General features: G+C 38.6%; 1 protein-coding gene across 1 annotated transcript; it reads right to left on the reverse strand.

Annotated features, from left to right (window-relative positions):
• Positions 1-16,700: 16,700 nt before the first annotated feature.
• LOC111147812 (monooxygenase DBH like 1) lies at positions 16,701-106,012 on the reverse strand. The gene is made up of 12 exons (XM_022504059.1): positions 105,746-106,012; positions 84,290-84,436; positions 82,495-82,662; positions 82,287-82,370; positions 40,929-41,108; positions 40,541-40,643; positions 38,721-38,887; positions 37,455-37,646; positions 36,168-36,227; positions 30,920-31,062; positions 19,691-19,859; positions 16,701-19,226 (listed from the first exon to the last, which is right to left on the reverse strand). The coding sequence occupies exons 1-12, from the start codon at positions 106,010-106,012 to the stop codon at positions 19,026-19,028; spliced, it is 1,881 nt and encodes a 626-aa protein (XP_022359767.1). The 3' UTR covers positions 16,701-19,025.
• Positions 106,013-144,179: the final 38,167 nt, after the last annotated feature.

Consider the following 144,179-nt stretch of genomic DNA (forward strand, 5'->3'; position numbering starts at 1 on the left):
AGGCTGTTTTAAGATGAACTTTCTTATCCTTCTTATGTAATGATAATAGAAAATATTAAATTGTTAAGATTGCTTTCAAGATTTCTAGGCAGATCCTCAAATGCCCACCTACCCTTTCGACGATGTTCAAATCCTTCTTGGATTGTTTTTTGGATTCCTTCCAGAGAATTTACCACCCTCTTTGCAAAGGTGACAAATCTACCACAAGAGGGTACTGTGCTCCCCATTGACTCCAAGAGAAGCTAAAATCAAAACAGCACTCTGTCCTGGCTTATGCCCGGAGGTTCCGGCTGCAGTAAAAATAACGTCTGCATGTGTCTATTGTATTTGGATGGTGATAAAGCAGATGCTATTATGAACCCAATAGTTCCAAAGGCAAGAAAACAAATATGTAATGAGGACTGGCTTGCCTGCACAACAAATCATTTTTCATTTGTGCCATAAGATGGCACTCTTTCCCGCCCATAGCTGCGCTGCCTGCAGGGACCCAGCGACAATTTTTCTTAAAACTTTGGGTTGACAATCAGCACTGTCATGTTGAAAAAAGAGTATTTCTTTCTTTCTTTCTTTCTTTTTTTTAAGATTTTACTTACTTATTTGACAAAGAGGGAGATCACAAGTAGGCAGAGAAGCAGGCGGGGGTGGGGTGCGGTGGGCTTCCCACTGAGCAGAGAGCCCAATGTGGGGCTCAATCCCAAGACCCTGAGATCATGACCTGAGCCGAAGACAGTGGCTTAACCCACTGAGCCACCCAGATGCCCCCCAAAAGAGTATTTCTTATAAATAGACATTTTATTAAGAAACTTTTTTACTTTAGCTTTTTAGTTTTTTTCATCTACTTGTGAAAATGTGTTATTTTTTGAGAATGTGTTTCTGTTAAAGACAAACAAATGTCAGAACAATGAAATGGAGAGCTATTTACTATGTCTGAGGGATTTTCTCCAGTCCCTGAGCAGAGGTTCATTTAATATAGGCAAGGCTGTGTTTTACATATCTTTCATTTCCAGTACTATCTTAAAAGTCTGTCAGTGAAACTGACAGAGAAATCCTTTTAAACAAGATTTAAGGAAGATTATTTTTTGAGGAAAATGATTTCATTTCTTGGTGTGGCAATTAGGTTTTTGGCTCTGAATTTCTGGATAGTTTTCCAAGTCACAAAGCTTGCCCTTATTTTGCATTTTGATTTGCATAGTCCATTGTTAAAGTTCTGAAGCTTGAAGCATTTCTGGGCCGTCTTGCAGCATCTTGAACTGTGGTTTCTCTGTGTAGCATGAGGGTGATGTATTGTCCTCTCTAGGAAGAGGAAGGAAGAGGACAGTCTGAGTGTGAATAGGTTTCCTGGAAGTATAGGCTGATGTGGTGTAATGATAAGTGTAAGGGCCTATTCAGCCAGAGTGGCCCCACCCCCGTTGAACTGCCATTTTGTTGTAAAACTTAAATTGACTTTGCCCACCCCCAACCAGGGGAACTTACTTAAAAACAAGTCCCAGAAACCAGTCCCAGGTAACAAAGTCCAAGTACAAGGGTGGGTCAGGCCAGGTGGAGGTATTCAATCAGTGGGGGTGCATACTGTCTCCTAGCTACCAAGGAGTATGGGCCCTGCCCTTTGGGCACCTTTTGGGCGCTAATTCTGAACAAGACGATAGGCTGGTTCAAATGTCTATTAGGGTAAATTGTATTCAATTGGTCACCTAGCATGACTGTGCAGCTTTCTCTGTGTGTTACAATCTCATTGGCCACCTGTGTGTGGCCAGGCTCAACCACATGGCCTTTGCTCTATAAAAGTTAGTCTGGAAAGCAGGGAGGGGTCGTCCCCTCTGTAAGGGGCGGCCCCAACCGTTCTGTTTGACGGTTGGTTTGATTCTTGATGCTTGGTGCGAAATAAAGCTTTGCTTGACTTTCGCTTTGTATCAGTCTCGCTCCTTTAATCATGGACCCCATTATTGGGGTACCCAATTTTGTGGGGACCCAACAATAAGAATATTGATGAAGGTTTTTTGTTTTTGTTTTTTAGAGAGAAAGGGAGGGAAAGGGGGAGGGGCGGAGGGAGAGAAGGAATCTTAAGCAGGCTCCACACCCAGCACAGTGCCCAATGTGGGGCTCCGCAATCCTGAAATCACGACCTGAACCAAATCAAGAGTGGAACACTTAACCGACTGAGCCACCCAGGCACCCCTTGATGTGTATTTTTGAGAAGCTAGTGCATTGCTTTAATTAGCTAATTGTGAGTGATCCAAGCCCATCCCCTGAGATTATGCTTCAGGAGCTATGATGTGGAGATTGGGAATGGGAAGCTTTATGTTTATGAAATGTCCAATATGATTCTGACACACATCCAGGTTTTGGAATCACTGACAAGATAACTATGACAAAAGATCAAATGAAAGATAATGAGAATTTGAATTGAACTCCTAACGCTTGAGGATAGAGAAAGTATTCAAGGGTCTATAAGAAATAGGGACAGGTGACTATGAGGATTGTAGAAGTGGGTGACATCTATGATGAGTTCAAATTCCAGTTTACATGAATGAGAAGACTGTGGGGCCAGTTCACAGAAAGGAAATAGATGAGAACATGGAATTAATGGAACAAGATGAGTTCTATTAGGGATATAACAACTTTGAAATAAATATGTATATGCCACATATATTCTTATATAATACATATCATATATAACATATAATATATATTACATAATATATAACAATATATAATGTATATAAATAATTTTACATATTTTATATATATCTTTACATATGTTGTTGTATCTAGTCCAACATGCTTGAGGCCAGGAATTATCATGAAACAAACACTGGTGAAACCCAAGAAGGACTGAACCCTGATGAGCACCAACATTTAAGCCTGGAAATTACTGAATCACAGAAATACATTTTGTAAGATTTACCCAGCATTTTTAAAATTTGATTTAATTTAAAAAACTAAAACTTTTTAGTTGAGGCTTGTGTTCTTTAATGTGGCCAAGACCTCTTCATTCCAAATTTTCTTATAATTGACAAGCATGATGCTTATTTATATTACCTGTTTAACCACCACAGTTATAAATTTGCCACTTTAAATCCAGGAATGAGTAGGGCTTAGGAAAAGATGAAAGTCTGGGAAAGAACAAGGAGAGAAAGTATGAAGAAAGAAGGGGGCAGTGATCCTTGCATTACATGCAACAAGAAGTTAGATGAGATTGGTCTTAGAAGCAACCTGAATTTTCAACTAATAATTTGTAAAGAATGCATTTATTCAGCAAATGTTTACTGATGACTTTCTCTCTACACAGTAATAAGTTAGGAGAAAGTGAGAAACATAAACAAGACAGTTATAATTCTTGTCTTTGTAGAACTCACAGGCCAGAGGACATAGAAAAATATGCAGGGAGTGTCTAATAATAAATCCTCTGAAAATGGGAGTACATGATGCTATTGGGTAATAGACAAGGAGCTGTTAATCCAGACATGAGGGATGGGAAGAGTCAAGAAAGACCCCTGGAGGAATAAGCACCTACAACTGGCCCCTCTGTTTGGCTGTCTGGCTTCCAGTGGCTTGGACCACTCTGACTTGGACTTTGGCTTTCTGGTCCTCTTAGCGCTGCACTCTTTCCTGGTCTTAGCATTCCCTTTTAACTTGGGCCCCATGAAATGGATGGAAGCTTCCCATTCCTATCCCATGTCCAAGGAACTCCACTGACCAGATAGATATGCTTTTCTTCTCCTTTGTAGGAAAAATGAAAATTCAGGCAGAAACCAAGACATTTCAGATCATCATGAGGTTTATTGACTTATAAGCTTATCAATTTTATGAACATTTATCTAGGCTGCTGTCTATCTGAATCAAAGGAACCCAGTAGTGTCCCTGAGTTGAGGAGACAGAACTGGGCTTACAAGAAAGCCAAGGATGCTAGTATTCACAGGAAGGATATGAGAGAGAAAAGAGATGCACAGAGAGAAAGCCCCAGGAATCTGCAGTGGTCTCCATTAAGTATTCAGTTGACTATGAGTCAGCTCATGCTGAAGCCCGGGGAAAAAAACACCTGAGCTGATTGGAGGGGATAGTGCCTGGAGGTTACCCAACATGGAGAGTAATGCTAGTGTCTCTTTCCACCAGCCAGAGTTAAAAACTCATAATTAATTGGGGCATTGGTTAAAATGCTAAGATAAATCTTGCTTCAGTAGTGAGCAAAAAACTAACAGTGGACTAAATGTTTCCACCAACAAAGCTTAAAAGATCTGGGGATTAAACCATTTCCAGCTAACTTAAGTATTCCAGAACAAAATTCAAGACTATTTATAATGATACAAAAATATCCTGCAACCATTACAGTACATTTCAAAATGTCTACCATTTAGTAAAAAATTACAGCAAAAAAAAAGAAAAAAAGGAAAAAAAGGTCCTGTAAAGAAGCAAGAAGGTATATTTGATAGTGGGGGGGGAGAAAGTCCATTGGTTGGAACTGATCTAGACATATGAAGATGATGAGATCAGTAGCCAAGGGTGTTATGATAGTTTTTAACTGTATTCCATATATTCAAGAAACTAGAGGAAAGATTGAGCATGTTAAATAAAGTAATGGGAGATATAAAAGATTCACTTCAAATTTCTGGAGAGGAAAGCTACAATATCTTTGATGAAGAATGTGCTCATTGGTAACAGCAGAGTACAATCCTGGAAAGACACTCCTGGAAAGACATAGCCATAAAAATTATCCAAAATGAAGCACAGTGAGAAAAAAATAAAAATTAAAAAAAAAAAAGACTAATTTGGGGGGAAAAAAAGCACCAATCACTGTGAGACAACTTCAAATCTAATATACCTAATATACAAATCATTGGAGTCCCCAAAGGAGGAGGATGGGAGACAGAAAACATATTTGGAGAAATAATAGTCAACATTTCTTCGAATGGGATGAAAACTATAAATCCCGGATCCACGAATCTCAACAAACTCCAGGCACAAGAAACATGAAGAAAATTACACCAAAACATATTGTAATCAGAATGCTCAAACTTACAGTGATCAACAGAAAGCAGTCAAGAAAAAACCCCACTATGCACAAAAGAATAAAAACAATTGTACATTCTCGTCAGAAATAATGCAAAAGGGCCACAAGTCTAAAGCCATGAAAAGAAAACAAACAACCTAGAATTCCCAGCAAAAATGTCTTTCAAAAAGAAGGTGAAATAAAGACTTTTGCAGAATACAAAGGCTGAGCGAATTTATTACAGCAGCCCTGTGGTACAGGAAATGTTCAAGGAAGTCTGACAAGCAGAAGGCAAAGGATACCAGATGGAAACTCGATCTGCGCAAAGAAAGGGCCATCACTGGAAAGCTGATTACATGGCTGAAATTCTTCTCATTACTGAAATTTCTTTAAGGTTCATACACTATTTGAAGGAAAAATAATAGGACATATCACAGGGTTTATAATACATAGAGATGTAAAGTATACAACAACAATAGTAAGAAGTTCTGAAGAGGAGAAATGAGAGTGCACTGTTGAAAAGTTCTTACACTATATGCAAAGTAATGAGAAAGCACTTGACAGCAGGACAGGAGAAGTTAAATATGTACACTCCAAACCCTCCACAACCACTAAAATGACATAACTAAGAGTCATAGGCAGCCAGCAAGGAAAGAAAATGGAGTTACAAATAATAATCAAAAGAAAGCAAAAAAAGAGAAAGGTGAACAAAAAAGAGATGGAACGAAAGGAGATAGTAAGAGAATAGATTTGAACCCAACCGTGTCAATAATCATATTAAATGTAAATGGTTTAAAGACTGCAATTAAATCAGAAATGACTAGGGGCGCCTGGGTGGCTCCATCAGTTAAGCACCCGACTCTTGGCTTGGGCTCAGATCATGATCTCACAGTTGAGGGATGGAGCCTCCCTGCCTCCCTACCCCTTTCCCATACTACCCCTCCATGCTGGGGGTGGAATCTGCTTAGGATTCTCCCCCTGCCCCTCCCTGCTCTTAAAAAGAAATAATTGAAACACAGAAATGACCAGATCGCTTAAAATAGCAAGACCCAACTACACACTGCCCAAAAGAAACTCACTTTAAATGTAAAGACGTGGGGCGCCTGGGTGGCTCAGTGGGTTAAGCCGCTGCCTTCGGCTCAGGTCATGATCCCAGGTCCTGGGTTCAAGCCCCACATCGGGCTTTCTGCTCAGCAGGGAGCCTGCTTCCACCTCTCTCTCTGCCTGCCTCTCTGCCTACTTGTGATTTCTCTCTGTCAAATAAATAAATAAAGTCTTTAAATGTAAAGACGCAAGTCCATTAAAATTAAAAAGATGGAAAAATAAACATCATGCTAAAGCTAACTAATACCAACTAAATATGTGAAAATTTCTTGGCTATAAGTAGTCTCAGTCTCCTGCCTAAATTTTTTTATGTGAGAAACAATATCTAGGGGGCAGGCCATGGAATAATTGAGAAATCTCTATACTTCCTCTCTATTTTGCTGTAAAGTTTCAACTACTCATTAAAAAAAAAAAAAAAAAAAAAAAGACAAGGTTTAAAAAAACCCACAAACCAATACCTACAACTGTTTTGGTATCTTCCATCAAGCACACTATTATGCAATTTTCCCTTCAGCATCATCAAAGTGATGTTTCATAGATGTGGTAACTGGAGGAAAGATGAAACTTCCTTTTGTTAGGGTGTGGTGACATTTTAGCACATCTACTGAAGGTAGTCACATGTTTGATGGGAGGGCAGACCTCTGCAGCACTGTATGTGTTGTTGATATCCAGAGCCCCTCATGGGAAATGCTGTTATTTTGCCACAGGGCACACTGACAGAATTAAGTTGGCAAATGGTCTTTGACTGTGAAAGGCTATTCCACAGAAGTTGAGAAAGTCTGGTTTTTTGGGGAAGGATTTTCATTAGAAGTCTCTTCAGCCCTCACGGTGAGGCAGAACTCAGGGGACATTCTCCAACACAGCAGGGGCCCTCACAGCGTCAACTGAGTTGAGTCACCGAGTTACTGGAGACAGCACCAATAACTCTGATGGAACCAAGGGGCTCTGCAGCTCCTGTCCCCAATGTGACAGCAGCTGGCCCCATGCTGGAGCAGAGTGAACATTCCACATGTTTCCCAACTCCTGTTCCTGAAATTAAACATTCTCCTGACACCCTGCACTCCCCCACTGAGGACAGATCCCCCATGGGTGAGTTTTCTAACCAATACGTAGTGAACTGTTTTTGTTGTTTAAAAATTTTTCATTAATACTTTTAAATTTTCGAATAGCTTAAGGCTCACAAGAAGCTGAAAGTAGGCTATAGTACAGATTGCCGGTAGACCAGTCGTCCAGCTTTTCCTAATGAGAACATCTAAGGTAACTGTGGAGCATTGTCTAAAGCAGCAAACTCATATTGGTCCAATACAATTAACTAAACTACAGACAATGTTGGCATTTCACCAGGATTTTCAGGCACCTTTTTTTGGAGGAGAAGGCTATCTAGACTAGGAAAGCTTATCACACGTATGTATTTGTGTAACTGTCACAATCAGGAAACAGAACTAGCCCATCACTGCAGAGAAACCTCATTTTATACCCCTCAATAGTCAAATCCTCCTCACAACCCTGCTTCCTAGCAAACTCTGGTCTCTCTTGCACCACTATAATCTTGTCACTCGGATAACATTCCAAAAGTGGAATTGGACGTTGTGTAACCTTTCTAGATGGTTGTGTTCCTTCCACATGAGGACGCCGGAAACCGTGCAAATTCTCATATGGAGAGTTCAATCCTTTTCACTGCAGAGTGATTTTTCAGCGGCTACATGCACCACAGTCTGTTTCTGCATTCAACCATTTAAGAACATTGGGGGTGTTTCCAGTTTTTACTAATATAAATAAAGCTGCTATGAACATTCGTGGAAGTTTTTGTGTGAAGACAGGGCTTCCTGTCTCTAATATAAATACCCAGGGGCAGGAAGGCTGAGTTATATGTTAAATAAATGTTTCATTTTAGAAGAAACTGCAAACTTTTTATCAGAACGCCTATACCATTTTACATTCCTACCAGGAATGTGTGAAAATTGGTATATTTTTGCTTCCTCCCCTCATTGGCATTTATTCGGGGTTTTATTTTAGCCACTCTAACATATGCATAGTGTCATTTGTCTGATTGCTGTTCATGGTGTTTCTCTCCCATCCGGCAGTCAGTTCTAGAAAGTTTGGAGATTTGTCCTGTTTATGGCCTGACCAAGTAGATGCTCAGTAAACATATGCCATCTAGCTGAGAGGATGAGGGAAAGAAGAAAGAAAGGGTAAATCTGCAGGCAGAAGGGAAAAGCTAGAAGGAAGGGTGGGGAGAGAACATGAGAGAAAAATGAAGAATCTGTGGGCCACAGTGTTGGCTCAAAGTCCAGGCTACTGTGTTATCCACCAAGACCAAACTGTGGGATTCTGCAGGCATGAGAATATTTCTGCCATGGCCTGGACCTCTGCCCACAAAAGGATAGGCACATCCCTTAAAAACAAATGAGGGCATCAATGACGGGTCGCCCCTCCATTCTTGGGTAAGGTGATACCTACCGCCAGGAGGGGAGAAGGAGCACCTCTTTTCCCTCTTCTGCATACAGGGGGGAGTCAACTTTGCAGACTTTTCCTCTCGTGAAGCCTCTTGTTTTACTTCCTGTTTTATACTGATGCTATTTTTTTTGTAGGTGACAGGAGAGAATGCATTGAAGGCAAATTATTTTGACAAATTTTGGGTGTGGCTTCTGCACATACCTGGTGCCCACTAAGAAAATGGGAGAGTAGGTTGTTTTAGATTTCTTTCTAGTGCCTGTTACCTCTTACAGTAACACCTACTCATTCTTTCACCTGAATACACCACCTAGCTCAGCTCGAAAACTTTTACCCTCACCACATCCCACCAAATTCCTTCTCTCTTCAGAAGGCATAATAAGATTTACTGTATTATCTTCCCCATTACCAAATAATAATATTCTCTTTGGGGGATTTTAGGCAGCAGCCAGCAAGGGGGCGTTTTTCCATCCATCCCATAAGCCTTTGAATTCCTGAAGCTGGATCACATGGATGGTTCTCCATTTTGCCTACTTACAAAGTAAGCCTCGCCTACAAGACATAGCCTTATACTAGTTCTGTTTGCTGTGTTTTTCTACCAGAATAAGTTCTCCCATGAAATAACTTTACATGAAAACACTTGATTTATTTTGTCTGACATCACATGCTTTGTATCACATTTGGTACAAAACACTCTGAATTCAAAATTTTTTTTTTTAGAATTTTATTTTGTTTTTTATTTTTATTTATTTTTTTTTAAAGATTTTATTTATTTATTTCACAGAGAGAGAGAGATAACAAGCAAGCAGAGAGGCAGGCAGAGAGAGAGGGGGAAGCAGGCTCCCTACTGAGCAGAGAACCCGAAGCGGGGCTCGATCCCAGGACCCTGGGATCATGACCTGAGCCACAGGCAGAGGCTTTAACCCACTGAGCCACCCAGGTGCCCCTAGAATTTTAAATAATAAATATATTTAGCTTCCTGGGATTTGGCAACCTACTTAAAAAAATTTTTTTTCAAACATAGTTGGAGGTACTCTAAAACTATATATTTCAGAATTATTCAACTAATATTTACAGTGAAATGACTACAGGCAATTCACTGTGCTAAACTCAGTAGGGGTTACAAAGGGAGATGATGGAAACTTTTCAGTTAAATCACATTAGACAGTCCATAGGACAGGGATTTTTAAATAACTATCTTAAGAGGATTTTTAAAAGTTTGATATTTTATTATAGCTTTTTCATTGTACTTGGGTAGGCTTTTTTTTTTTGAGATTTTATTTATTTTATTTGTGAAAGAATGAGAGAACACATGGGCAAGCAGGCGGAGGGGCAGAGAAAGAGGGAGAGAGAGAGAGAATCTCAATCAGGTTCCACACTCAACACGGAGCCCAAAGCAGGGTTCTGTCTCATGACCCTGAGATCACGTCCTGAGCTGAAACCAAGAGTCAGATGCTTAACTGACTGAGCCACATAGGTGCCCCAGTACTTGGGTCAGCTTTAAATCAATCCTCTATTCATCGTAATGAAGTAAGGCAAAGACTTCAAGTTAATTCTTCATGCCAAAATAGGTGCTTAAAGCTACTATGAACTGGAGACCAAGCATGTGTAACAAATTCCAAGTAAACATGTTTTTCCATAGATAGGCAGTATTGACCACAGTCAAAGCTTTCCTTCTCCGCGGACTCTCTGCTCATTCATTCTACCTCTCAGTTCCCCTTTCATCCTGGTAGGGAAAGTGTTCAAGAGTATAATTTATAAATTAGATAGAGTTGAATGGAGCCAAATCACATAAAAATTAATATTCTTCTTGGAGATACAGGCATATCTTACTTAAAGAAAGGTCTTTTGAACTATTGAGTTAAATGAATTCATCTATAGATAATAACTGAAAGTAAGTTAAAAGTTCTAAAAATACCACTAACCTCAAGGGTACATACAATAGCTATAGACACTGTGCATGTCAAAGATGATGACACGAAGTATACTAGACGTGCAAAGAAACCGTGTCCTATGGCCATCAGAATTGATGCTGTATTAACTATGCAAAGAGGACTCAAAACTAAGAGATTTTTATTTGTTTTTATTTTTTATTTACTTATTTGACAGAGAGAGAGTGAGAGAGAGCAAGCCCACAAGCAGGGGGAGCAGCAGAGGGAGAGGGAGAAGCAGGCTTCCCACTGAGCAGGGAGCTGGATGTGGGGCTCCATCCCAGGACCCGGGGATCATGACCTGAGCCGAAGGCAGACGCTTAACCAACTGAGCCACCCACGCGCCCTGAAAAAAGAGATTGTTAAAAATCATACCTACAACCTCTGGTTTTCTCCCTGTATTTGAGCTCCAGCTTTCTTGTTTACCAGTGTATTTCAAGTCTGTAGCAAAGTGTCTGACTCAAGGGTGAATGACTGATGAAAAGCTAAAATCGTTTAAAGGATGCATACAGGCTTCCTGCGAGCCCATATGGACAACTACATCTCAATTAAGTAAGGGACAGACTGCAGGAAATCTCTGTTAACCATAAAAATAGAAGATCTTAAAAGAACGAAAGAGAAAATTTCTCTAATTAGCAGTCACAAAAGTGACAGAAGTCGCCTCAGTAACTGTATTTGCCCTGTTCTCCAAGTCCAAAGCCCGCATACGGTTCCTGGCTAGAAGATGAAATTTCCAAATTAACTCCAGACCCTGTGGTTTTGTAATTTGGGGACTATGGAATTTTAAAGAACAGAGTCCTTCATATCAGGACCAAATGGTCTGTGGAAAGCAACACCATTCTTGCAAAGCCACTGTGTCATCTGAGTGATGGGATCTATGACTCTAGCAAGATTAACAAAGGACTTGAAGCGTTGGAAAATTTCAACTATCCTGGGAAATCCTTTAGAGGAAACCAGTGATATAGATACAAAGTGTTGGGGGTGGGGATTCCTCCACTCTTTCTTGTTCATGAAGTGCCTTCTCACCCACTGCTCACGATTCTGCTGATGAGGTTCACGCTGTTAGGAGAGTAAAGAAGGATATTTTTAAGCATAAAGAACTAATGGACTAAATAATAAAGAGACTGGAAAGCCATAATTAAGATGGTGAGATCAGAATTAAAAGGGGAAATTAAACAAGAAAACAAACCCAAAAAGTGAGAGATAAGAGAACAGAAAGTTAAAGATCTAAACAGTTTCAAAATGGAAGGTGAACTATGAAATGCATGCTATAATGAAGCATCAAATTGGGAATTTTATTTTATTTTTAAAGATTTTATTTGTTCATTTATTTTAGAGACACACAGAGAGAGAAAGTGTGAATGAGGGGAGGAACAGAGGGGGAGGCAGAGGGAGAGAAAATCAAAAAGACTCTGTACTGGGCGGGGCACCCAGGCTCATGATCTGGACATCATGACCCAAGCTGACACCAAGTCTGAGTGAGGCTCCACAGACTGAGGCACCCAGGCACCCCCAAATTGGAAGTTTTAGAAAGGAGGCTTAGAGTCATCTTTATAAAAGGCTAAGAGACCTAAGATTGACCTCGGAGCTAGACTTTCTTTCTTGAGAAAGAAAGTTTAAACTTCAGTTGATTGAATTTAGAATTAGCACCAATAAACGTAATAGGGAAGGAAGTAGATAGAGTTAGTGCGGAAGGTTAGGGCAGTTCTGAGAGGCCCGCAAGATTTCCAGCCAGATGCGCAGCACGCCCTCTAGTGGCTAATAGGGAGCAATACTTCCCTCTCAATACAGATCCCTCTCCCACCCCACTCTCTTTCACGTCCCGTATCTGTCTTATTTTTGCCTAACAGAATATCATTTTGCTTAGTAGGATTATTTGGAAAAGCCTGTTTTTCCAGACATATGCTAATAAGAGAAGACAACTTATGGAACAATTTCTCAAGGTGAGGTGAAGTTCCTGTAATTAAATATGGAAGATAAAAGTTCATGAAGCAATAAAAAATAGAGCAGAATTTAAAGCTACTCACATACTCATCGTACAAAAGACAAGAAAGGTGGATTGGCTCATTTTAACTCTGAACTAGCATTCATTTCAGTGAGAAGTCATTACTTCTGAGAGGAGAAACAAAAAAGCAAAATAAGGTGATTTTCTCCTCTTCAGAAACAGAAGACATATTAAGTAGTCAGTCATTAGAGACATTTTTTGGGGGAATGATTGTCAAATTCACGCAGATATAATATTCATTTGATTGTGTATAGTTTGCTCAGCAGAAATGGTTCGGTTAGTCTAATTTTAGTTGAGTATGCCTGAAAGGTAAGAGAGAAAATTCTGCATTTATCATCAGAGAGTGTGTACCCCAGTGTGAGATCTTCAAAGAGAGGGAAAAAAGTACTATTGACAGTGCAGTGTGCTGGGTGCTATCTCTTTATTGCCACTTTTAGTCCACAAGGCACTTCATAAGGCTAGAAATTATTATCCTCACTTTATCAGTGGGAAAACAGACGCTTAGTAAGTCCAAGTAACTTGGATCTAGTTCATACACATGTAGTTTGTAAAGTGATTGCAACAGTTCTCCCACAATTATTGGGAATAAAATGCTGTCTCCTTAGCTTTTCTGAATGTAAGCATTCACTTATAAGAGCAGTTTTAAGCACTAAATATTGTGAAAACACTTTACAAATTCCAAAGCATTAGATAAATGTATGGCATTATTTTGCTCATGAATATTTAATGGAGCTACTTAAAAACATTAAGGAGGAAAGTGGTTCAGTTCCGGCTTGCATCCTACATTTGTAGATTATTCCCCACACTTCCCCCAATTTTTTTTTTTTTTTCATATTATGTCGATTCCACACCATTAGTCTCTGTCCAGAGGTCTTAAATTTCCAAAGACATACAGCCTTATTGGTCAATGTCAATCTTATTGGCCAGAGGGAGCCATTTCCTTGTGGGCTTGGATTGGCCCCACCCCTTCCGGAGGAACTTGCTTGCAAACCCCGGATATAGGGGCGGGCCAGGCCACATGGAGACATCCAATCCGTGCGGCGCTCATATATTTACTGTGGTAAATTGAAATTCAATTGGTCACCCGTACTGCTGACCTAGCATGACTGTGCAGTTTTCCCTGTGTATTGCAATTTCATTGGCCACCTGTGTGTGGGCCCCAGGCTCAACCACCTCTATAAAGGTTAGGCTGTGAGGCAGGGAAGTAGTGATAGCGTCGGGGTCCTCAGGAGCGGGAGTCTTGGAGTCCTTTGGAGCAGCATCATGGGGGGGGTCCTTAGGAGCAGCATAGTGGGGGGGGGGTGTTGGGAGCGGCATCGTGTTGGGAGCGGCATCGTGTTGGGAGCGGCATCGTGTTGGGAGCGGCATCGTGTTGGGAGCGGCATCGTGTTGGGAGCGGCATCGTGTTGGGAGCGGCGGGATCGTCAGAGTAGTTGTCTGGAGCATCATGAGCCCTGCCAGGGAGCAGCACTGCCAGGGAGCAGCACTGCCAGGGAGCAGCACCGCCAGGGAGCAGCACCGCTGGGTGAGGGTGGATGGGGGGAGGTCCTTGGGTAGGGGGAGTCCTCGGGTAGGGGCAGTAGTCCCGGTCGGTGTCCTGGTCGTCTTCGCCTCTTTGTAAGAGAGGGCCCTGACTGGTGGGTTTGATTTTCGATGCTTGGCGCGAAATAAAGCTTTGCTTTACTTTTGCTTTGTGTCAGTCTCGTTCCTTTGATCATGGACCCTAACAGTCAACATTTCTCAAATACCTAATTCATGTCATTTAATTCATTTTAGTATATTCTTTTTTAATATTCCCTTTTAAATTCCTTTTTAAAATTCTATTATGCTACTTCTAGACTGATTGAAAAAAAAAGTAGCATGTGTTTGTTGGTGAAACAGAACAGGAAGTAAGGAAGAGACTAGTGAACGTTAAGTGGAAGGCCTGTGTTTGTCAGGCTGTGTTTTACAGTTGCCCATGAACAGTTTGGAATCTTCCATAAAACTTGTTACCGAAACCTGGCTATCCTCTGCCAGGAAAGTAGTGTGCCCCAAAGCTCGTTTCTTGAGGAATGTTGTTCCACCACTGCACGATACATTGGGAAATGTTTCATAGAGCATAAACTTCTTTTGGACTTTCAGATGCATACATATATTTTAAAGACTCTGAGAAGTTCTGTAGTAAGCCTGTTTAACTTTGGAACAATTTTCCATGACTTTTCGTATTTTCCGTGGAACACAGCTCTGACCAGGGAAGCACGGGATGCTGCCATCAGTCTATTCGATTATCTGTTTTCTGCTTGTGACGTATCAGTTTGACCATGCTGGATTTGGATACAACTGTCAATCAAGATTCTGTAGGGCTAAGATGATCAAACTAGGATACAAACTGGATTCATGGTACAAATTTATGGAAAAAGTGAATGAATAAGGTTTTCATAAAGCTCAATTTATTCAATTCGAAGGACTGACATTTATTCTGAATCCTTCCATGTTTTCTTTAACTTTTTAAAAGATTTTATTTATTTGTCACAGAGAGAGAGAGAGAGAGAGAGAGAGGGAGACAGGCAGGAGGAGCAGCAGGCAGAGGGAGAAGCAGACTCCTCACTGAGCAGGAATACCAATGTGGGACTCTATCCCAGGACTCTGGGATCATAACCTGGGTCAAAGGCAGAGATTTTAACCAACTGAGCCATCCAGGAACCCCTCCTTCCACACTGTAAAGTGAAATGTTGGTGATAGGAGATTTTAGTTGACTCAGCTATGAGCTTCCTCACAAGTCTAAATCTCCATCATGGCACAGATAATATCTGTTTTTTGCTCACAATTCTAAGGCCAACACTCCAATGCAGAGCCTGGCTCCAAAGAGGCTTTCAATAAAATTTGTAAAATAAATAGTAGTTGCTCTGATTAGTGCTCTATTTGACAAAATGTATCGTCAGCACCCCTGTGTTGGTCTGTTTCTAACTTGAAACTTTTGGAATCACTGAACTAGGTGAAAAGTCAAGTTTGCTAAAATGTCTCTATGGCCGCAGAGACAGTTCTTCTATAGTGTTGTCATTGGGAGGCAGCTACCACAGTAAGCGTTGCACATCCAGCCCCTTTTGCATTCCTGCGAGGCCCTGTAGCTAATTTTAATTGACAGAGTGAATCCAGAAATGATATATGTCACTTCTAGGTCAGGTCTCTCTCCCTCAGCAAGGTGAGTGCACGGGGCCATGATCTAGGGATGATGGAATCACAGGATCTTGGGGACCTGAATCACCTTAAGAAGGAAAGTCGGTTACCAAATGAATCACACACATTGAACTATTAATAAACATGAAGTAAACTTTTTTTGTGTTAAACCACTCATATTTGGTATTTGTTGTAGAACCTAGTGCTAGCTAACATCAATGTATGGATCCACACAATATCCTTTCAGAGGTATAGACTAGAAGCCTATCACCAAAAGGTTAAAATTGGTCTTCTCTCGGTAATAGGATTAATGGGTTTTGTTACTTACGCTTTCAAAGTTACCATATTTTCCAGATTCTCTTCGGTGAATAGGCATGACTATGCATTAGGTTTATAATCGAGGGAAGAACACAAATAATATATAATATGTTTGAATGATTCCAAACTCTTGTTCTTTTGTTATGGGGATCCTTCTTCACTCCCTGGGTTCTTCAAGCCCTTTCTTCATTCTGGACCTCCAAATCGGCATATGCCCATCTCTAGTCAGAACTGACAAACTGAGAAATAATCTCCCAGAGGCATCTGAGGAATAATCACAACCCAGGTTTTCTTTATTTCTCTCCAAAATGGTGGGTACTGCCTAGGGGAGAAAGACCGCTTGGGTCATTGTACCATAGGTGGATCCTTCATTACTTCATTCATATTTGTAGCTTTTTATTCTGAAATAATTACAAACCTAGAAAGAATAAATTTTTAGAAACCTTTCACCCTGAGCCCTCAAAGTGCCATATTTAAATTATCATTCTCTCTCTGTAGATAGATGATGGATAATAGATAGATAGATAGATAGATAGATATAGTTAGATGGATGGATGGATGGATGGATATACACATAGATGATAGATATTGTTAGATGGATGGATGGATAGGTAGATACATAGAATTGGGAACCATCTGAAAATAATTTAAACAAAAAGTTGAAGACAGTTGGCACTATTCATCAAAATTTAATTTATAATTATTAACTCAAAATTCTTGAAAAAGATAATTATTAATTCTGCGATTATACTTAGAGTAATTTATTGTAAGGAAATACTTACAATCACAACAATGTTTATCATACTAGAAAACAGGAGATGGCTTCTGTATCCAACAATAAATTTGGGTGAACAAATTGTACAGTACAATTAGGTACAACGCAATTACCATGCTTCCCTATGTCCTTCTGTTTGCCACTCATCGTTGGCCTCCATAGTCATTAAGATGAAGTTCAAAGGTCTTAATAGGTTTCCATCTGCAGACTGCATCTCTCTTATCACCACTAGGACTCTCTTGATCCTGCCAGAGACTCCTTCAGAGAGAGTGATCATCCAAGGTACCCCTGAACCTCATCTAGCTTTGATGAATATTGGTGTCATCACCTACGTGTTTCCTACACTTCCTGCATTAAGGATCACAGCAGGGACCATCGGACCTGGAGATTCTGATCTGCCTTTGGTCTCAGGAAATCCCGCTAGCATAGGAAACAGGTCATGCAACATGACCGAGGGCAGAGTAGAAAGCCTGGGCTCTTCAGGAAGGTCTACTCACTGTAAGAGAAAACTAACTTAGAATATAATCAGAATCCTACCGGATTTTCAACAGATAACCTATCCTAATTTCAAATATAGAGTCAATGCCTCACAATGATACATTCATAAGAATTCCTAAGAGAAAAAGAATGTCAGCTTTATTCTTAGTAACATCAACTGAAAAAGGAGATTCCCTGAATCCACCAATGCAAACTTCTAAAATTCCTGTATCCCTTTCTAGCCTGTATATTCACCTTCCTCACAAAGAACAATGAAAACAATGTATTATTCCATAATTTCCAAAGGAAATCGCTTTACTTTGACATCTCAAATTCAGACAGTCTGAAGTAAAAATAAACATGAAGTCTCAACTGGGAAGTGTTTGGGATTATCGTGTTTCTTATACAAATATTTGGATGGAAAATCATAGAATTCGATATACCAGTTATGAAATAAAAACAAGTAAAGTTAACCATGAAATACACCTCATAAATATTACACACATTTCATTAGGTGGATAAATTCTGAGAACCATGAAGGAAACCCTCCAAAATACAGTATTTATTTAAAAGACGATAGTTTGTATTGAAGACACTGTTTGCAAGAGAGAAAGGGCTTACAAATGGAATACAAAAATGCAACATTCTTAATCCATTTGACTGGACACATCAGTATGGAATATCTTACTTCCCTCAAGGAGTGTACAAGATACCACACAAACATTTAATTTTATTTAGTTTATTAATATGATCCAAACAGACTTAGCTTAAGAAATGAGGAAAGGACATACAATGAGATTTGGCTGAACTACACAAAGGGAACCTAAAAAGTGACACGATTTTCCACTGGCAACGACTTTACTAAGGAAAGTTAGTTTATTAACTAATATAAAAATAAATCTACCATAGCAACTATGACTCAAATTGAGCCAGGATGTCTCACGCATGACACCCAACCTGGTCAGTGAGGTCCTACAGGGACCTCACACCCTCCTACAATGGCTCGAATTACTGGGCCTTTGACCTGGAACCTCATGAAGGACCCCTCACAGCACAGGATCTGCAGCCAGCTATGTTTTCTCCTCAGCCTACAACCATTATATACCATTTCTGTGTTTCCCATAGCTTCTTTCTTTTTAGAGGGTAACAGAGCTCAAGAAAAAAACTCACCTGGCCAATGCTGGGTGGGGAAGGAAAAAGAAATTGTTTAAGATGGGTTTGGGGTAGTTCGGGAGTACTAGTAGACCCAGATAAACCGAGAAGCTGGAATGGGTAACACTGAAACGCACTGAGGTCAGGGGCCCATCAGTTTTTCACAGAAAGGGCACAGATGGATCAACACTGAAGGAAAGAAAGGACCATTGTTACACTGGGGAAGTCACACCCAAAGAACAATAAAGAAGACGAAACATGGAAGAGAACGTACTTTCTTTTACATTTTTAAGATGAAAGCATTTTAAGATTAAGATTCCTTTTAAGAAAGGAATCTGGAAGCCAAATCACCAAAGAAAAAGTGAAATAATGATGATGAGTCTTTAAATAAAATGAAACATGGAAAGAAATAAAGAACTCTTTCCCTTCCACTTGACTTTGTCCAAATTGTTAAAAAGGTTGTGTTAAGTCAGTCTAGTTTTGCTTTATTGGCAGCAGATACATGTGATCAGACACATCTGAGCGAAAGGAGAGAACTCAGTCAACATCTCTCAGGTAGACGGGGAAGGATGGACACAGAGAGGAAGGGAGTGTGTGACCGGAAGTTCTCCACACGCCTCATGCTCTCTCTTCGTGCCCACAGTGTCTTTAACCCACACGCTCGGATCACAGGAAACATCGTCCCCAGGCACAGAATGAGGACCATAAGCGTGTGCTGTGCAGCAAGCTACCGAGTGCCATGAAGCCCACGAGAAGCTCAAAAGAGCCATTTCTGTGCACGGAAGAGGAAGAAGAGGCTCCACACACCAAAGGCTCTGCTTTATACGGTCTTTCCACGTGGGGAGGTAACGCTGTCATCCCTTGAATCTGAAAAACCAAACAGTAGACAATGGAAGAAGAGGTCTTGCTCAGCTCCCCCACTTGGGCAGGGTGAAAGCGGTGGGTGGGAGTGGGTCGCCCAAGGAGTCAACCATCAGGGGACTCTGAGCCTTAGGAGGGCTTAGGAGGGGGGCGGGGCAGAGAGCCACATACGCCTCTGGGAAGGAGAGATATAAACTCAGCTCTGTTGCTTTTTGAAGCTCTCATCCCATCCTATTCCTGCTTCATTCCAACCTTAGTTGATTAGTCAATCTCCTTCTTTGTAGAGGGTAAAATCAGGACTTCTCAGTCAACCCAAGCAGTGACTGAACAAATAAATTATCAGACATATCAAAAGACAACTGAAACACTGGATTTATGGATATTTGTCTGTTCCTTAGATTTTACCTGTTGGGGATTAGGTAAAATGTGACATCTAGTTTCTTCAAAGATGAAAACAAAGTAGGGCTTACCGACCACTCTGCATTGTCTGTCTTGGAGCATCTCACGTTCACTGGCAAGCTAAGGACAAGCTTGTTGAAGGAAAGACCTTCCTTTTTAGCCCATTTAAACTTATTCATTGCATCCATGAAAGAAAGGTTTTTATACTGCTTGGGGCTTTTGATAATGAAAGGCCAGGTCCTGAATTTAAAATAACCACAATTAGTTATATTCAGAACAAAAGCATTACATGTCTCCCTTAATTTTCAACATTCTAAGATAGACCTCATACTTGTCCATTTTACACACACAGAAAACCTAATACAAAGGATTGATTGATTCACCAGCAATTCCAGAAGATATATAGGGACTGAGTAAGGAGTCTTTGGAAAAAAATGAAATTCCTTATTTTAGTAGCAGATGGGTACTACTCTAGACAAATAATTTTGACCCAGAAAGCTTCCCCCAGCCTCACAATCCTTTGCTTATTTGTTTTGGCTTTCCTTAACAACAATATGCCTGGTACGTGTTCCGTTCCACAGAATTTAACGCTAATGGTGTAATAAAGAAATGTTACTGTAAGACATGGAAATTTCAGTTCCATAGAGTTGAAAAGCCTGACCCCTATGGGCTGCCCTGTTTTGACTTGCCTAAGTGATAATAAATTTTTTAAAATATGAAACTGAACCAGGATTTTTCAAATTTTACTGAGGAAAAAATAAAAACTCTGCTGAAGATAAACTCTTGCTTCCACTTGCTGTTTAAAAACAAAACAAAACAAAACACATTAATGGCCAAGAAAGAAAGAAGAAATCACAGAAGAATAACACAATCTGCTTGAAAAGCTACTCCTCCAGTGATATTTTTCATGAATGTAAGTTTTATGTTATTGATTCCTGAAAAAAGAAAAACTGTTAGGTAGTGTTGGCCGACCACAAAGATTTACATGAACTAGTCCGTGAATCTTCCCAGAGATTGTCATGGGTCACCAGCAGGTATTTGATACCCATAACAACCCAAGAAGATGGTCCAGGAATTACTGATTGATTAACCTCCCCCTAAGGAATTTACACTTACCATATTTGATCTTCAAAATTTCTTTTTAAAAAATATTTATGTATTTGAGAGAGTGAGCGAGCACGTGAACAAGTGGGGGTTGCGGGGAGACAAGGGGGAGAGGGACAGCAAGCTCCTAACTGAGTAGGGAGCCAAATGCAGGGCTCGATCCCAACACCCTAAGATCATGACATGAGCCAAAACCAAGAATCCATGGCTTAACAGACTGAACCACCCAGGTGCTCCTACAGTGTCTTTTTAAATCCGTGGAAAGCTACAGGTAGGTTTTCTTAAAAGTCTTAAAATTAAATATTAAAAATAAAATTTGCTTTTCAAAGAGATAAGGTGTACATCTTTAAAAAAAAGAAAATCAAGGGTGCCTGGGTGGCTCAGTGGGTTAAGCCTCTGCTTTTGGCTCAGGTCATGAACTCAGGGTCCTGGGATCGAGCCCCGCATCGGGCTCTCTGCTCAGCAGGGATCCTGTTTCCTCCTCTCTCTCTCTCTCTCTGCCAACTTGTGATCTCTCTCTGTCAAATAAATAAATCTTTAAAAAAAAAAGAAAAAGAAGGGACGCCTGGGTGGCTCAGTTGGTTAAGCAGCTGCCTTCGGCTCAGGTCATGATCCCAGCGTCCTAGGATCGAGTCCCACATCAGGCTCCTTGCTCGTCAGGGAACCTGCTTCTCCCTCTGCCTCTGCCTGCCATTCTGTCTGCCTGTGCTCGCTCTCTCTCCCTCTCTCTCTCTGACAAATAAATAAAATCTTAAAAAGAAAAAGAAAAAAGAAAATCAGTTTCATAACCAATGAGAAACCCCTGAAGGAAATCACCAGCCTGTAACCCCCAGAAACACCACAAGGTGGCACTAGAATCCGTACTAAAGCGCTAAGGGAACTTAACCTCTGCGTTTTCCACAGCCTTGCTGGAGAGAGTGAATAGTGTATTGTTGTAGGTAGATGAAATATTTTAAAAATTTTTGCTGCTTGAATAAATCAGTAAACTAGTACTTTTCTTTTTGAGATTTCACAGCGTAAATAACAGAAGTAATATAAACACACTTGTAAATTTACTGTAAGTGTATGGAAAAGGATGTAGAAAATATTCACATGTTCAGAAACAGCCTGACTAGGTCTGGTGACAGGGGCTGGTGATCCTAAGATGGAAGCTGGACTCATACTTATTGTCTCCTCTGCATTCCTGCTGCCTTTGTCCAGACCTCTATCCGTAATGACATCACACCAACAAACCTCCTACCCCTTCCAGCCTATCCTATACCACATTTCCGGATTACTCCTGGAGAAAAGGGAATGGAGAGATGAAAAGAGAAATCCTAAAGAGGTAAATATTTACCCTGTGTATTTTTCCTTTAAACACTAAGCTTTAAGCCAGAAACAGGTAACCTTGAAGTAGCAAGTCCTGCTCTCATGGGGACTCGGAGTTGGTTAGGAATATTGAGAATGGTTTAGAAATTAAAACAGTTTCATTTCTTTACATCTGAGCAGTGTGTAAATGTCTACTCAGATGCAAATATAAATAAGAAGGTATTATTTACGTATCACCATAGTTGATAAAAACAAACTACATTAACATCATGATTTAATATTGGTGAGCAATTTCCCTTTGTAAATTCAATCTAATTGACAAGTTCATTTAAGAATATATAGCTAAGTGAAATGAACTTAGACTACCCGAAATAATTTTGGGAAAAGAAACAAATGACAAAGTTTTGGCATTTACATGGTCTTATTTCAAGACTTACTATAAAACTATGATAACAGAGTGTGACATTAGAGTAAGGCTAAGCATGAACATCAGCAAGACAGAATTCAGAGTCCAGAAATAGTATATGATCCAATTACTTTCAACAAACATTTCAGGGTAATTCAATGGGAAAAAGGTACTGTAAACCTTGGGTGGGGGGGACAGGAAAAAATCTTCATAACCTTGGGTAGGCAAAGACTTCCTATACAAGATGTTCAAAGTAAAAACAAATAAAAAATGATAAAATGGGTTTCAAAAAAATACTGTTAAAAATGGAAATGAAAATCTTCACAGACTAGGAGAAATTAGTCGTAAAAATATATCTGACAAACAGCTTATATCTGAAGTATAAAGAACTCTTTAAAAATATAAAGAACTCTTACAACACAATAATAAGAAGATGAGTAACCCAACAATGGACAAAAATTTGAACAACTAAAAAGGAACATATATAAATGACCAATAAGCATGTGAAAAGAGAATCAACATTGTTAGTCATAAGAGAAATGGAAAATAAAACCACAGTAAGATACCATTCCATACACTTAAGTAAAATTTAGGAGTTCTTATACATTACTGGTAAGAATGTAAAAAGAAGCATCATTTTGGAAAGTACTCTGAGAGTCATATGAGGTAAACAAATCCAGTGATTCCAGCAGTCCATTCTAGCCCAGAAAACGGAAAACATGTCTGTACAGAGATGAATACAACACTGTTCATAGCAGCTTCCTTCGTGATCGCTAGAGACTGGACACAATCCAAATGTCTTTCAACTAGTGATTAATAGAGGAAGAGATGAACACAAGGGAATACGACTCAACGATAAAAAGGAGTGGACGGCTGATACATCAGCAGAGATGAATCTCAAAAACATTCTGAATCAAAGAAGCCAGGCACAAAAGAGTACATACTGTAGGATCCCATTTTTATAAAACCTAGAAAAGATCGGACTAACGTGGTGCTAGAAAGCGGATTGGGAGCTTCCCGGGGCTTTGTGTGGGAGGTGTGATTGCCTCCAGATAGCAGAAGGGAACTTGTAGGGGTGATGAAAATGTTCTGTATCTTTTCCGTGGTGGGGGTAAGTAGGTATATGCATCTGAGAGTGAGTGCATTTTGTCATAGGTAAGTTCTACCTTAAAGATTTGACTTAAAAAAAAAATAGTAAAACAGAAATAAAAACATACCAACAAGCCAATGGGGAAAAAAAGACAGTATCATGTCATACACTTTATAATCTAATTGTTGAAGAAGAAAGCCAGGAAATCTGACCTAACAAGGTATAACTCCTAATCCTTTCGACACTCCAAGACTAGAGGAATGTTGGGAAGCCCCCAGTAAAGTTGTCTCAGTGATGGAAGAGAAACTTCTGGGTCACAACAGATTTAACCATATGATGTAAAGCCTCGGACATTCCCCTCTGGAAAGGGACTTGGTCCCAACCAATTAGAAAACTTCCTTGGGGGCAAGGGGGAGGCAGGGAACATCTGGCTGGCTCGGTCGGTGGAACATGTGATTCTTCATCTTTGGGTTGAGTCTGATCCCCAGGTTGAGTACTTAAAGGTTGAGCCCCAGGTAGAGAGTACTTAAAAATAAAATCTTTAAAGGGACACCTGGGTGCCACCCTAGGTTGAGGTCCGACTCTTGGTTTCAGTTCAAGTCACTATCTCAGGGTCGTGAAATCAAGCCCCGCATCAGGCTCTGTATTCAGTACAGAGTCTGCTTAAGACTCTCTCTCCCTCTCCCACTGCCACTCCCCCTGCCCACTCTCTCTCTCTAAAATAAATAAATCCTTTTAAAAAAATCTTAAAAGAAAGAAAGAGAACTTCCTCAGTAGATTTTCTTAAGAATATCTTAGAAAGGAATAACCCATCCTCTGTAATCCCAGAGTATATAGTCCCACCTCTATATGTCTATCCCCACAGCCCTTTACCCCAAAATATGGTAAAGTGTGTACATAAAATATGTCAGCCAAACCTCAAACTGTGGTGTGCAGAGACAGAGGGCTACTGTCAGATTTTCTTAGAAGGTAGACAAGAATTAACCCATATTTTATCAGATCAAAGAGCTGTTTTAGACAGAATTAGCTCAGCATAAGCAAGAAATGACATAACAAGCCTGCAAACATAGAGAAAGAAGAAATTATATCATGTTTCATGAAAAGAGACAGAAAAGGCTGACTCTAGAAGAAAATATAAACCAGTTATACCAAAGAGAATTACCACAAGTGTTTCATGTACTAAGTATATTTAATAAGAGCATGCATTTAATTAAACAAGAGCTCACATACAAAAATTTAAAACAGAATGAGATGAAAAGGGAAATAGCAGACCAATGGAAATAAATTTAGGCTAAAACAAATTTAGCACCAAATAAATTAGAAAAAAGCAAGAAGCAGAAGAACCCTCCCCAAAATTATGAGAAAACACTCGTGAAAAATTCCAAATACATTAGAAAATACTTTGTAGATATAATATAAGAAAAATTTTCCCCTGAATTGAAAAAAAAATATATATGTAATGAAAGAGCACCCTGTGTTTCAGGAAAATTTAATGCAGATGTTGAACACTAAAATATGTTCAGTTTAACTTAGGAATTCTACAGGTAGATGAAGAATACTACCATTCATCCAAAGAGAGCTCCCAAGAGGGAAAAAGTGGTAGGGCCCCAGAATGTTATATCCAGCTAAATGCTGTCCAGATATAAATGCAGAAATTCACAAATATAAAAACAACAAACAAAAAACAAACAAACAAAAAATAAGCACAAGGCATAAAACACTTGGAAATCCTTCTTTTTTTTTTTTAAGATTTTTATTAATTATTTAACAGAGACACAGAGAGAGAGGGAACACAAGCAGGGGGAGTGGGAGAGGGAGAAGCAGGCTTCCTGCTGAGCAGAGAGCCCCGTGCGGGGCCATCCCAGGACTCTGGGATCATGACCTGAGCTGAAGGCAGATGCTTAACAACTGAGCCACCCAGGTGCCCCTTAGAAACCCCTCTTGATGAACCAACTTGGAAATAACATTCTGATGAATAAAATGAAAGAGCTCAGAAATGTAGAAATCCTATAAGATTAAGGATTACCGCTGAATCTATTAAAGTCTAAAAGGTGCATTAAATATTGTGGGAATTTGGTTTGAGAAATAAAGGGGAAAATTTAAAAACTTGAAAATACAAAAATTATAATCTAAGTGATAAATGTTTGGAGGTATGGAAAAGGGATGTGGGGGAGAAATGTGAAAGTATGAATGTCCTCATCCTTTATGATTTGAAGTCAAAACCTGTAGCGAAACAAATGTGTGCAATATTTTAATGCCTTCTACAATCTCCATTCTCAACATTTGAGACCCTTTTATAAAATACTACTTCTTATGGTTAGAAACAATAGAAGCAACCATGTTTATCTTAAATTCAACAACTGTTCATTTTTAGCTTCATATTTTTATATACATTTTTAAAAGATTTATGTATTTATTTATTTGACAGAGAAAGCCAGCCAGCACAAACAGGGGGCGCAGCAGAGGGAGAGGGAGAAGCAGGCTCCCCGCTGAGCAGGGAGCCTGATGCGGGGCTCGATCCTAGCGCCCTGGGATCCTGACCTAAGCCGAAGGCAATGCTTAACCGACTGAGCCACCCAGGAGCCCCATGTTTTTATATAAATTAAACAAAATTATGATTTAATGTGTTATTTGAAACAGTACAATTATAGTCTTTATAACAGCATTTACTCATCTTTATAGCAACACCACCACAGAAAGATCTCTGTAATAACATTCAATTAATGTTAGCACCGTTTATTTCTTTTTTTAAAAAACATTTTATTTATTTATTTGACAGAGAGAGATCACAAGTAAGCAGAACAGTAGGCAGAGAGAGAGGGAAGCAGGCTCCCTGTTGAGCAGAGAGCCCGATGTGGGGCTCGATCCCAGGACCCTGAGATCATGACCTGAGCCGAAGGCAGAGGTTTAACCCACTGAGCCACCCAGGCGCCCCAGCACTGTTTATTTCTAACAGAATTTGAGGTGATTGCTTGTGCCTTCTTTTTGAAACCTTTTTTTTTCTTCCTGCCTTCCTTAATGCCCTTATAACAAGAGTGAAAGATTTTTACACATTATAAACGTGAAGGAATTTTTCTTACAAAGAAAAATTACACACAGGTCCCTTGATTCTTTTCTAGAAATCGAACAAATGACATCAAGCTTTCCATCACATAAGCCTCATTGGAGGTACGGAGAAAGGGTCAATGTGTGGTGCGGCAGAGAATACAGAATTTATCTAAACATGTGATCTAGTCTGTTATCTGATCTTTTAGGAGTCTTTCTACTTTTTCTTAAGCTGTGCCAGATCTGTAGGAGGCAGAGGGAAATCACAGCCCCTTCAACAGCAGATCTGAGACAGGATGTAGTTATCTCTTACTTTTCTACCAGCAATTCCTCTAATCCTAGGATTGTTACAGAATGTTTAAAACAAGACAGTGCACCTAACTAATCATTACATGAAAGGCATGGAATAGGGTAGTAGGGGTTATACATTATAGGATACTCCCTTGAATATGGTCTCCTGAAACCAAATTCACAATATTCTTTTCAGTAAAACAGAAAAAAAAAAAAAAAATCATCTAAGCCGTTTCTCTTTCTGGTCTTTTAGCCAGTCCCTTGTTGGTCTGGTTTTTAATAGCATCTATGCCAGTGCCATGAACTCACTTGAAAGTCTGATTTAAAGCCTAAACATGAGGGCACTTGGGTGGCTCAGTGGGTTAAAGCCTCTGCCTTTGGCTCGGGTCGTGATCTCAGGGTCCTGGGATCAAGCCCCACATCGGGCTCTCTGCTCAGCAGGGAGCCTGCTTCCCTCTCTCTCTCTGCCTGCCTCTCTGCCTACTTGTGATCTCTGTCTGTCAAATAAATAAATAAATAAATAATCTCCACCGCCCCCCCCAAAAAAATAAATAAAGCCTAAACATGAACTTTACAACAGAGGCTCCTTTTCACTCGTACTTTTGAAGAATAAATAAATTTCAACCATGTAGTTAAGTGGTTTTATGTGGGCAATGATGTCTCAAAACGGGCCTAGTTCTGGGAAGCAATTCTTAAAACCCAACTTCAGTATTTCCTCGGTGAGATCAAAGGTGGGGACTCTAGCAGAGCTCCTTGGGACTGGAGCATTTTCAGAGGACTTACACAGGTTGAACACAAAAGAAAATAATTAGGCCATAGAATGCATTTTGAATCATCAGCTTATGAGACAAAGAGCTTTGAATGTCCATTTGTTTTCAACGTGCTCTCAGATTAACCCTTTAAAGGGAAAAGTTTCTAGTCAATATATAAAAAAAAAAAATTCTAAAGGGGAGAAAAATCTACTAAGTCTTATTAGGAACAATATTGATATTTTAAAAATAAGACTATAGGGACACCTGTGTGGCGCAGTGGGTTAAGCATCTGCTTTCAGCTCAGGTTATGATCTTGGGGTCCTGGGATTGAGCCCCGATTTGGGGGGGGTGGTCCCTGCTCAGCGGGTAATCTGATTCTCCCTCTCCCTCAGCCCCTGCCCCTGCTTGTGCTCTCTCTCAAATAAATAAATGAAATCTTTGAAAAAAAATAAAAATAAAAACAAGACTAGATCCTAGTGTTTTTAGAATGACATTTTATATACTGTTTTGATAATCATTACCATTTTATTTTTTTGCATATGTAATTATTTATTTTGAATAAAAAGGCAGTTATCTATCTCCCTCTCTATCAGAGACACAACAAACATTATCTCCTACATTGATTATACACCCTCTGACGTGAAATAGTGTTTGAATCCCTCAGTTTCCATTTCCTCTTCTACAAAATTGGGATTGCAAGTCCTACTGTACCAATTGGAATTGTGTGGAAACAAATTTATTAAAATTATACATAGAGAAATACTTTACAAACTAAACCGAATTTACATAAGCATTTTTTCATTTGAATTTTAGTAGATACAGACTTCTGTTCTGGTTGTCATTGGGTTGTCTGAGGAGGAACTTACTAGAACATATTTACAGATAGTGTAATTTAAAAAGATGAGAGCTCTTAGTTCATCATTTACAATCTCTATAATAATTTAGAATAAAAAGTAGATCATAATTACATGCTACATTCAGTGAATGCATTTGACCACATTCTCATGATGTGTTTTTAATCCTCTCCTTAAACATATCCTCTCAAAAATCTATGCGTACCTTTCACCTAATTATATCAGTCTCTTTCATTAGAAAACTCTTCCTTATATTAAAACAAAATCTATGCTCCAAAATTTCCACCAGCCACCCTAATTCTTCTTTGTGGTATTGCTAAGAATGAATAAAATCCTTTTTATCTACATTGACCTTAATATATCCAAAGCAGAACTTTCCATTTCTTCTTCAAATATGTTCCCCACAGCACATACATCACTGTTTTCTCTTTCCTCTTCTTTTTCCCTTATCACCTCTCTGAGATGCCATCAACCAACGAGTCCAGCGTGTGCCACCATGAGAAGGTAACCTTCTTTTTTTTTTTTTATATTTTATTTATTTATTTGATAGAGATTCCAAGTAGTCAGAGAGGCAGGCAGGGAGAGAGAGGAGGAAGCAGGCTCCCTGCTGAGCAGAAAGCCAGATGTAGGACTTGATCCCAGGACCCTGGGATCATGACCTGAGCCGAAGGCAGAAGCTTTAACCCACTGAGCCACCCAGGCACCCCAGAAGGTAACCTTCTTGTAACTGTTTCTCATTAGCTCAACTGCCACCCCCTTGGTCCCAGACGCATTCGCCTCACAACACAACACAACTCAACCTCGCCATCACAACAGTCTCCTGGTTGGTATTTATTTTCCCAGTCTGGTCCTCCTAGAATCCTTTTTCAATTCAGTAGCCAAATCAACCTTGTTTCTATCCTACAATGGCTTCTTTGCACTTAGGACCCAAAGTCTTTATGTCACTTATAAAGTCCCATGTGACCTTTATGTTGCCTATAACATCCCTCCTGCTGTCAGACCTCCTCACTTAACTCTCTACCATATTGCACTCTGTTCCAGCCAATCTCACCTTCTTGCTGTTCTTTGAACATGCTACCTTCATACCCACCCTAAGGTCATTACACTGGCTTTTTGGAAAGAGTATACCTTGTATCTTTCCATGGCTGGCTCCTCATCACTTAGGTCTCTACTCAAATATCACCTCCTGCCATGGATCAAATGTTTGTGCCCCAAATTCATATGTTGAAATCTTAACACTCAGGTGATGGTATTAGGAGCTAGGGTCTTATCCCCTCATGGGATTAGCACCCTCATAAAAGCAGCTTGAGAAAGCTCCCTCCCCCACTCTGCCCCATGAGGTTACAGTTAGAAGATGGCCATCTGTGAGCAAGTGAGTCCTCACCAGACGCTGAATCTGCTGGCGCCTTGATCTTGGACTTTCCAGCCTCCAGAACTGTGAGCAATAAATTTCTGTTGTTCATCAGTTACTCTGTCTGTGGTATTATGTGACAGCAGCCTGGACAGACCAAGACACCTTCCCAGAGAAGAGTTTACCACCCAACTGACAACAGCTACACACTTTCTTCACTGTTGCAATTATTTTCATAACATTTACTAATACCTGAAATTTTATATTTATACTGTTTATTACCCCTCTCCCACTCCAGAATATAATCCTAAGAGGGCAGAAATAATATAGATCTTGTTTATTATTTTATCTTAAGTAGTTTCTATGATGTGCGATTGTGCAGAGTGAGTGAACGTAGCAGGCCTGAGAATTCCTTACTTAGAAATGCCTGTTTGGAAGGCTGGCCTTTGGCTGGCGTCAGCAAACCTAAGTAGTAAACAATTTCCTATTCTGATATAAAACTTTCTCTAAATGAAGAGTGACTCATTGTGCCTTGACTATTTGTGCAAATAATGCAATTTGTGTTGAACATCTGCTTTCCTTCTAGGAGTCTAGATTTTAGTACTTACTAGGCAGAGGACACCTATGTAACCAGCCCTCAATAAAAACTCTGGGAACTGAGTCTCTAATGAGTATCTCTCATTAACAACCCTTCATGCATGTCGTCATCCTTAGATGCTAGTAGCATTAAGTACATTCCATGTGATTCCTCAAAAGAGGTCTCTTAGACACTTGCTTTGTGTTTTCTCTAGACTTAGTCCATGTGCCTTTTCCTTTTGTTAATTTTGCTTTGTATTCTTTCTCTGTAATAAATATTAGCCATGAGTACAATAATAGCCTGACTCCTTTAGGTCCTCTTAGAAAAATCACCGAACCTCATGGGAGTCTCAGGGACCCTGGACATACCAAACAAGAAGCTAACCTCTCACCCCAGCTAAAAATAAGCAAAGAGAATAAGACTTAAAAGAATTCCATAATGTGGTGATAAATCCAATATGAAAATGAATCCCATCCTTCTCTGAGGTATACTACCCCACTATAAAATCCATTTGGTACTTACGTGACTGGCCTATAGATCTCCTTAACACCAATGAACTGAAGTTGTTCCATAATGTCTGGAATACTTGCACACCGAGTAAGATTAATTCTTGGGTAATAAAGAAGGTATGAGAGACACATTTCATTTCTGGTGCTTAATCCTCCCTGAAAATGGAGATATTTTATTTAGAGAAGTGTATGTTCCACCAACTCTAACACTTAGAGCACACAAGCCACCAATGTCATACAATTCCCTCCAATATTGAAATGTAGGGGCGCCTGGGTGGCTCAGTGGTTAAAGCCTCTGCCTTCGGCTCAGGTCATGATCCCAGGGTCCTGGGATCGAGCCTCACATTGGGCTCTCTGCTCAGCAGGGAGCCTGCCTCCTCCTCCTCTCTCTCTCTGCCTGCCTCTCTGCCTACTTGTGATCTGTCTGTCAAATAAATAAAAATCTTAAAAAAATATATTGAAATGTAATAAGTCTGAAACTGAGCAATAATAATCTGAGTGACAATTTGATTTTTAAAGAGGTAGAGACACATTGAAAAATTAATAGAATGATGTCCATCTCTTTAAAAGTTTCCTTTTTTAAACAACCTAATAATCTCTTTCAAGTTTTGTTCATTTGATGAAAACTATTTGCCACAGTGAACATTTGAAAGGATTATGGGGATGTTTGGTTAACATGATACTAATCAGTCAGGTCAATGGAATCGTTCCTTGGCTGCACTGAATTTTCTATAATCTTGTTGTCATGTATAAACATAAGAAGACACATACCACAGAGAAGATAGATTTCAAATTTCAAATCAAGGTGATAAATTAGATATTGAAAGTAAAAAGATTAAAGCTCCTCAGGAGAACACAATTTAGAACTATTACATGTTACAGGGTTAAATTTTCAACCAGAAGTTATTAAACATAAAAAGAAATAGGAAACTATGATCTGTACTCTGAAAATAATAAAGTTACCAGCAGAAACTGATTGTGAGAAGCTAAAGATGCTGCATTTAGCAAAAACTTAAAAACAGATAAAAATATGTTTAAAAAGTTAAAGATGCTCAAGTAATTAAAGGCAAAGACATCAAAAATGAGTAAACAAATAGAGAATGACACCAGAGAAAAGAAAACATAAGAACAAAGAAAATAGAAATTCTAAGGTTAGACATTACCATCATTGAATAAAAAATTCTCAGGATGAGTTTAACAACAGATTTGAGATGGCAGAAGAATCAGTGACCTTGAAGATAGAACAATAGAAATTTTCCAATCCAAAGAACAGAGAAAGAAAAGAAAAACAAAACAAAACAAAACAAAAAACTAAAAAAAGTGAAAATATTCCAGAAAATACTTCAAAATACGATATTAAATGTTCCAACAGATATGTAATTAGATTTCCAGAAGGAGAAGGAAGAGAGAAAAGGGTAGGAAAAAAATACTTGAAAGAATAATGGCTGAAATCTTTGCAAATTTAGTGAAAAACATTTACAGACCCAAGAAGCTCAACAAATACCAAAGATAAATTTGAAGAGAGCCATACCTAGACACATCATAGTCATATAGCTGAAAGCCAAAGACAAAGAGAAAATCTTGAAAGCAACAAGAAAAAAATGACACATTACATGTAGGGGACCAATGATATGAATGGCAGCCAACATTTCATCATAAGTGATGGAAGTAAAAAAGAGATATTAGGATTACAGATTCATGGGCTGCAGGGAAAAGTAAATTAACCAAGAATTCTGCATCCAGCAAATCATCTGCTCTTCAAAAAGTGAAGGTGGAAAACTTGGCAGTATTGTTCATAGTTCTAAATTAATGCAGTAGCTAAAATGCAATGATTTTACAAATTGCAAAACACATGTTTTGCAGGATTAAGCAAAGGGAGAAGCTAATCTACAAATGAGGTTACAAGTGATGCTTCATTAAAAATCATATTTAATTGATCCCAGCTGGGATGGCTATTCAGAGTGGTACTAAATTGCAGGAAGGGAGCCCGGCATTTGTATCCTCCCATGAACCAGTCATTACAGCTGGCTGCCCCACTGTGGGGAGCATGACTTCAGGTGGGGCATTTCCTGATACCAAAGGCAATGCCCAGTGAATGACACGGTTGTGAGTTATCATCAGATACTTTCAGTTTAGCTGTGCTGGCTTTGAAGAGGCCACCAAAATATCCACTAAAATAATAACGTATGATGTCTGTAGTAAAATATTTCATGCAAACAAAATCACATATAAGGCACAAAACAAAGCCAACACCAGTGGACTGACTGCACCCTCTGTGCTCATTTTTAATTCTCCTCTTCCCCATCCTAACTGAAGATGAGGATTATCTCACCACTTGATTAATCATTCTATTGCCTTTCAAACCCTTTACTTTCCATTTACTGACATACATAGGCATCCCTACATCCACTTACATTTTGTACGTTCTACAACTTTAGGTACCCCCGGGGTTCTGCTTAACTTGTCCTTTTTATTCTTCTGATACATTCATGTTAACATGCATGGCTTTCACTCATTAATTTTCACAAATATATAGTGTAAATATATTCTATGGACATATTATATTGTATTTATTTGTCATTTTTTTGATAAACAGTTGGGCTGTTTCCAGCTTTGTGTTCCTGTGTTGTCACACGCTACCACAAATATTTTATCTATTTCTCTCCAGGAACACTTCCTGCAAAAAGAACCTTAAGGTGAAATCCACAGAGGAATGGAACTGGGTAGAGCATCTGTGAATCTAGAGCTTTGCCGGATGATGTCATGCTTTTCCCCACGGTGGTTTTATAAATTTACATTTAGCTATATGCAAGAACTCCAGTTTTAGAACATTGGAATAGCAATTTTAAATTTTGCCAACCTGATGGGTATAAAATATCTCATTCTGGTTTATATGTGCACAATTCTGATTTCAAATGAGATTGAGCATCCTTTCCTGTGTTTATTATCTATTTGGGCCTTTATTTCTGTGAAATGGTTTCTACCTACTGTTTTATTTTCTATGATCTATTTGTCTTACATTACTGATTTATGAATTTTTTTATATGCTGGATATTAATGTTTTATTAATCTATGTAATACATTTTTTTTTTTCAATTTAAAACTTGTTTTTTCACTCATTTAAGTGGTTCTTGGTAACCAAAAGATTTCAAGTAGTTAAACTCATCAGTCTTTTAAAGTTCGTGCTTTTTATGTTTTAAGTTTTTTAACTACTCTCAACAACATAAAAATATATTCATATATTTTTCTCCCAATAGTTTTAAGATTTTGTTTTTCACATTTAAATATTTAATTTAAATACCTGGAATTAGCTTGTTTGAGTATTGTATACCCAGTTGTGCTAGTATTCTTTAGTGGAAAGTCCATTCTTTCCCACCTAAATGGATATTGTGTCTGTTCTAAACCAAGTTTCCATATAGGGGGTTTGTAGGCCAGTCTCCAGGATTCCTATTATGTACCACTATTCTAACTCTGGACCCAAAGACACTACTGATCACCATAGCTTTAAAATAAGCCTTCACATCCAGCAGATTGTCTCCATCTTTTACTTTATAGTAGTGTCTTGCCTGTTATTAACCCTTTGCTCTTCTATGTAGATTTCAGAATCTACTTGCTCCATATAAAAGCTAAAACTGGAAAATTTTTAGAAATATGAAAAAAAATTAGAGAAAATCTTCATAGCTATGGCTAGGCAAGGATTTCTTAATTAGGATATGGGAATCTCAAATCATAAAATCTCTCTGATTTTTTTTACTGAAAATATATCAAATTAATAGGCCAATTTGAATAGAAGGATTATCTTTATCTTATGGAGACCTCTTCATTTCTTTAAGTTTAGTATAAAGTTTTATAAATAAGGATTTATAATTTTTTCCCCATGGAGATCAAACACATCTAATGTTAGATTTTATTTCTATAGAACTTAGAGTTTTAAAATGCATTTCCTTAAGATAGTTTCTTATATACTAAAATATAGTTAATTTGGGGGCACCTGGGTGGCTCAGTGGGTTAAGCCTCTACCTTCAGCTCAGATCATGATCCCAGGGTCCTGGGATCAAGCCCCACATCAGGCTCTCTGCTCAGCAGGGAGCCTGTTTCTCCCTCTCTCTGTTTGCTTCTCTGCCTGCTTGTGATCTCTGTCAAACAAATAAATTAAGAAAAAAAAATATGTGTGTGTGTGTGTGTGTGTGTGTGTGTAGTTAATTTTAGATATCAGTTTTGAGGGGGTTTTAATGTAGAAAATTATAATATCTTTGAAAATGTGTTTTGCTTCTTTGCTTCTTCTTTTCTGATCCATAGGACTTATTTTTTTCCTTTCCTAGTACAATGTTGAATGGAAATGATGATAATAAACATCTTTGTCTTCCTCCTGATATTAAGCCAATACTTCTAATATTCAAGTAGTTTGATATTTGCTACAGATTTTTCATAACTAAGCTTTATCTGGTTAAGGAAATTCTCTCCTATTCCTAGTTTGTAAAATGTTCTCTTTTTACGACTGTCTTAAATCTTATGAAGGCTTTTTCCTACCCCTATTGACATGATCATATGTCTTTTTCCTTCAATCTCCTAATGTAGAATAGTATTATTAATATATTTTCTATCTTAAACCAATTTACATTCCTTAGCTAAACCCAAATTGGTCCTAACATTACATTTTTATATAATACAGAATTTGGTTTGCCAATATTCCCTCAAAGGTATTTCCATCAGGTGCATGTTGTTGACCTCTTGAATACTATCACTATCAGTTTTAATATGAAGATTATGCTAACTTCATAAAATGAGTTGGTAGGAGGTGTTTCCTGGGAGAGACTACGTAAGGCATGAAGGGTCTACTTCTTGAGTGTTTGTCAGGATTCCTCAGTAAATCTGTTGGGACCAAATTTCTTTTTGGGTCAGAAGCCCTAAAGTCATACAATTCATTCTTCTTTTTGAAGTCTTGATTCATCTAAGTCGGGACTCAAGCAGATGGTCATTTGCGACCACAGGTCTTTAATACAATTTGCTGAGGAAAAACTAAAAGACTAGGATAGCTTTTCATGAAAGGGTCAATAAACTATAGTGCAAATATTGCCATAGAATCATTAATCTGCTAAAATGCTAAAATAACTTTCATTTCACTCTTATAATGTTTCATGCTCAAGACATTCAGGAATTTTGCCCCAAATGGGAATGCTTTTTGCTTTTTCTCTTCTAAAATCAAAGTCTATTCCTCCTTCTCCACAAATGGATTTTAATAACAATAAAAATTTTCTTACCCAAGTCATCCGGGCTCTATCTTTTGTGTTGTAACGACACTCGGTAATTAGATTATCTCCCTAAAACATAAAAATAAAAGCTTTCAGATTTGGGTTTTAGGCTGTTTTATTTATCTATTTGTAGGCCAATAGTTTTATTTGCTTTTTGAGTCGGTTCATTAAGAAATTTGATCCAGAGGAAACTTGATCTACTGAATTCTAAGACTGCTAGTATAATAAACAAGCAAACCAACAAGATTCTCTCAGGCCAGACTCCAGCATGTTCTAGCTGTATGACCTTAGGTAAGAAAAAGAATTATCTGGGCACAATTTATTTATTTAAGCAATAATTTTGTAAAATAGCTGTTATTTTGCAAAGCTGTGAAGAGATTAAACGACATAACATGCATTTAGTTCTTAGTGCAAATGAAACACTTCATAAATGTTAGTCATAGAAACTAGTTACATAAATGTTAGTCATAGATACTAGCTATTGTGATTCCCTCTTCATTTATATTCTTTTCTTTAAAGGTCTTTAGTCACATCTTTATTTCCTCACAACAGACTTGTGAAGCAAAGTAACAGTTATTGTTCCAATGTTTTCTAACCTTTTGAACAATTCTGCATACACAGAAAATAATTTTTTGATGGCTCACCACTCAGAAAGATGGACAGGCTATTCATGGACCAGAGGCAGCTTGTGCTGGGTGCTGGTCCCTAGATTTGATCTCCCTGGACCACTACTCCAAAGGCCCACAATCTCAACACACTGTATCTCAACACACTGTCCTCCCACACTGCCCTTCCATAACCCCAATGATTGTTGCAAGCTGGATAATTAGCTCTGTCTGAAACCTGTGTCCAATGAAAGAATTATCCTTATCTTTATTTTTACCAAAATCAAACTTCCCCAAACTCTCCTATGGTATTTAAGAAAAAAACAAAAACACAGACACAAACAAAAACAAAAACACCCTCTTATTTTTGCATTTCCAGAATTGCAACCCAAAGGTTTACTGGAAAGTCAAGTAAGAGAAGAGTAATGTTTGGTACTCAGAACCCGAGTTTTTCTTCTCTTTTTAAATCAACAACTTGAGTTGCCCCTGGGAATGGTAAGAAAAGTGAGTTTTGATTTTGGAAATCAGATCAAACACATTCCATCTGGGTTGTGCAACACCCACAGTGGGTGGCTTCAAGAATATGAGTACGATGAGCAATTCACTTTACTGGTAGAAACCTTGCTAAATCGCAGTAGAGAGATGCCTTGACTTCTCTAAGATACAGTGAAAAAGAACAAAACATTCATACGGGTAAGATTGTTTGTTCTTCCCTTAGATACTGAAACTCCTGGAAATTGAAGTCAAAATCATCATCATAAGCCAGTAATCTCATTTCCTCCCCTTTGCGAAAATGACGGAGCCTGATGCCCCTGCCAGCCAGGTGAGCGTGGAGAAGAACAGCAAACACTTGGATTCCACTTGGCTTCTCAGCTTCCAGAGCCTACAGACGGGGCACGCAGAGGAAGACACAATTAGCCCAAATAAGCACATGTTCAGACAGTTCACCATAAAAGAACTTGGAGGGACAACTGAGAAGAAAATCTAAAGCAATTTGAGTGAATGCTTGAGCAGCCAAACATTTTGAATTTGGATTTTTCATGACTTGCTCCTAGCAGTGTTATCTTTGTGAAGTAACATTTGCGGTCAAAAAGGAAAGGGAACTAATTAATGCTTACTGAGGACCTATCAGATCACCCCTAAACGTTATCTTTCTTTTCAGAGGTAAAGAGTCAATCAAAGTCATCTTGATAAAAAGATTCCAGCATGTTAGTAACCTGTAAGTAGAAACTCTTAAAAGGAAAAATGATTCCCACTTTCTGAGATAAGAAAACCAGGTGGAAGAGTGGAATTATATGAATTGCCCTTGGTCATGGCAATTTGAATCATGGTGTAAATACCTCAAAGGGAATAATCCTTCCATTTCATCAGTCTGCCATCTGTCTATAATACAATAGCTTATAATTTGTAAAGAATATGATCTAAGTTAAAACATGTTCATTTAAGAAAAAAGAACTGTAAAAAGAAGTAGCCATTATTAAATATTTTTACATGGTTTTCCTGACCCAATATGCATTTTTATATTAAGTACTCCTGCTCTTTGGTTTAAGTAAGAAGGAAACTGTGAAGCAAAGAGAAAAAAAAACTGAAAATGAATAATGGAAAAAACAAATCTGGATAAAAGGTGAAATTGAGAAATGAAAAAGTGATCACATGAACCAAGGTAGAAATTGTAAGAGATAAAATAAAGTGTCAAATGTTAAAAAAAAAAAAAAAGAAAAGTAGGTCAGGAAGGAAACCATCCTGGGAGGTATTTTTGTCCAGAATTCTACTCTTACAGCCTTCAAGATTTTAAAAAAAGCAATCAAAGGTCTTGCTACAATGATAAGTAATGGCTTTAGAGCATGACAACAAGAATAAGATGAATAATAATAAGCATGGGATTCACCAAACATAGTTTTCCAAGAACACTGATGAATCAATGAATAGCAGCTCACAGACTTCATCCTCCACATACCTCTTCTAGGCATTCCAGAGTGCAGTGACCCTCGGACCGGAATTCAGGCATCCCTGGAGGGATGGTGTGGAAGAGGCTTACCCAGAGGCCAGCCTCGATCACCCCAGCATCGTACTTCCTTATGTCTGCTGTATGAAATAACCTCAGTCCAGAATTATCTATTAAGCCTGGAATAAGAGCATATAATTAAAAGCGAGTTTGAGTTCTCAAAAAAGGAATTTCTCTACATTCAGTTGAATGGATTTGTGAATTTTCCTTAAAACCTCACAAAGGAAAGAATTACAAGTAAAGATTAATGGAAGACAACATTCAGGTTCACAAACAACAGTTAAGGGGTGCCTTGGCTCAGGTCATGATCCCAGGGTCCAGGGATTGAGCTCCACATCAGGCTCCCAACTCAATGGGGAGCCTGCTTCTCCCTCTGTCTACTGCTCCATCTGCTTTTGCTCTGTCTCTCTCTGTCAAATAAATAAATAAAAACTTAAGAAAAAAACAGGAATGAAAACGTAAGTTGTCATATTGTCTGCAACCATTTTTGACTTACACAGTATACCATGGGAGAAATGTTTGTGTTGTCTAGCTGATAATATTCCACAATGATCTAACATAAAGACAGACAGAAGGAAAATTCTAGTCACTCATTAGAATATAGACTAACTCAACAAAACTTTATTTTATATTGTTTTCAGGTAAAGTTCAGTAACATTTCCATAGACGTAAAAGCCCTTTTGTCTAGAGACCACCTGCTGACAGAATAAACTACTGATGATTAATTTTCTTTATAGTTTGCCACCATTCTTTTAATCACTTAACAAAGTAGTCATTCAATCAACAAAAAATATTAAGAATCTATTCTGTGACTAGAAAGCACAACAATAGGCATGTGAGGATGAAAGATGAGTAAGATACATTCCTTCCTGAGACAGTTATCATAAGGAGGGAGAGAATGAGACCCAAACCCTTCATAAATTTGTTCCACTGACTTTGAAAACTAACTGACTCCTTTCTGCAGGGCTGACTTACTTACCTGTCATTACCAAATTGACACTTCGGAACCATTGGCATATACATAATTTTATATTAATTGCTGTGATTATTTTTATTGTCTCTCTTTCTTACTACACTATAATTTCCACCTGGTTTGGTGTGTTTTTCACTCACATTTAAGCACGGAGCAGAGACATAGTTGGTGCTCAGTATTTGCTGAATAATTGCACAAATCAGTGTAAAATAATAACTTTGAGTTATTTCTGTTGAGAACTTCATATTGAATCTTTAGACTTTTTGGTTTTGGAATATTAAATAAATAGGTTTAGAAAACTAGATTCAGAAATCAAATGTAAGTATAAGCCCTCTTCACTTAAATATCATATTAAATAATATCATTGCATAAATATTTCATGAGCATATTTATGGTTTTCCTACCACATAACAAAATATTAATATTTTCTAGTGTGATGATTGGTAGCCTTTCATATGTACAGTCAGAAAATGTTTCATAAGCACTATGTTTTGGGAACTAATTTATATCACAAAGAGAAAAATCTATTATCCTACTTCTTGGAAAGTGAGATGCACTTTTTTTTAAGATCAGTGACCACACGTATCCATTTTGCCCAGTTCATGGCTCGTTGATCACTGTTGTCCCAGTGTAATTTTTAATAGTATCCTCATTTGCTATAAAAAGTATCCTAATTTGGATGACAAACATATAGGTTAATTCCTTCTAATATTGGGCGGCAGTATATTTCAACCCTGTTAAGATGGGAGTTACAGAACTTTTAAAAATCATAGATAAAACATATAAAGAATAAACTCACCCTCCTTATAAGTCGGATTGTCATAATGGACCTCCAGGAGCACATAACGAGGATCTAACGGAGTGCCAAGGGATAATCCAACATGAGGTGGATAGGAAAAACCCTAAGTAAGGAAAATTCCGTAAGACGTGCCCTATAAAAGTCCCTAAATGTTCATTTCCACTCAAAAACCAACCATTCTCAAAGATACTTCAACTTTCTGGAACTCCATGATCTAGAGTGGATATAACAAAATGGCTTAAGGAGAGAATCGCTTCCAATGGAAGGAAAAATAAGCCATCCTCCTATTAGAGATAATGTATAGAGCTTTACTTATAAGTATCAGAACCGAAGGGGGAAAAAACATGGGCCACGAATAGTGTCCCATCTCAGTAATCATTGGTCCCACCTCTCCACCAATGGCCCAGGCAAAAATAACGGTCTCGCAGGTGAGGAAGGCATCAGGCATGTTAGGGTGGTAGCACTCGTGGCCATAGTCCAGGACACTGTCGTTAAAGCTGCTGCTGCACTGATAGAGCAGGATGTGGTGGACCAGACTCTCGTGGCCTCTCTCTATCAGCGGCTCCACCTGAACAAAGCACAGACGAGAGGAAGGGGGCCATGAGTCAAACCCCCATAAATCCCCAGTGCTAGGCAGGAAACTAGCAGAAACGATGATCAGTTTTTCAAGGGAATCCTCCTCTCAACTATGCCAAGGTTATGATGTGGTTCAAAACTAATTTGTTCTGCAGAAGATAACAAGGATAATGATGGTGACACCGGCAATGGCGAAGGTGAGGTAACCCATGGGGCACCTGGGTGGCTCAGTGGGCTGAGCATCCAGCCTTTGGTTTCAGCTCAGGTCATGATCTCAGGGTCCTGAGATAGAGCCTCACCTCATGCTGGGCTCCAAGTTCACTGGGGAGTCGCTGGAGGTTCTTTCCCTCTGACCCTCCCCTGACTCACAGGCTCTATCTCTCTCAAATACATAAGTAAGTAAATCTTAGGGGGGAAAAAAGATGAGATAATGCTTTCCTCCAGGAATCACAGGATTTACTGATCTGTTTGGGTTTTAAATTCACTTTCGTTTTCCTTAACATTCTGTGTGGCAGCTGTTTCAAAACATGCTTTCTTCCAGGCTACTTTGCCCTTGGGCCCCTTCCCTCTTTTTTCTTTTCTTTTCTTTTCTTTTCTTTTCTTTTCTTTTCTTTTCTTTTCTTTTTTTCTTTTCTTTTCTTTTCTTTTCTTTTCTTTTCTTTTCTTTCCTTTCTTTCTTTCTTTCTTTTCTTTCTTTCTTTCTTTCTTTTTCTTTCTTTCCTTCCTTCCTTCTTTCTGAGTCATAATGAGTCACACTGTGGCTAACCACATTTTTAAAAAATCAAGATTGTAAATAGACATAAACTTTCTCAGTCTCTCTTCCACCTCAAAATATTACCTTTATTGATCTTTATTGATGGTGACAGATGATGTGTCATTCGTCTGTTATCTAGCTAGCTAGCTAGTTAGCTATATCATCTTTCCATTATCAACCTATCGATCTATCATCTATATTTCTATCTGGTGCTAAGCATAGTGCTAGACACAAAGCAGGGCTCAATAATGGATAGTTTTATTTTAGTGATTAAAATAAAATTCTTACTATGAGTATCTGGGAGAGAAAACGACATCATAGTAATGTGCTCCTGTGACATCACTCAAATTAGGAAAGGAAGTAGAAACCAGTGAACAGAGAATGAGCGGTCAAGTTGGTTCTAATACTGACATCCCAGTGCATGAGAGCATGTTCCTTCTGTGGTCCCTCCTGTGAGTTCTCTTAATACCACCTGCCCACCTTCCTCCGTCCAGGAACTCGGAAAGAGCTAAGTGCATCTGCAGGTCCCCAAGTGCCGTGCCTGCAGGAAGCTGCCTGCAGTAACTTACCTGTGGCTAAGTTACTTAGTTGTACTAAGTACAGGGCTCCAGGGTTCAGGGTTCATTGGACACTCCATACATCTGCCAAAGAAGCCCTAGTGTGTCCCTAAATTTCCAAGGCTTTACCTGCCTTAGAGCTCAACACCTTCACCCTTACCCTACCTAACTATTCAAATGCAGGCAACGCATTTTGAAACCCTTGCTTGTTCCCTGCTTTAGACATGCATATAAAGATAGTGTTTTTAGCTATTCTCTCTCCTAAGGCTTTCCATTTTGATTTTCTACATAGTTTTTTTTTTCTTTCTTTCTTCTTCTTTTTTTTAATCAGAAAATCAAAGCACCCACACAGGGAAACAGTATGTAGTAGGCAGAGATCTGAGTAGGCAGCTGGAGGTCCCACTTTTTCAACCCAGCTTGCCTCTGTGTTGCATTGTGAGTCACACTGCGGCTAACCCCCACACACTCATCTTTAACATCACATTCACAGAAATGACATTGCACATGGCTTTGTTTGCACTTGTTTCGCCTCTAAAGGAGCGCGCACCCTGGAGGCAGAAACTATTTTCTATTTTGTTTGAAAATGACAGTTATTGTTCAAGCATGGTTGCATAATACAGGACGCAAACGGGTAGCCTAGGACTGCGATTAGATTTCAGCCCCCACATCTGGTTTGAGCTTTCTCGTGAGACGTCAGTGGGCACCTCGAGCTCCAAGGGAGATGCAGCCCTGCGAGCAAGTCCACAGGAAAAGAGGCACAGGAGACATTTTCTCGAAGTGCCTTATGGTTCAGGCAGAACCTGTAGGTTGTGCTTAGCTCCACAAGGTCAGTCCCAGGAGGGAGCCAGGAGGACAAACGAAGGTTGGTATTGCTGAGGCAGCTACAGAAACAAATGGACTTCATCGAGGCACAGCGAGAGAGAGAGAGAGAGAGAGAGAGAGAGTGTTAAGACTGTGTGTGTAGAATTTATTAAGCTTTTAAGGAGCTTCATGTCAATTTCTTAAAAGAAACTTTTAGAAACAAGTACTTTATTTTATTTATTTATTTTTTTAATACAATGAGTGCCGAAAACAACAGCAAGCTTCTAAGCTACTAGTGCATTCTAGGAATAATAATAGTAACATCTGTATTTTATTTAACACCTACTCTACTATCTGCCAGTCACTGGATTTGTCATTTCATTTAATATTGACAGCAATCTATTAGGTTACTGTTACTGACTCCATTTTACAGATGAGAAAACTGAGACTCAGAGGATTAGGCAACAAGCCCAAAGTACCAAGGCAGGAAAGAGTAGATGGAGATTTGAGACAAGGCTGGTCTGACCCCAAAGTCAGTACTCTCCTAGCTGCAACACATCATTGCTGGAGATGCGTCCGGCTCTGGAAGCTGCTCCCAGTGAGAGGGAAGGGGAAGACTGGGAGCCTTACATCTTGGGGGGAGGCAGTCTCCTGCCCTCCTTGCCACCCCAGTTCAAGTGTCCCTTGGCCCTTAGGGAGACGAGACAGGTGGTGGCCTTTGGATATGTTGTTTCCTAAGGAAAGCAAATAACAAGGTCTCTCTTCAAATCCCGAGGTCTTCAAAGAGAATTAAATTGTAATTTCACCTCCAGATTACAAACCGAGGGGACAGCCTGAAAGTTTTTCCCAAGAAAAAAATACATTCATAAGAGAACAAGGAAACTTTCTGCATGCAAATTTGAGCACTGTTCATAGGAGAAAGTATGAAGGCTTGGAAGAAGCAAAGCTCTTGGCAAAACAGAAAGGATGTGAGATGGAAGTTCAAACAAAGAGAAGTGAGGATAACTACTGAACGAAGATGCCACTAATATCAGAGAAAAAAAAGCAGGTTATCAAACCACTGAAGAACAGAAGAATTTCTGGAGAAGGAATTTTAAGATGACCGTGTGGAATAGTTCATTGAGACCCCAAGGATATTCCCCGTGGGCAGTCGTAGCTTGTTCAGTGCAGGGGACAAGCTCCAGGGAATGAGAGCGTCTTGACCAGAGTGGGGCTGGCTCTCTCTAGGTGCTCCGCACGGAGCAGAATTGCCCACAAAGCTTCCTGCCACACCTCCAGAGCACAGTGATGCCAGTGCCCTGCTCCCAATCCCAGAAAAGACAGCTGCTCATTATCCGCTGCTTCCTCAACCAGCTCCACAAACCTGCTGTGTCATCCTTCCTTAGCCCAAACAAGGCTGGGGCCCCAGACCGGGGAGCGCCCTGTGCAGATGGAGAGAGCGCTGCTCCATAATACAGCCTTCAGGTAGGTGGAATGCAAGCATTAAACACTACTCTTTCTTGTGTATTTGGGAATTGTCTGTGCAAGAAAGACTACTGCTTCTGCATCATTGCATCATTTGAAATAATCGTTTAATTTTTACATTAAAAGTATTTCTGAGACAAAAAGGCTATAGGGAATCATTGCTTCTAAGGGACAGCACTTAAACAGGGAGACTTACTTTGGTTACTTCAGAGATGTCACAGTATCATAACAATCTCAATGGAAATGCCAAAAGTTGCTTCTATTAAAAAAAAATATTAAACTTACAAAAATTGTCAAAGAAGTTCAGGGCAACGTAAGGTATGCAGATGTGGATAAATGGGTATTTCTGAGACTGGGACAAACATTTAATTTTACTTTTGTTTTAGGCTGGCTGTATGATTGCAGAAGAAAAAAATTAAAAGGAATAGAAAATGCCTATGGAAGTGGGACACAGTGACACCAACACCTGATGACAGAGTTCTTGATTCCTGTGTTCTTGTACGCAGGGGTGACTTACGGACCAGAACAGATGGGAATTCCCTACACCCATCTTCACATGCATTAGAGGCCCAGCAAGGATGGCCTGGCACCTGTGGGTTATCTTTAGCCCCCATGCAGAGCAAAAGAACAGTCTAGAAAAGAAATCACAGATGGAATAGGGATGAGAGAGAAGCCTTCAACCTGAAGGACAATTTTTTTTTTTAAGATTGTATTTATTTATCTGAGAGAAACAGAGAGCATGAGAAGGGGGAGGGTCAGAGGGAGAAGCAGACTCCCCGCCGAGCAGGGAGCCTGATGCGGAACTCGATCCCGGGACTCCAAGATCATGACCTGAGCCGAAGGCAGTCACTTAACCAACTGAGCCACCCAGGCACCCAACCTGAAGGACTTTTAAGAGTAAAACTGTCTCCAGTTAGTTCAAGTAACTGAAACTCTGGGGTGCTCTTGAGAGGACTTAGCAGTAAAAGAGAAAACAAGAAAAAAGAGAGATACTAAGCATAGCCAAGAACAATGTGGAAATTAACACTGTAAAACTGAACCTGAGAACTGCGAAGCCCCAAATATTACACTGTTCTCATGACCCTGTCATCTTCTTACCCTCTTTATCCAGGTCAATATGTCTAGCATAATCCCTGCCACACAGAGACTGCTTAATAACTATTTATTGAATGGAAATGAAGCCTTTCCACCAGCAAGACTGAGTCATCAAATTTATGGCCTCCTAATTTCTTGATTGTCTCAATGCCAGTGACCTATCCTGCATCCCCGCATCCCACCTCAGCAACCGAATCCTCCTGTCCCACCCTGCACTTATAACCACCCAGGACTGTCCTCCTTCGAAAGCTCTTTTTCTGTCCCTCTTTCCTGCTGTTGGTTCTTTCACACCTCTCCAGTCTCTAACCTACCACTTCTTCCCAGGAGGCTCCTTGAAACTCCTTCTGCACCAGCCCCTTACAAGTGACACAGACACAACTCTGGATCAATCCTATAACCTTCCCCTTTTGAGTCTCCACTTGGGATACTGAAGATACTTTCACAACTGTTCATAAAGGAGCTCAAAAGTCATGATTCACATTTCTACTTCTATGCATATCAATCTTTCTTTATTTTGTTCTGTGTTCTGTTCCTTGGCTATGGATGAGCATAACCTGTTCAGGGCAGGGGGCAAGTTTCAGGAAATGAAAAGCACTTCGCTCCCATTGCAAAACTTTTAAAATCTATGTATACCTTCTAATCAGCTCTCGGTAAATGACTTGATTATTTTTGGTAAGAGAAGAGAGAATTTTTATTCACTCTAGTTGCATGAGGGCAGAGTTGGAGACAATATGATCGGGAAAAAACTTTAATTATATAAAATAACGACATGATCTGAAGAATCTTACTTGGTGTGACCTTGTTCTATAGAATAGAATGAGATGGGGATAAGACAAAGAGCTTCTAAGTGTATCAGAATTCCTTAGAACTTAGAACCTAGGCACTATATCAGAATAGGAGGTAAGAAACTCGTAGTGGAAATGTATGATATCTTTCTGTCATTAAAGTTTTGGGGTCCTTGACAAAACTGTGCCTGCCTGATGGTCTTTCACCAACACCTACTGGCAAACAGATTCTGTTCCAAAAAGACTTCTCCAAAAAGCCACTGAACATTGACAAACTTAAGAATCCACATGCTTTTGCAAACTTCAAATACCAATTACCTCAACCATAATAATAAAGAAACATATTTTTGCTTTATTCCCCTGTACTGAGTTGAACAGGATCCCTCCAAAAACCATGTCCACCTGGTACCTCAGAATGTGCCCTTATTTGGAAAGAGGGTCTTTGCAAATGTTATTAGTTAAGATGAAGTTACACTGGTTCAGGATGGGACCCAACTTCAATGGCCAGTATCATTATAGAAGAGAAAGGAGCAGATTCAGACTCAGACATACACACAGAGAAGACAACCAAGTGAAGATGGACACAGAGATTGGACTCAAGCTGCTACAAGTCAGAGAAAACCAGAGACCATCAGAAGCTGGAACAACCAAGGAACGATTCTCGCCTAGAGCCTTCAGACGGAGCATGGATGGCCTTGCCAATGCCTTGATTTCGTACTTCTGGCCTCTCGATCTGTGAGAGAATGAATTTCTGCTTTTTCAAGCTACCTGGCTTGTGGTCACTTATTATAGCATCCCTAGGAAACTAATACATCCTTCACTCTCAATTTTTTTTTTATCATAAACTAACAATTCACAACTTTGTACACTTACACCTAGGTCATGATTGTCCCTGCATTGGTTTGAGACACAAACTTATTACAAATGCACATTGTTTCCCCTAACATGATTGACATTAAATAATTCCATGTAGTTATTTAGTCTTAAGGCTATTCTACTTGATGAATATGCAAGTGCCCTTGAGAGAGTTAAAGAAGTTTTATTATCTAATAGCTAAGTATATGTATATCTTACTTTAGTTTTTACTTTTGGAGGGTAAAAAAGGAGCGGGGCAGGGAGGGAGGGGGAGTGCCCTTCTTGACTTGTCCAAGGATACTGAGTCAGTATGAGAGAAACAGGAGGTTATTAGAGCTCTTATGAGCAACTTTCCTATGCTTATTCTTCCAAGTCTACCCATTTAAGATGTTGCTTGTTGAAACATGAGTAGAACATAGCTTTCCAAAAACAACTTGCAATTCAACAAATTAAAAATTAAAACAAAAGGAGAGAGGTAATGGATGGAATATGTAATGAGCTGGAAATTTGGTAAATCTCCATCACTTTTCTTCCTGCCCATTCTTGTTCCTGGCACCGTGCTTTACATACCCACCCAGGGCACAAGTTGATGTCCATGGAAAAGCCAGTAAACCATCTCTGACAGAGGTTATCCAAAGGGCATCTGGCTCATAATGCTATGCAGCCTATGAAAACATTTCAGACAGGACTAGCAGTATAGACAGAGGATTATAAAATCATGCTGATATGTTCATGGGACTATGGTAGGATAGCAGATAGTATCTACCTGTCTTGCCCTCCCTGTCCTCATCCCTAATGGGGAGATCTCTTTTAGCATAATATAATATTCAACTTATAAGAGACAACAAAATTGAGCAAGAAAAGGGTATCATTGTCTCACAGGTAATCCACTCTGAAAAGGGTCAGAGTTCAAAGCACAACTTGACTTGCTGACATGGTGTCAAAGGGCCACAGCTTGAATGGACTTGGCAGTTAAAGCTCAGGAAGCGACAGTTAAGTGGAACAGAGATGAAGAGAAGGAATGAAGGGAAGAACTGAGGAAGAGGAGACTTCTGGGAAATAATGTACCCCCTACTGCAATTCTGATTTCCTTGGAAACTACCATCTTCATGTGTGTCCATGCCCTTTCAACCGTAATTGACCAATTCAGGAACGGGTGCCCAACGCATCAATCTTTTCTTGGGACTTTAAAACTATGAAAAAGAACTTATCACCTGCCAGAAGTTGGACATTGTGAAAGAAGTCAGTGTGTAGTGAGATCCAATAAAGTTGGTGCAAAGGAAAATTCTAAGACAAGATGGTCTCAGCAGGGTTTGAATACTTAAGTTTTTTCTGAGCCCAGCTGCATCTCTGCAGTTCTCTGGCTTACTTGTTCAATCTTTCCTCTTATTTCAGGTCAATTCCTTCCTATTTCCAAAACTAGTTCAAGTTGTGTTTCTTTCATTTGCAACCAAGAGTCTTGATTAAGAATCAAACACAAGTAAATATATATCACCAATTCATCAATTCTGTGTGTGCATTTATACATGTAGTATCTCAAATTGTCCTTTTTTCTCTTAGAACTTTTTGGCACACAAAACTATTTTGTTTGTTTTCATTTTACCCTTTCATTTTATCTATAATTTTTAATCAGAGCTGGGCACAATAATAACAAAGTTCCTTCAATCAAGGCCCTCAAAAGCAAGATGGGAAATATAATCACCCCTATAAAACACACAAGTGTCTCTCTTGCTTACTGATTCCTGATATATTCCACATAGGTAGTTAGTATTAAGGCTGACTTATTTTTAAGGGTTTTTTTTTAAAGAATTGTTTACGTGTGACCAGGAAAATCCCAGAGAAGGCGGTTATTAACTCCCTGAGTCACAGCCCTGGTTTTAATGTTTTTCATATTCTCTCAGGGACTGTCACTCTGTGACTTCCGGCCATACAAATGAGTCTGCCACCAGCATGGTAAAGCAGTCAACTACTCCGTTTTCAACAGTCTCAAAACTGGGACAGTCTTGACAGCCAGACACCTAAGATGGCAACACTGGGGGTCTCAGTCGAAAGGACTTTCATCACCTCAGTTTCATAAAACATACCCCAAAGCCATTGATGAGGACCACAACCACAACCCTCAACAGTTCAGTGACATCTGCTGCTTCACCAGTAACAAGTACATATCAGAATTGACCCACGTTTTCTATGCTGAAAATAGGTGTGAAATGCTACATGGATGTCATTGTGCCATTCTGCAAAAATAGAAATGTAGACAGTGACATCATATTAAGTTAATTAGTGGTATAGAACCTACTATTCTTGCTCCTGTAGAAAATGAGATTCCAACTTAATCAGGCCGAACAATGACTGTGAATAAGTGAAGTGTCCTACCAGGGAATTGTCCTTCAACGTGATTTCAAGATGTGTCATGCCTTCAGCCCTGGACCCTCACTGGAGAACAGAATTAGGCAGCATCAGTCTATAGGATTTCTAAACCAAATGACTAACTTGGTTTGCATTCATTTGTGCCATTAAGATATTTTCAAATGGTATTAGAATCAAATCACACGCGCAGTATCACTGTCATTGTTCGTTTTTCTTTCGCATTTGTTTAAAATATAATGCCCGTGAGGGGCGCCTGGGTGGCTCAGTGGGTTAAGCCGCTGCCTTCAGCTCGGGTCATGATCTCAGGGTCCTGGGATCGAGCCCCACGTCAGACTCTCTGCTCGGTGGGGAGCCTGCTTCCTCCTCTCTCTCTGCCTGCCTCTCTGCCTACTTGTGATCTCTCTCTCTCTGTGTCAAATAAATAAAATAAAATCTTTTTTAAAAAATTTTAAAAAAATATAATGCCCATGAAACCATAAATTCAGAACCTTACCATTTTCCTAACTTATTCAAAGTGCAGTTCACCCTGAAAGCTAGTGATTACATTTATCAGAACAGTGGACTATATGTGTTTTTTTTTTCTGTGTGTTTTTACATGTTTCTACTCCATAAGTTTATTCCTACAATGTATGTTTGGAAATCAATTGTCATGTCTCAAGGGCTCTTGATGCAATAACACCAAAGTATTTTCAATTCCCAATTTATTCAAAAGGAGAAATCTCAGTGAGAACTGTTTTTTCAGATTGGATCTGGTTGCAAGATTCCAGCTGGGCTGTCCAGACTTATTGTTAAGGCATGAACTATTAAGAGGAATGATAAGGCAAAAAAAAAAAAAAAAAAATTCCCCAACTCATGTTGCCTCTGAGGTTGTGGTCGAGGACCCAAGAGCCCCACGAACACCTGCAGATGCTGGGGATGAAGCCCCAGGGCGAAGGGGGAAGGATCCACTGAAGGAAGCGAGAGCCAGGCAGTGACTAGACACAAGGCAGGCTGGGGAGCAACTTTCTACCGGGAGACTCTCTCTTGCTCCATTCAGCATTCTTACGTAGAAATTCAGTGTTAGTTTATTATAATGTTATTTGAAAGCATTAAAGCATGTTTTTGTTTTATTTTGTTTTTGTCTAGTCACAGCAACTATTAATTCTCAAGAAAATATACCGTACCAAAATTTGATATTGGCTGGTATTGTATTTACACGGAGTTTTATCGATTCTTGACATTGGTGGCAAAATGTATTCTTCCAGAAGAGGCATTCATTATAGGACCATGTGAGCTGTGACTGGCCAGGATGTTAATATTTCTGTTTTTCTTTAAATGTCACGACAAAAATACCAGAATGGGGCCATAGATTTACGAATTACATTCTTATTAATCCTCTATGCCCAAAGTAAATTGTTGAAAGATGTGGAACGCCTCACGGATTTGCATGTCATCCTTGCAGGGGGGCTGTGCTTGTCTGCTCTGTATCGTTCCAATTTTAGTATATGTGCTACCGAAGCGAGCACTATTGAAACTATTTTAACTGGTGAATATGCAAAGTGTCCTTGAGAAATTTAAAATATCATGATTTATAGTCATTGATTTCTGAATGTGAAGCAATCGGGTATTTTGCCAAACACCCCAAGCGTATAAACACAAAGCAGAAGGGGCGCCTGGGTGGCTCAGTGGGTTAAGCCACTACCTTCGGCTCAGGTCATGATCTCAGGGTTCTGGGATCAAGTCCCGCATCGTGCTCTCTGCTCGGCGGGGAGCGTGATTCTCTCTCTCTCTCTCTCTCTCTGCCTGCCTCTCTGCCTGCTTGTGATCTCTCTCTGTCAAATAAATAAATAAATAAATAAAATCTTTTAAAAAAGAAAATAAAATAAAAAAACAACACAAAGCAGAAAATTGCTTTTGAGGAAGTTTTGCAATGGCATTCTTTTGTCTACTGTTCTTTGAATTTTTAATAGATTATCCATGAACTCTAAGGTAGCTTTTAGCCCTTTATTAACAAATATTAACATTCAGTTAACTGAGATATTCAATAAACTAGAGGTCACCTAGGTCCTCTAAGAAATGTTAAATTAATACCCAAAAGGACAGCAAGGAGTAGTGGAAGATCTGGAGGTCAGGAGGCTGAGATCCCTTCTTGGCTGTGGCACCAAATAGCTGTGTGACACGACTGTGAGCAAGTCACAGCGCATGAGCTTTCTTTCGACCTAACGCTCTAGTCTATGTATAGACAAATAGCGGCATTTCTGAAGCAAGAGACACCTTGTAGGTGCTCAGAGAATGATGTATTTTTATTGTATGTTGGATTCTGGGTTCTAGATACATTTTTAACATTGGGCCCAAAGAGATAACAAACAAATCTATAGAAGTAATCCATTCACAAATGCCAGTATTTTGAAATCTAATTTTAAGACTTTTATGTTACAAATATTCAGGCCCAAAAAAAATTGCCCCAGTCACATGTTTTATTGCAAAATATGTAATCATATGAAATATATATTTATATATACCATATCAATTTATTTAGGACTTGATTTTCAGATTTGTATGTATAAGACAGTATTTTCTCTATAGAGGTCTTTTTCTGAAATGTGATCTCCCTCTTTGACATTTCTTATATGTATTTACACACAGTTTTGAATATAAGTTTTCCTTACCATTTTGCTCTGAAAATCTTTTCTCTCAGAGATGTCCTTCCTTCATTCATTCATTCACTCAACTAATTAACTAACTAATTAACAATGACCGTCAGATGCCAAGAAGTAAACAAAGATGCATCAAATATGAATCTGTCACACAGTTTATATTCTAGAAAGAGAACAGAAGTTATATTCCACAGAAGTTAAGGGCAGAGAATTAAAACTTTTGGTTGCCTTCCAGCATCAATTCCCCCAGAAGACTTTTCTGTCAGAGTCCTGAAGTTTTTAGCCATACCATTTGGCTAAGAATGATTCCCACCTCCGATGAGGGGCCTAAACCCATCTATGTGATCCCATCCTTGAAATGAACTTAAACTGGTCACATCACAGGGACTTTTATGTGGTGGGTGATTGAGGAGCTCTTCTCGCAAAATATGAAAGAAAAAGTTCTATTTCAGAAGTTTGGGCTGTAATTTTTCTATCATAAGGGAAAAGAGCCTAAGGATGAGGACCACACAATGTTAAGGGCAAAGCTCAAAATGAAGCTGTAGCTCTTGAAACATCATAAATCTCTGGACTATGGGATTTGCTTGAAATAAACCCAAGCAACATTCAGTTGAAACAAAAATGAGTTCGATGCTGATAGTTATTACCAAGGACAATTGTTTTCTTCATCCACCTTTTGTCTTTCCCCTCTTTACACTACCCAAATCTGGATGAAGTCAGAAGCTTTGTTAATTCAGACTTCTGAAAAACACAAAAAGAAGTTCCCAGAATAGGGGCGCCTGGGTGGCTCAGTGGGTTAAGCCGCTGCCTTCGGCTCAGGTCATGATCTCAGGGTCCTGGGATCGAGCCCTGCATTGGGCTCTCTGCTCGGCAAGGAGCCTGCTTCCTCCTCTCTCTCTGCCTGCCTCTCTGCCTGCTTGTGATCTCTGTCTGTCAAATAAATAAATTTAAAAAAAATTATTTAGAAGTTCCCAGAATAATTAGTAGTTGGGTTCTATACTGTGTTTGAAAAACCACATTTTTTTCATGAGAACACTGAATATTTAGAACAACGCCAAAGCAGTATGACTCATCCTAATTTATCTTTCTCATCTTCAAAATGTTTTTCAAATTACTGTCTAGGTACAGTGTCTACCCTAGTCCACACCTCCATATATCCCACCTAAAATACACCAATAGCCACTTGCTTGTCCTCCTAGATGCTTAGGAGGTTGCTTTCTGGGCGACGCTCCCTCTCCCAACTAATCTTCCCAAGTCACTTTTCATCTTGTTAATCTAACAGATAATGAATGGTCAATGGCTCTACGCCACCCAGCCTGCAGCTGATGAAGTCCACACTTGTATTTCTGACATTCAGGATATTATGTGGCTTTTGCTGCATGTGAACTACACGGTCCCATATGCACGCATGCCCAGCCACAGGAATACCTTCCTACTCCACACCATGTCCTTCTACCCTCCATGGTTTTGTTCAGTGTTTATTCCATCCAATATGTCCTCCAAGCCACTGCTGAAAGTCCAGATGTGGGGCATCTGGGTGGCTCAGTTGGTTAATCGTCTGCTTTCAGCTTAGGTCCTGATCCCAGGGTCCTGGGATGGAGCCCCACACTGGGCTCCCTGTTGAGCAGGGAGTCTGCTACTCCCTCCACCCCTCTGCCTTCTTGTGCTGGCGCTCTCTCTCTCTCTAATATACAAATAAATTTAAAAAAAGGAAAGAAAGAAATGCCAGGCTTTGTTTCCCCTGGATGCCTTCTCTGATTATTTTGGCACACGATTGCCTTGTTTCTCTAAGCTTCTTTCAGGCGGTAGGGCTATGCATTAGCATAATACAAAGACTTAGTTTGGAATTCAACATCTGGTACTTAGGAGCTGTGTGACCTGAGACAGACTACTTACCTTCAGAAACTCAGTTTTTTTTTACTTACAAAATGAAAATACAAATCAACTTTCTTTAGTTCAAAGGTAAAAAAGAGAAAATGTGTCTGGGATATCATAATTTGTATCAAGCAGTTGAAAACTACACTTAGTTTTGTACAACTTAGCACATGTATCTTTTTTTAATTGGGTGCAATTATTGCATACATGAGAGCTCTTCTCCTTCATTGGAGCAGTGAGTCACTGTTTTGCCACTTGCTGACAGTTCATTATGTGGAGGAGACTTCTTCAAGGCCTTTATTATTTGTTGTAATTAAAATAAAACTCAAGACTAAATCTTGCTGGCCATTTTTTAGTATGCTATTGCTTACATTTTATGAGTAAGAGCTGTTTTTAAATGGTAAATTGAATTGTTTTTCAGGTTAATCTGCATTTCAAACCCTGGCAATTTGTGGGATTGAAAATTCACGTAAAGTAGATATGATTTTACTGTTTCATACTACAGAATATGGCTCAGAGAACTTTCCCCCAGTTTTATTAGTCAACACATGCCTTTCAAAGCAGCAATATGTATATCAAAGGTTTGAGTATATATGGAATTCTGCCAATCCGATGTAGAGCAGAGAGACACATGTGGATCAACACGTTTTATGGAGTATAAGAATGCAGGAAGGGGGTGCTTCTCACAGGAACATAATTTGACATCCCAGCATAAGGGAGGCAGACTTATGCAATAAAATACATAGACACTACAACTTTATTTTGTGTGACCCAACTCTTATCCTGGAGAAGTGAATTAAAGGTTAACAGAGGGGGCGCCTGGGTGGCTCAGTGGGTTAAGGCTCTGCCTTCAGGTCTTGGGATCGAGTCCTCTCAGGGTCCTGGGATCGAGTCCCGCATCAGGCTCTCTGCTCAGCGGGGAGCCTGCTTCCCCCCCACACTCTCTGCTTGCCTCTCTGCCTACTTGTGATCTCTGTCTGTCAAATAAATAAATAAAAATCTTTAAAAAAAATAAAAGTTAATAGAGGAAAGAATTAGAAGCAGCACTGAGCTGAGCAAAGGTAAATAAACATTAAACTACCAAAACAATAATAAAAACCATTACAACATTTATGTCAAGTAAAGGGCTAGATACTTTACATAGTGAGTCAAGAGACAAGATGTCAGAGTAAAACCTACCTTGCTAGCACCTTGATCTTAGACTTCTCAGCTTCCAGAACTATGAGACACAAACTTCTGCAGTTTAAGGCTTCTAGTCTATGGAATTTTGCTATGGCCACCCACGCAGACGAATACAGACAGTTTGTAAATGGCATAAAGTTGAAAACAATTTAATGTTGTTCTCTGTTCAATTATATGAAATTTAGACAATGGACTACCACACAGTCATAAAAGAGTAAGATAGTTCTATACATACTGTAGTGGAACTTTTCCAGGACATACAATTAAATATAAAAAGCAAGTGTCAAAATATATAAGGTAATCCCATTGAGGTCTAAAAATAAAAGAAGGAAAAACTACATACACATATAAAGAGAGAGGGATGAAAATATATACAGAAGAAGACATAAAGGGATATGATTACATACATATAGAGAATTTCAGAAAGATACAAGAAAATATTAATTTGGTTTATAGGAAGTAGACCATGAATGGAAGAACTTAGAGCTTTTTGCTTTTCACTTCATGTCCTTCTGTATTTGCTTCTGTATTTGATTTTTACAGTGAACAAGTATTAATTTTATAACATGTTTTTTAAATTCTGGTTTCATCATTTACTAGCTAAACGTCCCTGAGAGGTTAATTAATATGTGAGGCTCTATTTTCTACCCCACAAGGTGATCATGACAATTACATGAGACCTTGGAAAACCCTTCACAGTGCATGGTATAGACAAAGCATTCATCAAATGTTAGCTTTCATATCAGTTTTCATACTTCCCATGCATAATCTATCTACGATATTCCATATGTATTATATGTATGCCATGCTTAATTTTATATTATATGATTATGCTTAATCATGTAAGTACAAAGTCTCTAAAAACCTTCAAAATTGTTTCTTTCCCCACACAAGGCAAAAAAAAAATCTATTTCCTCTCATAATGTTTTAAATTAAAATTTGTTATTTAGAGAACGACATGCTGATCTTCTGAAAACCCAATTACATATTCTGAGTTTTTAGGTTCTTAGAAAGACTAACGAAGTTTTCTACCCCACACCCATTGTCAAGACTTCACAGCCCAGTGGCAGATGTCAGTGTATGTGACTCACCCCTGAGCAGGCACAGCTCCTGCTGGGAGGGTCCCAGCAAAGACACTGAGACCTTCCTTGGTTCTGCAGCAAATGTTTTCTGTCTCTCTGGGTTGTTTTCCTTTTTGGTCTCCTTTGAAGTAACAGTTGCTAGTCTGCTTTTTGTTGTTGTTGTTGTTGTTGTGCATTTTTTAATTTTATTTTACAGTTTAAAGGCCTAATAATTTCATCCATGAAAGGACAGAATTCAATTACTAACAGATGATCCTCATGATAAAATTCCACAACCCCAAATTCGAAGAAAAACAACTTCGTTTTTCATTACTCCAATACAGCTTACATATAAAAATAACCAATCTAATGGTGTATATTTTAAAACTAACTTTTAAAAACTTCTTTTCACATCCTGAAAGGTCTAGTACTTGTGTTTATATGTAATTTATCATGATAATTTTGGCAGTTCTAAATACAGTATATTATCTTAACATTTATCATAATTTAAGGATTATATTTCCTGAAGAAATTTAATAAATGAGCCATATTTTTTTTTCTCCTAAGAGTAGGGAAATAGTCATTGAATGACATTTTTTATTCCTTCAGGCACAGTTTAAAGATTAGATCTAACTGTAGGCAAAACAAATTAACAACATTGCCTCATGCAGAGTTCTATGTTGGCTTTTAGCCAGAGGTCTAGAATTCACTGCTTTTTAAATTTAAGTTAAAATCAAATGTAAAGTATATTCTGTTTTATCTTATAATGAAAGGAGAAACTGATGTTAAGTGCTTTTTCTCTAAGGTATAAAATACCATTGCTTTAGAACTAATAATAATTGCAGGTGTTCAAATCCTTATTTTCTTGGATTTTGGCCCTCTCCATGAAGTGTCTACAAGTAACACAGCAGAACTACTCAGTTCAGCCCTTAAATTAGATACATAATCCACAGTGCCACACATAGTCCAAGTTCATTTGTCTGGGGGGTAAGATAGATTTTCTGAGCATTGTTTACCACTCGCCATCATGGACTTGAGTCTAGATTCAAATCAAGAATCCAACAAACACTCACTATGCACCACTCTTAGGAACTGTGCCCAGGGCTGAAAATCCAAGGATGAGCATGGCACAGCGGGGAGGGGCTTCCATTCTCTGGTCAGGCAAAAAAACGAGTCCCATAGAGAACATGTGGGTTCTATGGCATCAGTACGAGCTACCACTTAACGAATTTTTACCTGTACCAGGCCCATGACACATAATACATTTCATTTTACGTTGTCTTCATGCAATCTGGAGACAGGTGTTACTGTCTTCGTTTTACAGACGAGGAAGTTGAGGTAGAGTTAAAGTAAACCAAACAGACTGGCCCAGCTGCTGAGTAGCAGGATTGGGCGGCACTCAAGGCTGACCATTCAGTCCCATTCTCTGGGTAACTGTGCTTGCCCCCTTTCTGATCTGAATAGGCTGTGGTGGGAGTGTGAATCAGGAGTTAGGATTAGAAAAGGAATTAAAATAAGCCCAAAATAATTTTGTACTTTCATGTTATGGTATGTTTCAAAGAGCCATTTGATTATTTGTTTGTTTAAAATTTATTTATTTTAGACAGAGCATGCTTGAGCAGGGAGGAGGATGGGGGTGTAGAGGGAGAGGGATAGAGACAGAATCCTGAAGCAGACTCCCCACTGAGCATAGAGCACAAGGACAGGGGCTCAATCCCACAACCCTGAGATCACGACCTGAGCCGAAATCAAGAGTCAGGCACTTAACCGACTGAGCTACCCTGGCACCCGAAAAAGCCATTTGATCTTTTAAATCAAGTTTTGCCCTCTGGTTATGAAAAGAGATGATAAAAAAAATGAAAAAGGCTATCTATGCTTGACCTCACACAATATGATTAACCATCACTACAACACAATTACAAAATAGAGTCTTTAGTACTTCAAGAAAGGTAAGCGAAGAAATGAATACAAGTGGATGGCTTTTATAATTACGGTTCCTCTCTAGTTTTCTGTGTTTACACATGAGGCCTCCATTAAAAGAAGTTCTCATTTTTAGGGCAATTCCACGAAGAGAAGACAACAAACTGAAGTGTGCTCAGGCTAGGACTTGACTTCAACACTGGTCTTCTGTGGTTGAACCTCCACTCTAGGCGGATAACCCCCCATGAAGACTTTGCTTAGCTTAGTAAACAGGTTCATACTGAAGTCAGCTTTTCAACACTCTTAAGTCTCCTGCTGCCTTCCAGCTATTTAAATAAATAAGTCTCCTCAAGATGTAGGTTTCTGGAATGCAAAGCCACTGTTTGAGGTTATTTGTTTGCTTGCTTACTTTAGAAAGTTTATATATAGAGAAAATAATACACTATTTGTATAAAAACCACCCAGAATTAGTTAGCATCTTGTCATTTCTACTTTATTAGTTATCTTTGCCCCCACTTGACCTAGCACATATCTCTATCCCCATTAGATACTCATGGTGACCTGAATTGCCAAAGTGACCGTCAGGGTGCCTACCAAGTATACACACAGGTTGTTAGTCTTAACAGGTCTGATGTGCTTTTTGTCTTAAAAATGCTAGCCAAGGGGTGCCTGGGTGGCTCAGTGGGTTAAAGCCTCTGCCTTCAGCTCAGGTCATGATCCCAGGGTCCTGGGATCGAGCCCCACATCGGGCTCTCTGCTCAGCAGGGAGCCTGCTTCGCCCTCTCTCTCTCTCTCTCTCTGCCTGCCTCTCTGCCTACTTGTGATCTCTCTCTGTCAAATAAATAAATAAAAAATCTTTAAAAAAAAAAAAAGCTAGGGCGCCTGGGTGGCTCAGTGGGTTAAGCCGCTGCCTTCGGCTCAGGTCATGATCTCAGGGTCCTGGGATCGAGTCCCGCATCGGGCTCTCTGCTCAGCAGGGAGCCTGCTTCCCTTCCTCTCTCTCTGCCTGCCTCTCTGCCTACTTGTGATCTCTGTCTGTCAAATAAATAAATAAAATCTTTAAAAAAAAAAAAAAGCTAGCCAACCCCTTTAAATAAAACTTAAAATAACTTTTGCAATTAATACTTTTTATCAGAGTTTAAATATTTGCAGCTTTGTAGTTACAGAAATCACATTAAAATGGATCTATTTATGAAGATAACATAAAAAGCATGGGTGATTTATTCCACATTTTTCTCAATAAGATAAAAGCCACACTCAGTTTAAATTTACAACCAACATAGATATTCAAAGAGAATTTTGCAAGTTTCAGAAATGTGGCCAACCTCTTCTCTTGGCAGTTGAAAGAAGAAACCCAAAAAGGATCTGATAAATTGAGTTATAATAATAGTTCCAAAAGAGAACTCATCATCTTCACTACCCCCCCCCCTTAACCATCACTTCTTTCAGATTTGTTTAAAACTCCTAACCCCAAACATTAAGCAAGTTGGGAGGGTCCACAGCAACCCTCAAGAGCATTCTCTCCTTATTTCCAAGGCCACTTACCCAATTGAGGCTGCTTTTCCCTCTCACAGACTTTGTCCCAACATGTCCAGGCTATACTCCTGGCTCTAATCTTCTATATTCTAAAATCTCTATGACAAATCATGCCATTTGTCCAATCGAAACCCAATAGTCCCTCTTTGCCTCAAGAGAAACTCCCTTTTTGGCTTACAATTCATGCTCTCTGTGGTCCTATCACGAGTTCCCCAAACATTACCAGGAATACCTGTTCTCTGTGTCTTTGGTCATGCATTCCAGCCTTCTCATCCTGAATCTGGCAAAACTGAATTGTATCTATTGGAACTCGATCTTCTAGTAAGAGAACTAAATGTTCAGAACACCTTTCAGATGGAAGACATTTGAATTCCCAAAACTTTAAAAAAAAAAAAAGAAAAGTCTTGAAATGTATTGATCAGCTCAGTAAGAAATTAAGAAAGATTTCCCAAAGGTGAAAGAAAAAGAATATAAAGTCAAAATCAGAGTGATAAAAACAGAATCCAAGGATCCTGTGGGACCATATGTCATACTATGATCCTGGAGTCTCCAAGAATAATGGTCACAGGACAGGATAATCAAATGATGTGGGACTGAACTTGACATAACTTGACATATAACTCTTCCCCCTGTATCCTTCACTTAAAAATAGAAACTAAACTCTCTAAGCTCATACTAATGCAGTAAAATGGTGGACTAGAAAAAAATCTAACTTCTAACAAAGACAGCCAATGAAAACACTTGTCTGTCTCTGCTACAGTTCCTGATTATTATGGACCAAATTTTTTTTGTATGCTACCTCCCACGACCCCTTCCTTCCCAACCCCAGCTTCAAATTTATATGTTGAAGCCTTAACTTGTAATGAAATGGTACTTGAAGATGGGGTCTTTGGGAGGTAATTAGGGCTGGGTGAGGTCATGAGGGTGGGGCCCTTATGATGGGATTAATGCCCCAATAAGACACACCAGAGAGCATGCTGCCCTCCCTCTCCTCACCCCATGCTTACACAAAGAAGAGGTCATATGGGCACACAGTGAAATGGCAGCTGTCTACATGCTGATGAGGCCAGGAGAAGAGGCCTCAGAATGAAACGTACCTGCCAGTACCTTGATCTTGGACTCCATGACTGTGAGAAATAAATTTCTGTTGTTTACCTATCTATGGTATTTTGTTATGGTAGCCTGAGCTGACTAAGACATGGGTAGAAGAAAATAATAACAATATTCTTCCTTGGAGATGTGTAAACAGAGGTCCACCCTCATGGGACAGCAGGATTCAAATTTATAGTCCTGTATGTTTAGGGAAATTCCAAACCAAGAAAATAAAGGATCCCTCATGGGTCACCATCCCCTGGCACTGGCAAAAGCAAATACAAATATGATACTTCCTGGAAGGAGCATCCTTTCATCCCGTACCTTGTGATTTCCATGGATTACATTAACTTGGCAAACTTAACAAACACTTGGGGAAACAAACTATCCACAACATATTTAGATTCCCAAGGACTGGAGTCATTGGAATTATTAAGCATAAAATAGAAAATAACTATATATATTTCATTTTTAAAATGTTATGTAGTATATTTAAGTGTTTTTAAAAATAAAAGATGGAAAGATGAGCAAGAAAAAGATTGAATCAGCATATTTAAAAAAGGACAAATAGAATTTCTATACATAAACAAATATGAAATTTAAAACTCTATGGATGAGTTAAATAGCACATTAAAAAACAAAAACCAAAAACCAAACAATTTAAGGAACAAATACTGAACGTGAAAATATCATTTTGACCTCAAACTTCTCCAAGACAACATTTTTTTTCACTTTTATTAAGGTATAATTTGACATACACTAAGGTGCATACATTTAAATTATAAAATTTGTTAAATTTTGACACACGGACATATTCATAAAACCAGCACCAAATTGAGATAATGCATATACACATCATCCCCAAAAGTTTCCACATGCTCCTTGGCAATCCCTCATTGTCTTCCCTCCTTTCTTCATTCTTATTTCAGGAAACTGCTCAATGGCTTCATGTCACTATAGAAGACTTGTATTTTTTTTTTTTTAGAATATTATAAAAAATAGAATCTTATTATATGTACTCATTTTTTTCTGGCTTCTTTCACTCAGTGTAGTTATTTTCAGATGACTCTATATTGGTTTTATGTAGCAATGGTTCATTCTCTTTAATTGCAGAGTAGTAGACCATTGTATTTATGTACCACAATTTGTTTATCTGGTCATTTATTAATATACATTTAGATTGTTTCTATTTCTTGGCTGTTATAAGGAAAGTTGCTATGAACACTCTTTTATGAGTCTTTGTATGGCCATATGCTTTCATTACTCTTAGCCTTTAGCTAATAGCAGAATAGCCAGAATATATGATAATATATGTTTAATGATTTGAGAAACTGCCAGATGATTTTTCAAAGTGGTTGCACCACTTTTTATTCCCATCTGCAGTATATTAGAGTTCCAGTTACTCCTCATCTTGCCAACTCTTTAATTTTTATATGGCAATTCACGTAGGTGGCATCCCAGTATGGTTTTAATTTGAAATTTCTTAACAAGGAATGATGTTGAGCATTGTATCAAGGCGGTGGACATCAGGCAGAGAGGGAGAGTGATCTCTGGAAATGAAATCCGTCCTATGATTTCCTCAGACAATTGTCTGGAGAGTTTCTAGGCTATTGCATAGAAAATTGAAACTCAGGCAGAACTTGGCATTCTTGAGTTGAGGAGACCAAATTGGGAGTCCAAGGAGGCCAAGTAAGTTACAGTTCACAGAATATAACATGGGAGAGGAGAGAGGTGCATAGAGAGATAACTCAGGACATCTACATTAGGTCTGCCTCAAGTACATTACCGAGCACTGATTCTTTTACACAGGTAAAAATGACCCTAAAAAATCCTACCCAAGACCAGAAGAAAATTACTCTAACGTATTAGATGAAACAATGACAGAAATATCACAATGCAGAGAATAGAGCCTTTCCCCAATAGAGAAAATCTTGAGAGGAAAATCTTGTCATTCACACAGTATTAGGTAAAGTACTCAGAAGGGTTTGCCTTGCAGTGGGTAAAATGAGTATCTAACAAAGCTGAAATACACGATCCAAAAGTCCTGATTTCAAGTAACTTAACTATATCCCAGAACAAAGCTCAAAAATATTTCTAGAAATACAGATATATCCATCATCCAGTAATGTAAATCAAAACGTCTCACATCCAAGCAAACATTACTAGTCATATAAAGAGTCAGAAAAATAAAACCCCTATGACAAAATTCAAACAAACTAACCAAAACTCGTGCAAATGATAGAAATAGTAGACAGGGACATTAAGACATGTATTATAACTATTATTCATATGTTCCAGAAGATAGGTCAAAGAATATGTTAAGTATAGACATGCTGGAGAAGATATTTTTAAAATATTCAATTCTAACTTTCAGAGATTAAAACTACAACGATTAAGGTGAGAAAAACAGTGTATAATATTAAGAGCAGAGTAGATAATAAAAAAGAAAAGACAGCCAAATTTGAAGATAGAGTAATAAAACTATCCAAAATAAAAACAGACTAAGAAAATGAATTTTAAGTGAGATGTAGGACAACTAGAAGCAGCCTGATATACTTACAACTGGAGTCACGGTAAGAGGGGAGTGACAGAAAAGCCTATAACTAACAGTGTAACAAATGGTAAAAGACTCAGTACTTTCACCCTAAGGGAAGGAACAAGCAAGGAATCTACTCTCACCATTTCTATTCATCATTACAGTGGATGTTTATACAGTCCAATGTAGATAAAAATTGTTATTTATCTATTTATTATTTTTAAAGATTTTATTTATTTGAGAGTGAGAAAGAGAGAGAGAGCATGAGGGAGGGGAGCAAGGGCAGACAGAGAAACAGACTCCCCCGCCTGAGAGGGGATCCCAATGCGAGGCTCAGTCCCAGGACTCCAGGATCATGACCTGAGCAGAAGGCAGACACTTAACTGACTGAGCCACCCATGCATCCCCAGATGAATTTTTAAAAGAGAGAAGAAAAGGCATCAAATCAGAAAGGAAGAAGTGAAACTCTCTTTATTCTGAACCGGCATGATGATCCATGCAGAAAATCCAACTGAATTCTAACACACAAGATTCATATATATAAAAATCATTTGTGGGGCGCCTGGGTGGCTCAGTGGGTTGAAGCCTCTGCCTTCAGCTCGAGTCACGGTCTCAGGGTCCTAGGATTGAGCCGGGCATGGGGCTCTCTACTCAGCAGGGAGCCTGCTTCCCCTTCTCTCTCTGCCTGTCTCTCTGCCTACTTGTGATCTCTCTCTGTCAAATAAATGAATAAAATCTTTAAAAAAAAATTTGTACACATTGGTAAAAATCCTAAAATGAAATTTGGAGGTAAATGTCATCTAAAATAGCATCAAAAATATTAGATACTTAGGAATAAATTTGACAAAATTGTATAAGACCTTTGCACTAAAAACTAAAATCACTGCTTAGGGAAATCAAATAAAATATGCGTGACCTAGAATTAGGAAAAATTTCTTAGTTACAACACTAAAAGCATAATCATTAAAAAAAAAAAAAATAGACTGGGCTTTACCAAAATTAAGAAATTCTTTTCTTCAGAAACACTGTTAAGTGAGAAAAGACAAACCACAGATTAAGACAAAATATTTGCAAATCAAATATGTGGTAAACAAATTGTATCCAGGATATTAAAGCATACTCAAGTTTCAATAATAAGAAAACTTTAAAAATGGACAAAGATTTGAAGAGGAAGTTCACCAAAGAAAATATAGGAATGGTAAATTAGCACATGAAAAAGATGTTCAGCACCCTTGGTTATTAGGGAAATGCAGATTTAAACCACAACGAGATACAACTATTAGAATGGCTAAGATTTAAAAGTGAGGATTCCAAGTGATGGTGAGGAAGTGGTGTACCTGAAACAGTCACACCTTGTTGCTGCGAATATAAAATATATAATTATATATATATATATATATATTTATATATAAATATATAAAATTATATATATAACATATATAAATATACATATTTATATATATAAAATATAAAATAGTGTAACACATAGAGAAACAACCTGATGGCTCTTAAAAATACCAAACATATTGCATACCATATGACCCAGACCTTCCACTCTTAGATACACGTCCAAAGAAACGATAACAAAATGTTCATAGAAGCTTTATTTGTCATCGTCCCCAAATGAAAACAACACAAATACCCATCAAGTGAATATGGATACACCAATTGTCCAATATCCATACAAAGGAATGTTATCCAGCAATAAAAAGAAGGAACTATTACGAAAAACTGTCTTGTAGCTAGGTTAAAACTGTTTCCTGGGGAAGAGGAATGGTGTGCCAGCTCCACAGCAAGGACTCAAATGGCCTTAGAGTTTCTATTTTCTCACTTAGAATCTTGCCCCCACCATCAGAACAAGCTCAATCTAGACTTCTGGAGACTATGACACGTACTATTAAGAAGACCCCACTTCCCATCTGAGGCGTCCTAGACCAGCCTGCAAAGAGTTGACTCCCCACCCTAGGAGAAAACCTGCCCACACAAGACAAGCTGCTTACAGACTTAGGAGTAAGCAAAGCAATAAACAGAAGAACCCCTTGGTTCATCTATAAACTACAATAAATGTGTATTTACTTAAAGTCCTTGAATTTTGAGATGGTTTGGTGCACAGAACTAGCTGATACAAAATGAATAAAAAATTCTGGGATATTCAGATAATGAAACTCTACAAAAAAAAATGAAAATGAACACGAACCCATTATTTTCTACCCAAAAAAACATGGCTGACTCACATATCACATTGAGCAAAAGAAGGTAGGCACAAAAAAGTCTCAAGTTCAAAACAGGAGAAAATGATCAAAGTCAGAAGAGTGGTTAAGTCCCGGTCTTGGGGCCACTTTCGGTAGACCATTGGTGTTCCATTTCTTGATCTGAATTCTGATTCCATGAGTTAGTTCACCTTATGAAAATCCAATGAGTTGTATTCTAGCGTTTGTGAATTTTTAATGTATGTAATTCAATAAAAGGATTTTTTTTTAATGAATTGATTGACCAACCAATTCACTGAAGGGGAAATATAAATAAAAAGAGCATCAGTCTCACTGGTAGTCTGAGAAAAACAAGTTGAAACAATCATAAATATCAGTTTTCACCTACCAGGAGCCAATAAATTTTTCCAAAAGACTGCAGTACTCAGTCTTGAGACGTAATGAGGAAATATGCACGCATTGCCAGTGTGTGAATTTTAGAAAGCAATCTGACAAATATGTTAAAATTGGGAATGCCTATAAGCTTAACTCAATGTATTTAGGAATCTCTCCTACAGAAATGAAACCACTAAGGACATACATAAAAGGATATTTATTAAAACTTTGTTTACAGCAGCAAAAAAATTAAGTTCACCTTAAATGTGAATCCAACTGTAAATGGCTGCAAAAATTGTGGTTTACGCGTATTAAGGGATTTCATTATGCAAATATTAAAATAAATGCGTTATTATATTTAATTTGCAATGATATGGGTAATAACTTGAAAGAGCAAATTTCAAAGCACTATGTACAGTAATCCTCCTTTCTTTAAAAAAGGAAGGGTGATTAACTCAATAAGATCCTGTGTAATTTTGTGTTTTCTTGAACATAAAGTTAAAGAAGGACACAAATAAATGGTTACCTCCAAACTGGAATTTGGAGAAAGGAGGACATCACCACTATTATACACTTCATTTTTTTTCTTGTCGTAACAATATATGTTACATTAAAAATGAAAGAAATACACATTAGATGATACTTTTTGATTAATTCCCAGCATTTAAATTTAAATAAAGGAACGAGTCACTTAATTAAATGCAGTTTTCAAAACTTATGTCACCTCAGTGCAAGTAGACACAGACTTCATACAAAATTGATTTAAAAAGGAGAAAAAAAACTAAGGGTTCTCTCTTTAAAAAAAAAAATTTATTTATTTATTTGTCAGAGAGAGAGAGAGAGCACAAGCAGGGAGAGAAACAGGCAAAGGGAGAAGCATGTTCCCCCATTGAGCAGGAAGCCCTATGTGGGACTTGATACCAGGACCCTGGGATCCTGACCTGAGCTGAAGGCAGATGCTTAACCGACTGAGCCACCCAGGTGCCCCCAAGCATTATCTTAAAAAACAGTGTACAGTACAAACTTCCTAAACTTTCAAAAAATGAAGGATAAAAATTTAACTTTTGTGATCTCTTTTCAGGATCATTAAAAGAGCATCTCATATCACACATGAATTTTATAAGATTATTAATTCAAACTGAAGAACAAATAGATCATTGCCTAAAATATCTTTTAGCAACTTGGAATAAATATACTTTGAAATACTGCGACTGAACCAACAATCTGTTGGAAAAATTTTTTTACTATATGAGTGGAAAATATTACTCAGTACTGACATTTCCTGTTTATCATTTAAAAAAAAAGAACTTAGTTCTCTAACCTTGCAAATTTAATTCAGTTGTAAATCTTACAACTTCTTGCAATAAGAGCTTGCCTTACATAACAAATAAAATATATCTGGCAGGCTCATTCTTAAAAGAATTAAGATTTATCTTTAAAGTGAATAGAGAAATAAAAAGCAAAGATAGTAGAAATAGAGAAAGCCAAGTTATAAAAAACTAACATACCATATGAAATCCAGTTGGATATAAACAAATGTATTTCAAGGCTTTCCCTTTTTAATGCCTCAAAAAAGTCAATGAAATCAAAATGAGTTTCACAACTGCTCTAAATTACTGGATAATTACATCTAAGTAATTTAAAGCTTTTCCAAAGCTCTAAAAATTATTTCATTATAGATTATTAAAAGAGACTACAGAAAAGGATACAAATCTTCAGTATATTTTTTTACTTTAAAATTGTTTTATATTTCATATGTTGAAAAAGAAATGTAGCAATTCGGAATTTATGACCTAAATTTGAATTCCAGTTTCAATTAATTAGCTGGATGAGAAAAGCAGACTTTTCTTGCTTGACTTCATTTTCTCCAACAACTACATAAAATGTTGCCCAAGCAAACAGAATATGTAGTGTCCAAGTAAACAAAAAGTGACAGTAGAAGGACAGTATTTCACACCCACCATGCTTCAGGTACTTTATAAAAATCTTCAGATAATTTTCCAAGCAATCTTGTGAACAGGTGTGAACATTTCGCCGGTGAAGAAATTGAGATTCAGTGTTCTATTTAAATTACTCAAGATCATATAAGTGGTAAATGAGCAGGATTTGAAACCAGCTCTAAGTGACCAGGAAGACAGGGACCTCCAAATTTAGACTCATATAAATTAAATCCATTGTGCAAGTTCCCATCACTAGACTAAGTGAATATCTTTTTTTTTAAGATTTTATTTATTTATTTGACAGAGAGAAAGATCACAGGTAAGCAGAGAGGCAGGCAGAAAGAGACGGGGAAGCAGGCTCCCCGCTGAGCAGAGAGCCTGATGTGGGGCTCGATCCCAAGACCCTGAGATCATGACCTGAGCCAAAAGCAGGTGCTTAACTGACTGAGCCACCCGGATGTGCCCCTAAGAGATGTCTTATAATAACTCTGTGACATTAGGCAGGACATCTATTTTTCCTGAGCCTCAATTTCATAATCAGCAAAATGGCATAAGTAAGAAGTAAAGCACAATGTCTGTTACCCATTGAGTAAGCAACAATAATTTCTCTTCTAAAATTTCTGTTTATTTATTTTAGAGAGACAGCATGGGCATGAGCGGGAGGGGCAGACAGAGGGAGAGAGAATCTTTTTTTTTTTTTTTAAGATTTTATTTATTTATTTGTCAGAGAGAGAGAGGGAGAGAGAGCAAGCACAGGCAGACAGAATGGCAGGCAGAGGCAGAGGGAGAAGCAGGCTCCCCGATGAGCAAGGAGCCCGATGTGGGACTCGATCCCAGGACGCTGGGATCATGACCCGAGCCGAAGGCAGCTGCTTAACCAACTGAGCCACCCAGGCGTCCCAGGAAGAGAGAATCTTAAGCAGACTCCCTGCTGATCATGGAGCCCGATGTGGGGCTCGATCTCACGACCCTGAGCTGAAATGACGGGTCGGCCGCTTAACTGAGCCACCTAGGAGCCCCTAAAATTCAATATTTTTAAAGCACTTTCAGAGTAATTTTGAGAAGATAGGAATTGTTATTTCCATTCTACATATGGGTATATGGTGTTACCAAGATCACAAAAGGTAAGAGAAAAGCCCCAGGGCATATTCAAATAATAGACCATGCTACCGATAGTGATGAAACACCAGTATTCAGTTTCCATCCAAAAGGAGAGCTTTTGTCTTTAAGTCACGAAGTTAAAATAGCTACTATGGCAAAAATATCCCAATTTCATTTATAAAGATGATTTTAGAAAGTGGAAAGTTTTAATACAATAATGATGACCTAAACTTGAATCCTGGTTTCAGTTAACTAACCAGATGAGAAAAGCAGCTTTTTTCACTAGACTTCATTTTTTGCAAAATAAATGTTTTCAAACAGTAAGGGATACAAGTTAATGGCTGCGATCTGTTTTCAGGGCATATCATATCACATATGAATTTCATGTGACTATTAATTCAAGCTGAAGAAGAAATAAATTACTCCAGAAAATATCTTTTGGGGAGCTTTTAAGCAATATTTTTTTCAAATCTTGGGCTATCTGTAAATTATCTCTGGAGACCTTTATTAGGCTCATGGTCCAATATAATGAAAAACTGAATGATACAAACTTCTGTGTAGAAACTCACATACATTGCATACATTTCAACTATAAGAACATGTAATTGACATTGACAAGGGAACAGACTTCCAGCAAACTCAAGGGTCAAATCACTCAATCACTCAAATCACTCTCCAGGGACTCTAAGGAAGAGTCCCTTATTTCCACAAGAATTGAAAGGCCATCACTCTCTTCTGAGGGAACTGTCTGCAGCTTTTCTTTAAAGAACTAAATGGTTATATGCCTATCATGCAATTAAGAGGTAGCTTCGGCTTCTATTTTGGAGACTATGACACAACTCGCCAGAGTTCTAACATTAAGCAAAGCGGGTAAGTTCATGTCTGGGGATAAAGCTAACAATGATATCATTCAAGATAAAAATCAGTGACCCCATTTAGGTACTAAAGGCCACAGTCTGCAGGCCCTTTCAGCATTTCACACTAAGGGCTTTGGTATGATTAAGGCATTCTCTGATCAGAAAATGCAGTTACCCTGACAACAAGTAACGGCCAAGTTTCTGCATTCTAATCTGACATAACTATACGATGGATTTAAACTTTAGCCAGCAGCTGTGAATTGGCTCTAACATGAGCAGATGTCGGCGGGAGCATCGAGTAGTCCTTGCCACATGTGGGACCAGATGGAGCTTCCGCACAGACAATTGTGTAATACTTAGGAACTAAAACTCGGAAGCAAGAGTCTTACTTTTTTAGTCAATGACTGCTGCTCTCGGCAAACCTAGAATTCATGTTTTAAGGCTAAACTAGCAAAAGTGCTCATACATGTTTATTTTAAAAATATACCATCTTCGGGGGGGGCAGGGTGGGGAGGGAGGTATACATATAGGAAACTTAAGAATAAGAAGCAAGTTACTTAACGTCTCTGGGCTCTGGTTTCCTCCTCTGTAAAATGAAGACAATAATACTACCTACTTCCTGGGTTTTCTTCTGATGATGGATGATTGATGAAGTGTACAGTGCTCTCAGTAAGTGTCGTCTCATCACCTGATTTTATTTTGGTGCTTGAGCACGTGAAAGAGAGCTTGTGTCTCAGCCATCCTCACCGCAGGTCCCGACCTCCCTAAGATCTATTCGGTTGTACTTTCCCCAATTATTCTTTCCATACAGCAGGAGGTGGTGTCCAGACCAGCACTCCTTACTTTTGCCTATACTATGTACTTTGACAGCAACGTTCGCTTGCCAGGTTTAGGGTTTCCCTGTTATTCAGGTGTGCCTCTCTTCTCCCCATCTGGGCTGGGGTGAAAGACTATGTCTTATAATTTCCTTGTATCTGCTAGAAGTCACGGTACTGAGGGCTGTCCAAAGCAGGCACTCATTAGACACTCATGATTCTTCTTCACCATTGGGAGGGTAGTGCAAAGGGACATATCCCTCTGATTAAGAAGTATAGTGTATCATGTACACTGATTTCTGGAACATACTACCAAGGGCCTCTCCTATCTCGCAGGACTTCCTCAGACCAAACTAAAAGCTGAAAGGCTATGGAGTAGTATTTACATGATCACTAATTGTTATTGACTTCATCTTGCCTTTACTTAATATTTAAAGTTCCACATACAACTCAGTGAAATTGCAGGGAGGAAAAAGATCTCTCTTGATCGGTAATGGAATGCATTTAGAGTGAGCAAGGTCACCTTCAATACACAGTTCCTAAAGTGGGGCCATTACCTTATAAACATCAATGTATAGAGTTAACTTCGATGTATATATTTCACTAGGTCGTAAATCTTTTCCCTTCGTAGAAGAAAGCATCCCTTATATCTGAATTAGTTCATGTTGAAATTTTATAATGGAAGTCAGCTGTGGTTCCAGGAAACAGCTGGTGTTTTTTTGTCTCTGCATCCACGGAGAAATATGCAATGCATCAAGGAATTACCTATCTCAAAACCATAGACTGCTTAAATCTTTTTCATGTGCAGACAACTAGCAGTGTATTTCGAGAGGGGATGTGTGCTATGTGTGCTCAGTTTTTAGGATATTTGTTGAATAAAACAGTGTATTCCCATAAAAATGTGTATTGATGCTACTTAACATGAAGGACATTTACAAGGTGTTATAAAATAGAACATAAAGACAGCAACAACCACCCACCAACATAAGGGCCTGGGCTCCATTCCTAAAGCTTCTATTCAGATGATTCATCCGAGATTATGAATCAAGAAAAACACAGTGACTCAATGAAGCAAGATTCAACCACAACGGTTTTGCAATATGAGAGTAATATTTTTCTTTATAAAATAATAATCAAACTTTCATGTGTAGAAACACACTCACTTTAAACACACCAAAGAGGCTTGATATTTTAAAGAACACAGCTCTGCAGTCTTTTATAACTTGATTAGAAGAATCTAAAACTGACCTCTGATTTATGAGTTTTATAAAATCAAATAGTAGATCTCTTATTTATTTAAAGTGAGAGTCCACCACATATGGAACGTTTTCCTGACCATTCCTAAAGGAACCGTTCATAAAAACTAGAAAAAAAATTCATTGTTGGGGGGTGCCTGGGTGGCTCAGTGGGTTAAAGCCTCTGCCTTCGGCTCAGGTCATGATCTCAGAGTCCTGGGATCGAGTCCCACATCGGGGTCTCTGCTCAGCAGGGAGCCTGCTTCCTCCTCTCTCTCTGCCTGCCTCTCTGCCTACTTGTAATCTCTGTCTGTCAAATAAATAAATAAAATCTTAAAAAAAATTTTTTTTAATTCATTGTTGGATCAAAAAGGAAACAATGGATGTCATTCTGTTTTGATAAGTGGGTAATTTTTTACATTGAAAACAGACACCAAATTAAATTTGGCATATTATATCCTGTGGGAACACACACAAAAATTCTCTTCTTTTACAACTTTTTAGGACAACCTTTTATTACAGTTTTATAAATGTTATATAGGTATCAAGTTTATAAACTTATTTTATAAGTTTCCAGTTTTGTTAATTCTGATATTTAACTAAGGTCCTAGAATTTTAAGGGCTAAAGATGGCTTAGAACAACCTCTCAGTTACATGGGTTGATAGTCTTTGAATTGTGTTATTAACGTGAATTAATCTCTTGAGACTCACGGTGGTGCCTACATATTAACTTTCCACTGACCAATGGTTAGTTCAGAAGTAGAACCTGGCTTTCAGCCTGGCTCTTAGGCCATGCTGAGATGCCAGTACTTCTAGTTCTTTCTCCAACAACATAGCTCTTCCTGATTTTAGGAAAGATTTTCTCTGGGCGTTTTGCTATAAATTGAACTTCCAAATTAAAGCATTGTTTCTTCCCATAAGTCCCTTTTCAGAGTAAAGGGGAATAAAATAGATCATCACCATTATTTTCACTTCTCTCCAAAGAGGACTATAACTCAGCTTAAAACAGAAGGTTATGGTCTTGTTCCCCATGATTCTTGTGCTACAAGATGTGTCCTGTAAGATTAGCAGACTACTCTCTTTTCACTGAAATTTTTTTCCAATTCTTTTCTCCCTACCATCATCTCTGATATTTAATATTCTGTGTCTTTTTATAGCCATATGGATAATCTTTCACCTAATCATTTCAACTCTAGTCTCATTTAAGTGACTTCTTAAATCATAAATGATAGTTTATGTGTCATTTCCTGTTAATGAGTCTTTCCAAACCTCAAGCATGAAAACAGCAGAGTTCTGTCTCACCCGACTGGGTCTACGTCAGATCCCAGGACCTTTGAACTGGTATCTCTGGAAGGTTCTGATGGCATTTGCTCATGTAGCCTCCAGTCTCGGCCCTGATCTTATCGGATTCAAAAGAGGCCTTGGCTCTGAGAAACTGACTCAAAGGACCTGTGGCTGGATACAAGCTATTAGATACCTCTCACCCAAATTATTTTTCATTGCAGCATATATCAGCTAGAAGGCTTGGGTTAGTAGAATTGTAGAGAGAGTAATTTTGCTAGGAACATCTATGCTTGGTCTTGACTCTGCCTCACAGAATTTGTATGATAGTGTTAAGCAAGTTACTTAGGCAGCTATGCCTCAGCATGCTCATCTGGAAAGTGGTGCTGATTCAACTTGCCTTGTAGGAGGCTGTGAAAATCTAACAAGAAAATGTATTTAAAGTAATACTTTAAATAATACCTATTTTTTTTACTTTTAAGTAAATTTTTTTTTACATTTAAGTAAAAAAAATAATACCTCCCTGCATTTAAGAAAAAGTCCTGCTATCTACATATTACCATCCTTCTTCTTACACCTATTTTGCCATCAACACCTAGAATCCTACATAAATATCTTAGTACAGATTTAGTGCTTTCGGTGCTTTGTTAACTTATTTGCCAATTTTTATAGCCAATAATTATCAATAAATATGCTAATGCTTTTCAATATTGTTGTCCAAACTTTTAGACTACTTTTTAAAAATGTACTAGATTGGGAGTAGAGTTGGGTGGTAGAAGAACAACAAAGAAGAAGAAATATCTTTTTCTATCTGTTGAAAATGGGACTATTTAAGGCCGCAAAATGGGAGGGTAATGGGTGACCTAAGAATGTGAAAGAATATTTCCCAGAGGATATTCACCAGCTGGATTTTATCCTTACTTAGACAGGAACAGGAGGAAATGAGTTTAAATTTCATTTGGGTTAGAATAATGGGAGCGAAACTATGAAATCTAATTCCCAGGGAATCTTTTCTTCAAAATAAAATAGAAACTGACTTCCTATCATGATTTCAGTGCAGCCCTGATAAGTATGAGAAACTACTCGATGAAGTTTGAGTCGTCTGTCTCTATAATCCCCATCAAGAGAAGAAAATGAGCAATTATAAGCCTTTTATGCAACAGGTGTTTTCACTTGTATTTATTTCATCTTCACTGGAAATTATTTTTCCTACTTTACAAGTGAAGATGTAAATTCCGACAGTTAAGTTTGCCTAAGGTCATCAAGCTAATGAAACGCAGAGTTAGAATACAACTTGTCCCTAACTCCAGAGCCTCTACTATACACTGCACCAACCTGTAAGCTTTGCTCACAATGGCATTCTTAATTTCTACCCTTATTTAAAACTGACATTATGTCCAAGATTTAGATTTATTTATTTATTCACTTAGATTTATTTCACTTAGGTTATTTCCAAGATTTAGAGCTCTCTGAAATCCAATGTAAATTGGAAATGTAGGTAGTATTTATGAGCTACCTAATACAGGCCAAAAATAAAAGAAGTCCATGAATATTATTTCATTTGATAATGGTAGTTATCACTTGAGACAAGAACTATTATCTCCATTTACAGATGGGAATCTAAGTCTCAAAATACATGCTAGGAGAACCCAGGCCCAAGGGACTAAAGAAAGAGGACTTTAAACTTCAAGGGAAGCAGTAGGATCCTAAGCATTCTCACCCTAGCAAGCCTAGGGATGGTGAGAAGCAGGAGAATCTGCAATTCAGACCACGGCATCCGAACCCCAGCACATAGTTCACTTTCAGGTTTAGCAAGTCATAGATATTTAGAAGTAAAATGAGCCATTTGAAATCATTGGATCCAATCCCTTTATCTTGCAGACAAGGAATTTGAGGAACAGGGAGAGGTTAAGTACTTTCTCTAAGGTCGGAAAGCTAATTAGTGACAGAGTTAGCAATAAATCACTTCCATGAAAAGACATGCTTTCAAAGTGAATTCAATTACCTTGTATTCTCAAGTGGCTATTAAGAACACCCAAGTAGTTAGACAATCTCCAATGTTTCTGTCAAGTAGATGTAACTCAAGAAGATCTAGAAAGGAACTTTGCAACACTGAACAATCTAAGACAACAATCTTTCTAATGTGCTAATTTGAGTCAACTCTTCATTGTTAGGAGCGGAGTTCTACCCACTTCTTTTCTGTACAGAGTTATAATTTCAGCCACAGTAAATGGCCAAGTATTTTCATCTCTTCTAGTGCATAAGAGATGTATGAAACTACAGATACACTGAAATATACATATATATAATTATTTTGGTATTTATAAATTTTGATGACAAATTCCTGAAGAAGAAGATTCTTATGATTTTACAGTATAATTTCTCTAGAAGATAGAGTTTTCCATTTTGTCAATGGGTGACAAAATGCACAGGCGCTGGGATAATCATCGGTATTAAGAATTTAATAATCAAATATAGTGTTGCCAAGTATTTAAAAAGAATAGAAAGTATTTTCACAGAAGGCATACTTTGAAAGTTAATTTCTTTCAACATACTAAATAGATCTAGCTAAATATGCAAAGATTTGCCTTTAGGAGATATGGTTAAATTGGTAAAAAAGACAAAGGGAAACAGTGGTAAGCCAAAAAAGTTTAAAAGAGTTGGATGTAAATGGGTGAAAATACAACCATTCAGTCAACAGTCAATAGCAAACATCTGCTAGTCTCCCACCTAATGACGAGAAACTGAAGGTGAACACATGAAAAAAGAATGAGAACTAAAGCATAGGGTCTGTGGAAATGCATCCTGAAGACAAACCAAAAAGTTATTTCCATCAGAGAAGAAAAATCACATCAATGAAAATATATTTTGAAATATCATTTCAGGGGAAAAAAGGAAGAAGATAAACTGACAAAGAAGAGATCATTCTAATAGTCGTCAAGTCATGTAGTTTGACACTAAAAATTCTTACAATTTACTAAATTTAACCTAGAAGTCTTACACATTTTCAGAAATAGAAGTCTTCTATCACACTTGACATTTCTGAATATGTTAATGCTGAAGCTTTCTATGTGATGGTGTCCTTTAGAAAAAAAAGGAGGAGGAGAGGAAGAGGAGGGAGAAAGTGGAAGAAGGAGGACGAGGAGGGGGAGGAAGATGGAGAAGTGGAGGGAGAGGAGGAGGAAGAGAAATAAACATAATAGGGAAACTGACCGGCAATGTTTATTTAACATGGTACATAAACCCATATACTCATGCCATGTGTCTAGGACAGGAAAGTCAAATTTTGAATGACTATTTCATGGCTATACAGTACTCTGGCTTCAAGAACATTTCATGGTCATTCAGTGTCAATTATTCTTAGATTTTCTTGTCCTAGGAGACATTCCCCCAAATTAAATCATTCAGATTTATGAATGGCACCAATGGAAAAGAACAGCAGCATCTAATATCATGTCAAGAAAAACGTTCTGTTCAGTAGCAAGTATACAGCAGAGCATCTCTCTTACTGCATCTATTGATGAAAAGAATGATGATAGTGTTTTGTTTATCTCAACTTCACATTTCTCTACAACAGAAAGTTTTCAAGGTGGCCTCCCTAAGTGAAACGAGGGACAATCTGGGTTTCATTTGGAATTCTGACTGTTTAGAAAGGATTGACTGGTTTGGGATCCCTCAGCAACCCAGAAACCAAGATGATTGACAGATTAGTGACTGAGTATTGCTAGTGATCTACTTAATTTTATTTACTTATTTAACAAACACTATGTGCCAGGCATTGTTCTAAATACATATGTTAAATTCCTTTGATTCACTTAAAAGTCATAACAACCCTATTAGGTGAGAACTATTACACCCATTTTCCAGGTGAGAAAACTGAGGCACAAGGAAGTAAATAATTTGCCAGTGGTCACACAAAAAGTAAAGGTAATTCTCCCTTAACACTCAGCCATAGTCAATCGTTTAGCATGACACTCTTTTCTTATCTGGGTCTCCTCACTAAATAGCAGTTTTCAGTGAAAAGTCATTCAGACAGCAACATTGGGGGAAAAAAAAAAAAGCCTGATAATAATAGCTGAGTTTGTTAAGAGTTTTCTATGTGTGTCAGATACAGTGCCAAGTGGTAATAAAAATTTTTTAACTGCTACATAACCTTCAGTCCAAATAATCCCATAAGAAGTTACCATTAGAATTTAAATCATAAAATGTTGGTGACAAATAACTTTCCCATGGATAAATGACTAATAACGGCAAGAAGGCATCCACATCTGGCCCATCAGAGCACAGAACTCACCTACGAGACCAAAGGGCTTACTGCTGCCCTATAAGAAAGGTGGGCCTTTAAGGCGAGATGGCTACAGGATGATGAGTCAGCCTGGCTGTTCTTCTTTTTCCTCCTCTTTAACATGATAGGCCATCAACAATTATTTATTAAATCAAATAAGATAGATCAAGTTTAAATGGAGGAGTTCGGAGTTCAGTTCATCTATGGAGAATTCTCTGGCAATAAAGGCTACACACACATACACACACACACATACACACACACAAAACAGTGTGCTAAACCAACTGATAACCCCAGCTTCTAGCAGATCATATCCAGTTATTACTATCAGGTGATAATGATATCACTATTGACTAAAGAGTAGAAAAGAATCACTTTCTCCCAAAACTTTAAATTTAAGGTGAAGTTATTTATTTGGCAAAGCTTAAATAGGGTCATCTTCAAATAGGGAGATATGGGCTGGACAGTGGGTCTCATGAGAGTCACAGAAGTGGTCTCACATGAGAGGTATGATTTTAGTATAAATTGTTAAGAGTTTTTTTTTGTATAATCTCCATATCTATCTTCTAGTGTGAGATGCTGTCATCTGATAATACAAATATTTTCAAATCACAATTTAAATATTTTCCATAAAAATCAAAATACAAATCAATAAATTGGAATCACAAGTGAATTAAAGCCACCAACAATTTTTATCACAATCCCATTTCTCCTGCAGATGAAATTATTGACTTTTTTGTTTATACTTTTAGAAATTATTTACCTTTGTTAGTTTATAATTTTAGAAAATATTTACCTTATTTCATATTTTTGGTAGCAAATGATTGTTATCATTACATGATTAAAATTTAAATTAAAATGTAATCAATATTTTTTATTTTAGTCATTTACATTAAATATATTCACAAAAAGCCACTGATATATTTTATTTATTGGCCTAATTTTATAGTTATTACAACTACGAAATGTATACTGGGCAGTAGTATTAACAATCAAACTGCAATTACACACTTTTCTTTGTTTGAAATGAGAGTCCAGACAACAAAGTTGATTTCTTGCAGTATTACTATTATCAATATGTTCTTAAAACTCACTGCAAATGACACATAATATAACACAATATAAAAGCCATTTTTTTTTCTGAGAAAGTACATTTTGTTTTTTGTATCAGAGAACCGAGGCTTTTTGATCCAGTGATTTGTGGGACATAAAATAAGGAATAAGGACAAGCACCTAGCTCATGGCTTTTCAAAACATAGGAGTCTTTGAGTCTGTGAAAAGAAGATACAATTTTCTTAAATTACTAGAAATCTTCTCTGCTAAGGGAAAGACAATGGAAGTTAAGTAATTTCTCAAGGTAAGTATTAAATCTATGAATTCTACTGTAGAAACGTATTAAAATTTTATCGTAAACTGGCATATGCCACAAATTAAAACTTTTTTAAGACTGTCTCCAAACATGTAGAACCTGAATTATTTTTATAATCTTTATTTTTAAAGATTTGTTTATTTATTTGAGCGAGTGAGAGAGAGAGAGAGAGAGAGAGAGAGAAAAGGAGAGAGAGAGCCATTGGGGGAGGCACAGAGGGAGAGAATGAAGCCTCAAACCAACTGCCCCGCCCGCTGAGCTGGGACCCTGAGGCAGGGCTCATTCCAGGAACCTGAGATCAGGATCTGAGCCAAAATCAGTCACTTAACCAAGTGAACCACCCAGGTGTCCCTATTTTTACAACTTAAATATTTTGGATTTATTTTCTAACTAAAGCTTTCTCTTCTCTTTTTGGGTTTTTTTCCTTTTTAAGACTTTATTTTTAAGTAATCTCTTCACCCAACATGGAGCTCGAACTCACAACCTAGAGGTCAGAAGTCACATTCTCCTCCGACTGAGCCAGCTAGGCACCCCTTCTCTTTTTGTAGACCTAACTTAAGTTCATTTCTAAGTAAAATGTTTCATAATACTTAACAACCTTTAAAATGTTTTAGGGTTTAACAAGCTCAGGAACCTATTCTATAAATGGTATTCTTAAGTAATAATAAAATTTTAAGTTCCATCCACCAACCCTCTGCCGTTGCAGCACCCAAATTTTGTATAACCACTCCTCTCTCCCTCAAATCCCCTCTTGCTAGGAGTAAAGAACTTTCATCATCTTGTAGAACTCCAGATACTTAATACATGCCCACATATCTGAGCATTACTATGATAACCATGAAATGGAAACTTCTTTGATGGGATACCAAGTTAGGGTCCTACTTAGAGAGTTGGAAGATATACTGACTCCCCTTAAGAGCAAATTCGTTTTTCATTCAACTTAATTATTAACATTAATAACAATGAAGAGGGGCGCCTGAGTGGCTCAGTGGGTTAAGCCTCTGCCTTCAGCTCAGGTCATGATCTCAGGGTCCTGGGATCCAGCCCTATATGGGGCTCTCTGCTCAGCAGGGAGCCTGCTTCCCGCCCTACCCCCTGCCTGCCTCTTTGCCTACTTGTGATTTCTCTCTCTGCCAAATAAATAAATAAAATCTTTAAAAAAAAATAACAACTGAGAATAAAAATGCATTGATGGGGGCACCTGAGTGGCTCATTGGGTTAAGTGCCTGCCTTCAACTCAGGTCATGATCCCAGAGTCCTGGGATCAAGCCCCACATTGGGCTCCCTGCTCAGCAGAGAGCCTGTTTCTCCCTCTCCCTCCTGCTTGTGCTCTCTTTCTCTGTCAAATAAATAAATAAAATCCTTTTTAAAAATGCGTTGCTGTAAGTAGTTAAGGACTTCATATCCTATCGATTAACATTTGCTGAAAAATGAATCAGGGACCCATTTTATGAAACATTTGCTTTCATTTCTGACCCTGTAGTTTTTTACATTTGTCCCTTAAGCTGAGTTCCCATTAAATTTACTGCAAATGACACACAGTACAATATGACACAAAGTATATATAAATATACCATTCTCTTTCCTGAGAAAGGCTTTTCACTGGCATAATACTGGCCTTGGGCACAGTATTAAGGCACATGGAGGAAACAGAAAATAACATTGCACAGAAATAAGTGTCTCATTTGAAGTCTCATTGTTAGTAAGTCTTCCAATTGCAAAAATACTCCACAAATATTTAGGACTACTTAGGAATTCAATAAACATTCCCTCAACCTGCCCCTCTTGTCTCTGTAAGTAGTTATGAATCATATGTACAAACAAAAGGCAGCTCTGTGCCTCTGGACAAATATATTAGAAATTAACAAATTTAAGTCACTTTATAGAATGTACTCAGTGTTTCCATTTCTGCCAAAATGTTTCGAGGTTAGCAGGGACAGTGTTACAATGGACCACCCTTTACAGACGAGGAAGCCAGGGCATTACCCCAGCGCTACTTACCTGAGAGCACAAAATTAGTTCAAGAAACAACCTGTGAGTCGAGCCCATATACTTCCTTCTGGATTCTAGAATCTACAGGTTTGCTCCTTTCTCACATCCACACTGCTTTGTTACACGGTCTGGGGGCTGGCGAAAAGCGGATGACGTCGGCCTTCTGAATGTTTAGAGCATTTGTATGCACGACTGAATTCTATGTTCTTCTTTCCTGTGTCTAGAACACTTCTCCCAGGTTCTTTGAATGCATGGGTTATATATTCAGCCTCTGTGGAACTACCAAACACTTTCTAGCACAGAGCCAAGGACATGTAATCCCTCAAAAATACTTGTTCATTCACTAACTAGATGCAAAAGTTTTGGGAGACTATTTCTGGTAGAGGTGGGAGGAAATTATAGGTCACAGGCAAAGTGGGCTTCTTTCTTACCCAATTCTGAATTTTTTAATGTGGGAATCCACTCATTTTCCTGTTTTCAAAAAAAATCACTATAAAAACATTTTTTTGACAATATCCAATATTTACAATGAAGCAGACATTTTCAAACAATATTGGTGGGGAATGTAATCTTCCTGTATATAATTTATTGATATGCAAATGTATTATTTAAATGGAAACTCCAGCAATTCCAACTGTACAATGTTGCCTAAGAAATAACCAGTGTTGGGGTGCTTGGGTGGCTCAGTCGTTTAAGCGCCCGACTCTTGATTTTGACACAGGTCATGACCTCTGGGTTGAGAGACTGAGCTCCCCCACCCCCATCAGACTCCCCACCGAGCATAGAGTTCTGCTTGAGATTCTTCCCCCCCAATCTTTCCCTCCCCCTCTACTCCTCCCTGCCCTACCCTATGTGCTCATGTGCGCACGCTCTCTCTCTAAAATAAATAAATAAATAAAATCTTTTCTAAAAAAGAAAAGAGAAATAACTAGCAGTGTTCAAATGCATCCCCCAACTTTTACCTTAAAATGTAAAATTAGGAGACAAAAACCAAAATCCCGGCTACAATCCAAGATTTCTCTCTAAATTCAGTGATTCCCAAGACAGGGGTGAGTCAGATAAGCCAGTTCTTTGTTCTTTAAATAACTTTCACATACTTGAAAATCATTTCAATTTTTTTAGTCATTTTCATTTTGACAACAATTTCTCCTCCATTCATACATATTAAATTTAGCCTGTGATTGAGTCACATACCTTTATTACATGATGCTTTTCTTGGAACACAGGAATCTTAAACATTTGGCACCAATAGGTTGTACCTTTGTTTGGGATGGGGACCTGTCTTAATAAAAAGGGGAAGGGAACACAAAGTCACATTATTAAACACAGCAGTGTAAGTTAAAAACTCTTACACGATTTCAATAAACCCACCCTTCCAGCCATAAAACCTGAAAAAACTTACGTCCTGATTCACCAGGTCAAAGTATCGTATGGCTGTAGATAACACGTTGGTTTTCTCAGGATTCAACAGCCGTAGACTCTTGGTGCCACGATTAGAGTCATGGTACTTGGGACCGGCTTCTCCCACATCTTCATGGTGGTACGCCCAGATCACTCTCACAGTGCTCTCCTAGGGATCACACAGGGTCATTATTACATCTCATGAGAGCCCTGTCCTAACCACTAAGCTGAGTTTAGAGAACTCTATTGGAAGCCGGATAGAGACGTGAAGAAAAGAGAATAATGACATTTGGAGTCCTCAGTATGGTCCCTAGGATTAATTGTCAATTTGATTAAGTCATTAAGTTTCCAAATAGATGACTTTTTTTTTGGAAGAAACAGTCTCTCTCAGCATGCAAGATTATGTCTTCTGAGAGAGCAAAGAACGATGGACTCCATGGTTATCCTTTCACGCACATTACAACAGTAAATAATCTTCACACTAGGTCTGCAAACTAGCAACTCATAGTTACCAAGCAAATACTCCTGTTCAGATGCAAGATTCTATAAAATTAAAACCTGTTTTAATGCCATGCAACATTTTAGGGAAAATAAACAAAATGAAAATTAAAACGACTTTCCAGATCAGTACCTTTACATTCATAATATATTTTTCCTAGGCACTAGCCCGGTCATGTGTATGAATTGACAGAAAGTGCAAACACAGGAGGAATTTCTGATTTGGGGTTTATTATCCTAGAATCTAGCTTTAGTCATTTATGAATCTGGGAATTTCCAAGGGACTAGGGTGTCCCAACGAGGGAAAGTACTGTCAGGTGAAATTGGTTTCCATTTAGCAAACAAGAGATTGCCCAAGGGGAGCTGGGGCAGGGAGGGGGAGGGCTTGCTGAGGTATGAAGAAATTGTTCAGTCCTCCCACAGATAAAGGTGTCTTTGCCAGATCTTTGTAATAAGAACTTTGAAAATAAATAATAAAGCAAAAGCTATTTATTTTAAAAGCTATATTCTTTCTTAATATGTCAAATGACTATAATTATTTTTCCAATTAAAGTATAATTGCACTGTATATTACATAAAAAGTGATCCATGTCTTTGCATGTGTTCTTTTTCTTCCTCTTTGACTCTTTATGCTGAATGTTAATCAAAACTGTTTCAGATTTTTACATTCCCATTTTTGAAGCTTTATCAAATAAAAAAGATAATTTGATTGATCTATACAGAATGAAATCGATCCAAGAAATTCATGAAACTTCCTAAGTACCACATGAATAATATACTGTCTAAATATTTAATTTGCATATGCATAAAGATATTAATGTTTGCATGAAGTCTGACAATAAAAAATCTTGTATAACATGTCAGTAGCAATTTTAATCAACCTGCTATTCATCTCGACTTTAGAAATTTACAAAAATGAACCAGTCACAAATCAGGTGAATTATACCTTGATATTCAGTATCATCATCCCCTCTTGTGTAATACATTTTTTTCCAACCTCTATCTATTGTGGATTCTCCAACTTGATATAGAAAAAGCTAGAACTCTTACAGATAAAATCACACTCACTTTAAATGGCCCTTCAAAATGTGAGATTCAAAACAAAAACCGCCTTTCTTCAAATGTATAGTCTTAGATTTTCTGTGGCTTCTAAAAAGATTTCAAAGGTACTCTAAAACAGACTGTGTGACTTTGTTTGCAAAGGTTATTTTTAAGTATTTGTTCCTTTTATTCTGCAGGGTTTCACAACCATAAATGCACAGTGTCTTCATGCATGCATTCTCACATAGGCTCCATACCGTTATACTCTTGTCATTGAGGTCACATGTATGCAGCTCTCTGGTAAATTCTATTACTGTGTGGGTGCTATTTTCCATGGCATATTCCAGGTGGTAATCTTGTTGAGCATCTTTTTTCAACTCTCTATTTGCATTTGTAAAATAATCCTGTGGAAAATATGGAAAAGAAAAATTAGGACATCCCAGATTCAGAGTGAAAATAATTTAGATTAGGAATATTTATAGGACCTTAAAAAAAGTGATTTGGGGCTTGCTTATTACAAAGTCCTATATCTACAGTCATTTCTAAAGTCCTGGGAATTTTCAAGGAGCTGGAGTATCCCAACTAGGAAATCAGTTCCCTATGAAACTGAATCGTATTTGAACCTCAGGCGCTCTGGGAAAATGTGATATGGATTTATGGTATCATAGAGCACTGAAAGTAAACAGTAAACAGACATCAAAGATCACCTAGTACTTTTCCTTCATTATACAAATGAAAAGAGGAACTTCCACACTGTGAAACAGCTTGCTCCAAAGTGAATTGACTAGTTTGGGACAAAGGTAGAACCAACCCATGTAGAACCAACCCAAGGAAAGCCCTTTTCCACTGTTATCCAAGTTGGGGCTTCCTGTCAGTGCTCCTAAAAGCAAAGAGGCCCCAGCTGAGGATATAGGTCATTTCAGTATGTGCTGTAATACCCAATGCTCATTAAAACGCAATGTGGTGGAAAAGAATGGAAAGAAATTAAACTCACTGAATTACAAGATATTGAAAAACTGGGGAAATCTTGTTTTTATGGATTAGCGATGATTTTTGTACTAAACTTGGTCAGTGGTAACTTTTGGGAGGCACACAAATGCAATGGAGAGGTCGTGGGCTTTGAAATCAAATGGCAAGAACCTGACCCCTGGCTCTACCCTAAATAGCCTCGGAGAATTGTTGAAGTCAAACTCTGTGAACTTTTGTTCTAACATTAGTGAAATGGGGGATAATAGATACCTATTTATGGATTTTGAAAGATAAAGAAATGAGGGGAAATTGCCTACAATGGATTATTGCCCATTTAATGCTAATTTCCTTTCCCCTTTTCCAATGCAGTTTGGTTTTTATCCAAAATATTTCCCTAGACCATATACCATTTACTTACTATATTTTACCATTTGCCTACTATCTGACCACTTGGCTGTTACTGATATATTACTGTATTATAAAACTCATGGTGCTAATTCTCATCACTTATAGAAGACACCAAGTTGGCCTTAATTGTACTGGCCTTTCTGTGCATGAGAATATTTTATTTTTAATAAGCCATAAAAGGCTGATTTCAAAAATGCATGCTGAAACATAATTACATTTTTTTTTACTAACATTAAAATTGCATTTGAAGAAATGATCACTACGCTTAGATAAATAAATAAATAAAGTACAACAGAAAAAAAAACCTTAAATGGTAAATGTCACACTCAAATGGATGGCATCTGGCATTTTTATTCCTAGTACCTTTTTGAGGTAGCTATTGAGTATGTGTAAATTTGACATCCCGAAATTTGCTCAAACCCATTATCAGTGATGCACAGAGCCTAACTAACCCTTTTTCACCCTCGCGGCAACTACAACTCACTGAGCACACCCCACACACAAGGCTCAGTTGAAGCATGTATTATTACGTGCACACGCATGAACTCATTTCCACCTTCACATCAGGTCTATGAGACAAAAGTAGTTTCCTCTTTCACAGACAAAGACACAAAAGCATAAGAAGGTCAAGCATCTTGCTCAGGATCACGCAGTTGGGACACTGAAAAGCCAGTATTCAAAGCCAGAGTGTCTGGCTCAAGTCTATATCCTTCTCCACTGTTACACGCTGTAGTGGCCGCTGCTGGGAAGTCTACAGAAAATATCTACATTAAGGTTTTTTTGATTGTTTGTTTTTACATGAAACGTTACTTTGCTGCTGCTAAAGTTGGGGGCTGTCAAAATATTTATTCTGAGAACCGGTTGTAACTGTGAAAACAATTCAAATGAAATATTCCTGTCATATTGTGATCTTTCCACTTTTGATCACACAGATTTTCAATTTGTGGGTGAAATACCAATGTCCAGAGACAGAGAGGGATTCGGATAAAGGGAGCCTTGATACTGAGTTCACATTTCATGTCACGACTCAAGCAGTCACGGTTTTTGCAAACAAAAAGAACACGAAACAAAATGCAATGAAGAGTAGAATAATTATCCCAGTCTTGCAAACATGTTTCCAAACCCATTAATCCCACAGAATATCCAGCTGGCTCGCCAACTTTCCATTCCTTCTATTCTCACTCACTGATAACAATTCCTTCAGCTATTCCACCTTTTTCTGGCTTTTCAGATAACTTAGCTGTGAGAAAATGGGAGAAACTTCACTCAGGTCTCCCTGAAGATCCACTGCATGCACATCTATGCTACATAAACTGCTGAGGGTTCAATATTGTGAAAAGACAGGTGACAGTTAAGTGAAAGCTCTAGGCTTCTGGTAACCTATGATTGTCTGAAAGATGCTGGTATCTTCAAATTTATTGAGGGAAACATGAATGGATTTTATTATAACTGAAATGTGAAGCACACCTGTAATTCCATTTTATTTTCTCCACATTCTCCAGTTCTTATGGCCTGTTTTGATACATGTCTTCAGATTTGAGCCTACCATAGCTTAGCTATCAAGATAGTATTATCAGTTACATGTTTTCTTGAGCTAGGCCCTTCCGAATGCTTAGAAAAGCACATGTGAATCTCTTATTGTTTTCTCAGGAGGCCTCCTGAGACAAATATTAGAACCCTCTCTCTTTAAGATGCCAGTATTTCCCCACCCTCAGCTCATGATCATGCACTTCACTTTAAGAGAATTTCAGTTATGATAAATGACAGCTCATATCTTGCCTTCTTTCTATCCCAAATAATATTCACTTTTTGGAATCATAAAAAAAAATACTAATCTAAAAGAAAAGCAGGAGAGAGATATATAAAATAAAGTACAGATGATACAAGTAGAAACCAAAGAGATGCAAATGAAATAAAAGGGAAATATTACATTAGATCCTATAGGCATTAAAAAGTTAATAATATTATGTACACCTAGACATAAGAAACTTGGATAATTTAGATGTGAAACAGGCAAAGTTTGAAAGACATAAACCAGCAAAATTCATTAAGGAAAACAGATACTCTGAACAGCCCTATAGTGTACTCATGGGTAAAAACCTTCCTACAAAGAAAATTCTAAGCCAAGTTTCTTTCACTTGGAACTTTACCAAATATTTAAGGAAGAGGTAATATCAACCCTTCACAAAGTCTTCCAGAAGATAAAGACCACAGAGCACTGCCCAAATCATTGCTTGATGCCAGCCTTACCCTGATACCAAAATCAAAGACATTACAAAAATACGTATTAGCAAATAGAATTTAGTGATTTTTTTTTAAAAAAGGATAATATATCATTATCATGCAGAGTTGGGTCAACATTATAAAATCAATCAATGCAATTCATTACATTTAAGTCTAAAAAAGGAAATCACAGAATCATCTTAATAAATACAGAAAAACCATTTAAAACATTCATTCAAGGTAAAATCTCTCAGCAAACAGCAGAAGGGTACATTCTTAACCTTATAAAAAGCATCCATAAAAAATCCTACAGAAAACATCATAGTTAATGATGAAAGTCTAAATTCCTCCCCTAAGTTTGGGGACAAGTAAGTCTTGGGGAAAGGGCAAAGATGTCCACATTTCTCACTTCCGGACAGCCCCACTATTGACTACTTCTGACAGTTTATCTCTACTATTCCCATTCTCTAAGCATAAACATCAAATTCTGTCCCTGACATTATCTCCTGTCTTCATATTTCATTCTTTGGGAATCTCATCTACTCTAGGAGTTTCTAATCACTGCCTTCCTTCAGTATCACATATCTAAAAGTCTACTGAATAACTTCACTTGGAAGTCTTAGTGTCATTTCAGAGTGCAATATAACCAAAATTGTATCCACCCTTTGTCTCTAAGACTTGTTTTCCTGAATTTCTTTCAGTATCCTGCCATTTTCCCACTATCCAAATTCAAAATGGCAGTCTTCTTTAACTTCTTCCTCTGTTAATCACACTTCCACAATCCTATCAGTTCCTCCTTTGAAAAAATATCCCATCTTTTACTTCTACTCTATTACAACTTCTTCTACCTCACTTCAGAGTATCACCTGTATTATTTATGTCAAAATCACTCTCAATGTGTCACTGTCTTTTATTTAATGGTCTATAGTACAAAGTTCTATAATTTAGATTCAAGTTTTTCTACAGTTCAACCTAACCTGGTTTTTCAGAGTGTCACCATCAACCCTACCACATGGTCTCTATTATCTATTTATTATTCCCCTCAAATTTTGCCTTTTTCCATCTCCTAGCTTTTGTTCACACTCTTCTCTATTTCCCCTACTCTCTTTACTCCACTGAGAAATCCTCCCTGCTAAATCCACTCACTGAAACTTAACTCCATTGAAACACTTCCTTCTCTTCAAGACTCATGATTCTAGTTCCTCTATGAAGTTTTCTTTGATCATTCCAACTGGAAGTGATCATTCCCTCTTAGCATCCTTACTCCTCTTTTGTATTCCCATGGAGCCTGCAATATATTCTAGATAAAAATTATCTTCTCAACCATGTGGTAATTGCCTGGAAATAGAAAGCTAATCTTATCAATCCAGCTATAAATTTGTACCTTTAATATAGTTGTTTGTGCTGTAAATGGAACAAAAAGAGGGAGACAGATTATTTTCTCAATTGTTCTCAATTACATTTACATATGGTTAAAATCGGTGTGGAATGTGTTTAACCAGATGCTAGCATGAGTTTGAGCTGGCATGATCTGCCACGCAGACACATCTGGCCCTGAAATCTGGGAACATTGTTGTGACCTTTTAACCCCTAAATGGACATGAATCTTATGAAACTGACATCAGCATTCAGAAAAAAAAAAAGTTGATGCATGTAACAGCTCTTTGAAATCTTTTTACACTTAAAGCTCATTTCCTACCTATTTTAAAGAAATAAGGCAAAAACAATAACAAAACAAAAGCCAAAAAAACCCACAAAAAAAAAACCCCAGATCTAAGAGAGAGAAACCATGTTTCAGAATGTTTTCTAATGTGAATTTATATCCTGAGTTACTTGCAAACTGCAGATGCTTATTAAATATGTGTAATTTTAAAAGGAGCATCCTGCTTTTCCTCTTGCTAATTCTAAATTATTATTTTTAAATCATTATTTTAATTAATTATATAAATTATTATATAATTAATAAATTCTAAATTATAAATTTTTCCTCTAATGCTAATTCAGGAACCATCATCCTATATTAACATCTTAGTGGTATGGAAATAGTTTCACTCGGGGGAAAAAAATTATTCCCTCGCAACACCTTCTTTCTTCCTTCAACCCGTATTAAGAAAATACATGAACTAACCCAACACAGTCTTAATGGGGTCAATATTTTAAAATAAAGAAAATGGTATATGGCAAACCTTAAAAGTGCAATGAAGTATGCCAGAAAGAGAAAGAGGCTAAAGAAAAAAAAAAAAATCCGAGTCCCAAATTCCCTATCATTCAACTGTTCTTGCCAGGAGGAAGAAAAGAAGGAAGGGAGGGAGGAAAGAAGAGATGAAAAGAAAGCAAGTCACCCAAAGAATAGTCCATCTTGAAAATCCTTCATGCAGATTGGCTAAATCCAAAAAAGTATTGCTCAGTGAGTTTAGCAGTTTCCTGAGAGTTTGATAAAGGGCTGCATGTCATCTGACTGGATAATTACATGGAATCATTATTTTGTACTATTATCCTCTTGGAGGAAAAAAAAAAAAACACAGAAAAACCCTGCAGAATGAAATTGACAGTAAAACATCAACCAGTTAACAGCCTGAAAACCAATAATATAACCTAGAAATTTATAGTCACAAAGCCAGACTGTATAGTACTTATGTTTATGAAATTCCCTGAGATCACTTGGACAATCTGACTTTCACCTTTATAGTTAGAATAGGATGACACCCCTTTGCCCCCATCCCAGTTTCCATTTGGCAAATACAATCAGATACATCTCTACTGAGCATCCAAGGTAAAGGCCATTTCTCAGCCACCTTCCTATAGAGCTCAATATTCCAGCACTTTTATAATAAAAATAGGAATATTGATCACAGTGCACTCTCACTGCCATGGTCAGATGTCGCAGCCATTATAAATATCTAATTGTATGATACATACTGCATATAGTACAAATTAACATAAAATACTGATAAATAAAAAAGTAGGCTCCAATTCAGTGTCATTAAAAATTGATTTTATGAGGACAAGAGGGTTGAGGAGTATTCAGAGATTCATGATTCTGTAAAGATTTTGTAAAAGTTTAAAAATAAAATTTGAAGATGTTTTAATTAGCAATAATCGCGCCTCGGATAAACCTCATTGGCTACGATACTGCCACTGCGCAAAGCTAAAATTTGAAGATGTTTTAATTATGTCAATGTGCAGAAGTCATTCTTCTTTATGTTTATTCAGTTTTTATGTTGTAAAGTGAAATGTGAACTTATGTTACTCTAGCTAAATGGCTTTATGTGATTTTTTTTTTAATTTTCTTTATTTATTTGACAGAGAGAGCACACAAGCAGGGGTAATGGCAGAGGGAGAGGGAAAAGCTTGCTCCCTGCTGAGTAAGGAGCCTGATGCTGGCCTGGGATCTTGATCTAAGCCGAAGGCAGATGCTTAACGGACTGAGCCACACAGGTGCCCTTTTACGTGAATTTCAATCATATTCTAACTCAAATATCTATGTTAAGATCAACTTCAAGGTGCCTGGGTGGCTCAGTCCTTTAAGCATCTGCCTTCAGCTCAGGTCATGATCCCAGGGTCCTGGGATCAAGCCCCACATCATGCTCCCTGCTCAGCAGCAGGTCTGCTTCTCCCTCTCCCTCTGCCTCTGTTCCCTGCTTGTACTCTCACTCTCTCTCTCAAATAAATAAATAAATAAACTTAAAAAAAAAATATTAACTTCAGTAGGAATTGCCATGAAGGTATCATTTTCTGCTTTTATTGTGGATTATTATTTTAATCAGGTGCTTCATTGTTTTACTTTTTAAAGATAAAATATTACCTGTTACCCTTGAAAATCTGTGTTGATAATTAGACTTCAGCAGTAAAGTTAATCTGCAGTTGTGTCATAAAAATGAAACATGTTCTCACAGGATGTTTTGTCTTTTGAACACTAGGCTTTGAAAAAAAAGATGAAATATATCATTGAGATTTCAAAATGCCGAGAGGCAAGAGAAAAGTAAGTCAGCCCTCGCCTCCGTTGGCTTTTATCACCTGGCATGATAAGCACGAGTCCTGACTGTCCTGACTGCCACTTTAAAACTAACATCCAAAAGCTGGCTTTGGAAATCGGCATGATTGCTACGACCTCTTGTTAAAAAACATGATTACACAGATGTTCAATTGGTTCTTTCTCATTGTCAGTCTTTTTTCTCTTTCTTGAATAAAATCTCTGCACAGAAAAGAGCTTTGACTGATACTGTGGTAAGCAGGATGAAGTAAAAACTCTCCTGGGTGTAATAAAAGACATGAATAAACCCGGTTCAGCCTGGAAAACCGAATGTAAGCACAGCTGCAGGGGAACCTTGAGAAAAATGTTACCATCTGCCATCACTTTCTTCAACAGGTGCTTGTCGTTTTTCCTTCTTTTTCTGAATCTCAAAAGCCTTGTGACTTCAAACATTTCTGTTTGTGATATCAATTTCTATAATAAGTGTTACAGTGGTTTAATAATATTGGTAGTGTAATAATAAATATTTTTGTGTTAAAGAGAATCTTTGATTCCCAAAATTCATAAGCTGTAAAAACTAACTATATAATAAACATAACCTTCAGATTTCAGGGTAAGCTGGTTTTAATAAGATATTTCTTCACTAATCTTAGAAATTGGGGCAGAATGTCAAAAAACAAGGAGCTTGCCTTCTAGACCACTTCAGATAAAACTGAATCTCTTTAGGTCTAATAAGGGATCTGTTAAATAGCTACTGGAATATCAAAATAGGAACCCTGTTGGCTTGCGTTCCAATAAGGGGCCCACCTGAGCAATCTGTTTGTTCTTTAAGTGCCACCTTCTGAAAATACACATCCTGCATTTTCCCCTACAGGCGATCATCTCAGTTCAGTTTTCACATACAGTAATTTAATACTTTGCTATAATTATAGAATTATCAGAGATAGAATGTAAAATTAACATTTTGACTCTTTAGGTTAACAATAAATACCAATGGGGAAAAAACAAACAATTTCAGGTTTTATCATAGAAATAAAATATTATTTTACCTTCATCTTAATCCACCATCTTAGTTTTTTAAAATTTTAGAGGACTTCTCTTAACTACCCATGACCACTGTACACAAGAAGTAAATTTTGAGAAGAAAACCGGTTCCTTCCTTCCTCCTTCCCTCCCTCCCTTCTTTCTTTCCTTCCTTCCTCCCTTCCTCCCTTCCTTCTCTTTTCTTCCAACACAAATTTCATTGAGCAACTAGTATTCCTCAGCCCCTGTTGTAGGGCTGAAGGCATATAACTATACAGGATAGCATGCAAAGTCCGTACTCTGATCAAACTTATAATTTAGTTGGGGGGGGGAGCAGACAATTTAAAGGTTATTTTTAACAATAATATAACCAAAATGTTTAGATATCAGCCACAGCTACTTCTTTCAAGATATGTCTCCAAAGGCAAAGGAAACCAAAGCGAAAATGAACTTTTGTGACTTCATCAAGATCAAAAGCTTCTGCACAGCAAAGGAAACAGTCAACAAAATAAAGAGGCAACTCATGGAATGGGAGAAGATATTTGCAAATGACAGTACAGACAAAGGACTGATACCCAAGATCTTTAAAGAACTCCTCAAACTCAACACACACAAAACAGATAATCATGTCAAGAAATGGGCAGAAGACATGAACAGACACTTCTCCAATGAAGACATACAAATGGCTAACAGACACATGAAAAAATGTTCATCATCCTTAGCCATTAGGGAGATTCAAATCAAAACCACATTGAGATACCTCCTTACACCAGTTAGAATGGCCAAAATTAGCAAGACAGGAAACAACACGTGTTGGAGAGGATATGGAGAAAGGAGAACCCTCTTACACTGTTGGTGGGAATGCAAGTTGGTGCAGCCACTTTGGAAAACAGTGTGGAGATTCCTTAAGAAATTAAAAATAGAACTTCCCTATGACCCTGCAGTTGCACTACTGGGTATTTACCCCAAAGATACAGATGTAGTGAAAAGAAGGGCCATCTGTACCCCAATGTTCATAGCAGCAATGGCCACAGTTGCCAAACTGTGGAAAGAACCAAGATGCCCTTCAACGGACAAATGGGTAAAGAAGATGTGGTCCATATATTCTATGGAGTATTATGTCTCCATCAGAAAAGATGAATACCTAACTTTTGTATCAACTTGGACGGAACTGGAAGAGATTATGTTGAGTGAAATAAGTCAAGCAGAGAGTCAATTATCATATGGTTTCGCTTATTTGTGGAGCATAAGGAATAACACGGAGGACATGGGGAGATGGAGAGGAGAAGTGAGTTGGGGGAAATTGGAGTGGAGATGAACCATGAGAGACTGTGGACTCTGAAAAACAATCTGAGGGTTTTGGAGGGGCAGGGGGTGGGAGGTGGGATGAGCCTGGTGGTGGGTATTACGGAGGGCACGTATTGCATGGAGCACTGGGTGTGGTGCATAAACAATGAATTCTGGAACACTGAAAAGAAATTTAAAAAATAAATAAAAATTTAAAATATATATATATATATAACCAAAATGTTTAGATAATGAATACTTAAAGGAGAACAGAACAGATTATAGAGAGTGACTGGAAAGCCTTCAGGCTGAGTGACCAGAAAAGTCACTACTGAGACAATGATACTTACTCTGAGAAATAAACTACAATTATGAGCCAGACACAAGAGGTTATGGAGGAAGCAGATTCCGAGAAGAGAGGGCAGCAATGGGAAAAGACCTGAACAGGGGTGGGCATCCAGTTTGAGGAAACAAATAAAAGCCAGGTGGCTGAACTATATGGTGCCCAAGAGAGATCAACAGAGATCAACAGAGGTCCCAGAACTTATGATTCCTTATAGGTTGTGTAGGGAGTTCAAATTTAATACTAAGCGTATATAAAAGTCATTTGAGCTTTAAGCAGCAAGTGACATATTCTGATTGACACAAAAAGAGTGTGTGTGTGTGTGTGTGTTACTGTGGTTACCATGTTAGAGGATGGCAAGAAGGAATAAGAGTGGTGGTCAGAAGACAGGAGTCATGAAGCACCTGGGTGGCTCAGTCAGTTAAGCGACCAACCCTTGGTTTCAGCTCAGGTCATGGATCTCAGGGTCATAAGACTGAGCCCCAGGTCGAGCTCAGAGGAATTTGTTTTAAAAAGTTCTTCCTTTGCCCCTGCCCCAAGTAGTGCACATGTGTGTGCTCTCTATCTCTCTCTGTCCCAAATAAATAAATAAATCTTAAAGGAAAAAAAATAAAAAGAGATAGGAGTCATGCAGTGTCCAGGTGGTCTGTGATTGATTGGTCATAGAAAAACTGAAGGGAAGGAGGCAGGTTTTTTACTTAGCTTAGAGGAAAAGTCAACAGAACCTGAAGATGTATTTCATATGTGGGGTGAAGGAAAGAGAAGACAAAAGAAAGACTCCTAAGCGTTGACTGGAGCTACCAGGAGGTGCCATTTACTAAGACTGGGAAGGCTGGGAAAGAAAGATGTTGAGGGTGAATGAGGTTAAACTTGAGGTGCCTACCTAGACATCTTTCTGGGTGGGAAGGTCAGGAGACAGAGAATATGCAGACTGGGAGGAGATAAATCAAAATAACGTCACCACCAAGTTTCAGAAACTCACCATCACAATCATCTTCCCTCTTGAAGCCCTCCAAATTCTTCTGAGTATATACAAGTCAGAAAACATTTTTTTAAATTCAGATTTTAAATTTCAGATTTCAAGTACACATTCACTAATACACATTCACTACATGTAATTCGAATATACTGAAACACACAGTAGGAAGATGAAATGCTCTCACACCCACTGTAACGGGACAGTGTACACAGAGACAGGACAACTTCTGAGGCAGGGTAAAAAACAACATAGATGGTTTCCAATATAGTTACTAATATCTTGTCTTCTATTCAGTTCTTGAATAACCTAAAAGCATGAATGTGAATAAAGTTATTTTTAATATCACACTAAAGCTGGAAGACAACCTGAAAGTCACCTGATCCCAGCTCCCACCAAAGGAGGAATTCTCTCCAAAAAAAATTTTTTTGAAGACTGATTTATTTCTTTGAGAGAGAGAACATAAATGTGGGAGGGGCAGAGGGAAAGGGAGAGATAATCTCATGCAGATTCCCCACTGCACCTGGAGCCCAACGCAGGGCTCCGTCTCATGACCCTGAAGTCATGACCTGAGCCAAAACCAAGAGACAGACGCTCAACCAACTGTGACACCCAGGCACTCCTCTCTCAGAAATATTTTTAAAGAGATGATTACACAGTATTTAATACCTCTAGTGAAAAGCTCATGAATTTACAACTTCACAAAGCAACTCATTCAATTTCAAGACCTCTCATTGTCAGAAATGTATGTTATACTGAACTAAATAAAATCTTCTACTCTTTAATGTATTAATTCGGTCTTTTTTCTTCTTTCTGGAGGCTAACAGAGAGCATCTAATCCATATTTTCTGAAGAATACTGTCCACTACTCAAAACAACAAACAAACAAAAAAAAATGATCACATCTTTTTAATCACTTTCTCCAGGCAAAACATTGACAGTTCTTTCCCATTACCCAGGGAATCCCAGCTTCCAGAGATTTCAATCATGTTTATAATCCTCTTTTAGATCTCTTAAAAATGTTATTCTAAAAGTTACCTTCTGATGTGATTAGCCTAGTACAGAGTACTCTGTCAATATTACCTCCCTTCATGTAAACAGTAGAGTTTATAGGCTAATATTGCATCTATGTGTTTAGCCAGCACATATTCTGAGTTTAAAATGACCTAATATTTAGAACTTTTCCATATGAATTCTAATTAAGTTCAATTTTACATGTTTTATATATACACAATTAATTTTTTAACCAAGTGTTTATGTGTATTGTCAGTGAATTTTTAACTTTTAGTTTCTTTTCATTCTTTTACTACATTACCATCTTTGAGTCCTCATCTTGTAGTCCAATGTAACTAGTCTGTTATCAACATATTTTCGGTATGAATGTTTAAATATCTATGATTATGCCTAATTCAATTTTTTTAGCCCATCTCATGCAAGAAATGAGAAACCCTGCCAATTGCCTTATTATCATTCAGATGTGCCATGTATTTAATACTCCAACTACAAGTCCAGCAAACCAAATGCAAAAGAAAATGCAGTCTTGTTAGTGTAATCTGTGTTTACTGAAACTATGCTGGTCTCTGGTCATTAATGACAGCAAAGTATTCACAAACCAATTGCTTATAGTTTTTCCTCTAATTTCCTTAAAAACTGCTATCAATATCCCCCATCTCTACACTGAGCAGATAAACCTTTTCCCCAAGTTGAAAAGCTGCCATATTTGTCTCCATGTCATCTCCCGCTAATTCTGACATTTCACTGAATGCTTGACCAATTATAATAGTATCTTTTATTTAAGTACTTTCAATGTGCCACATAGTTTGCTTAAGAGCTTTACATGCCTATTCCATTTAATTCTCATCAAAACCCCATGCTTTAGGTATCAGGAGTCCCTTCTTCATAAAGGAAACTCACTTAGAGAGGCTAAGGAGTTCACATCCAATAAGCAGCAAGCAGTGCCGGATTTACACCAAGAATTCCTGCTTTTAAGCATTCCTCAGTTACTCTGCAAGCACTTCTTGATGACCTGTCATGCACATGGAATTGTTGTCCCTGGTACCTCGGGAAGATGTGGCAACGCTGACAGTCACCAACTTGTAAATGTTCCATCCATACCCTAATAAAATACTAATTATCTACCACTCCCGCTACCATTCCTCCTCTCCCTTCTGCAGTGATAACTTCAGGGCATTTCACTGCTTCCTAGTAACCTTGGAGAACAGAGGAAGGAAGGGAGAGGATATCTATTTACGTAACTGGAAAGACACTTGAGAATTTTTCCAAACACACAGGGAGTCCCTTTTGTTACTGTTAATTCTAATAAAAGATTTTAAAGTAGAACATTTTTCTTGGCTTAAATGCGGGCTGAGAATTATCTGAAACTTTTGTTTATTAATGTTCCTTTGATGCCCTGTAACCATATATAACTTATGAATTTTAGACTCTGTGTGGGCAGATATTCCTGTTGCCTAGAAATACAGCAGCTAGGACCAACTGACAAAAGGTGTACAGAAATGATAGAAAGCTAGGAGAGGAGAGATATGTTGAAATACAACACTATGCACATTCCTTCCGTTGCTACTCTAGTTTAAGCATGTAAATCTGAAAGAAAATACTTGGGAGTTATCAATAACAGGTCAAACTCATCTCAGAAGCATTTCCATTTTAGGGAAATCCAGTTTGTTCTTCTATTTTATAAAATATTTTCCCGTATACAGACATATTGCCGGCCTTGCTTCAACATCAGGCTTCAAATGCACTCTGAATGGTTTTGTATGGAATTCTCCTTTGCATCCCCATGCCAGATGCCTGGAATCTTCCAGGCTTCTGTAGGTTGTCCATAAAGGAGTTGACTACCTGATTCCTATCAAAGAGCCTGAACACATAAGGTCAGTAGTTTCTGTGCATGTCTGCTGATCAGAATCACCTGGGAAACTAAAATTTATTAATGCCTATGTCCACCCCCTGAGACTGTATGAAATTTAATTGGTATGGGGGAGGGAGGGCAGTTACCTGGACTTTGGAATTTTTTAAAGACCCCCCCCCCCAAGTGATGTTAACGTGCAGAGAACTTCTGACATAGGAAGTATCTTCTCAGTTCCCAGTTCTCTATTAGCCGCGCTGTTCATCACTAAACTGTAATCAGCCACAGCATGAATTCATCTTGTCTCTGCCCAAAGGGATCTGGATGTCCAAAGTACCAGGAGGCCTACCTTCTACCTGGTTTTATCTACCATGAGTTCCCTTGTATGAGCAAATTTCAGGGCATGCACTTTGCACAAGAGAAAAGGGTAGCAATTTAGTTTTACCTAACAAACTGAGATTTCCAAGTTTTCGTTTACAAATTGCCTGAAAGATGGAACTCTTCTGCAGGCACCTGTGTTTTGCTGATCTAGCTTCTCCAAGTTCTTTAATTCTCTAATATTATTGCAGATGAGAAAGAACAGAGTAGAGTATAAGAGAAAAACATTGACACCTAGAATTAAGAAAGAAACTTCTATAAAATCACCAAGTCTCTAGATCAAAGCGTGAAAGACTCTAGTGGAGCTTACTAAACATCTGTGTAGCAATACCACAGAAACAGAAAAGAGAGCTCATGTGGTTCAGACACATTTGTTAAAACATTAATTATATTTCTTCCAGGTAAGCAGTTTCCTATATTCGAGGTCGACTAACTTCTTTGATGCACATGCCAGATAACCTTCTTCACAGTATATAATGTTTTGAGTTGTAAACACTGTGATTAATCTCCAAGGACAACCTTTAAGACTTGGGACATTTGTTTTCCTCCGGGTCTTGATCAGAAGCACTCTGATCTGAAATAGCCACATGGTTTCTCCTTATCACATCACGCTATTTTAATTCTCAGCACTTCCTGGTATTTTTCTTGTTTATGTATTTATTTGTTTATCCCCCACCAAAATCTGAGCTCCATGATACCACTGGCTTCATCTCACTCAATTCTGTGTCCCTAGGATTTGGAACTTGAACAATAAAAGTTCAATCAATATTGATTAAATGACTGAACGACTATTCCGACATTCACTGCCCATAGGTAAGTGTTTTATTCAGTCGTGTGAGAGTCACAAATTATTGTCCTGCTTTGTAACCTGCAACCTCAAGTTTGGACATCCACAAAATGGGAGGAATAAGACGTTGACCTCAGAGGACTATTGTGAGCATTATACGAGAGTACATACTTATAGGACTTATCGTACTATATGGCATTTACTAAGAACTCAGTGAATGAAAAATCATACCATAGAAATGTATGTCTATGACATTTATGGGGTAACAGAAGTAGTAAGAGAAATACTATGATTTTCTTTTACTGATCACTTTTAAAACCTATTTATTATACATGTTCTTTCACTATTAAGGAAGAAAATTGGAATGTTTTTATGTAAACTACTGCTTACTTGCAGGAGAAGAAAGAATAAAAAACCAGGACTCAGAGGAAATGAATCCAGGCTGCTGATCTGTATGGCCACCACACCACTGAATAGGTATAGAAGACTCAGGTTCTCACCTGTAAAATTGGAGGTGTGGGGAAACTTAGGAGCCCTGAGGGGAATCAACTGAACTCTGAGCTCTTTTTTTTTTTTTTTTTAAGTTTGCTTATTTTTTTAGCAATCTCTATACCCAATGTGGGGCTCAAACTCCTGACCCTGAGATCAAGAGTAACATGCTCTGCAGACTGAGCCAGCTGGGCATCCCTGATCCCTGAACTCCTAAGAGCAGTAAGTAAATACACAGAGCAGCAACACTAACCTGTAAAAGCAGTAACTGTTTAAAGTCTTCTCATAATTTTTGGTTACACGAGATGAAGAGGAAAGGCCTCAATAGCAAATTAAATGTGGTCTATACATTATTTGTATAGCACTAGATATATAATTCCAACTTTACAGTTAACAAAAAGTATGCATTTGAAGTTATTTTTGTAGAATTCTCTGCTATGAGCTATATGCTATCCTTATGAGCAGGGTTTTTTGTTTGTTTGTTTGTTTGTTTGGGGAGTCTACTCTAGATTGTAACAAGTTTAAAAGACATAGATTGGGAAGAAGTTTCCTGGGGATCCAGCTGGCTATTTAAAAGTTCTGTACTGGTTATTTTTTAAAAGTTATAGTAAACAGCATCATAAGGCATCCATACTCAAAGTTTTGTCTTTTTCTTTCATACGGATCAAACATTTTTCAGAAACATGTTGATGTATAATGAATTCATTCCTTTTGCCAGCAACTTTATTGTAATAGGGCTGTATTACAAAAAAGTTGAATCAATAAGCCACAATTCACTTTCTTTGAAGTGGACTCTGCCTTCCCTTACAAGAACCCAGAAATATGCCATTGGTAGTTTGAAGCCCTGAACTTGTTGGGCAGTTCAGGTGCATTATTCCCATGGCTCTTAGGTCTGCCCTGTTTCCTCAGGCTGGCATTATGAAATCATCTGCTCTGCCAGGGAGAACCACACAGCTGTAGAGTATCGTGTGTGGAGCATTACACTGGCTCATGTGTCCTTATTACTAATGCACAAAGCACGACGCTTGGAGAGGTCCCTTCGTCATCTGGAAATCGGGGTGGGGGAGCATAATCTGAAGACTTATAAATATCTCTTAACAAAGCCCCAGCTGAGCTGTGTCAGGGTTGTACGCTCTCTTCATCTTTCCCTTACAGCTTTTCAATTTGCTTTCCAAACATTTCTTTGTTGCCGTTGGCTGGGACGCGCTTAAAAGCAGCACATCGTTAACCACAAAGAATGCTCACTGTTTTCTGTGATTTCAAATCACAGCACAATTTCCGAGCACTTCCTCAGCGAACAGCCCAGCAGCAATTACCCTGCTCCTGAAGACTTGCTTCTCCTCCACAGAAATGTTTCACAGAGGCAGCCAGGGAGCAAGGCTGTAACAAATGATGACATATGTTTCAGCCTCCATTCACTCGCGATTTCTACCCCCAAAGGAAGAGTGAATCAATTTTTGTGCAAATTCAACGGGCACATCCGACAATGCTGCCCTCTTCTCTAACTCACACAAACTAGGCATTCATCAACCCGGATTACTTTCCTCAAATGGGGACTCACAGTTGCTAAGTGGATGGGGTGGGGGGTAGGATTGCACTGTGTCAAAAAGGGGCAAAGTACAAGGAAAGGACAGGAATCCATCAGGGAAGTGAGAGTTAATTCATTGAGACAAAATAGTGAGGTTTTCAAAAGCCAAGGCGAGAGGAAAGGCTGCTTCCCACCCCCACCCCAGGCAATCCTGTGAAAGCCAGTGCAGAAATGACCTCAGCAGCATCCCAAGGGTCACATTACCCCAAGTGTGAGACCCTCCACAACAGGGTATCTGATAGATGATACTGAGACCTTCACTTCCCAACCATGTTTCTCTTTTCTTTCCCATTTGATCAGACCTGGTTATATACCCATTTGGGTCAGTGGGTTAAAAAATGGGCAGGGGCAAATTTCCATAAAGCCTCATCTCTGGGTAGAGTTTTAAGGCTGGCCGGCCTACTGCCTTGAGGCAAGAAATCAGAACTTGATTTTTCACCCACAACCTACTAGCAAATGTCACACCTACCTCTGGAGGTATTCTCACTGGCTCCAACTCTGAATTAATGATTGGCAACCACTGAAAAACATGGGAGTTGTAGACTTCTGTAGTCTTTATTGGCAGGGGAGTGTGGAATAGTGTAGAATAACTGAACACTAACTCCTTCTGAGTGGTGTGAGAGAGAGTGTGTGTAAAAGGAAAAAAGGTGAATAAGTCAATATTGTCTCCCAATCTCAGTAGTGTCAAGAGAGAGTAGATGCATGTAGACAGGTGCTCAGAGGTGGTGGTGGGAAGGAGACTGTGACAAGTCAGTGGGGATGGGTGTGGAAGTATTTTGCAAAGACGGCCACACTCATATATATATTCCATTCCCCTGTGACCTCCTTATGACATGTTCCTAAGGTGCCACCTCATGTTCCCTCTTGAATCCAGTGAGATACGACTACAACGAAGATGAATCAAAGGCTAAGTTAGAAAAGGCTGCTATCTAGTTTCTACCTGGGCCTCTCAGGGTATTCACCACGGGGACCGGGCCACTGAGCTGTGGGGAAGCTGAGTGGCCATATGGAGTGGCCACACTCCCACCACAGGACCAGCTAAGATCCCCAGCCAAGAGACAACAGCAGCCGCCAGTCAGGCAAGTGATTGAGGGAGCCTCCCGATGATTCCAATCGCTCACCTTGGGTTGACATCAAGTAGCCCCTCCTTGAATTGCAGAGCTGAGAGCAAACTGTCACTGTATTAAGCAAACATATTTTGGGGTGTTGTGTCATACAATAGATTACCAAAAAAAAAAAATGGACAAGGCCCCCTCTGGCACTGGACATTTCTTGCCACAGAATAAGCCACGCCTGAAGAGAAATGGAACCTGCCCTCTGCCTTTCATGGCTTTTCATATTTTGGGTCGATTCGTTACTAACCTTTCTTTTTCCCTCTTGGCCCCAGACTAAGTTATCCATGGGCTCTTATCTCCACGAAAATTTTGTGTATGTATGTGCTCTACATGGTGCTTTGTACAAACTTGGATTGTGGCCAGTATTTCATAATCGGATTTTATTTACACACATCTAAATTTCCATCTTCTCTCAAAAAAACCAAAAGCAAAAACAAAAGATCTGCCAATACCTGATTTGCATTCCCACAAAACAGTAACTCAGTTACAAAAACTCTTTTCCCCTCAATCTTCTCTACTGTCTGTTGCATTGCATCAAGCCCATCACTCTTTTATACTTGCTGTCTAACTTCTATAAGCATTTGGGTTTCTGGCATCTATTTTAACCAACAATTCTTTACCAGTTGGCTGGAATTTATTCTTACACAGTTATCTAGGAGTTAATATCCTATTGAAAAGAAAGTTTAAGATAACTAGAAAAATAGAAGTCAGAATCATGACAGAAAAAAATATCTGAAGGTCAAGTTTTTAAAAATTAAATAAGAAAGGAGGATATAAAATATATAGAAAAAAAGAAAGCTGCAAGGGGAGGTGACCCAGATGTCAATGTAGGGTATTATCAGTGGCCTGATGCCATCTCCAACCATTAGCAGCTGCTGCACATGCTTGGATGCCCCAGAAGCTAATGCTTTGTCTTGCAAAGTTTGTTCTCACTGGGAGTAAAATTACATGAAATCTGAAGTCCACTAATATGTAATTGAATTACATATACTGTCTAAGGACCCTGTTTACCTTTTTGGTATAGTTGCTCCTTAACATACCACTGTATGTAGACTCTCAAATTAATAGTTTCTAGAAAAAAGATTCAATTTCAAGTTTTAGAAAATCACCTAGCCTGGATGACCCAGAAGGAACTGATATATTTTTTTATTTTTAGTGTTTGGTGTCTTTCATTTTATTAAAGAGGTTTTTGATCAGTTTTCTTTCCATATAACTGATGAGCATAATTTTTAGTGTATTTTATACATCCTAGAATGAGTAGGATGAAGGAAAGGGGACAGTAAGCTTGTCAGTCCACTAAGAAAACAATTATCATACATAGATGAAAATAAGGATTTTACTTCCTTAGGAATAAAAATGGAGGGAAAAATTTTATTTCGTGCTCATGAAATATATTGGGAAAGTGACCATTTCTAAGGTTTATCTCATAGTGATAAGTATTCACTGATTATTTTGAGAAAATTCATATGGCTCAAAGTTAATTCAAAGAGCATTTAGTTAATTTTTATGCAGTCTTTATGAAGAACCACCAGCAGTGTGAAAACACTCTGTGGTTAACAAAGTCTGTTTTTGTGGTGGGCCAATTACGGCATGTTGAAACATGACTCTACTTTTGGTCTTTCATTAGATATCAAATTGGATGGATTTTCTAGAAATGCTACTCTTTTGGGGGGGGGACAATATCAAGTTATCTTTTAAAGTATACCCTGTTTTATGATATTACTGTAGAAAGATTTTCCAAGTCCTTCTCAACAAAACGTGCAAAGATAGTTAAGGGACATATTACTTTTCCCACCCTGAACAAACAAACAAAAGGACTTGACTCAATTAGGTATTTAAAGAAGATATTTTCTTCTTCATTATCAGAAGAGAGTTAGTTATTCAGCTAGTGAGGCCTGTTGTCCTGCGATCAAATTCTTGGTTTACGAATTTGATGTCTGAAATGTTGCTGGAGGAAATTTATACATCAATGACTTCAACAAAGCATAGTCTTCATAAAAGTTCATTTATTGGGGGTGTAGTAAGCTTATTTTGTGAGAAAAGGATTAATTTATAAAAAAAAAAAAACAAACAACAGACAACAGGATGGTTTTGAAGTTTTTATTACAGTCATTTTCTTTATTTCTAGCCAGAGTTACTAGCTCAGTGCCAGAATTAGGGTTAAAATTTGATGGCATCTCAGTCAGAAAGTTGTGGAAATCAAACTTAGAAGTCGGAAATAAAATTACTGAGAAAGGCACTTTGGTATCCAACCGGTGCACGGATTTTAATATCATCAAAACATTAACCCAATGCCAGAACGGTAAGGAGTTTTCATTTTGAAGAAAAGACTTTTTAGCAAAGGGCAGTATTTCGGGATGAACATTTATAAGTAACAGAGTATATTCACCACGATACTATGTAACCATGGGAAAGCGCCCAAAAGTTGTCAAGATCAAATTAACAAAGATGTCCAGAAAACCTAACCACCTAATCATTCTGGTTTTCTCACCATCCTCCCCCACTCTCCCATTCATAAAGATATCTATGAACAGGCAACGTGCCTACTCCGACTCTTTCAAAGCAAATCGGCAGCTGTCAAATTAACTTGGTTAGCCATGAAAAGAAGTGAAAAGTTTCCCCACTTCATAGAGGATTTTGCCTGGGGAACTGTAAGTTTTGCAGGTCTCTGAATGGGCATCCTAACGGGCTCCCAGGATAGCAAAGTTCCTAAACGATTCTTGGGGACCTTTCATTCATCTCTCAGATGAGGAAGGGGACCTCAGCTCCATGCCTGGGGACTCCAGAATGGCTAGGATTTGGTAAATTCTGGGATCCTGGTTCTAGACAGCAAGATAGCAAAGTGCTAAAGCTCCCAGTTCCCTCCAACCCTAATAGCCCTCTCCTTAGGTCCCCAAAGGGTCGTTCTCCTTTCCCAGGACGGATGGACCGGGATTCGTGGCAGGTGTGTATGTGGGGGATCTAGTCAGTGCGGCGCTGGGGAAAGGAAAGTGTTCCGAGACGGAAAGCTGCCCGGGGTCACCCGTGCTCAGCTTCCCCGGGGGCAAACTCGGGGCTGGGCGGCGGAGGCGGGGAGCCCAGCCGCGGGCGCCTTTGGCTCCAGGGGCGCGGGAGCCGACCTCCAAGAGGAGCGCGTGCAGGGTTCGGGCTGCAGGGCTGCGGGAGGCTTCTGGCCTCGGCCGCGGAGGGCACCGGGCGGCCCCGGGGGCGCCTGCACTCGCGCCTGCCCCGAAGGCGCGAGGAGATGGGACGCGGCTCGGTGGGGCGGGCTCCCGGAGGGGACTCGCTTACCTGCAGGTAGGGCCGCCCGTGGGCCACGCCGCCCACGACGATGTCCGCCCCGGCCATGGCCCCGGTGGGCGAAAAGCCGAAGCCCACGTAGCCGGCGGTGCGCACCTCGAGGCGGAAGGCGAGCCGGCCGCCCCGGGGGCCCCAGCTCAGCCAGTACTTGCCCTCGGAGTCGAGGAGGGTGCGGTGCGGGAGGGCCCGGCCCAAGCCCCCGGCCACCGCTGCGCCGGGGAGCAGCCCCCAAAGCAGGAGCAGCGGCCAGCCGCACATCCTCAGGCGCCTCCTGCCCGCTGACACCTGGGTCGCGCCGACTGGCGGAGCGAAGAGGCGGCTGGAGGGGCGGCGGCGGCGCGCGGGAGGCCTGGGCCCGCCCCCTCGGCCCGCCGCGCGCCCGCCTGCGGGGAGGGGCCCCACCCGCTCCCGCTCCCCCGCCAGCCGCGGGCGACCCTCGGCCCGTCGGGCTTCCCGCCCCGCCACCTGCGTCTCGGCGTCCGGGTCTCGTTCCCCGAGGTCTGGGCTCCGTGGGGAGGCAAGAGAGCGGCGTCCCGGGTGGAAGAGGCAGAAGCCGAGAAAAGGGGCTGGGGCCGAGGGGAAAGGAGTGAGCACGCTAGTCCTGGGAGAACGTGGGCGCTTGTTGGGGGCGCGGGAGGGGGCGCTGGCCCGGGAGTGAATCCCTGGGGGAAGGAGAAATTGAGGAGAGAAGACAAGTTTAGCCTAGCTGAGAAGGGGAGGTGTTGAGTGATCAAAAGGGATAAATCCTGGGTTTGGGAGGAGGGACAGTGAGAGAAAGTCCCGGTCAGGGCTCCCTAGCCCACGGAGGGACACCATCATCTCCTCCGGGTCATTTCTCCCACCCTTTCACTTTGTGGGAGTCCCGAGGCTGGCAAAGTCTCGCTCGTGATGGCAGAAAGTCAGCGCCCTGGTGCTTGCCTTCCTCCTGGGTTTGGTTTAGTTTGGCTTTGAGGGAACAAATACTGCCAAACTCCTTCACCATTGTAGGTCAGGATTAAAGCATGCTTTGGAAGTTAGATTATAATTTGAAATCCTCTTTTCCCGCTATGTCAAGTTCTGACCACAGTCACGTTTAGCAAAAGTGTTTTAGCAAGAAGTGTTTTTTACCACATCACTCCTGTCTTCAGAACGCTCATTATTCAATGTGGCGACTGTAAATACCTTCTCAATGTGCTCATGTATTTGTATTCTGCCATGTTTCTAAAAAGTTCTAGAGCGGCTTACAAACATACAAACAATGCAAAATAGAAAAATAATAGAGGATATCCGTTTCAAAGATAAGAGGTTAGGAATAATACTACAAATGTGTACCACTTACTCTGGATTTGGAAGCTCCGTACAAGCCACTTATACTCCCTGTTCTCTCTAAGTCTTAGTTCAGCCTGCTTTTTCTTTCTCCTATTTTCTCTTTCCATTTCTTTTCCCAGAACTTTCCCAAACTTACCAGCCTGCATCAAAACTTTTTTCTCCCAAAGATTCAGGCATATGTCACCATGTCTGGAAAGTGAACTGCAAGTGGATCCGTTGACCAGGGAGTTCCAGGAGTGGCCTGAGAAGGGACCCATTCCAAGGAGAGAAGGGATAGAAGTCTATAGGTTTAGCCAATGACAAGAGGCTGGCATCAGAGAAGAGGGCTGTTGAAACTGTGGGACAAGGTAAGAAAGAGCTGAGTTTCTACAAGCCCCATGGCTGTGGCTATTGCCTCTTGCTCCAGCCGTGAAGAGAAGAGGAATGTGGAAAGAGAGGAACAAAATGGTGGACATGGAGGCCAAGAGGACTGGGTCTGGGAACCATGTGAGGCACACTCACCACATCGGACAGGATTAAAATCCTGCTCGGTTATTCCAGAGCAATCAAAGATCAAGTTCCTGCTTTGTCACCCTACTTTATTCCCAGCATGGAAGAGCCTGGACCACATAGCTCTATCTGCTTCCTGAGATTGGTTCTATGAGTCCTAAATTCATATCTATAAACTTCCCCCCATTTAATGTTCTAGCATCACCTTCCATCACTCTCACCTCACTCACCCCATGCCCTCTAGACACATGGAAACTACCTCTAGAATTTTCAAAAAGAGAGCCCTGCTGTTTCACATCACTGCCTTTTCAGACTGCTCATTCTGCCACATTTGCCTTTTCTCCCTGCTGAAGTATTTTCTGATCCTTCCTTCTATACTTCTGCCAAGATGACATTGGCCCCTCCATAGTGGTGTTCATTAAATGTTCTATCCAGACCTCATGATTGCAGTGTCTGTTGATATGCTTGTTTTCCTCCATTAGCCTCTCTAGATCAGGGACCACTTCTGGTTCCCAGTTGTAAATGCATTGCCTAAAGTATGGACCAGCATGCTATAAGTGCTTATAAATATTTATAGAAAAAGTGTATAGGTGCATTTGCAGATCCTCCTGGAAGCATCTTCTTTACGAAGTTGGACAGTGGGGAGAAAGCTTGGCCCCCAGATATGTTGAAGGTTCTGCCCTGCATTAGTATTGGAGTAAAAATAGAAAAGGAGACCACACACGTATACACAAAAGAGAAAATCTTAAATGGTTTTTATTATTTCATTAAGTAAAATCATTGAATGTGAAGTTAATGTCTTTTGTTTGTCTGTAAGTGACATTGTATCTAAAACACCCTGAGTGCTCAAGAAATAGTAAAACTAATAAAATCATCTCGACATCAGGTCAACAAACAAAACATTATCAGCATAATTCATTGGCAAGAGATCCACTCTGCTTTGGTTTGAATTATTCCCGTCAATAAAGACAAAAGAGAAAATTTTATGTAAGTGTGGTTCATAAGATGCCTGAGTTCCCTAGACCAACACCAGCTTCCTACTCATTTGCACAGAGGGCTCACTTTCCCAATTTGGAAATTAATTATTGTATAACTGTTTGTCTTAAATTTGTAAGGAATGCAAGAAGAAAGCATAGGTCCATTAGAAACTCGGGCTATATGGCAGAGAAGAGAATGAAATCAGTGGCACGGGGTTTCAATTTTATTATTTTTCAAACTACTGTTTTTGTAAAAATGATACTTGCTCCTTATTCAAAGAAAAAAAAAGTCAGGAAGTGCAGGGAAGTTTGAATAAGAAAGTAAACTAAAAAGATCACCTGAAATTCCACCATCCAAAAATAACCCTTGTATGCATTCTGAGAACATCATTCCAGAACTGAGTCCCATTAAAATCTTGGAGGAATTGCCTGTGGGACAAGAATTTGCAAAGAAACAGGTGAATTAATTTTGGAAGACTCCACTTGAAACAAACAGACTCTAAACATGCCAGTTACAATCCCGGTTTTTTGGGTTCTTCTAACCACATGTATCCAAAAAAGAAACAGAACAGACAAAACTGAAGATTCATCAAGGTCTTACTCAAGGACAGAACATTCAACCAAATTACTCATTCTGCAAATGAATCATTTTCTCACACTTTTCAATCAGGAATTTTAAATGTAATGTTTATTTTGAATCCTCACCCATTCCGACACACCGCTGGAGATGGCCAGTGTGACTACCCCCACGCTGAGCTTCCTCACCTTCCTACCCTCTGCTCTGAGGGTTTATTTATATTTCCACATTCATCAGCTGCAATGGGGGGAGGAGAAAGGAAAAAGGAAAGCCCAAGGGACCCTAACAAACTAATACAAAGTTGCTTGGCATGAACTGGAATTGTCTGAAATAGGTTGTTTCTTACATAAATAGAGGACTATCATAATTTTCCTGTCTACTTGTACCTAAGGTGCAACAATAATACTAATATTTATAAAGTTCCTGTCTTCTAGGGAGCTCAAAGAAAAATATTTATGTAAGTGATCTCAGCAGTTGTCCAGCATTCAAATAAGGAAGCTTGGGGGCGCCTGGGTGGCTCAGTGGGTTGAGCTGCTGCCTTCGGCTCAGGTCATGATCCCAGGTCCTGGGTTCAAGCCCTGCATTGGGTTTTCTGCTCAGCGGGGAGCCTGCTTCCTCCTCTCTCTCTGCCTGCCTCTCTGCCTACTTGTGATTTCTCTCTGTCAAATAAATAAATAGAATCTTAAAAAAAAAAAAAAAATAAGGAAGCTGAAGCATTTTCTCACTGTTCTGTGGATAGGCTTAGTTAGCAGACCAAAGTTGGTCACTGGTTCGAGTTAATATTGAGTCAGTGGCAGAAAAGCCAAAAATAGAACTTTGGTTTCGTCCTTCCTTCCTCCCTTCCCTTCCCTTTCCTTACTTTCCCTTCCCTTCCCTACCCTCATCCTCCCTTCCCCTCTCTTTTCTCCCTCCTTCCTTCCCTCTCTCCTTCCTTCCTTCCTCCCTCCCTCCTTCTGTCTCCCTTCCTTCTTCCTTTCTTCTTTCCTTCCTTCCTTTTTTAATTCCTTCCTTCCTTCCTTCCTCTCTGCCTCCCTCTATCCTGGTTATAAATGCATTGTCTAGAGTATGGACCAGCATGCAGTAGGAGCTTAATAAATATTAGTATAAAATCTTTATTACATCACCTTCAATAAAAAATAATATTTTTTCTGTTTTCTAAGATTCATTTATTTATTTGAGAGTGTGCACAAGCGCATGAGGAAGGGGGCAGAGGGAGATGGAGAGAATCTCAAGCAGGCTCCAGGCCCACGGGGGAGCTGGACTCCAGGCTCCATCTCAGGACTCTGATCATGCCTGAGCTGAAATCAAGAGCTGGACATTTAACTAACTAAGCCACACAGGTGCCCCCCCACCCCTGCCAAATAATAATTTTTAAAGCCACCAGGTCATCACTGGGACACTTTCTTCCAGCAGAGCTGATATTTTTCATATAAGCAAGATGTTTGACCCACTATTAGCCCAACAATCTACTCCTTATTGTAATAATGGGAGAAAGTAATGATGACTGTGGGTGAATGGAGAAGATGAGGCTATAGTGCATTTACTTTTATCATCAGGACGCTGAGATGGGCTCAACGGACTTCTTGAGTTTACTTTGCACTGGAGGGCCGGTTGGCATTGGAAATCATTCTTAGGTTCCTACATATGAAAACAAAAGTAACAGCAGGCAAACCATTTCTCTGTCGCAAAACCTACACTTTGGCATTATCTATAAACTATGTTCTGAAATAAGATTGTCTCAACTAAGAACAGTCTGTGGAAGAAAAAAAGTAATATTCTTTTTTATCACTAATGACCATCTGTTAAAATTTCCCTTTACGGGGAACCATGATGTCTATCAATAACATGGTAGAGAAGGAACTGATTGATACTAGTATTTAGCCTATAATACTGTAAAGCCATACTTAAAAAGTTGTTTGTGTATTGATGAGACCAATAGGCCTGGAATTTTGCCATCCATCAGAATGATCTAGAGCTTATTGAAAATAACCATGTCCTCACATTTTAGGAAACTGCCCTCCTGTGGAGATGAAGCAACATTAGCTGTCAGTGATTGTGGGAGGAGAAACGAGGGGTGATAAAATGCGCTGAGTTAATCCTGGGAATGCCAGTTTTGGAGGGAACCTGGTCAGTATTCTCATCCTGCAGCTGGAGAAGGTAAGTTCTAGAGAGAAGCTAACTGTTCAGAGCTACAATGTTTTAGTAGATACAAACAAGGATGGTTAGGTTTCCTGTACAATGAATAACAATGTTGGGCTCTTTCCCCATCCTTCTCTTAACAGTTAATTCTTTTCGATGTCTCATGCCCAACCTTGGTATTGATTTTACCAAGTTCTAACCTCCGTAAACCTATTTGGAGAAAGAAGAGAGAGAAAGAAGTCAATGTGAACACGGTGCTATTCTCCCGAAGCCTAGGGCCCCCCAGATATTATCCTCCTGGTTATTCAGTAGATTAGATTAAGTACGTACTTGTGATTTTGTGTGCTTATACTTCCATGGCCATTGATTTAAAGGAAAGCCTGGGCAATCAGATGAAATGAGCAACCAGTATCTGTTCAAAACTGAATGCGAAGCTGGCTGCACACTGGGAATGAGATGATTCAGTACCACTTGATTCCAAAATCCCACATGCAGTTTCGGAAAAATTTAAAGCAATCTGTACTCTAATGGGGGAGAAAAAAAACCATAAAGACCAGATATATAAATACAAAAATGTAATTATCCATAAAGTTCATTAAGTCATGACAGTCATTACTAGGCATAATAACTAACAAAAAGAGGTTCCTTTAAATAAAATAGTGAACTAATTAGCAATTATTTTTCCATGTGGAAACTGGCAAATATAAGACCCAGTGTGGGAATGAGTGTTAAATAAGGTTCTGAAGCTTTCTAAGCAATTGCTTTCTAAGCAATACTTAGATAAAGAAGAATGCAGCAGCAGGGCTGGGGCAGGTGTGGGACCCCAGCAAGGAGGCTTCGGGGTACCAGTGTCCCTGGGAGTGTCGAGGCTGTGGTGGGAATGTACAGGATGCATTCAGGCCCTCCTGCACCCACAGCTCTGTCAGAGACAGTGAACAGGCCATGTGAAATGGGCCAACACCCTTCCAGAGAGTGACAGGAACCGAGAAAGGAAATTAAAAAAGGATAATGGGCCAAAGCATGGGAACAGGAGTGTTGGGCAGCACCAGAGGGCACCTCTAAGGAGATGACTTCTGAGCTGAGGTCTGGATGTTGCCTGGGAGATGCTCAAGAAGATCCATAGGAAAGGTGTTCCAGAAGCAACAGCAAGTACAAAGGCCTAGCCTCAAGGGGCTGACTGGAGCCAGAGGTTGAAAACACTGAATTGAGAACCAAGCCCCTCAGGGAAACGGAGCTGGAATCCCAGCCCAGTTCTGTGTGACCCACAGCCCCATGGCCCTCCTACTAGATTGCCTCTCAACATAAAACTTCTGGCCCCTGAGAATTTATCTTCTAGAGGTCAAGAGTTCTTTGGAGAAGGCAGCTGTGAGGCTTTAGTTAAGATCCTGAAGAGCTGGAAAGCACCAAAGTCCAACCACAGAAGACTAGCTAAGTTAATCACAGTCCACTTCACAAGGAATCTCTTGCAGTTGTTGATAATGCTAATTATAAGGATGGAAACATAGGGAAAGGCCCATCAAAATATGTTGAGTAAGAAAAAGCCCCATGCAAAGTAGTCCATATGTCATGATAACAATCATGTCAAAATATGACCATGTGTAGGGTCTGAGAGAAGGTGAAGGTGAACAGACTTGTGTGTTTGATTGAAGGAGCTGCTTTTGTCACGTTCAAATTTATACTTTACAGTTGCTGTTAATTTGTTATTCTAAAGAGTCTCTGTGTCTAAATCTATCCTACCCCACCCACAAAAGCCTAGTTTATGTCCGCCTGGGTCTGTCACCTGCATCACTTACCATCATCATGGAGTTGTCAGGAGGATAATGTGTGATAGCGTCTCATGGCGCCCTGTTCCTTTTCTTCATGGCGCTTGAGGCAGGCCAAGTCATTGACATCCCCTTCTGTCCTTTCCGTGTTCTACCTCCAAGCACCCCACCCCTGGAAATATTGTAATTCTCTTTACCCAGATTTTAGCCTGGTCCTCAAAGACCAAGAACCAAAAGCTTAAAGTCCACAGTTCTTCTTAGCTTTTGAAAAACTAAACTCATTGAAGAGATTATACTTGGGGTGAGGGACGAAAGAAGAGGGCCTGTGAGAAGCTAGGAGGAGGATTCCTTATCAGCCGCATAACAGGAAGGGACTGTGTACCTGCTCTCAGAGAGACTGCAACTCAAAAGGATTAATAAAAATCATTACAGCAATGTAACTAACACAAAGTATTTATTATGAACCAGATCATTTTCTTGGCAAAAAAAAAAAAAAAAATACACATATGTATATGTATATGTATGTGTGTATATATGTATGTATGTAAAAAAAAGGAAGAAAAATGTATTTGTTTCCTATGCTGCAAGCTTTTATTTACTGTCATTTGTAAGTTGAAGCTCTTGTCTTTTTTAAAAAAACATTTTATTTATTTATTTGTCAGAGAGAGAGAGAGAGAGAGCACTAGCAGGAGAAGTGACAGGCAGAGGGAGAAGAAGGCTCCCTGCTGAGCAAGGAACCCAATAAGGGACTCGATTTCAGGACCCCGGGATCATGACCCAAGCCGAATGCAGGCACTTAACCGACTGAGCCACCCACTCCCCTGAAATTCTAATCCTAATCTTTTGGAAATTTCTGCATTTAAAGTCCATATTAGAAGTTAAAGAAATTAAAGATGAATTATCTTTGAAACTAAAGATAACTTAGCCTCACATAAATGCAATTTGGTCTTAAAAGTCATCTTTTACCAGGGCACCTGGGTGGCTCAGTGGGTTAAGCCTCTACCTTCAGCTCAGTTCATGATCTCAGGGCCCTCGGATCAAGCCCCGCACCACACCGGGCTCTCTGCTCAGCAGGGAGCCTGCTTCCCCCCTCTCTCTCTGCCTGCCTCTCTGCCTACTTGTGATCTCTGTCTGCCAAATAAATAAATAAAATCTTAAAAAAAAAAGTCATCTTTTACCTCACTTAATTTTTTAAAAAGCTATACTTTTTAAACTAAATAATCAGATTGAATGTCACTGTTGTAATTGACCAGATAATTACTGTCACCTCACCTATAGCAGAGCTTACCAAAACTGTCTGTCAAAACCCCAGGCCATCAAAAATTTAGCTTTTTTTTTTTTTTTAATTTTATTTATTTATTTGACAGACAGAGATCACAAGTGGACAGAGAGGCAGGCAGAGAGAGAGGAGGAAGCAGGCTCCCTGCGGAGCAGAAAGCCCGATGTGGGGCTCGATCCCAGGACGCTGGGATCATGACCTGAGCCGAAGGCAGAGGCTTTAACCCACTGAGCCACCCAGGCGCCCCAAAAATTTAGCTTTAAGAGTAAAACTATCAGTAATAATGAGAAACAGGAACATGACCAGAAAGTTAATTTCTAAAGAGCCCTATCTTTGGGGAGAATATCACTGTATTCACAATGCCTTCTTCTTTACTTTTTCTCCTTCCATCATGTTTAGGGAAATTAATATTTGGTAAAAATAAATTGCAGCCATGAGCTAGAGACATTTAAAGAATAAAGAGTAACTATTAAGGGGTGGTTATGGACAGAGCCAGGTGTTGTAGCTCTTGGGAGTAAAACCATAATAAGGATAATGATCATCACAATAATAATAATACATTTATTGAGTACTGCAAGTACGTTACATGAACTGTCTCATTTAAGCTTCAGAGTAACTTTTATGAAGTCAATAGTGTTGTCTATTTGGAGGAAATTGAGGAAGAAAATTGCTTTTCAATTTATAAGCAGCAAAGACAACAGGATCTTCTCTCAATTGTGAAGGACAAAATTCCTTTTATTTATTGATTTTTTTTTAACTACCATAAACTGTCATGGATCCTAGAAAATTTTCTATGTCTCTTATCAAACCCACTCTATTGGTAGTATTTTTATTGAATTAAAGTAAAATAAAATTAAAAAAACACAGAAAACCAATTTGCTACAGATGTTTGGATCTTAACACAAATCTCTAAAACTTTATGTGGTTACTGAGTTCCCAGCGGAATGGTTATATGCTGAAATTGATCATACGAAAATGGAACATGAAAATTTAATGGTGAGGAACAAGATGTGAAGGGGAGAAGTATGTTGAAGTTGAAGGAAGTGAGTCATTTTTTTATATTTTATTTCTCTGTCCCCTCCCTATACACACACACTTTAAAGTAATTCAATTATTTTTGCTAGGGGGAATGGAAATGATCAATCCATTTTTCTCCTTTCTCAGATGTTAGGAAAAGGACAACTAGAGGTGTTGAAACTCAAACTTCACACAACATATAATGAGAGTTAATGTCTTTAAAGGAACAACTTAGAAAAAAAAAAAAAAATAACCTGGCTCTCCTTCTCAAGTATATAGCTAGTGCTTAGAATTCACAGCAGCAAAAAAGTTATGGAGAAAATTGCCCTGATCATGCTTTTTTTTTCAAATTGTGGATTTATATTGTGACTCCTAGTGACAGTACTGTGAAGGCATTTTAGATAATTCTGACCGTGACTAAAAGCATTAACCAGTTAACATGTATGAAATATTTTGAAAACTTGTCTTTTAAAAAAACTGACAAGATTTTATTGTTGTTACTTATATTGCAGGTCTGTAAAGTCAGAAAAAAAATCTAAGGAAGTAAAAAATATAATGATTTGGGATATAAGCCAGAGAAATCAAAATATTATTTCTGTATCTCTCATATTGCTGAAAAGCTTTTTTGCTATCATAACCAATGTTTTGAGATGAAAATAATTCTAAAAAATCTTCCCTTGGAGAGTAGGCTTATCTATGTAAAAAATATTTAAGAGGTCTAAGTATTCCAGGAAAGGGAATTGACCTGACCTAGGGAATCACTTTGACCTGCCTGTTACAAAGAAGAAACCACAGGATTGGCCACAGCAGACCATTCCCTGCTCCACTCTTCCTCCCTCTTTGAAAGTGATGCCTTAAATGTCATATCAAAAATATGAACCAGAAATTCCTGGGTCAATTCATTTCCCAAGGAAATAATAAGGAATACCAAGTAAAGAACATTAATTTGAATTCTCTGATTCACTGGGAACAAAAGCGAACACCACATAATAAAAAGCACATTCTTTGAGAGTGGCAAAGTTAGGCAAACTAATAAACCCGATGACAGTAACTTCTTAAAACACACTTGTCGTCAATTCTGAATTACCTAGTGAAGCAAATGACCCCTTTGATATGGAGAAATAACCTGGAAAGTGTTTATCTAAGGGAGTATGAATTCCATATGTTTTTTTGGTGACGGAGAGTAGAAAAAGAACTAGAAAAAGCAGCAGATTGAATCCCACTGAATGAGTCAGAAAAGGGAGAAGGAAGGGACAGGGTCAAGAGGAATACCAGAGTCCTGTCAACATTAGTCACATGGCCTCAGCCTGCACAGTGTCCATCTTCCATATCCCATTTCAAGGTAACTCTCCATCAATTATGGCCTTTGCCCTGATTTGGCTTGTTTGTGGTTTTTCTCAATAAAAATAGAAAGCTGTCCTCCTACGGCCCTGGGCCCTAGTTGGCTCAGTCAGTTAAGCATCTGCCTTAGGCTCAGGTCATGATGGGGGAGGGGGCAGTCCCCAGATCCAGCCCTGCATCAGGCTCCCTGCTCAGTAGGGACTGGGCTTGTCCCTCTCCCTCTGCCCCTCCCCCTCACTCATGTACGTGTGTACATGCTCTCTCTCTCTCAAATGAAAAAATCTTTAAAAAAAGAAAAAAAGAAAGCTCTCCTTCTAAACCCAGGGAGTAGATGCTTGGGATGTTCTAACAGAAAGCAGAAACTTAACTAGATTATCCAAGACAGCTCTGCCCAGCTAACTATCATATTGATAGGAGAAGAAAACGAGTTGGTGCAAAGGGAAGATAGTAGTAGAGCTTATCTAAAAGAAACTTAAGGATTAAAATAAAATTTGAAAGTATATATGAGATACGAGGTCAGATTTATGAGCTGTCTTTGAGGCAGTTTGGCTAGTAGGATGATCTCCATGTACAGGACAGTATTAGATTGGGGAGTACCAGAGCTTTAAAATCAGAATGTCTAAGCAAATTGTGATTTTTATAGAAAGAACAGTTTTGGGTTTTTGTGTTTTTTTTTTTTAAGATTTTGCTTATTTATTTGACAGGGAGGGACACAGCAAGAGAGGGAACATAAGCAGGGGGAGTGGGAGAGGGAGAAGCAGGCTTCCTGCTGGGCAGGAAGCCTGATGTGGGGCTTGATCCCAGGACCCTGAATGCAGACTTAACGACTGAGCCACCCAGGCGCCTCAGAAAGAACTGTTTAAAAAGTAAAAAATATGACTCAAATTGCTAGAAAGAAATGTTCACAGTATACTTTCTATAATGAAGCAGCTAGTTTATTCAGCTTTCTGTAAATAGCTACCAGGATTTAAAAGCTTTTGTATTTTTACCAATGCTTAAAAATTACTAGATCTGCTGATTTTTAAAGATTTTTTTTTTTTTTAATTTATTGACAGGTCACAAGTAGGCAGAGAGGCAGGCAGAGAGAGACAGGAGGAGGCAGGCTCCCTGCTGAGCATAGAGCCCGATGCGGGACTCGATCCCAGGACCCTGAGATCATGACCTGAGCCGAAGGCAGAGGCTTTAACCACTGAGCCACCCAGGTGCCCAGATCTGCTGATTTTTATAGGAACTTCTAAATAAGCAAACATAAAAAGAAAATTCACATGTATTGTGAAGCCAAACCTTTCTAAGAAACCATCATGTTTACACAGCTCTATAAAAAAGAACACTTCCTTAATTCATCAGGATTAATCCCTTGAAATATTTTTTATTTGAAATTTGTGAGCTTTTAAATTTAGACTGCATCCTAGGGTATTATTTTGTTTATTTATTCACAAATATTTTTGAGAACTTCTTTGCCTATAAATCTAGATACTGACAATATCTCAAAAACCAAAAAATCTGTCCCCTCATGGAGCTTTCATTCTAGTGATTTAATGAACTTAGGAAGCATTAGAAGATGAACCAAATTCTAGGTAGTCAAAAACCTGACGTTTTTTTTTTTCTCCCCTTTTGACGTGGTTACGGAACACATTTCTCTGTAATATAAAACCATTTTTGAAGTATGATCACTTTCTTATTTTGAGCTCTATCAAAAGAAAGACCAAAATAACAGCCTCCATTTTCCTAAATAAATAAAGTGTTGAAATGTTTTGCTCCATGTGGTAAGAATTACCAGAACACGGAGGCTAACTAAAACAAAGCAGAAATTTGGGGGAAGAGTATTTATATAAGAGAGAAGTGCATCAGTTCTTAGTGGAGCCAAGACACAAAGTTTAAACCACTGTAAAGAAATAACACATCCAAAATCTAAGGAAACAAAAGGGGATGTGCCGTTTTGAGCAGGGCTGGAGTATAAACTTCACAGAGGTATGAAACGCTAATGCATTTTGTTACGTGATACCCCGAAGCAAAGCTGTCTAAATTATCAAATTAATTTATTAGGAAGTAAATTCAGTCAACCAAGTGAATGTTTGCATCTGACATTTTGAATGATTAGCTTTGTTACATAAATATTGTCATCTCTTCCTGTCTTCTATTTGCTCAGATTGCTTCACACACAATTATTCTTTGGATCCCAGGGTTCCAGCTTCACTTCCGCAGTCTGATTTCTTCTGCATCCGGACCTCACCGACCAGACCCCCTGCCTCCAACACACACACACACACACACACACACATAGTTAAAATGTGTCTCTAATTTCACAATGCATTTCATAACCACACGTTTAAGAATATGTACATATTATGGGATAGCTCTCTGTGCCTAGAAAACACACCTGCACGTACAACATCTTCCTAGTATCTATTTAACACATGTTTGCAAAAGTTAAAACTCAGCTATCCAGGCTACACTTGGAAACAGATTATGGTTTTTAGGAACTCTGTAGAAATGGATTCCTTTCTTCAGAGACACTTTTTTTTTTTTTCCCCTCAGCCAGTTATTGGGAAACTTCTGCATATCCTGTAAAATACTCCCCCACAATCTTAGTCTACTCAGCAAATTCGAATGTTCGGTTTAAAGCAGATTCACATTTTAAGGCATTATTTCACCGCTTGCAAATACAGGTACAGTTTGCTTTGCAGCATAAATAGGAATATACTGGAAGCATTTTCAAGTGGTACATACTCTAAATGTATGGTATTGAATTGAAGAAACCCAGCTTGTGATGGTAGGGACGATGGTGACTCATCATTGTCATTTATGATTCTCTTTCTCACCCAGTCCTTCTTCCTCTTTCTCTCCCTTCCCTCCTTCCTTGTTTTTTTTTTCTCTCTTTCCCTGTCTCTCTCTTCCTTCTCTTTCTACAAGCAGAGTATACCTATCAACAAGGTATGGATTCATTTTTTTAGAAAATAAAGAGCATGGATTTTGGAGTAGGAGACCACTGGATTTGAATCTCAGCCCTGCTACTTGCCAGCTGTGCAACCTTAGGGAAGTTAGTGAACTTCTCTGTGCCTCATTTTTTTCACTTATGAAATGTAGATATTACTAGTTATCTCATAGGACTGAGCTCGTACTTACAAAGTCCTTGAAGACTGGCACTAGGAAGTACTGTGTAAGTACATGTTAAATAAAATAAATAAATAGGCCTAAAGACAAAACTGTTATTGACTCCTAGAAATAATTTCTCTAGAACAAAACCATGGAATATTAATCTAGCCACCCAGTTTTTTTTGTTTACATCCGACACTGCACCTGTTCTTACATGGCAAATATATTCCATTTCAAGAAATTGAAATGGATTCCTTTTGTCCAGTTAACCCACACTTGTAAATAAGAACTCCAGAAGTTATCATTGTTTCCATCCCATTGGTCGTTAATGAAAGGGAGGCTTCCTTCTGAATTAGACTTGAGTGGAGAAGGAGCATGGAGAGGGAGAAAAGTACGGCGGAAGTGACAGAAAGTAAAATACAGGAAAGCTGGAAAAAACATTTAAAACCCCTGTAATTAAAAGCATGCGAAGAGTTCAGTTGACCTCAGCTGACTCCAATAACACGGTTACAAGAGAAGAGGTCTACTCCAGCATGCCGTTAACAGTAAATACAGAGGTGAAGACTTCCAGGAAAAAAAGATCAAAGGGAAAGGGTGAGAAGGCGGAGGGGCCGCACCCAACCTCCCTGGATGAGCTGGGCTTCACATAATTTGTCAGCGGACTAACCAAACCAGCAGCTTGGACCCGAAGTGTGAATTTTCACCAACCTGGAAGAGGAGGCCGCAGGGGGAGTTATGGGCTGTTACAGGGATGGAGGCACACACTGAAATCGGAGACGGACCTTCTTTCTTTTGTCTCTTGAGTGGTGACTGCTTGAGACCCTTGTATGAATAAAGCCCCTCTCAGACTTGCAGACTCTCTCTAAGGCTTTTGACATCACTTGCAAAATATTCGCTTTCCTCTGAGCTGCATGGTGTTGCCCTCTGACCTAATGGAAAGATCTAGTTCCTGAGAGAGTTCTGAAATAGCTATTCATTTATAAGAAAGTTAAAACACAAGTCTGCGGACCTAGGAAATAATTTTGAACTAATCATTAATTCTGGAAATTTAAAATGTGAATGTTTGGGTTATTTGTCATTGCTTCTTAATTCCTAATTTACTAAATCGCTATTCAATATTGACTCAAAAAAAATGGAGTAAAGTGTGTGGCAAGAAAAAAAGTCCAAAAGTATTTTTTACTTATTATCTATACTTTTATCAGGAAAAGGGGAGGGATTTTCTTTGAGATCAGGAGAAATGTAATTTCTCTGTGTGGCAGAGAATGCAGGCTCTGACGATAGCATGTCATGTTGAGATACATAAATCTCCTTACTTATGACCCACCAGCAGTCTTGCCCTGAATGTCCCTTTTTCTGAGTGTGAACTCTTTCCAACGAATTAGTTTAAATTACAAAAACTTTCTGGCACACAGAATGGCATAAAGAATAGTAGAACATAGGATGCCTGGGTGGCTCATTCAGTTAAGTGTCTGCTTTGGGCTCAGGGCGTGATCCCGAGGTCCTGGGATCAATCCCGCATTGGGTTCCTTGCTCAGCTGGCAGTCTGTTTCTCCCTCTGCCTGCTGCCGCCCCTGCTTGTGCTTGTTCTCTCTCTCTATCTCTCTCTGACAAATAAATAAATATCTTAAAAAAAAAAAAAAGAAAAATTGAACACATTTCCAAATAAAGATGGTCAACTGGACACTTGATTTGTCTGGACTCCCTCCTTCCTGAAGCCCACTACCATGAGTTTTCAAAACCCTACATCCACAAAGAGAAAAAAAATGTAAAGGGGGAAAAGAGCAGCAAATTCTGAAAGCCAGAAAGCACCTGGATCAATGGCAAATGACTTAGCAAATCTGAGAAAACTAAAGCCTAATTTGGCAATAGAGAAAGTCCTGATAAAGGTGACTTAAATCCCAGAATCTCAAAACAGCCCAGCCCTGCAGATTCCAGATACCCCTGCAAGTGGAGCTGATGGGTGGGGAAGACAGTGACAGTGTGAAGGATGTTTGGAAATTTAGGAATCTTGAGGCAAGCATTTCCCCTCTCTTCCACTCAACTGTGCCTCTTGACCCCTCTTCTCTTCCAGCCCCACACTGAAGATTTACTCTCTAGAAAGTGTAACAGAGCAGCTCTAAATGCAGAAGGGGGTGAGGGGACTAGGAAGCACTGAGGGCAGGAGTTCTGGAAGGAAAGAGAGAATAAGTGAAGCACGGAATGTCAGATTTCAGTCTTTCTTTCTCTGCTACTTCTAGAACCCTCAGTGCTGACTTACACCCTCTAGGCAGAAGGTTATTCACTGGAGAATCTACTCAGCCTAAAGATATTATTAGGACCCCCTAATAAAATTGCCCAGTCAGACTACCCCACCATGATACCACAGTGTACAAGTCCCACTAGGTTCTAGAACTTTTCCTTAAACTCCCCAGCTTTTGGTATGAGTGAGATGCAAAGGATCACAGGGTATTTGAGGAAATCCTCCACTATTCTAAAATGAAAGAGACTAAAAGAAAAAAAAAATCATCAGAACAATGCAACTTGAGGAATCTGAAACTTCCTGAGAAAACAAAATACAACAAAAATCTATTATTAATATCCTCAGAGAGCTAAGAAAGAATATAGCATCTGTGGAATAATAGCAGGATACCATTAAGAAGGAACAATCAGATAATGAAAGGAGTCTGGGAGATTAAAAATAAAATACCATAAAAGAAAAGCTCAAAAGAAGACTTGGAAGATAATGTTGAAAACAAAAACCTAGAAAAAAAAAAAAAGAAAGAAAGAAAAAAAGAGAGAGAAATGGAAATAAGATGCTAAATAACAACTTCAATACACTAAATCAGCAAAGAAGTTTCTATCTAAATAATAGAAGTTCCAGAGTTAGAAAGCAGAGAAATTTGACTTGAGAGGGGAGGAGAGGAGTTATCAAGTCGGTCAAGAAAATCTCCCAGGAGGCCCTGCACTGGATCAGTTAGTGGAGCATAGGACTCTTGATCTCCAGGTTGAGAGTTCAAAGCCTACATTGGGTATAGAGATTACTTAAAAATAAAATCTTAAGGAAGGAAGGAATGAAGGAAGGAAGGAAAGAAGGAAGGAGGAAGGAAGGGAGGTAGGGAGGGAAAGAAAGAGAGAGAAAAGAAAAATCTCCCAGAACTGTAGATGTGGGTTCACTGGACTAACGATGAAAATAAAACTACACCAGAGAACATCATCATGAAATCACTAAACAGGGGGTGAAAACAATCTGAAAATTGCTAGGGGGAAACATTGCATAAAACAATGAGAGTTGGTGGTGCCTGGGTGGCTCATTCATTTAATGTCTGCCTTGGGCTCAGGTCATGAGCCTGGGATCCTCGAGCCCAGCATCAGTCTCCCTGCTCAGTGGGGAGTCTGTTAGTCCTTCTGCCTTTCTCCCTGCTCATGCTCTCTCTCTCTCTTTTTCTCAAATAAATAAATAAATAAATAAATAAATAAATCTTAAGAAAACAAAAATGTGAGAATCAGATTGGCTCAAATTTTCCAGTAGCTAATTGGAAACCTGAAGTCATCAGAGCAAAGCCAACAAATTTCTTATGGAAGATTATTTGCCACCTAAACATTTAGACCCAGCAAATGAGCAGTTAAGGATAAGGGACCAATAAAGAATCTCCACATTAACAAAACCTCAGAAATTTATCTCCTTTGCATCCTTTCACAGGAATATTCTTTAGGGAAGAAAGCAAGAGATACGATGGTTACAGAGCCATGAATCAGAGTCTCAGACATGGGAGAGCAAAGGGAGAAACCCCCACCCCCCAAGAATTGAGGAAGTGTGATCCAGAGATAACAATTCTGTCCATCATAGACACAAATCGATCCATGTTGTATAGAACAGAAGGCTCCAGAAGAAAGTTCCAAACTCTGAAGTTGACGGGATATCTGATGTGTTAGAGGTATTGAGAAGGAATTTATGCTTCTGGGAGAATTTAAAGATAGATACATGCCAAATACATAGAAAACTAAGCAAACAACACACATAGGGCAAAATTCTAAAATTTTGGCTTGTGCATTTAGAACTGTGATCCATTTGAATTAATTTTTGTGTATGGTGTGAGATAAGGGTCCAGATTCTCTTTTTGCATGTAGATAGTCAATTGTCAATTGAAAGGACAATCCTTTCTCCCCAATTCCCAAGGAATTATCTCTGCACTTTCATTGAATGTCCATTCACCATAAATGTTATACCAATACTACATTGTCTTGGTTACTGTAGTTTTATATTATTCTTTGAAATCAGGAATTCTAAGTTCTCCAACTTTTTTCCTTTTCAAAACTGTTCTAGGTAGTCTGATCTTTTGCATTTTCAAATATATTTTAGGATCAGGTTTTCAGTTTCTGCAATTCTTCTACTAGGTAGAGTTTGGAGAAAATTGTCCTCTTGAGTCTTCCAATCTAAACATGAACAGTCTCTCCACTTACTTAGATCGTCCATATATTTTCTGAGCCAAGTTGTAGTTTTTATCTACTTACCTTGCACTCTTGTGTTAAATTTATTTCTAGGTTTTTAATTCTTTTTGATAAAATAATAAATGGAATTATTTTCAGATTATTGATGGAAGATAGAAATAAAAATGAATTTTGTGTACTGATCTTGTATTCAACCCAGCTGAACTTGTTTATTAATTCTAATGGAATCCCTGGGGCTTTCTGGATTCAAGATCATGTCATCTGGATAAATACAATTTCACTTCTGCCTTTCCAAACTGGATGTCTTTTATTTCTTGCAAGACCCTCCAACACAGTGTTGAATAGAAGTAATGAGACTGGACATCCTGGCCTTGTTCCTTGGTCTTGGGGAAGAAACATTCAGTGTTTCATCCATTAAGTATGATGTCAGCCACAGGTGTTCATAGATGCCCTTTATCCAGTTGAGATAATTTTTGTCTATTTCTAAATCGTTGAGCTATTTTTAGCCAAAGTGGTATTCACTTTGTCAAATGCTTTTTCTGTGCTTATTGAAATGATCATATGCTTTGTCCAGCTTTACGATTGCTTTTTATGGAATTTTTTTGTGTGTCCTCACTCTGACATGCAACATGTAGGAGGTCCCAGTAAAGTTCCAATTTTGATTACTATTAGTTATCCCTAGTTTGTAGTGGTTACTGTTTTATTTCTTCTAAAATCTGACTGATCTTTTTTTTCATGTTTGTTTCATTTTAAACTTTCTTTTACTATTTTAAAAATAGTTACATTTGATTTTTATTTTTATAATCCTATAATCTGAGATCCTGAGTGTTCAGTTCTGTAGTTTATTGGAGTCTCACCCATAAAGCTTTGTTTCTTTGTATGCTTTATAGTTTTATAATGTATGCTCATATCTACTAAGTATATAGTAAATGGGAATCATAGAAGTCATGGTCTGAAAATTTGCTTCTCTAGAGAAGATTTAATAATTGATCCTGCTGGACATGTCAAGGTTACAAACCCAAGACCACTTTTTGCACATTTTCTTTAGTCTGGGGCTCTTGGTGCCTGCAGGAAGTGTACCACTAAACCAGAAGCCACGTGAGGGTCTGACTGTGGCTGTTAATTCTTAGGGAAAATTTTTTTTCCACTGCACTCAGCCCAATAAAAATGGCCCTTCTTGTTTTCCTTGTCAGTGGGCAGATTTTTCTAGTTCCCTTTTTGCTAAGTGTGTCTCACTTTCGGGGGTCCAGCTCTACTGTTAGATTCTTTTTTTTTTTTTTTTTTTAAGATTTTATTTATTTATTTGACAGACAGAGATCACAGGCAGGCAGAGAGGAAGGGAAGCAGGCTCCCTGCTGAGCAGAGAGCCTGATGTGGGGCTCGATCCCAGGACCCTGGGATCATGACCCGAGCCGAAGGCAGAGGCTTTAACCCGCTGAGCCACCCAGGCGCCCCTCTACTGTTAGATTCTTATTCCAAATCTTTATCTTTCTGAATGTAAGCCTTAACAATTAACAACTGCTGTGGTTGATTACGCCTCAGACCCAGGAAGATGGAGACTGGTAGGCAAATCCCTTGGGGGTAACTTAATTTAGCGCTGTTGAGCGCTAACGTTTTTCACTTCTTCTACCTGTTTTTCCTTATTTCTTGAGTGCACACTCCTGTATATGCAGTGGTGGTATATCTAGTTTTTGGGATGGCCTTCTGTGATCTTTCTTTCTGGTATTCACATTCTTGGGTAGTTCCTGCCCACATTGAATCATGGTTGTTAACACCATGTGCTCGTTAGGGTAACGTGGAAATGACAATGTATGTCTTCCAAGGGTAGATGATAAAAACATTGCAGCTGCCATCTTGGCCTCTCTCAGGGATGGCTTGCTCTAGGGGAAACCTGCTTTATGTCATAGGAATATCCAAGCAGCTTGTGGAGAGGCCCCATGGGGATGAACTGAGGCTTCCCACCAACAACGAGCATCAACCTTCCAGCTATGGGAGGGAGCCACCTGGAAGCAGATGCCAGAGACATTGCTCCTCAATTCTTGATTTACAAAAGCTGTAAGAAATAATGAATGCTTACTGTTATGTTCAGCCATTAGTTAATGGCTTACAAAGTACAGAAATGTAGTACAGGTGGCATTTACTGTACCAAATCCAGCCTTTAAAGATGTTTCTAAAGGGAGTGTTCACAATTTTTTAGCCCATTATGTGTACAAGAACAGAAGTATTAGCTATGAAATAAACATGCAGGTGGTCTCCTGTTTCAAGACTTTCTCACTTGCTAATCTCTTTCCTGGTCACCTTATCTAAAATTTCAGAACCTATCCTTCTTGTCCTCTTTCCCTGATATTTCTTTTACTCCTTAACACTTATCATCACTGAACATACTAACAATTTCTTTTTTTTAAATTGCCTATATTCCAACTAGAACATATACTCTATTGAGAGCAAGGATTTTGTTCTGATTCATTTCCTCTGATGCATGATCCAAGAACAGTGCCTGACAAATAAATAGAAAGTGTTCAATAAATATTTATAGAATTAATGAAGGAGTAGAGGAATTTTAGCCCGAACTTCAGTCACATTATCTTGATAAAACCTTCGTCTGTTATAGTCGCCTATTTCCCCAAAGCTTTCATAATCCCTAATACTATCAGCCGTGAAATCTCAGTTCTCCAGATCTGGAGGTTGAGTATGCCAGAGTCTTCCTCCCTTTCAATTCTTTTCCTCTTCATGTCCATAGCACTCATCTCACTCTTAATCACTGAAATCATTGAAATCACTGAAAAGTCCCTGAGTTTCACATTTTTCTAGAGAGGGTTTGCTTTGACCCCAATTTGAGATCTCTTATCTACTTAATACCTCCATATTGAAACTAACCCTTTTCAGATCTCTAAAATGGGAAAGGGGTGTAAATTTCACAACTTTATCCATTCATCTGCCTTCAGCATTTCCTCCAACCTCACTTAACTTTTTAACTTAGACATTGTGAACCCCATTCCTCATAATATTAAACTTGAAAACCCAGACTCCTACACCAAGTAACATTAGAAAACCCCAGTAAGAAAACTGAATGCAAAGTCTTTTAAGAATTTTATTCCTCCTTGCATACTTAGCCAAAATGGCCTTTTTATGTTAGTTTAAATGCCACAAAAAGATGATTTTCATTTGGATATTCTTCTCTTAAAAAGGAAAAGTTGTGTTTGTTATTGTAAGTTTTAAAGTGGAGAAGAATGCTAGAGTCTAAATAATGAGAAAGTGACCCAGTTGGACTTATTCCTTGCTTCCCTCTTACAGATTTTGTTGCCCAGCACACTGATCAAAGCATACTCATCTATTGTATTAAAAAGAAAACAAAGAAACAGTTGGTTTTTTAACTGAAGCAATATTGTCCTGAGAAACGTTACTAGGAAATATTTTCTTGACTAGAGTATGAAAGAGAAGATTATTTCTGTCTTTGGAACATATGGATGTTTTTTTTTTTTTAAAGATTTTTTATATTTATTTATTTGACAGAGCGAGAGATCACAAGTAGAGAGGCAGGCAGAGAGAGAGAGAGAGAGAGAGGGAAGCAGGCTCCCTGCTGAGCAGAGAGCCCGATGTGGGACTCGATCCCAGGACCCTGGGATCATGACCTGAGCTGAAGGCAGCGGCTTAACCCACTGGGCCACCCAGGCGCCCAACATATGGATGTTTTAAATATCATTTAAAACTGTCATTTGGCTAAGTCAAAATCTCCACATGGCCAATGAACCAAACCAATTATACTAGAAAATGTTTGTTGGGTTTAGATTAATTTAGCTGAAAGAGTGGTGGAGTGATACAACAGAGAATCAAAAATCACTTGGAATCAATAGTCTACCAAAACAGAATAAATTTTTATTCTCAAAGTTTTTTTTTAATGATAAGATAAAAACTTGAAAAAAGGAACTATAGATCCATTTCCCATATGTTCTAATGATGAGGATTACTGTTACTGTCAATTTAAATGGAACAGTTAATACATGTTTGCAATTCATCATTTCATATAAAACATCTCCAATTCTCCTTTCTTTGAGATAGTCATATATTATTTTACTGAGACCAACTTGCCCCTTGTGACCAGTTTAGACTGTTTGCAACCCTCTAGAGAGAAGCGTTTTCGGGTATACCCAGGAACAAATGGAAGCAAGTATGTGAACACGCATGGAGGGAGGGAGAATAGATTGGCACACCTTTTGTTTGTCATACTACCTGCAGCTCTGAGACCAAGCTGTCAGGCTTGTGTCTTTTCAGGACATGGGACACCTTTCACTGAGTTCATGTGAAACTTAAATGTATGTAATTTTCCTGGAAAAAAGTCCCTCTGTGCACCTGTGCCACATATGGTATTCTACTAGGTACTCTGAGCTAAATTAATTTTATATGAACTAATACAAGAATCTGTATACAGATATTAGAGCAATCAGCGGTGCTTTTTGGATAACACAGTCAACAGCCACGGAGAAGACAAAGAGACTCAAGTCTCAGGATTGAGGAAGGAAAGACTGTGTTCACCTTCAGAGAATTCTTAATTTTGAATGAGGAAGATGAACTTGCATTGATTCTCTATTTATACATTATATATATATATGTAATATATGTATGTAATAAAATAAACTATAAAATATAGAAAAATGTAATATACCATAAAAATACATATAATATAGAAGTAAAGATAGCAAGTTGTTAAAGGGACAGAGTATTGCAATTGAAGAGGAGAAAGGTTGTAAGACAAGACCACACGTATAGTAGGATAGCAAGTGCTTAACATCAAGACATCCTAGGTCTTTTTAGGTCTTCAGGCCCCTTGGCTTCCACCAAGCTTAAGCCTGAGAGAGCTCCAGATGTTTGTTCTCAGGGCATTTTCTGAAATACAAGAGAAAGAAGTTTATTTTCTGACCCATGGGGTAGTATGACCCCGGCTCATATCTGCATCTAACAGGACACAGTTACTCCTGGTTCCGTCCCCCTCTTCTAAATTGAAAGTCGTGGAACATGAGTGTTTGAGACCCTTCATTGACCAACTCACTCAGATGCTCTCTCCAAACTGAAAAGATAAAATATGCATCAACTGACTACCTACTCATGACTCAATAAATTTTTTTTTGAAGATTCAGGAAAAGAATAAAGGGTGAAGGGTATAAATATAAACATGAAACTCAGTCCATCACCGAACAACCTCAACCTGTTTTGAAGTTTTAAAGGTCCAAGTTCAGACTGGTAAAACATCGGTATCATAATGTAGCTCTGTTCTGCACAAGATTTAATACCGTGTTCTATATTAGAAAGTCAATTGGTTAACTGAGTAAAATATTTTTGTGTGTTTCTTTCTCTGTATCTTCTGGATATAAATTCACCATCATCTTTTTCTCCATCCCTAACTTGTTTCCTAATGATGAACCTCCCAGCTGCCCTGCCTTTTGCTAGCCTTCCAAGTCATTTGTAAGTGGGGAAATGTTTTGAAGTCAAGTATAATGTAGAAGAATTGTGATCATTGCCTGCTCTGGAAACATGGCTTCATTTAGAGTGTTTATAGTTATTAAACTCTAGAAAAAATATAATTGAAGGGAGGTAATGTGAACACAGAATAAATTTTTCTTGTTTATAAATTGCTTTAAGTTCACTAAAAACAACCTATGGTGAATTTTCTCAAGTGTAAACAGTGTTGATTTTCAAATGTCAAAAGTTGCTCATTCAATCATGCTCTTTCTTCAAATGGAACCAAAGGGTGTAGTGGTAATCATCACTGTGCAAGATTATCTTAAACAGAATATGAGGCTACAAACAGAAAATGTCTTATTATTTTTATTCTCTTTAAAGGTTAACCACTAAAAGTTTAGAAAGCAAATTTGATATTTTCTAATATTTTATCCTTTGTGCTTTTATTCTAGATATTTGATATCTCTGTTATTTATTGGTTTAGCATGTGCTTTTCAATATTTAGGCAGGTTATTTCCTGGACTAGTCAGTTAAATTGATTTTTTTTTTTTTTTTCTGTGAAAGCTCTTCTTTATTTGAAACCAAAATATGTATTAATTCTGTGTCAGGCTCCTTCCACCCTTCTTGCATAAGCTTGATTCTTTAAACATAGATATACTGAAGGGCTACAATACCACACAAATATTCTCAAAACTATAAACTGGTTAAAACAAGTTTTCTGATATTCAATACCAAGGTTATAAATGCATCTCTATAAGCATGGCCAAAGGTATCCATAGTCACATACCTCTACAGGAGTCAAAAAGCATCCCTGGAAGGGATTCAAAGGAAGGTGGGCCAACAGGACTGAGATCAACAGGTAGGTCTTTGGATTGAAAGGAGAGTTACTCTACTCCTGGAAGCTTTCCATTGAACCCATAATCTACTTAATTCCTGGGAAAACTCTATTGATGCTGAGAAGAGAATGATCCTTCTCTGCAGAACTTATTGCTGAACTTGGCTGAATTCATGTTCCACAGAAGAAATTCCTGCTTTAAGGTTTTGGAGTCAAGTTCTTCATTCAAGTCAAAGTGTTTGATTTTTTTTTTAAGCTGTCAGTTATTTTTGAAATTATTATCATTATTATTATTATTTGAGAGGTGATGGATTTATGCACCCCATGAAGATTCAAACACAACCAAGTACCAACAAACAAGGAGGACCTCATAAAATGACACATGCCCACACTTCAACATTCACAAAAGGTGTAGCAGGGAGGGGCACCTTGCCGGCTCAGTTGGTAGGACATGCAACTCTCGATCTTGGGGTCATGAGTTTGAGCCCCATGTTAGGTATTGAGTATACTTAAAAAAAAAATGTGTAGTGGGGGAATGCTCAGGACAGAATTTAGGGCAAATCACCTCTCTTCCTAGGGCAGGGGAAGATCAGAAGTTGCATATTCTGAGGCACTGCGACCACAAGGGACCCCCAGGAATATATGCAGGGAGGGGGATCTCAATGCATCCACTTGTTATCAAGTGAAGTGCTTTTCTAAATATATGAATAGATAAAGATAAGAGAATCTCATCTTTAATTAGTCCCTGACTTCTTTGGGTCAGGGCTACCTTTTGGAGAAGTGGACCAAAGACTACACTTGGTTTTAGAAGTGGTACACATTAGCACATGCCTGCTGATGAATATGGATTTCCTTGCCCACGTATATAGTGTTATCTTGTTTTTTCATGTTTTTATTTTTATTTTCTGAGAATGTGGAAGACACAATGTAGACAGTCAAAATGAAGGTTTTTCTTTTTTTTTTTTTTATAGAAAAGATCATTGACTATATATATATATATATATTTTTTTTTTTTGCTTTTTTGGTTTTGGTTTTTTATTGTTTGTTTTTTTTGTTTTGTTTTGTTTTTTTTTTTTTAGGGAGACATTAAAAGCAAGGCAAATTTGGAATTTGTAAAGCATTATTGGCATTCTCTTGTAAATAAATGCTATTATTGGTTGGGTGATTCAGTAGAGAATCAGGAGATTTTCTTTTTGAGAGTTATATGATTCTTCCTAACATTTTTGGGTAATGCTAAATAATTTTTAAAAGATAACTTTAATGTTAATTAATTTATTTGTCTGGTGTTTTTTGCTTTTATGGAGGGAGAAAGTGGCTGCTTTCTGCTCAGGTCATGATCTCTGCACATACCTCATGCCGCATCTCATGCTTGGTACACATACTGATTTCTAGAGTCCTTCCAAGAGTTGCCCTTATAGAAACAGAAAGGTTTTCCACCTGGAAAATATGAGAAAAGAGGTAACAGAGAAATCACAGAGCTGAGGAAGTTTAATATAGGCATTGACGCATCTTAATGCCAAGGTGAGTCTTATAGGAAAACGAAGGTACACTCGGGCCCATTCAAGATTATTAAAACTAGAATGACCATTGAAGAGAAAGGAGATTGTTTGGGAGGAAGATTGCAAGAATAAAACAAACAAACAAAAAAAGGTTTTGAAAGAAGAAGATGTGGACCACAGGAGAGGCCAGAGTTCCCAGGGAGGATGGAAATCTCAGTGAAACTGATTTTTGTGACACACAGTAGTAATTACTAGGATGGGCAACATTTCTGATAATTATGAAGGCGTGGTAGCAGAACAGCACGGAGATTGAGAACACGGAACTCTAAGTCAGACAGCCTGGGTTCGAAACTTCTCCATATGTTAGTTAGCTGTGTGACCACGAATAAGCTACATTCTTTCACCTCGGTTTTCTATCTGTAAATAATGATGGTGATAAAACCTGCTTCCCAGGTCAAGAGACTTGTGGGAAGCTGTGAAGATAAAATAAGGTTCTAAGAACATCAGCAGTTTGTAGCACAACATGAGGCCACACTCTGTATTTAGCCATTCAAGAGGCTGTGTATCATCATGACAATTATTAATAATTGCCCATAAATAGTGCAGGACCATGAACTATAACCAAGCAGAACTTAAATGTAAAAGCCTAGAATGAGAGAGGGTTAATTTCTTTATCTTCTCCAAAATCCTGAACATTCAGTAAAATATGATGTCACATGATAGTATCCATCTAACAAGGACCTTGGAAAATGAGGTGAGACCATGTTCAGATTTTGAAGAAAAGAAAATGAGAGAAAAGCTGGAGAGAGGACCCAATATAAACCAATAAGCAGTTGATTTCAGAAGAGGATCCAAAGGTCATAGACACCCACCATATTAACATCCTCCTCAGGAATGGCTAAAGCACCTGGAGAAAATGCCAGATCCCAAAACTACTTAGGATGGGGACTGGAGCTATCTTATTTGATTATTCATGTAAAAGGTGACCAGTAGCCTGGAAAACTTACAAAGATTTGAGTTACATACTTATAGATGTGGAGTATCTATCTACATAAGAAAAATCCTGGAAGGCTATAAATCAAACTGTTAAACAATGTTTCCTGGAAAGGGAGATAACTGGAAACCTTCTGTTTTCTACTTTCTATATTTTTACACTGTTTAAAAATAAGCATGGACTATCTTTATAAACATGAAAATCAGTAAAGATATTTTCATGAGCATTATTTTTATGTATCCAGTGGTAACTTACCTGATGGTGTTTTGTAGAAGGTATGAGCTTTATCATTCCCACTCTCCCTGCTGGCTAGCCAATAGGACAACCAAGGCATCCTTCATCCCCACCACAGGTCAAGAGACTTGTGGGAAGCAGAACACTAGCATCTCCCCATTAGTCACTAGAGGCTGTCAATTGCAGAATCAAGACCACATTGCTGGTCATTCCTTGGTCTGGAAGGAACCAGATGAGTCTCAGCAGAAGTGGCTATTCCCAGAGAATTCTTAGTGTGAAGGCGATTCAAAATATATCACCTGATGATTCTCTAAATCCTACTAACAATACTATCTCATGTGTGGTTCCTTCAAGTAACAAAATCTGTCCTTTTCTACTTGTGTCTGTCTAGAATCTTCCAGGAAAGAGAGTGTGTTGCATGCTACCAGAGCCAGCCCATGGATTGCTTTGCACCAGCTCACGTTCAGCCTTCAGAAAAGCCATCCGTCCCTGGATCTCTAGCACCTTAAACACAAGCCCACAGGTATGCTAAGAGATTCATGTGGTAATAATGACTTCAATGTGATTTCCTGGATGTTCACTTTCTCTCTCTCCCTGCTCGCTGCCAGAGCTCTTTCTTCCTGCCTCTAGCTCCTTGGACTTGAAATGACAGTGGCCACCTCAGCTAAGGTATGCTCATGGTGTGCCCATCAGACTACCCTGGGGACACCTCTCACAATCTCAGTTCTGCTCTCTCTTGTCTGAGACCCTCTCTGTCTGCAGTATGGCTCGTGATCTCCGGTCCTGGCTGCCCTCTCTACCAGTTAGGAAGCTCTGTTCTCCCCCTGTGTCCCGCTCTTCCAAAGAAAGAAGAGAAGTAGCTTCTGTAGCAATCTGTTCTGTTCTCTGTCCTTTCTAGTGCAGCTTCCTGTTGTAAAATAAACCCCTGAGGCGATGGCTGATGAATCTGACAATTTTATTGCTACCGCAGGTCTTCCCCCAAAGGACCGTCTTGTCCCTCTCTGCTGTCTTCCTTCGCTTCCCCATTCACCATCCCTCTTAACCTGCTCAGTCTGTCTCCTGGCCTATCTCCACCCAACTAAACCCGAGGTCTGAAGTGATTCAACGTCTCTTGTGGGATGTATGCTAACAAGAGCAAATTGCTTCTATTCGCCTTCTAGTCTTCTGACAGAGAAGCTCTGAGGATCTGTTTGGCAATGTACACAGATACCCTCCAGAAAGATGTTAGCTGTGGCCAGAAGTGGATTTATAGATTGACCATACAGCTTCATCTTTAGAGTCTCTTAACTGGACCTTCTCGAAGCCTTGCTGTGTTCTCTGGGTAACCAAGGAAGAAGAAAGGGCCCTTGCCATGTGCAGGAGGCAGGCAGTCCTGCCCAGCCTTGTGGTCACCCTCTACAATCTGGAGATGGTCCTGTGACTATAGTGTGCCTGTGTAGTGGGCTACCAGGCATACTTCCTTGTCGTCCTGTGCCTCCAAGTATAACCCCAGACCCTGTGTTTGGCTCTAGGAGGAAGGATCCTAGAGATGTCTCCCTCTCTGTGGGGCACCATGACTTTTCTGTCCACCATCTCAGGTGCTGCCCAGTGGGAAGAGGGGCAGCAAAGACCTCACCAAAGTGGACCATCTTCTGGGGCAGGGATCATCAGCATCCATACTCCGTGGCAGAAACAGGCTGGGGTTTTGCCATGATTTTCCTGATCGCTGCCTGAGCAAGACACTCGGATGTGGTATCATCCCCAGGAATGAATGATGAGGTTGCAAGCAAGTTTTCTCACCTCTTCGTTTCCATCAATCACAGCAGAGGAAAGAATGAATTATACTTTTCACTAATAGAGAAAATATTACAGAATATACCATATGAAGAGATCATCAAAGTGTGCGCTGCCCAAAAAGGTAGGGAAAAAATTGATATAGATTTGCATCACCACCTATTATTTCGCTAAATTTTGTTGCGTTTGTACTATTTTTCAGCTTTTAAAAAAAAATTGTCACTTTTTAAAATTCATTTTCTCATTCTAGATACTCACTTTTATAATTAATTTTGTATTGGTAATTCTGTGGGTTTCTTAAAGAAGGCCCACCCACCTGGCTCTAGTCTGTCCAATACTAGCTGTTGTCTGGTTCCCATTCAGGCTAGGACTTGGCAAAAGTTGACCCTCCAGGGCCAGAAGCAGAAGACACAAAGGTTTTTAATTTTTATGAAGTTCAAATTAATTAGATCAGCTTACCACTGTGTAAGAATTGACATCTGGCTTCTCAAGTCTCTTTCATTGATCTGTAGGCGTATTCTTGTGCCAGTACCACATTGTCTTGAGTACTGTACCTTGACAGTAAGCTTCAAATTCCAGTAGCATAAATCTACCAACATTATTTTCCTTTTTCGAAGTTGTTTGGCTCTTCAATGTCTTTTGTATTTCCACATACATTTTAGGATCAGCTTTCCAATTTCTGCAAAAATTTCTATTGGGATTTTGGTAGAGATTACATTGAATTTATAGGTCCATTTAAAGATGATTGCCATCTTGCAACATTAAGATTTCTATCAATACAAAGTACATCACCATTTATTAGATATCTTCATTTTCTCTCAGCAATATTTCCTAGTTTTCAGTGTATAAGTCTTGCCCTTCTTTGCTAAATTGTTAAATTTATTCCTAAGTGTTTTACAATGCTAATTCTATTCACATGTCAATGTGAATAAAATTATTTCCCTAATTTCATTTATAGAATGTTCATTGTTAATATATAGAAATACAATGCATTTTTGTATACTGATCTTGCAACCTCCAACTTTGCAAAACTCACTTATTAGTTCTACGAGCTTTTTTGTAGATTCCGTCTGATTTTCTGCATATGTGGTCATGTTATCTGCAAATAATGACAGTTTTACTTCTTCAGTTCCTATCTAGATGCTTTTTTTTTTCTTTTTTGCATCATTGCAATGGCATAAACACCAGTATAAGGTGATATAGAAGTGATGCAACAGGCATCTTTGTCTTGTTCTCATTCAGAGGCAAAGCATTTGGTCTTCCATCACTGTGGATAGTGTTAGCTTTGAGTTTTTTAAAGATGCTTTTATCAGGTTGAAGAAGTTTTATCATGAATAGGTACTGGATTTTGTCAAATGCATTTTCTGAATCTATAAGGCTGATCATGGATTTTTTGCTTTGTTCTATTAATCTGCTTAAACCAACCTTGCACTCTAAGGTTACATTTTTGTTTTTAAAGATTTTATTTTATTTATTTGTCAGAGAGAGAGAGGGAGAGAGAGTGAGCACAGGCAGACAGAATGGCAGGCAGAGGCAGAGGGAGAAGCAGGCTCCCTGATGAGCAAGGAGCCTGATGTGGGACTCGATCCCAGGATGCTGGGATCATGACCTGAGCCGAAGGCAGCTGCTTAACCAACTGAGCCACCCAGGCGTCCCGAAGGTTACATTTTTAATGTCTATCTTGTTATATCTGATCGTTTCTCATCTTTGCCTATTAAGATTACTCTTTCTGGGGTGCCTGGGTGGCTCAGTGGGTTAAGCCTCTGCCTTCGGCTCAGGTCATAATCTCAGGATCCTGGGATAAAGCCCCGCATCGGGCTCTCTGCTCAGCAGGGAGCCTGCTTTCCCCCTCTCTCTGCCTGCCTCTCTGCCTACTTGTGATCTCTCTCTGTCAAATAAAAAAATAAAATCTTAAAAAGAAAACCTACTTAAAAAAAAAAAAAGATTACTCTTTCTGAGCAAGTATAGGGCTAGAACAACTGGGGTTCCTCCAAAATTGAGACTAAGAAACATATGTTATGACATTTATAGGCATATGCCCGGGTCCAGATAGGTAAATATTGGGTTATTATAGTGATAAATGACAGTCATTCTTCCGAGGATGACTTGGAAACAACAAATATTTTATTTGTTTTTATTTTTTAGAAAGATATTAATTATTTCTTTAAGGATAGAAAGAGAGTATGCACAAGTGGGCGTAGGGGCAGAGGGAGAGAGAGAGTCTCTCATGCAGACGCTGTGCTGAGTGCAGAGTCCAATGTGGGGCTTGATCTCACAACCCTGAAATCATGACCTGAACTAAAATCAAGAGTCAGACGCTGAACTGACTGAGCTACCCACGTGCCCCACAACAGCAAATATTTTATAAGCTGCTCCTCTAGCAGTATTTATCAATGAACTTAGGGCGCCTACCCTGAAGATTTAATGGAAATACAGATGAAGTGGGATAATGTGGTCTGTATAGGCAGGGTTCCTAGATTCAAATCCTGGTCCTAGCACCTACTTACTGTGTGACTTTGGGTAAGTTATTTAAACTCTTTGAGCCCTAGATTCCTCATCTTTAAAATCCCTCATCTATAAAATGGGGCAATAATACCACTTACTCCAAAGAGTCAGGACTAAGATTGGGAAGATTACCAGTAAGTGTAAGTAAAACATGGAGCCCAATATGACACACAGAACTCAACAAATGGCAGCAATTAGAAACCAAGGTGTTTTTATGGTTCTCCTCAGCTTGACTAAACTTTAGACCAGTTTCTTCTTGACTATGGGCCTCTGACCTTCCTTGTCATAGAGCATTTACTTGAGAAAACTTGTAATTATAGAGCCCTGAGTAACATATATTGAATCATTATATTGTACACCTGAAACTAATATAACACTATGTTAATTATATTTCAAATTAAAAAATAATTAAAATAAGACTGATGAATCACTGACTTCTACCTCTGAAGCCAGTAATACATTATATGTTAATTAATTGAACTTAAATTAAAAAATAAAAAAATAAATAATCAAAATAAAGTTCTTACTTGGAAAGCAAAAAAAAAGGAAAGAAAGAAAGCTTGTAATTATAAGTTCTTTCTCTATCCCTTTGAGATGTAAATCTTTTACAGCCCACGAATATCTTTCTCAAGGATCTATGAGTCATCACTTTGAAATATAATCAAGAAAGTTCCCTCATCTCCTAGTTTCTGTGGGAAGATAGAAGCCTAACTTCAGGAAGCACAATTAGCAAACACGGATGGTCTAATGATATTGACCAACCTCCCCGCTGATGCCCTCCACTGCTTTTCCACTGGCTCCCCTCAGTGCTTAAAAACTCTTCCGCCTTTTGCTTCAGCAGAGCTGAGTTCAATCTCTCCTATTGCAGTAGTCTTGAATGAAGTCCTCCTTGCTGTTGAACCCACCCAGCACGATTTTTCTTACATTATGATGATTATTATAAAACAGGAGCACGGGTTCTCCCTCTGATGGTTTCTGGAATGGAACTGAAGTCAATACCTACTGAAGACCCATAGTCACAGGAAATAATCTCTTTGCAGGTTAAGGGGAAGTGGCCTGGGGGTTGGGTGATAGAATGCTCATGTAAACTAAGAAGCATTGTGGCTCAGTAATAGTGTTCTCATTCCTTTTGAGATCCTCTAGTTGCATATTATAATTTAAATGGAGACCACATACCCCATTAAAATATTGCTGTTGAAAATCTGTTTGTCAGGCAGCTGGGTTGGTTCAGTTGGTTAAACTTCTGCCTTTGGCTCAGGTCATGATCCCAGGGTCCTGGGATCAAATCCCACACTGGGCTCCGGGCTCAGCAGGGCTGTGCTTCTGCCCCTCCCCCTGCCTGTGATCTCTCTCACACAAAGAAAGATCTTAAAAAAAAAAAAAAAGAGTCTATTTGTCTTCTCCCTGTCAAATGCTTTCCCAACAGCCCTCAAAACTTTTAAAGGAATTACAAGGGCAAATTCGCTAAAAGTCTGAGACAACTCAATATAACTGATGACCCAAAATAAAGTACCACATACTAAACAGTGACTTAACTGCTATTTAACAGATAAAATTGTGTCACTGTTGTATGTTGGCCTGTGTGTGCCACTCTCTGTGTTTGTTTCTCCTCAGTAATTGTGTATATTTCAATAAAAAAGAATAGTGTCTCCTAAGTAGTATTGTCATTTTGTAAAAGACAGTAATACCCTTGAATTTATATAATTTGGAAACAGTCAAGCAGAGAAACAAAATTTGATAAAAGTATTGAAAGAAAAAGTAAGGTATTAAATATGTATTGGGTGAGTATTGAGAGATTTTTTTTATTTCCTTCAGTAAGGGTAATACTTACTTATGCCTTAAGATCTTGATATGACAAATAGTTTCCGGTTAATGATTTCCCCAACAAGAGAGTCAATTTCTCTTTGCTCTCTTCCACAGCGCTTAAGGAGGTTTTTAGATTAAAAAAAAAAAAAAAAACAAAAAACAACAACAAAAAACCCCACAAATGTCCCATTGGAACCATTAAGTGGGATCTTATGGCCTTTAAATTTGTTCTTAATACAATGATTAAAACAAAGGGTTAAGTCATACTACTTTACAAATCATCAGTAGCTTTGGAGACTAGGAGTCAACCTTTAAGCATTCATTATTCAGTCAAAAACGACTGGCTAGAACTTACCTAGTTCCCTGAGGCACATTACTACCGGTCTTAGAAATGCAAGTCAGAAAACACCTGACCCTTGAATCTCAGTGACCTGTACATATGTAATTGTCTCTTCCAATCATGTTTAATATCAACTAAATAAGGCGTAGTACCAAGCTAAGACCTGCTTTGTCTTTCTGAAACCCTTATTACCTTGTCATTGTGTAATATACTTGGGATTCAATGTTTTCCTTATTAGAATGATGCAGAAAGAACGTCTGAAGGACCCAAATCAAAGAATTTTGTTTGCTGTGAGTGATCAAATTCCTCTCTGATATAAAATTCTTCTTCGCCATCTACATTTTAGAAATTACAGAAAGATTAATATATTTGTAATCAATGTTGAATTATGACCTAACAGGCTACGTAAGTATTTAGGATACCAGCAATGCAGACAGACTAAGAAAAGTCCATCCATGATGAATTCATAAAGCACTTCAAAGTAAGAAAATCCAGAAGAAAGTAATTTAAATGCAATATTTACGTGAGTTTTATGACTTTCAAAAAAAGTTAATTTTCAATTACATGTGGGGTTATCATCATAATCTTTTCTGTATTTGGAGCCTCTAAAATTCTCTATCCAGCTCTGGATACAAAACTCTAAACACAGAGGGTTAAGGCATCAAAGATGAAAGCTAGTACACTTACAACTATTTATATTGCAAAAGCTTTGCCCTTCTGCAGGAACATGCAGTTTCCCAAACACTAACCTCTCTTTACAAGGTTATGCTTATTAGCTGGGATCTGTAGCTCAATGGTAACACTGTTCATCCTTGGTTCAATTCAGATTGTAATTTCTTTTTAAACTACCTGACCCTTATAATCATATGGTGAGTAGGTCTGATCATTCATCTTCCTGAGGCCAAGTTTTTGGTCTGAACACAGAGTTACTTGTGTTCCTGAAGCCTCTCAGCATTATGATGATTGGGGTAAAAACTGTCAATTGAGAAAAGTTTGAAAGAAACCTTTCATACAATGTTTTCATTGTCTTGCTCTCTTTCTGGAACTAAAATTCCCAACTGAAAAAACAGAAGTCTTCCTAGATACAAGGATGAAGTTTTAAGAGATGATCTTTGTTTCTAATGAAGTATGGAAGTTATCAACGATTTCATCATCCTCAGGGTGAGAATATGCTGAATAAGATTTTGCTCTTTCTCAGGGCCCAACATTTGTTAAGCACTCAGCAAGCTGTTATTGAATGAATGAATGAATGAATGAATGAGCCAAATTCCTGACATCGCTCTTAGTATTAAAGCTGTATCATCCCGTGAAGTATTAAAGTATTGCATTAGTGTCTGGCTTCACATCCAGAGTACCACATTTCAGGTGTTGTTCAAATTGGATGATAGGCTGAAGGAGAACAGGTCCTGAGCTCATTGCTCAGACTGTTTCTGCCCATTCTTGAACTGTTCACTGAAACAAAAGGAATGGGATCAGGCTGACTGAGTGCCCAGCATCTCTGGAGTTAGTATGGAGTCAATTCCTCCCAAAGCACATGGCTGCTGCTCACTAGAGAATATTCCAAAATCTGGGGTTTTTAAGAACTGACAAGGGGTGGCATGGATACTGGGCAGAAAACCAAGAAATATTGACAATGTAATTTCTATTTTTAATGTGTCTCAATGAAAAAAATGATGAGTGTAACTTCTGTGCTAGAAATAATTCCCGATTTTTTTTTAAAGATTTTATTTATTTATTTGACAGAGCGATCACAAGTAGGCAGAGAGGCAGGCAGAGAGAGAGGAGGAAGCAGGCTCCCTGCTGAGCAGAGAGCCAGATGTGGGGCTCGATCCCAGGACTCTGGGATCATGACCTGAGCCGAAGGCAGAGGCTTTAACCCACTGAGCCACCCAGGCGCCCCCGATTTTTTAAGATTTAAAGAGAATCTCCTTTAAATTGGTTAAAACTAAAAACAAAAACAAAAACAAAATAAAAACAACAACAACAACAAATCCAAAACCTAAAAGATTGTAAGTTACACTGAGCACTGTGCTTTTGTTTTTAGGGAAGAAACACTAAGATAGGATGCCACCTATTGTGTAGTGGAGTTTTAGAGTTTAACTAGACCTTGATTAGCTGATTGGTTTTGAGTGTTTCTTCAAGAGCTAACAATGCTGTTTCCAGAGAGGTTTTAAATTAAAAGTGGTTGACCTTATGTGGATTATGGCTATTTTTTTGGAGGATGTAAAAACATTCTTCTAGCATTTTCCCTCTAAATCTTGTATGCATGATTGAGGAAAATATGCATTCTTTAGTTTCAGAGTGCATGATCCTTTATGTATTTTTAAAATTAATTTTGCTTATTGTGTTCTAAATATTTACTTTCTTGCCGCTTGAATGAAATGAAGGATGTATAATAGGTTTCCTCATTTTTTTTTCTCTGTAGTTCTGCTAATTTTGGATTTTCCTACTTTTTTTTTTAGCGCTTTTTGAAATTGTTAGCCCCACTCCATTAACTAAAGCTTTCATTATTTTTAGACAGTTTTTATCCCTATTAGAGCTTTTCACTGTAGTATTTATAAGGGCTGATATTGATATAACTATCCTAATGTGGTATATTTGCTTGTTATATCATTTTTCTTAATCCTACTTTCTGTCTTTATCTTTGTGCTTTCTTTTGTAAATTGCATGTATTGGGAAATACAGCCTTCTTCTATCTGATGGAGTATGCTATTTATATTTATTGCAACTATTGATCTACTTCGCTTTCCATTGCTTTGCTTTTTTGAATATGTTATCCTATTCTCTCCTGGCCTGAAAAATTTCTGCAGAGAAATCCACCAATAGTCTTATGGGAGTTCCCTTGTATGTAACTTCTCTCTTTTCTCTTGCTGCCCTTAAAATTCTTTTTTAGTCTTTGAACTTTGACAGTTGAATTATAATGTGTGTAGTGTGGCCCTATTCAGATTCAAGCTCTTTAGGGTCCTTTGGGCCTTATGAATCTGAATGTCCATTTCTCTCCCTAAGTTTGGGAAGCTTTCAGGCACATTGCTTCAAATATATTTTCTGTACCTTTTCTTTTCTTCTCCTTCTGGAATTCCCATAATGAGAATATTATTTCTATTCACTATATTCCCTAATTCCCATAGGTTTTCTTCACTCTTTTTCATTGTTTTTCTTTTTGCTTCTCCGGGTAATTTCCAATGTCTTATCCCCCAGGTTGCTGATATTTTCTTCTGCATGACTGAGTCCACTTTTGATACTCTCTACTGAATACCTTTGTTCAGTTACTGTGCTTCCCAACTCTAGGATTCGTTTGGTTTTTTGTTGTTTGCTTTATCTTTGAGACTCCAATTAGACATATATCAGATATTCTCAGTCTTTCAGGTTTCATAATCTGTCATTTATATTTTCTCTCTCCTTGTCTGTCTTTGATACAATATGTGTTAGTTATTTCCTCAGTTAACTAATGATTCCTTTAGCTGTAACTAAGATGCTTGAACTATTCATTGAGTTATATATTTCAATAATGATATTTCATATTTCCTTAAAGTTTTTCTCTGCTTATCTTTTTTTTTTTTAAAGATTTTATTTACTTATTTGACAGAGAGAGAGAGAGAGCAAGCACAAGCAAGGAGAGCTGCAGAGGGATAGGGAATGATGACCTGAGCTGAAGGCAGATGCCTAACCAACTGAGCCACCCAGATGCCCCCTGCCTGACCTTCTTACATATTTCTTATCACATATCACTTTAATTCACAATTACTTTTTTTAAGCATTTCATAGCATTCCATTCCTTCTAATTCTAGTATCTGAAGTCCTTGAATATAAAAATCAGTTTCTCAATAAAAATGGCTTATTTCCCCATGTATTTGATTAGTTAATCCAGAAGCATTAATTAGGAAGTCTTTTCTAATTAATTTTTTTTTTAGAGTAACCATCAGAATTTACTGACCCGGAATTATTTTCATACATTAAATATTCCTGGTTTTATGCAGGAGTCTTAGTTCAGCTTCTTGACTTTATTTACCTGGAATCCATAATTTGTGTCAGAATCACAGCCTTTTTGTGTTTCCCAACTACTTTGGGTTTAACTCACTTTCATTTGTAATGATTATCTTGCCTTCTAATGAGTCAAAAAATGAACCAAATATTATGTGTTTTACTTTTCCAAAACTTATTTTAGTGGAAGGATCATTGAGCATATCCAGTCAACCTTACTGCCAGAGGCAGAAATCATGTACTTCTTTCTTGGTCAGTGTTGGCAATTTGCATTTTTCATATAAATTATTCACTTAATCTGTTTTGTAATGTATTGATATAAAGTTGTTTATATTATCCTACTATTCTTTAAATCTCTCCTGTGTTTATTTCTTGAGTTCATCTTCATTCCTAATAATTCTATGTCTCTAATTTTTCTTAATCAATTTCGCAAAGCTATATGTGTGTGTGTGTGTAGACACACATTTTTTTTGAGAAACCAACTTTTGACTAAGTTTAAGTAGATCCTCTCTACTATATCAGTTTTATACTCCAGAGGTCAACAAAACTTTTTCTGCAGAGGGCCAGAAACTTTAAAACTGAAAAAT

This window comes from Enhydra lutris, unplaced genomic scaffold (assembly GCF_002288905.1).
Source record: "Enhydra lutris kenyoni isolate GAN:26980312 unplaced genomic scaffold, ASM228890v2 scaffoldscaffold17, whole genome shotgun sequence".
Lineage (NCBI taxonomy): Eukaryota > Metazoa > Chordata > Mammalia > Carnivora > Mustelidae > Enhydra > Enhydra lutris.

Coding starts and splice junctions, on each gene's coding strand:
- LOC111147812 (XM_022504059.1), bottom strand. CDS start 106,012: ATGTGCGGCTGGCCGCTGCTCCTGCTTTGGGGGCTGCTCCCCGGCGCA. Junction 84,437..105,745: donor ACGGGCGGCCCTACCTGCAG/GTAAGCGAGTCC, acceptor TATTTTCCACAG/GATTATTTTACAAATGCAAA. Junction 37,647..38,720: donor CTCTGGAATGCCTAGAAGAG/GTATGTGGAGGA, acceptor CCCCGTCTGTAG/GCTCTGGAAGCTGAGAAGCC.